Source organism: Cinclus cinclus, chromosome 1 (assembly GCF_963662255.1).
Source record: "Cinclus cinclus chromosome 1, bCinCin1.1, whole genome shotgun sequence".
Taxonomy (NCBI): Eukaryota; Metazoa; Chordata; class Aves; order Passeriformes; family Cinclidae; genus Cinclus; species Cinclus cinclus.
The window spans coordinates 115386035-115530213 of record NC_085046.1 but is presented as its reverse complement, the minus strand read 5'-3'; the positions used below and the strand labels follow the sequence as shown (position 1 = coordinate 115530213).

The following is a 144179-nucleotide window of genomic DNA, read 5'->3' as shown; positions in this document are numbered from 1 at the left end:
AAGTAAATTTACACAGGGAGAGGGTCCTACGGCAGGTGTATATTTTGTATTAGGGTTTTGTGCCAAGGAACAAGATGCAGGAAGGTGGAGGCAGGTGCCTCACAAACACCCTGCCGACAGCAACAGTCTGATGGGAAGTGGGCACAAGCAAGCATGCAGGATGCAGGACAGAACCTGAGCACGTGCAATGATGCTTGCAAAGATGTGTTAAAAGCAGCCTGATTTCCAAGCCTGGGCATACATTTCCTTCAAGGAAGGAAAGTGAGTAGCAAGCCCATAGCTGCCCATTAATGTGACATCCTGGCTGCACACCTCTCAGGGCTGTGCTTCCAGCCCCTCAGTGTTTCAGGATGCCATGGCTGAGCATGACTCCACCACTGCCATGAAATGGGTGTCTGCTGGCGTGGCAGAAACTCACCGATCAGCCATGGAGCTACCTCTGGTGCTGGAGGTAGCATCGATGTCTTGCTCACCCTAGGCTGATGTTCCCAGCAGGGCTGGTGAGCAAACAGAGGTTTATTGCCTCCAGTCAGGGAGGATGGCTGCTCAGGCCTGCCCGGCATTGTGCACAGCCATGTAGGTATGTGCTCCTTGAACCATGCAAGTCAGGCTGATAAGAGCCAGGGAGAGCTGCAAAGGATTTTGAAGAGAGTTAATACAAATAAAACAGGTAATCTTTAGAATTGCAAACAAGGCTTGTCTTTCTCTACCTGAAGAGTTACTGCTGACACCAAAAAACTGTCCTAACAAAGAGCTCCCATAAGACAGTGGAGGCATGTGATGGAAACTCCACCATTTGAGATGTGATTGACTGGGCAAAACATTGAAAATATGACGGCTCTGAAGCTGCCAGAAAAATACATCAGAGCTGATCTCATCTATGACAAGTGTATTATGTACTTATGGATGGATCTATACAATACCGCACATCTGACCTGGGGTCACAGGCATAAAACAGTGGGAGTCACTATAAACACACTTATAATTATTTGGGAAATTCTCCTCTTCCTTCCATTCATTAAAGGATACTATTTTGTTTCTCTTTCCTCTACTTTACTCACAAAGAATTTGAACCTCAGCAGATTAGGCTTTGCAGAACTTTGTGGAGCTTGGAAAAGACTTTAAAATTCAAGCCAGTTACTGGAGGAATCTGTTCTGCCAAGATGTGGAGAAAATGTACTCCTTTTTCTTGGGAATCACTTCTATATCTCATTGGTGTGCAAACAATAAACAACACTAAGGGTGATGTTTCTGACAGTCCTTGCAGCCTCATGATCAGGATTTATGCCTGGTGCCTGTTACACATTGCTGTCACAGTCCTGTTGCTTCATGTGCAATTATACTCGATCTTGGGGAAGTGCACCTGGCATTTTTGCCAAACACTGCTCTGTGCAGAGGCCATATGAAGATGATGCTGTGTGAAGCCATAGAGAACTATTTTCATGTACTACCTGCCCCAGTTACAAGCATTTCCTGGGGTAGAGGCCAGACATACTCAGGCAGTCCAGTTAGCCTAGCTGGTGGGCTGGCACACCTTGGCAAATAGAAAATAACTAACACCCAGAATTTATTTCACCCAGCATGTTTTAACTTGTTTGGGTGTCACTCTGGAGTCTGACCTTGGATGCTCCCAACCCTCATGAGATCATCATGCTTTTTCTGCAGTGGTGCTCTCGGGTGCCAGTGCCCAGGTCTGAGGTGGCCTGCGAGAGGCAGGTGGGCTTTCTTCAGCCCTTCCTCGGCCACTTCACCCTTGAATTCACAGATGCAGGAAGGTTGTTGCCAGTCCATTCTCCAGGCACTGCAGTAGCTGAGCCTGGACTGCCTTGACCTAGACTTTCTGTCTTTCATTTCTCCTCCACTGGGAAATGGCTCTCTGAGGCCTTCGACATCTGCTGCAGCTTGCCCAGGCTGCAGTGCTGATTACTGGAGCTGGCATGGGTTCAAGAAGGGACTACAGTATTTTATTATGCCAGTGCTGGTTTTCTGAAACCTACACCAGAGGCTAAGAGGATGGGTGGATAGGGAAGAGGACATAGCTCTCCATATCTCTGTAGCATGAGGAGGGGGGGCTCCCATTCCCTAGGGTGTTGCAGCTGAAACGCCAGTCTCCAATGGGATGGGCATTTTGCTTGCACTTGGCCAGTGGCTGTGTGAGGGGAACACATCACTATGAAAGGGGGAGAGGATGTTTTCCTTGGCTTGGCTGGGAAGGGCTGCAGGCAGGATTGGGAAGAAATCCTTCTGACAGGCAGAAAAGTAGGCAAGGGAGGGAGATAGGAAAACCAGGAAAGTTCAAACAGGAAGGCAACATCAACAGGTAAGCAGTGTAACAGAGGTCACCTGTTGGAAAAGCTCCAGGAAAGTTCCCATTTTTTCAGGGAGTCAAGAATGTGTTGAGTCAAAGTCGATTAGGAAATTAAGCTGGTGGGCTGAGTGGGAGGTGCCTGCCTCCACCTTACTCTCTAAAATGCTTTGGATAGTGTCTCACAGCTACTGCCCTGAAAAGTCAAGAAACCCATTGCAAATAGTATGATCCCCAGGACAGCAGTACCCTCAGCCAGGAGTGATTTGTCAGCAGGTGGACCGGGAACCGTGGTAACAGGAGCCACAGACTCCTCCCTAATTCAAGAGAGGAGATTTTTCCCAGCAGGATCTTGCCAAGACCAGCAAACAACCCAACAGCACACCACTGAGGCCATGTCAGTCTGCAGTCTCCCATCCCACACTCACACACCTTGGGGACAGAGCCCTCATCTTTTGTGGGTGTTTTCTCAGCCTTGACCAGGTAAAGCCTGAGGGACACGTGAGATGGACCTGTGAAGTCCATTGATGGGAGAAAAGCAGCTGCATCTATAAGACAGAGAAGGAGGGCTGGGGCTATAACAGCTGAACCATGAACACCACTGCAAACATCACACCAGAGGATCAAGGTCTCCATTAGATGATTTCCCAAGGCTTTACAGCTCACCTATAAAGCTATGTGCTGGGACAAAATTTGGCATCATGGGAACAAAATTGTGGTACCATTTTTCCGCTGCAGATTTCCCTCAGCCATTTTTCAACCCCCACCCTGTTCAAGAACTGAGCTGGAGTGATTACATGTAAGCACTGCATGGCCAAAAAAACCTACATGTGCAAGAAGTGGAGAAGAATCCAGCGCAGGATCAGCATTACCGAGCTGTCTTGTGCCTCTGGGATTTCTCTGTGCAGAAAGAAGACAATAAATAACAGTGACTGATGGTAGTAGCAGCATGCCCTGTGCAGAGGGCTCTGTGCAGGATGCCAGTGAGATCTGCAGGCACAGGGTCCTGGTGGCTTGGCGTGCCCAGGTGGTGCCCAGCCCCACGCTCTGTGGGCAGGCACTACTGCCTCCCACTACAGAAACAAATTAATGCCTCCCCTCCCTCCCTGCTTCCCACCCGCTCCTTGCACCACTTCAGTGGCCACCGGGGAGGGACCCCGGGGGCGCCCGGTGGCACAGGGACACAGGTGCCTGTCACCTGCTCCCGGCGCCAGCTGGGGTAGAGGAGGATGGGGCCAGCAGCCTGGTCTTCCTCATCCCCTTTTCCTGCCTGGGGAAAGGGTCTGGACCCTGCAAGAGGGAGAGTCAGTTTCTAAAAACCACAGCCATTTCCAAGGCGTATCACGTGGAGTGTTTGAAATTGCTTGAAATAGTTTTTGAAAATAAGAAAGAAGAAAAGGTAGCAGAACTGCAGTGTTCCAGGTGGGAACCAACAGGACAGCAGCACCAGGCTCAGCAAACTGCATCGCCAGGAGATGGACCAATGTGCCAAGGGCACATGGTGACATCACCACAGCGATTTGCACCCTCTGACATCCCCTGGGCTGCAGTGAACCCAAAATTGTGTCACTTCAGACAGTGACCCGGCACAGGGACAAGCAGGGCTTCCTGTCCCTGTAATCCATGGTTGGCTTGGAAAGCAACACCTCACTGGCACCTCCCCTGACCTCCTGCCTCTCTCTGCCCAACTTCAGCTCCTTTCCCTTGAAATCGAGTTAAGGGAGGCCTGGGCTTTTCCTTTTCCACAGATGAGGTGGGGGGTGCTGCGGGGGAGGGCCTCCTATAATTGGATCACTCACTGTGTGACTAATCACGGTGCCGGTAACCACAGTGACTGTGGTTTTAACCTTACTTGGTCATTCCCAAGCCACCGGATGGCCCAGCCATCTGCAGGAGGGATGGCAGGCAGCGGGGGCATGGGGCTGGGGTACGCATGCCACATCCCCTCACTGCACACCCCACACCCCCTCACTGCACACCCCACACCCCCTCACTGCACACCCCACACCCTCACTGAACACCCCACACCCTCACTGCCAGCCTGTGCGTGGTTGGGGAGGGGGCACTGGACATCGGCTCTAGTCTTTTTGCCATCTCTGTGCCTGTGGCCTTCTGGACAGGTGTGGGTAGGTTGGGAGCGTAGCCACAGAGCAGACAGGACCAGGAGCTTGTGATGGGGATGGGGTTCAGCCAAAAATTGCAGCTCCAGATCTGAAATTGGGGTGTTCCCCAGAAGAAGGGCTCAGGCTTGGTCCAGGGATAAACCCATAGTTCTGCACCTCTGTGTCAGGAAGTGACTGGTGACATCTGTGCCTGCTGCAGAGGTGGCATCTGACTGCCCTCAACTTGCCCTGATGTATCTGATTCTGGCAAGGGAGAAACAGCTAGATTATGGATGGTAGATCAGATTAAGTTTTGATTCTTATTTATTTGTGTAAGAACAATCCTTAAAAGACATTATTAACCTCTTTACCTTTAATTACCCAGCCAATTACTGGGCATCCTGGCAGTCCTGCTTTTACCAGGTGACCTGGTGAACCTGAATACAGATAGGGACAGCACTGCGTGGGTTGCCACTGTTTGTTGGGAAGCAGAGCTACAGCGAGGTGTGTCAGGACACTCACCTTTCCCTGTAACAAATACAGGGCAGCAAGGTGAGGCCAGGGCACCCCCACCTGCCCCGAGCAAACACAGCCACATGGGAGAGCCAGGCGGCTGCTGCCACCGTCACTCCTTTTGAGCCCCGTGTTCAGTTTCTCCAAAGGAGGATGGAAGGAAGCAACAAATGGGAAGGAAACGGGCCTGCTTGTGAAATCCAAAACCGGATCGGTAAGAAAAACATCATAAATTATGGATCCCCTGGAGCCGCCGGCAGCCTGTCACTGTGCATGATCTGTCTCCATTGTACTTTTCTGTGTGGGTGAAACTGTTGTAAACTAACACAGGGCGAGCTTTTTCTGCCGAGGATCGCTGCCCAGTGCTGGAAGAGCCCTCTGCCTTCCAGCACAAACAGGCCATTGCAAACCAAATGTTTCGTGTAACCGATAGCGGCCCCAGCGGATAGGCAAGCCCTTGAAGAGGGTGAAGGGGAATGAGGCTTTCAGCTGATCCTGCTCACTGGAGCTTAGCACCGGTGGACGCGCCAGCTGCAAGGACGGGGACGAGCAGCCTGGGCCAGCACAAGGCTGCCCATTGTTCCCCAGTACGCTGCTGGAAGAGGCAACCGGATTAGGGGAGACGAGTGGCAGCGCTGCAGTGTAGGACATCCATGCTGGGGAGCCAAGGGGCAATGTCCCGACCCTCAGCCCCGGCTCCCAGGGGTGGTGTGGGGGGCACATGGGGAGCATCCAGTGTACGGTCCTCCCAGACCAGCAGGGGTTATGGGTTGTGGGGAGGGGATTTTCAGCCCCCCAGCTGCACCAGCCTGTCTCGGATACCAGATGCAAGCGGGCAGGGGGAGGAGGGGAACAGGAGCAGAGAACGAACTCAAGGTCAAATAGCGAGGGGAGGGGAAGGAAGAGGAGGTGGCGGGGAGGGGAGGAAGGGTGTCCCCCACGCGGGTGGAGAATCGCTCTTTATCCACCCTCCTTCCCCCGTTTCCACAGGCCAACCACAGAGGCAGCCTCTCATCAGGATATTTATGAACACATGCACAAATGGGAGGCTGAGGAGAGACAAAAAAAAAAAAAAACAACGCCACCAACCACCCAACCCTATTTTGCTCATTCTCTTTCTTCAAAGAGCAGATGTGCTGTGGCCTGCAAACCGAGAAGGACACTCCCTTGCTGTTAGCTAATTTAGGCTGACATGTTAGGGTTTTGTGGTTTGAAACACAAAGTTTAGTACTCAGCCACTAACATTAACCAACACCTCTCACACAACTGCCCGCACTGGGCTCGAACGTCTTTATACATAATGGGGAGGGAAAAAACAGGACTATTTTTTTCCTTTTGCATAAGACTGTAGTGCTGCAGTACTGCCAGCATGTCCCTGGCCACAGGAGCTGATCCAGCAGCCTGCTCTCATGGAAGCCCAAAGAGCAGCAGTGGCAAGGAAAAGGCTGTCACATTGCCCTGGTGCTCACCAAATGCATGCCACCCCCCTGGATTTAAAGAAATAAGTCTTTCTAGCAGATTTATATAATTGTAAGGGGTCTTGTCTCTCCTTTTAAGCCACTTTCCTGCTTATTTTCACTATTTCTGGCCATGGTTCAGCAGCTCATCAGAAGGTGGGCTAGTCCCTCATTGAAGATTCAAATGCGCTTCTCTGCCAAATTGACCTGCTGTTATCCCCCCTTTCAGCTACTGTAACCAACACCACACAATGAATTATGAGATTAGAGTTAGAGAAAAATGGCCTCGTTCTGCAGATGTTGTGTCTGAAACCGGCTGCTGCGGACTCGTGTTTGTTGTGTCATCTTCCTCACTTCCCTCCCCTCCTCCTCCTCCTCCTCTTCCTCACAGTCCCACCTTCGCCGGGTGATGGTGCACATCAGGGACCCTGTTATGCAAAGGGTTAATTGGCATCTTCCATCTCTGATACAACCCCCCAGAAAAGAAGGAAAAATAGGGGAAATGAGTGAGAGAGAAAAATATCACTGATAAGAGAATAGTTGTTGTACAGACAGACAAGCAAATAATGGATCTGGAATTTAAAAAGCCATAGCAGAATTATTTTAAGCAATATTAGAGTTTCATGTGGGAGTTGCGTGGCGGGGACAGCACAATGTGGGGAGGCTGGGGAGGGCACACAGGGTTCCTTTGTTGGGTGGGTGTATTTTGGGAGAGGCAGGGGTTATGTATGTATGTGTATGTGTGTGTGTGTGAGTGCACATGTGTGTTTGTGGGTGTGACACACGTGTGTGAGGGTGTCACACACTTGCTGGAGCTGTCACGCTGCTGTCGGTGGCTCCAGCACCCAGTACATGTGGACTGAAAGTCCCACAGCAGCGTCAGAATACAGCCCTGTGGTGTCCAATGAACATTTGCTACCTGAGGAGCTTCAGGGTGCTCTGGTTGGCTTTTTGTTGGCTTCTTTTTCCCCACAGTGTATCCAAATTTTCAGGTTAAAAGGTGGTGCTTTTAAAGGACATTTGGGCACAAGAAAATGTAACAAAATAAAACAAATGCCTTAAACTCCCGATGCTGCTAAGGGATTTTTCTGTTGACTACAGCTGGGAAAGGAATTTGCCCAGGAAGCCAGTGACTGATGTGGACTGAGCCTGGCAGATACACTTCATCATTCATCTTTTTCCCACTATCCAAGGACTACACAGCTCTATAATTATATCTTATGTGCAATTTCTAATGCACATTAGAGAGTGATGAATGGAAATAAAATCTTCCTCCATGCTAAAGGACCAAAGTTATGCTCTTCCTTAATGGTGGGACAGCTTTGTTTCAAAGTCAGTTGGAGCTATTTGCCAATTTCATCAAATTTCTGGGGAACTGCTTTGGCAAATAAAACAAAAGTTCACCAGCATTTAATTTGGAGTTTTCAAATGAAAGTATCTACAATTTCCGAAATGAAAAACTTAAATTCTGTGTTTTAAAATTACGTTTCACTTTGAAAATTATTTATATTTAAGGACTTTATAAGGCAAAGCAAAATGGAATTATCTTCTTTGGAGTAAAATTATTCTTTACTTATTTTCTGTATTGTTGAGCATTTTTTTCCAGTTCAATGAAACCTTTGCTATTGTTGTTGTTGTTAAATTTATGTAAGACTGAACAATGGGTGCCCCAGCCCACCTGGCTCTCTCCCCCAAAGCAGAAGGAGTTGTCATTGCAGAGGAAGGTAATTGTCCACATGGTGACAATAACTCTGAGTTCATCAGGATGCAGCCAGGTATCCCTATGAAATCACAGGTCAGGCACCGTGGATGTGGGATGAGTGCAGTGCTGGCCAGGAGAAGAAGGAGAGCCACCAATCTTCTCCCTCCTTCACTGCTCACTACCCAGCTTGGGTGTCCTAGGTTACATGTAACAGCACCTCTGCCTCTCCAGAAAGAGCCTGCAGGTTGTCTCGCCACCAGGAAACTGGGAGTTTCTGCACTGAGGAGCAGATGGCTCCTTGCCCCAGAGTGGGGCAGTCCCATATCCTTCAGGAAAGACACAAGTGTCTTTCAGAATTGCCTCGGGTTGCATCCATCCTTCCGCTGCCCCCCACGGGCACCCTCTCCAGCATGCTGTGGTGCTGCCGTGTGCCTTTTTAGTAACTGGGACTGCCGTGACGCTCCAGAGGATGAGAAAGCACAAGACAGGGACAGGAAAGCGGCTGTGAGAAGAAGCCCCAAGGAGATGCTACATCTGCTCCATCTTTTTCTTTTCTGCTGGTATTTTAATCTCTCAGCTAAAACGAGTGGCAAGTTGCAGGATTTGGCTTGATCTTTTGTGTTTTCTGCAGATTTCTCAGCCTATCATCACATCCTGTTGTGCTCCAGGCAATGTGTATACTTCTGGGGCTTTTTTTACACCAGGCTACACAGGCTGGAGCAATAGGTAGGCTCCAGTACATTAAAAATAGGTAGTGTTCCTTGAGAAGAAACACACTTTTCTGAGAAGCTGCAGTCCTGTTTGGCAGCAGGTTCAAGATCCTCTTCTCCTTGTGTCTCTGATCTCAACTTCTGAACAGCATCAGTTCCCTTTCCACCCAATGCTTTTGCACATTGTTTTTATTTCCATTTTTAAGGCAAACTCATATTGACATTCTCATCCCAGTCCTGTGTTGGTAAGACAGGTTATAAACATCAGCCTCCCTATTAGCAAATTCAACTAATAATATGACAAAGCAACATTTGATAAACACCAGTTATTAAGACCCAACAGTGACAGAAAAGGACATTAGATTCCAGAAGCCTGAGGTCCTTATCCCCTCTTTAGTTCCTTTGTCTGTATTCACTGCAAGTGTTTTCTCCTGTGCCACTGAGAGATTTTTATCCTCCAGACCATTTGCCTTGGACATTTCAGTAAAGCTTAATCTTACATATTTCAGTGGAGTTTGAAGTGATGCTCAGAGGCAGCCCAGGAGAAAAAGATAGGGAGAAAAAAAAATCAGAAAGGTGCTCAGGAGTTGAATATGCTCACAGTTGTATGGTAGCTACTCCCCAGCCCATTAATCTGGTATTGCCATGTCTATACAGAAAGAATTGCTTCCGTTTTCTTGGAATTTGGATTGTTCAGCAGGGATTTTATTTATTTATTTATTTATTACTGTGCTGTGGCTGAACAAAATCTGCTTGGTTTCATTTAGAATATTCAGGTCAAACGGTCGCATTTGGTTAAACCCCTCTGCAAGAATCAAAAAGGAGGCTGGATTTCTGGTTGCATTCCTGCTTTTTTTCCCTCCCCCACCCCTTCAAACAGCAAGTCACTCATGAGGAAAGCTTGGGGAAGAAAACCTAGAATTAATTTGAGAAAGTTACAGGGAACGATAAAAAGGTCTAGTAATGGAAATTGCATTAACTTGAGTGCTCAAATCCACTATTAATCGCAATCCCCATGCTAAGAAGCCACCATTTGGTGCTGCAATGCTCTCAGCAACACCCACTGATAGGTCAGAGGGGTCACTCCCAGCAAGGGGACCATTGTGGTCACGAGTGTTTTGGCTGGGTGCTGCCAGGACTGCCATGCCATCACCTCGATTCCATCTGCTTTGTGCTGTAGCATTTTCCTCCATTCAGGTAGTATCTGAGTATTCAGGCACCTGGCAGCATCCATTGCTTGATTTTAATCTATTTTTCTAAAAATCTGCATCTGAGTTACATCTTTAACCTTTGCAGCAGCATCTTTTTTTTAACTCTTTTCAGAATCACCCCATGGCTCACATGTGGCATCTCTGCTATTTGGTATTCTGTCTTTTTGTTGCTACCCATATGCATTTTAATCTCTCACTGCTCATATTGTCCTTATATAGATGCCATACCAAACTCCTCCCCATCAACTACAGCAGTGAACACCTGTTCTCACATCATTAACTTTATGTGCTTAAATTCTTCAAGAATATCACTCCTGTCCTGTAGCACTGCTGTGTGTTGAACTCTGATGGATAATCTGTAAAATCTGCAAAATAGCTTTGAAGATGTAATATGAAGGATTCTCCATCCAGATTCACTGGCTCCCAAACACCCCATTTTAATTTGTAATATATATGCTTGTCTGTTTGGAAGTAAGTTTATTAAGCATCTGGGGTTAAAAAAAAAAATCCCAGTTCATCCGTCCATTATTTTTCCAGCTCAACTGGTGTTAAATCAGTGGCCTTAATAAAGTGTTGTATCTTCCAAATGAACAAAAAACTCTTCAGGACTCCTGGAGGACAGCACAGTCTTTTTAAATCTCCATACAGCCAGCATCAACTTCATCACCTTCAAGGCTCCCAAATTTTTTTTTTTTTTTTTTTTTTTTTTTTTTTTTTTTTTACTTGGGTGGCAATTTGCACAGGAACACCTTGATGTGCAGCCTGGTGCTCACTGTCCCTCATCTGACATATCTGCTTCCTGTCAGCAGCAGTATCACAGACCCTGGGGCCAGCCCCCTCCTCTTTCCTGAGCCTTCCCCAGGAGGTGCTGAGTGGGTTCTCTCCACGTGACGGGAGCAGCTGCACTCCTGCTCAGCCCCCCCTCGCTCCCCCTGTGCTGCAGCTGCAGCCCATCCTGCCTACAAAGGATGAGGAGCTAACTTTTTGTGGCATATGCTGTTACAGTCGGCTTTGCTGCATCTTTTGTCTGGATTTGTTGTCTTCAAAATAGCTGAAGCCCCTTTGCTTTCTCAGCATTCACTGAGCCTGAGCATTCAGCCAGCACACGCATTAGTATTTTGTCTTTGTAAGCACTCGTGGCTGCTCTGAATGTAGCCAGGACTTGTTAGACCTGGGACATCCTGGCACCCTCTTCCCATCTCTCACATCACAAACCGGTGCTTCCTGGTCAGAGAACTGACCTCAGCCAGACACCTGCTTGACTATCTGGCCATCCCATCCCATCCCATCCCATCCCATCCCATCCCATCCCATCCCATCCCATCCCATCCCATCCCATCCCATCCCATCCCATCCCATCCCATCCCATCCCATCCCATCCCTAGGTCATCACCAGGGGCTTGCCCCTTCACCTTTGCTGTGCTGGGGCCCCTGTTCAGCCCTCCAGAATTACATAATGATTAGTGACCTGATACCCTTCCCTTCCCAGCATCTCCCTGAGCTTTGCCTTTGAAGTGTTGCAAAGACTCCAAGGTTAGAAAGAGCAAACCTTTTTCCTCTCCTTCTGTCTGCAATGCTCCCTGAAAGGTTTAGGAAGAAGATTTGCTCAAGAATTGTTTAGGAATGACAGATGTGCCTTCTTCACAGCCTGATGTGCAGGGAGGTTTGCCCATGATGTGAAGATCACCTTTACAAACAGGGGTGGTGCTGGCAGCCCTCTGGCATGTTCAACAACGTATGTGCCTCCCAGGGTTTTGGGCATGTGAGTGTCACAGCACTCACCAGGAGCCCTGAAAGCAGCACAGCACTTGGGTTGTGCACACAGGGGGTTTTGGTAAGCTTCCACAACCACAAAACTCACTGTCACTTCTGGTAAAAGTATCCACAAATGTGATCCCAAATTCTCTATCCTCTCAAGTATTTTTTAGAGTACATGGAAAAATATTGTCCTTTTCTAAACTTCTTCAGTATTCAAAAATGCAACTCTTTTCTTTTCTCAGATCTGTCTTTAAAGCCAGAGGGGGTGGGAAGGCTTCCTTACACCCACAGACAAATGCGGTTCATGCGTAGGAAAAGAGAGACTTTACAAAATAACACCAAAACACCTCATGTGGTGTTGTCACATATGAGAATACAAACACAGCTTTGGTGCAAAACTGTTTTATGCCAGGGAGTCTGGAAGTAGCTGGTGTAGATAAATGAGTTTCAGAGGCAGATAAGTATGTGCATATTAGGTGAGAAGTCTTACAGCACTGCATTACACACATTAGCAGCTGCAAAACTCAGGAATGTGCATTTAAAAACAGAAATTGGAAGAAGTGATTTTTTTTTTCTTCAGCATGCACGAAGAAAATGAAACATCTTTCACACAAACTTTTTTGTGATGCCTCGTTTATTCTGCATACTCTGTGCATAATACCGGTCTTATTAACCTCTGCCTCCTGCACTCACCCATCAAGTACAATAAAATGGCTCCTCTGATGTCCTTGGTCTGCAGGGAGTTTCCAGAAATGGCATCTGTGCTGACATTGAAATAATCTGCAGTCTGAGGCAACTATGCAAGTTATTGACGAGGCTGCCTGGCAGTGGCGGTCAGCTCTGTGAAATGCTCTGTTCTTGTTTACTGAAAATCCTTTTCCTTCCTCTCTTTATTTGAGAACACAGTATGGAATGCCACAATGCTATCTCATAGCAGTCCCACACACAGAAGGGCTGGCCAAGGACCGTGGCCTGATATTCACAGTGTCACAGAGGATTCACTGCTCTCTGCTCCTCCAGCAGAAACTGTGGGCTTTCACTGCCTCTGAAAATTCGGTTTATGCTCTTGGTCTCCTGGCATCAGTCCCACAGCAGGGTCACAGTGAGAGCAGATTATACCCACCACATGACAGGAGTCAATTCCTACTGACTCCAGGTAGCCAGCACTGCCACCGTTTCAATCAGTGCACTGGTAATTAAAAATTGGTCAAGATCCAGCCACTTCCACCTGATACATTGGGCAAAAGCGTCTGGATGAGATGGACGAAGGGGTCCCGAGGCACAGATGGCTTTTCACAGGTCCCGCACAGCCTCCACAGGGAGCTGGACCCCTGTGGAGGCTGTGCACAGCTCAGCCCGTCTCTTCCAGCAGCCTGCAGGGCAGGAATGAACCCAAAAAAATGCACACTGGGGACCGCACCACAGTGGGACACAGCATGGACTGGAGCAGAGCAGGACACAAGCAGGCACGTAGGCAGCAGCAAAAAGTCATGGGGCTGAATTTAGCCATCCTTCAGTTGATACAGAGCACAGCAAGTACAGCTCTATCTCATAGAAACTCCCTGCACTTTTCAGTGCAACAATAAACATGTATTTATACAAAGACATCAGCATGAGACTTTTCTCTGATAGCACTTGTAGTCTGCTATGGCTGAGAAATACAGAGCATAAAGTTAAACCCCAGAAACGTCATTAGCAAGACACACTGTCTGGCCTTTCAGCACACCCCTGACTGCTCCCCAGTTATCCTTTACAGAAAGAGGTACAAAACCAGAACAGGGAGCCACTGTTGCCCAGACCCCATACAGCCACTTCCAGCCTGTCAAAAACCACGGCTCAGTCACAGCATATTGAGATAAACCTGATGCTCCAACTTTGAGCCTTTGATCTTCAGCTGGTTTGCAAAGAGAGAAAGAAGAAAAAGGTTAATCACAAACAGCTGATGGAGAAGTTGCTGGTCAGATAGAAAAATGGTAGATTCCTCTGTAACCATGTACCTCCCAGACCAGAAAGCAGCTGCTTTACCATTCTCCTCCCCATTGCAGGAAATGGCTGCATGACAGGGATTTCCAGAGAGAAGAGCAGATTAAACTTGTTTTCCATTTAACTTGAGCACTGGCTCATTAGGGATACCAAGGAAGAATATTCCTTGGTAGGAGCCCACAGTTCTAGTGGGTGTTTATAACATGTGCTGTGTGATTTTTCCAGCTAAGCTGCAATTTCAGTTTCTACCCTGAGGGTTATACCCAGAGAATTCAAAAGGGATGCTGGAAGGTCTCTAAGTTCCAAATGTCTGTTTGTTTCCCCTGGATCTCATCCCCTTTTTGCATAGGCTCATACACCTCTGGGTAGATGCAGCAGCCTGGCCCTCACTGCTCCTTCCATTTGCTCTTGGCTCAGCCAGCTTGGCCAAACCTGTGCCGGGGGACATGCCAGTGCTCTCTTCTTTACCATGAAACCTTTCACCAGTGCCTGTGCCAGGCATTCTCCATTATATCCTTTTGGGGAAATTGTGACAATTGGAGCTTAGTGGCCTTACAAGAAAAGTGAGGATCACTCTGGTTCCCAGCTGCCAGCATTGGCTGGTCACTGACCTTGGGCTGGCTGGACAGGACACTCACCAAGGAGGTTCTGGTACCAGTGCTTCATTTCTCACCAGGTCACTCAGTCAGTATGGGAGGCCATCATGGAGGAGAGGGGGCAAAGCTGCCTCTGCTCACTCTGGTGCTCACTAAAAATCCTGAGAATGATGAGGAGAAAACCCGGACTTTGCACCAGGCTCAGGTCTTTCCCTGTTCCATCAGTTTGCTGCTGAGATAGGCAGCACTGGATGAAACAAAGAGGGAGCAAGAGCAGCTGCGGGAAGATTTCCAGAGAATAAATATTTCTATTATTTCCCAGCCTGACTGGAAGCATTCATGGGCTGTGAGGAGATGGTTACTCCCTCCACTGCCTCACTTATCTCAGCCACTCTAGGTGGTGGTTGCAGCAAATGGCATGCTTGCAAGATAACAGCAGCTTTAAAGGGCTGCTGCCTCGAAGGGAAAGGGAGATGCTGACTCAGCTGCTGGAAAAATCAAGCAAAACATGGAAAGGCACAAAAGTTTGTTCACAGCCTGAAGAGGAGAAAATAAGGGAGGGATTCTGAGAATAGGAAGACGCTGAATTCAGGGTGCATCCGCTGGCGAGGGGAGGGGGGGAGGCTGGGCCAGCCAACAATGGAGCAAAACAAAACAACACAAAGGCAGGAAATGCAGAAGTTCAGGTTCACACCAAAGTTCAGGTTCACACAGTGAGGCTGGGGCAGCTGCCCCATGCACGGCACAAGTACAGCACCTCCTGTGGCCACTGCACCCCACAAGACGGCTGTGCCCACCTGGGGATTTGGGGGCTCTGTCCCCACACAGTTTGGTGGTATTGTTTTTGTTTTTATTTTAAATAAACATGTAACACCTAGTAAGAGGGCTGTGGAGCTAAGCTGGTGCTATGAATGGCACAGCATACAGAGTACCTACACAAAGATGGTTTTATAGTACACTGGAGAAGCAGAGTATTTTATTCAAAGACAAAAATTATTAAAACATCAAAACAGTGGATGTCCCCTGTGACTTCTGCTTTCTGCAGATTTGTTAACTCGCTAGACAAGTTTTGCAGTCCAGCTATTTTAGCTTTGATGGGATAACCAGACTAGTGTAAAAGGTGAAATCTATGTTATTGTGCATATTCGATACTCATCTTTCTATAAGCATTTGGGGAGGTACACATTAAGTACTAAAGCAGGGGCACATTGGCAGATAATTTTCACTCACTACTGATTCTGTGTGTGGGTTTGCTATCACGTTCATAGTAAATAATATTTACAGAGGTCTCTTAACCAGAGAGTCTTCACAGTTTTATTTCCATTGCAGAAAGCAGAATCTCTGGATGCTGGGCAAGGCAGCAGAGAAATGGCTGAGGGCATAAGGGACAAAACCACATGAAGCTCGACTTGGTTAGCAGGTGTAGATAGAATCAAAGATAAAAAGGTTGATGTAGACTTCCAAACAAAACATATATGGGAACTGAACCCATCTGAGTGGCTGAGGCTTGAGCCAAGCTGCCCTTGAACACAGTGACAGTGGCTCCCAGGGCCGTGCTTTGTGAAACCTCTCCAGTCAGCAGAGAGGAAAGGACACTGGATGCCCTCAGCCCACCGGGAACCACTCTTGCAGAGTGGCATCTCCCTTGCTGCCAGAGAGGTGGGTTGCAGCTCCCAGGGAGAGACTGAGCCGGGAAGAGCTGGTTTCCATACCGGGGCTTCTCTCTGTCCTTTTGGAGATGCTGTTGCCAGTTTTTGGGGCTGCACGCAGCTCACAGCTGAGCCCCCCACCCGGCTTTGCTGCTGCCAGAGCAGCTGAGCTCATTAGCATGTAAAGGAAGCAAAACCGCAGCTCCTGCTCTGCTTTGGGTGCAAACCAGGGGACCACAGAGCCACAGAGGGGACTCACAGATCCCTGTGCATCTCAGACCCCCGTGGAGAAGCGGGAAGCTAAAGCCATTCCTGATGGGGCGGCACCATTTGCTGAAGAGACCCTGGCAGGAGAGAGATGCTTTGCTCCCATTTGGCATCTGCAGTGCCACTGGAAGAGGGAGGGGAGAGCCCTGGGAGGGGACCCTCTCACTGGAGCCAAAGTCCTCTGGGCAGCTGGGGGTCTTATCCAGTGTGTAAATCTCCACAGAAATTTATGGCACTATATAAAAGTTTAAAAAGAAGGAAGAGGCTTCTGTTCTGTAAGGAAAGGAAGTGGTGGGGAAAGGAGTAGAGACAGGCTTAATTTGTGCAGTAGCCTGGAAAGAGTCCATAGGGAGTTTAAAAAGCAATTGTATTTTGGATCCTGAAATTAAGCAGCAAGCCGCTCACTGTTTGGCTGAGGGTGAAGTGGTCAAATGTCATGACATGTGAGGGAAAACAGCAGCTTTCCATCCCCTGTGGGAGTGCTGGAGCAAGGGGTTTGGATGGGGAGGGAGGGTTACCACACCAGAGGAATAATTAAAAAAAAAACAACATAAAAACAACCAACCAAAAAACCCCAAACCCAACAACAACAACAACAGAAAAAGAAGACAGGAAAGCACGGACGGAAATTTCAGCAGAAGGCCCAAGCCTGCCACAGCAGCAACACACACACAGAGGCTGTAGTGTGGCTGGAGAAAGGAAGAGGATGCATGGGGCAGAAGGGGAAAGGTGAGGGGGAAGGAGGGCTGGGGATTATAAACCACTGTCTGCTTAATTTCATTTCCCAAGAAAACAAAAAAACCTATTTGTAGGCACACAGATGAGAGCAAGATGAGATTCAGCCAAGACGGGTTTGTTAAGAACATATTGCATCAAATCAAATTAATTTCCTTGTGTGGTAAAGTAATAGGCTTTGTGGATATACTTGAGGTTAGCAAGGCTTTTGACAGAGTCTTCCAAACATCCTCCTAAGCAAATTGGGGAAGCACACTCTAACTTGAACTCCTGCAACATGACGGAAAATCAAATTGGAAACTGTATGAAAGGATTTAGTTTATAGTTGAAAGCAGATTCTTCGAAGTCTCTCCCAGGACCTGCACAAATAGCATTCAGCAAGGAACAGAGATCATGCCTTCATGGAGAGGCTTAAAATATTTTGAACAGCAATGTTCCTGTTTGAAAAAGATCTTCATTCAAAATAATGCAGTGGAGAGGCATCCATGCAATGTGGTGAGAAAAGGAACAAGACTGGAATCAGGCAGAAAGAAGACCTGGAGGAGTGACCAGCCAGGGGACCACTGAGAGGACATTCTGGGAAACAGGATCACAAGCTGGACACAAAATGACTGGATATCATGACAGAAGAAGAGGGCTGGTTAACAGGAGGTGTGAATGGGAAGAGCTGAAGCTCCAGATGAAGCAACCTGGCTACATGAACTGTCCTAGCCCAAACAGGGGCCAATGCCAGGACGTGCCTTAAGACTGACGAAGGGAGTAGTCTGGAAGGGACAACCTGTAGAGAGACTGGGCCAACCACAGATCATTCCGAAGACAAAAGCCTGAGGGGAAACATAGCTGATTTCCAGCTAGAAAATGCTGTTGCCAAGGAAAAGGGATTGTTTGGTTTTCTGTGTTCACAGAAAATAGGAGCAAAACGAATAGCAAAAACTACAGCAGGGTGGTTGGCTCACTTTTAGGACATTGGGTTGATTAAGCCTCCAAAGGCCCCTGCCAGGCCAGTGAGAGGCCAATATACTTTGACACAGTAGTGAAACAAAATGGTTGAGCACAAGCCCTTCAATAATAACTCCAGGTATGCAGTCTAATGGCTTAATAGGTTTAAGTTATTTAGTTCAGGACCTGGATGCTGTAAGACCAGAATCCATAGTCAGGATTAGTTTTACTACTAACTTTGATATGGCTGAATTTTCACTCTGAGATTCCAGCTCCCTCCACCATGTCCCGCGACTCTCAATAAAATGTTTATATCATCCACTTTTACTGGCTTTTTCTCCATTTCCTGGTCAGTTGCTCTGTGAAATGCCTAAGAGAGCCTGGCCTTTTAAAGTCACACACAAACACACAAGGGCTCAAACAGCTTTTCCTGTACCCATCGGCACCACTGCCTACACCCAGGTCGACATATCTTATTATGTTCGTGTTTTGCTTTGCTGACATTTATGAATGCCACTGCTTAGTTAAAGAAAATTTTATTGGGCTAAGAAAGCATGATATGGTGATGTTCATTACTAATATAACTTCTCCTTTCATTCATCATAGCCATAATTAATTTTCTAGCATGGATATAGGCTGAGATTTAAAGCCATTCTTGTGAAATGAATTAGCCCCTTTTCTCATCTTATTTGGAGTTCCCTATGGTGAATATACTCCAAGTGTAATAGAGAGGCAATTTATGAGAATGAAATCTCATCTGTGTCCTATTCCTTGCCCTCTCTCTGGTGATTTTATTATGCCGGGGTGCCTCTTGCCATTTGTTTAGAAGCTGGGCTGCATTTGTTATTATAAGTTCAACAGGTTGTTTAGCATACATTAGTGCACAGTGGGGAGCAGAGACAGACCTTGGATGCATGACATCAAACAGTCAAAGCATGCAGTTGGGGTCCCTCGGTGAGGGGTGTTACTGCTTGTAACATTCAGCACCAAGGAAATCCCTAGTGAAGGCCCCCAGTGCTCCAAGACTCAAATCCCACTATGCCACAGATTAGTCCTGGAGGAAGAGGTGGGCACAGCAACTTGTGAGCATGAAGCTTGACCTGACCCTGGCACCAGCACACTTCCTATCATGCCCAGTCGGGTGCATTAACATAGCTGAAAATGCAAAGATGGGATGAATCAACTGTTTTCATCCAAAGATAAGTCTGCTATTAGTGCATCTGGTAAGATTTAAAGACATCTCTCTGAAATGAATTAGCCCCATTCCTCATCTTATTTGGAGTCTCCTGTTGTGAATATAATCACAGCAGTGTCTAGAGAAAACTGCCGACTTTCCAGGGATGAGCATTCAGCTTCAAGGGAGCTCAGGAAAGCTGAACAGAAGAAGCAATGGTTTTTGCAAAGCAGTGCACTGCAGTGACAATTCTCCAAGGCCCTGCTCAGGGGCTCTGGTGTTTGCAAGCAGCTACAGCTCCCCAGGCCTCAGCAGAAGAGCTCGTATCTTTGGCTTGTGTCAGAAGGTTCCAGTTCCCTTGGTAAGTCAAGGGGTAACTATTCAGCAACTTAAAAAAGTTTAAAAAAACTGGCAATCACCATTACAAGGATTCTCGTGCAGAAAGACACATGGATATAGCTGGATCCAGGGAGGAAACAACCATGGTCACCTGCAATGCCTCTGCCAGTGGCTGGAGCTGCTGCACAGGGTGATGTTTTGCCATGCTGAGTTGAAAATAAAAATTAGCCTTGGTAACTTTTCACGTATTTTTTACCTTTGGAAAGTGGCTGCATTTGATTTTCCAGAAAATTGGCATATAGCTAATTAAAACTGCACATATCATCTTAACATCATATCCTCACTACTGAACTTCTAACCTGACATAAATACATTGCATACTATAACCTGTTTCTCCTGATTATTAACCTTGAACGTGGCAACCTATAAATCATCAGTGAAACAGCTGGTGCTCAGCATTGCCCCAAAGGTGTATGATTACGATCATTTTATATATATCTTGCTATGCAGACATGAAAAATTCATTGAAGAGCTTGGTATTGTAAGACTTATTGTAATGAATTTTCTTTAAAACATAGATCATACTTAAAATGGGTGTCTGCTCATAATGTAGCCATTTATATCTTCTTGAATTACTCGTGTGGAGCTTGGCTGATTTCTAAAATTTAAATGTAATTCCTAAACAAATTCAGAGTGGTCAGTTTGCCTGTACTTCAGGATAACATTTTCATTATTAGTTTTATGCCTTTATTTCTATGACAGTAAGAACTCACACCTGCAAAAATATTGAGAGGATTACAGATCCTTTCCCCTGGAATACTTGGTGTTACCTCCATCAGTACTTGGATTTCAGAGGCTGTCATTGGCATTTTAGGTGTGGGGATGGTAGGGGTAGATTCACCTGAGGTTTGGTGCCAGCAAGCACATGAATTGTAAAAGTCAGTAATAGAACCAAAGGGAATAAACATAACATAAAATAGGATATAAAGCCAGAACCCAAAAGTAAACTTTTAAAAGCCACGAAATCTGATGGCCAGGACCTCAAGGAACATGGGGAAGCAGTCCAGATGTAGCAGGTCATCTGGTGACATTTTAGTTTTTGGGATGGCATCCTCACCTTTTCCATCCTTCCTACATCCATGTGCATAAACACAGCCTGTGCCAGCTAAAAATGTGCTCAGTGATTTAAAGCTACCCAGAACCCATCTAGTAAGCACTGAGAAACCTGTGTCACGTGTTCCCATCCCACACACATTTTACAGAGAGGCTCTAACTGTGTCTAAACTTGAGTGGTTGTTGGCAGGTGATGGGAATCATGAGAGACGCCCTGCATTTTGCTCCCGATTCATACCATCATTTTATCATCTTGCAGATGAAACCATTCTTTTCCATGAGGTTACGTGAGGATTTTGTCACCTCTGGCTCCCCTACCTCCTGCAGCTGCTTTGCCAGAAACCCTGCCTAGGATGGGATGGTGCAGGAGTCACTTTGTGCCAGCCCTTCCCATGCATTTTGCCCAAGATAACAGTGTCCGTGAGGGAGGCTCTCCCTGCCCTTGCTGTGGCCTTCATTAACAAAGTTCACCAGTACCTGCAGAGCTCCACCAAGAACTCTTGTACTACATTAGCCACAGGCCCCTTCAGTCTTCACCTTGCACCCCAGGGGCACCACTGCCACCTTGAACCTGGCAGAGAAACCACAGTATTGCCACATAAATCTCTACATTCCTCCCTGAACTCCTGTTTCTGATTTTGCTTGTGACAATCTTTATTTGCTGCAAGCAGCTGACACAAAGACATTTGCGTGCAACCTTAGTGCACATTGGTCATCAAAGAGATCTGTGCAGATTTAATTTGCTTTGGCCTGCTCACACAACATATTCTCCCTTACCTCTCAGAAAGAGTGAAGACAAGCATAAAAACCAGCTCCACAACTGCTTGCAGATTATTTCTGTAGTGTAAACAGTAAAGGCTCAGTAAGAAAACCTGATACCACTGCACGCAAACATTGCTTGGGTCACCAGAGGCATGAGGCCTAAGAAGAGATCTAAAAAGCCACCTCTCCATGAAGAATAAGTGAAGCACATGGCAGAGAAGCATAATTTGTTCCAATTTAGTTAAGATTCTCTTGGCACGTGAACTCGCAACTGCTTTAGGGAGACTTCATCAAATGGCGTGCAAGGAAGCCCACTCATCCTTTAACTTGTATACAATGAAATCCACTGATAGAAACGGTTTTGCAAATCCCACATAAACCCAGGTTAAAGGCAGCCACCTCTGAAATGGTTGCGGTGAAATGCTGCACACATTGGAGTGCTGTTACTGCGTGGTGATCCCTACTAGCCATCAGCAGCAGAGAAGCCGATCCAAAACCATTAGAGGCTGTTACACAGAAAGGGTGCCAAGAAGACCTGACAAACATGGGGTATTTAGCAGCACGTACTGAAAACAGGCTGAAAGATGTTTTTGAGCTTGCCTCTCATGGTTTCTAGAAAATTGCTGTTTTCCTTTGGATTAAATGTAAGTATACAGTTAGGCAAGAAATTATGGCAGTTCTTCACATGGCAAAGGAAACTTATAAGGCAGTGAAAAGCTTGCTCAATTCAAACACTGAGCCTTAAAGCTAGCAGATATCTTTTTCTTTTCCTAAATGCTCCTTTTCAGTGCAGTTGTATAGAGCCAATGACAGGTGCTCCTTGGTAGAAACTGGTGCTTGGAAAGCTAGACTTTAGGCCTTTTTAAAACCACCAATTTCTGCTAGAAGACACTGGAAGCATCATCTAACCACTTCTTGCTATCTGACAGAAAGTGGACAAGGATGGAAAATCCAGGGATATTATCTTCTCTCTGCCTGTCCCTGATGTATCCACAAGCTCCCTTACTGAGGCAGCTGTAAGCAAAGCCAAGGAAGCACTAAGGGAGGGCTTTTCAGCACACCTGCATGACCAGGGAGAAAGAGAAGCTGTTAGCTCAGAGTATACTAAAGCTTTAGCAGTCTACCATCTTAATTTCAGATCTATCCCACCAGCAGAGCAATGTGTGCAGCAGAAGCCTTTTGAGGGGAACATGAAGCTGTAATGATGCAAATACTGCCTCTTAAAACCAGTGCCCGAACTTACAACTTCTCTAACTGTATTAGTCAGATGAAGCAGCTGCACCCTCATATCCAGGGATGACCAAAGGTATATTAAAGAAACATGAACTACCACCATCCTGAAGAAGTCAGTGTACTGATTTACGTTCCCATTTCTGTGATGTACTATGCAGACAGAACAAAAACGCAGCCCCAAGGTCAAGTGGTAGCAAGTTGTGCAGTGAAAGCAATAGTTACGGCCCTGCCTTGACAGTGGGAACTCAGTGGGACACTGAGAATCGAGACCCAGAGCTTGGCATGCAGTTTTCTGTGGAAGTGAGAGACAGAGGAGAGAAGGTGGCAGATTTGGTACCTCACAGCCAGGTAGCAGGCTTGCCATTGTGCAGTGGCACTCATTGATTGAGGGGGGCTGTACTACGACAGCCCAAGAAGTAATGAAGATTGTCATGTTCAAGGAAGAGCTGGAGTTCTACCCAGGCAGTCCTAATCAGGGTGGTTTGAGTGCTGCATGATTGTTGCTAACATTAGCCTCACAACATCTCTGTGAAGAAGGCAAGTGTCACTCTCCATTCGGAAGATCGGGAACCGCAATTAAAGCAACCGCCTCAGGGAAGCAGACAGAATTAGAAATTGAATCTGGAGTCCTGGTCTGCTGATTCGCCCACGGTTTCACCTTTCAAACTTGGGAGAGGGCAAGGTAAAACAGTCAGAAGGAACCTTTTACCTGCAGCCCAAGAGATGCTCCCTCAGACTCCAGTGATAGCTCCAGCCTAATCAAACAGGCACAAAAGAGCAAACGCTGCTTGCAAAACAAAGCACATTCCCCACTGGTCACTAGAGTGCTACAAGCTGGAATCAATGCGATGATTGTGACAGCTGAGAACAAATTCAGCTATGTTTGACAACTTCCAGAAAATATTGGCAGAGGACAGGGAGTCTGCACTGCCCAGCAGCACCTTTGTGAATTGATTAGCCATATAGCAGATGGCAAGCCTGCTGCAGACTGAGACAGCAGAAGATGGCCAGTCTGGTTGAGAAGAACTTGAAGATGACTGGGAAGGAAAAGCATGTCCTTACAGTGACAGCCCAAAATGATATTTCAGAAATGTCACATGCATGGCAGATGAGGAACAGGACCGATTTTTAACATTTTCTTCAGCTATTTATTACCAGCACCTGTCTGGCTCATAAAGCAAAATTATATAGCTTAGTTTAAACCCTTCTCCTTTCACCTCCTCACTTAAAAAAAAAAAATCCTTAATATTATTTTTTTTTTCTTTCAAAATATTCTTCTAGATTTGATACATTCGAAAGAATTTCTACACTTTCTCTGAAAGCAGGAATGCCTTGAAAGTTTCATTTTAGGAAAATATATTCTGGACAAAGAGCAAAGAGTTTGCTCTCCTCCTCCTGCCACATATTTTTGGGAGGGGTTTGGCACATGGTTGGGGAAAATTCATTTTTTAATGTTTTTAGGAAATGCCTCGGGCTCTTCAGAGTCTGCACAGCTGCTCATCAGTAGCCAGCCATGGCTGAAAGAGCAGAAACTATGGTTCAGAAAAATATGCCATCTTTGTCTGGTGCAGAACAATGCTGCTGCAGTGAAATACAATGGCTGTCTCTTATTTTCTACTAGCCCTTAGAAGGGTGGGGGGTTTAAAAAAGATGGGGGGGGGGGGGGGGGTGGGGAAGGAAGGATCACGGAGTTTCCTTGCAGGGCCTCTGAGCAGAGGGAGGGAACATCAGCTCTGCACTCACAGATATGCAAATCCTTCCCCAGGCCCAACAATAGCAGAAACCCTGTGGGAGGAGGAGACCGATGGTACTGCTGCTCCCAAGTCCTTTGCCTGCAAAGCCCACAAGGTTCCCTGCACTTCCTGAGAACTGGAAGGCCAATTCATCATCCAAGAAGAGGAGAGCTGTAAAAACTGCGGTATCAGAGTTGACCGCTCTTTGCCCATGGAGCCGTGCACCATCACTGGACATTTTAAGGCTTACAGTTTGCCTGCCATTCAGTTCATGGGTGCAACAGCCCAGAAGATTGATGAATCCATGGTTGAAGTCTCCATATTTCCCCTTAAGTTAATAAGGACCATGTATAAAAAGCTGGAACTAAAAGAAGGAAGGACTTTCTGTGGCGAGACCCCAGTTACAGTACTTGCACCAACATACTCCAAGCAAACTTTCCAAATGGAGGGACTGGGTTTTTGATTCTAATGCAACTACAATTACCAGGATTTAATGAAGTCTCTGACTTCCAGATATCACCAATATCTAAATTTCTTAAGCAAAGACTGAGGGAGGACAAGTTACAGATTGGGAAGTACCTGCACTAAGCTACTGAAACAGAAATAGCTCAAATGATTAAGTTTTGATGGTTTTACCAGTGCCGACAGCAATCCATAGGAGATGGAGAAACAAAAACATCCAGTGACATGGATTTATCCCCTTCTAGAAAATATGTACTTTGCACTATAGTTCCTTATACTAGTGTTTTCTTTTTTGCATCAAACCTATTATCTAAAACTGCATGCAGACTGAGCTAGGACATTCACCCTACATTCCAAGGGAGGTTTTCATAAGTCCCACCAAAGTTTGATCATAGCAACTGTCAATCACATAATTGAATTTCCTTCACACATTCCCCTCAGAACAGCCGACTCAAGCTAGTGATTAGACTAGATGCTTAAAACATCACTGTCTATGTAAGAAGCAGTCTTCAGGTCTCTCCAAGGCATCACTTGAAGCCAAAGGGATAAAACAGGTTATCTCTACAGGACAGAAGCAAAAGCTGTAGCCACTTTTTCCCACTGAGGACTCTGACACATTCATGGATTGGCACCTTTCAGGTGCCAAGAAAACAGTGTGGATGCAGCAGGTCTGACACATATCTGTCACATATCCTGACACTTCCTGACCCCAGCCCTGATGCTAAGGAATCAGAGGTAGCTGAAACATGTGGTGCAGAAGCAACAGCAGTCTAAAATGTCCCAAGCAGTTTTGTTCACAAAAGTCAATGGGAAACTAAATGCTAAACAAACAGTTGAGCGCCCCTCCCTCCCCTCAATCTTAAGTCCTTCTCAAATGAGGAAGTGCTCAGTGGCAAAGGTCCTCAATAGAAGCGTGCAACTCCAATAAGCAATGCACACTAATATTTGACATAAATACAAAACAAGAGACTGAAGCTGACTGAAAAAACCTGGGACTAGTTTAGGAATTTCTCAACTATTTCATCAGCAACCGTTTTCAAGACTCACACTTGAACATTCTCCTTTATGGTCGCCTCATCTCATTAAAAACTGCATCTGTAGTAGCCAGAGCAGATTTGTTGTTGTTCAGTTCTTTTCCTTGGCAGGATTGCACACCATGCACACAGAACAGGCTGTGTCAGCATGCAGACCACTGCTGTACTTTGACACAGGTACTTTCTTTTTGAAAGCAACACAGAAAGTAATTTATATTCCTTGATAACCTCATTAACATTTCCATGGCCATTAGGAGTTCCAGCAAAAAATAGTTGGTGGCAAACAGAAGGCTCCTCATCACAAGGGACAGAAAGGGTGCTCCAAGTGTGAATCAAGTGCAGAATAGTTTCTGATCTATGCATCTTACTCACATAAGTTTTTATTCATTTAGACACACTTTAAAAACTCCGTAAGAATCTTTGCAATAATTAACATGTAAAAACTCTGTCAAATCAAAGAAAAACCTTCATATTTTCATGTAATACATTTCTCGGACATTAGATGGCAATCCCCCCACTTTATTTTTCATACCAGGGGCCCGTATCCCTTCCAAAAATCAAATGTCAATTCCTTTCCAACAGGTGAGGGGTCTGTTTGGCTTCTAGGAAGCAAGGCTGTTTGGAAAGCACAGAGCATGAAGGCTCTCCCATTCCCAAGGCATTTGTTCTGTTGAAACAGTTATCCAGTTTTGCTTTTTTCTTTTTATTTTTTACGTAGGAAAGGCAGATGAGTAATGCCATCATGGAAGATGCTTGTACTAGGGGCAATATTCATTTATTTGTCACTTGGACACCCTACATCATGAGTTGGATGTTTCCATGTGAAAAATCTATAGGCAAAAACAGAAGTTAGACGAACTTCCCCATTTTGACAGAGGAGAAAGGGACTAAGTATGGCATTTAACAATATCATTTCTAGTCTTGCCAATTAAAAAGGGCTCTCCCAAGGGATATCATTAGTCTGTGTAAATCTTTTCTGGAAATTATAAAATCGAACCCTGCTAAATAAAAAACCCTGCTATTTGGTACCATGTCTGGAATACACACAAGGGAAAGCACCCAAAAACTCTTACAGTGGGAATTTTACAGGTAGAAAAAAATATAAGACAAGGCATTTAATAACAACTTAAAAAAACAGCTCAAATGAATTCAACAGACTATGTAACACACCTGCCCAAGTTCATGTAGTTAATGTGCCTTTGCTTTCAGCCTCTCACCTTTTACTGTGGTCTACCTGTGATGTTTTAGAAAGAGGCAGGAATAACACACCTCATCAACCATTCGGTGATGTCCATGTGGGGGGGCATCCTTCCTGACCTTCATTAACTCCCTGTGATCTATTTAAGTGGCAGTACAAGACATCCTGACATCTATTCATTTCAACAGTTTGTGCCTGTGATTCATTCACACAAAAATCACTTGCTAAGCCCTCATTTCTCATCTACTTTCATAGTCCATGAAATATTCTTTTCAAGCCAAGTTCACCCCTTTTCATATATCCCCCTTGGGACCAAATTTCGGCCTTGCAATACTTGCCTGTTTGAGCTCTCGTGCAAATTCACAGTGTACATGGGAGTGAGGTTTGCAGCTCTCCAGCATTCCAAAAGCACAGATAATATTAATTCTAAAGACAGGGGTCCACCCACAGCTGGCTACTGAAATAGCTAATTTTTCATGTACTCCACTGAAAATCTAACCTTTTATCCTCACTCTGGAGCTCATTGTGTATGTGTGTGTCAAGGTGACAACACCGTGAAAACAGAAGTTCTCAAATGGTACATTATCTCGAATATCAAAAGGTCACAAAAGGGTACAAATCGGTAGCTCTCCAGAAGAGACACTGGTTTTTATAAAAAGTGGGTCAGTTTTAGTTTCATGTAGGTTGTTTGACACAGTGGTTTCTGGCATCACAAGCTCTGGTCTACAGGATACCACAGAGCCTTTGTATCCCTTGCTGTCACTACAGCATTGTGTTTTTCTACCCATTAACCAAGGATAAATGACCTAGATATTGTGCCTATTAAAGCCTCATTTTTCTTTTGCCCTTTTGTTCTTTAGTGTACCGCATTATCACATGCTGAACACATTTAAAGTATTCTCAGTCTCTCATGCCCCTTTGAAGGAGTAAAGTAGGGATTTTAGCGTGCATTTCTGTGGAGTTACTTAGAGTGGAAAATATGAAGGCAATTCAAGGTTCCTCTTCCTGCCTAGTCCCCTGAAGACGATCAGTTAAGCATTTACAGCCACTAATCTATAAAGAATATAGCAGGAAAATGCTATAAAAAAGCCACAAATACAAATACAGAAAGTGAACACCAGTTTTGATGTCCCTAAACACTACATTCTATAATTACATCTCTGCATATCATGGGTCACTTTTATTAAAAGCATCATTACTACAGTTGGCAGCAATTTACATCTTATCTTACATGATAGCAGTTTCCAAAGAAAAAAAAAATAAAAAGACATCACAACAAAGAAAAACAATACATTTACAAAGTCATGTCTGTAAACTTCAAGGCTAGTTTAGAGTTGAGGTAATGCTGTTTAGCTTTGTGGCTAAAGTAACAAAGTCCTTTAATTTAAAAAAGGTACCTGATTTTTTTCTTTTTGTTTATACCAGTGCATTACAAGATCACGAGACGATTAAACTGTAGCTTTATCCTGTAAGAACCTTCTCCGTGGGTTAGTTTCCAAAAGGTACTCTTCACATTCAACAGCTGCCTTATTATTGCTGTGTCTCAAGACAGAGACATTCACACTATCATGAAGATTGTCAGAGAGAGAGTGTGTGTGTGGGTGTGTGCGCGCATGTGAGCGGGTGAACTCCCATACAGTCAAAATGAAGCGCGAGTACGATATGTATGGTAAATTTCATCTTGACCTTCACAGCAAAAGAAAACAAAACAAAAAAAAACAGAAAAAAATTAAATATATAACTTCATCCTTCCTTTAAGCAGCACTTCCTTCTATTAGTGCCACTTGATTACAAATTGCTGCTTAATTCATAATACCAATGGTACCAAAAGAAAAAAAAAGCAGAGCATTATGTCAATTTCCTTAAAAAGACATGATCACCTCTCAAATTTCATCTCTCCTAGGGATAATAAATAATGCACTGCACAATACTTAATGACCAAGATACCTTTTGACACATCTGTATAACATGACTTGAACTTTTTTTGCTACACTATGTTACAGAACAGCTTATAAAAACTAAGTATGGACATTAACTGTGAGTGTAAACAGTAGGACTACCACTTGTCAAAAGTTTAAAACACTTTAACTGTAACTGGTACTGGTTATTCATCGTTTTCATTGTTTTCTATTTCTTCCCCCCCATCAAGTGAGTCTAATTCTTCACCCTGTGCTATTTCATCTTCTAAAACGGAGGAATCTGCAGTTTTATCAAGGCTCTCCTCTGCATCACTGCCTTCGAGATTTTCTTCATCTTTAAAGGCAGTTCCTTCAGTTTTGTCAGTAGCCTTCTCTTCATTGGAGCCCACTGCATTCTGAAGTCCTGCTAGTGCTGGGAAACCGGGCAGAGTCAATCCTCCCAGTCCTGGAGGTAGAAACATAGATGGATAAAAGAGGCCAGGAGCCATGGTAGACAGCAGGAAAGGATTGAAGGCCAGAGGGTTTGTGGGCAATCCAGTGTTGGTGGTGGTGGTAGTGGTGGCAGTGGCAGTAGTCGCCGCAGTAGCAGCACTGACAGATCCATTCGCAGAGTCAGTAGCAGAAACAGTGTCTGTGCTTTTCTCAGAGTCTTTGTTCTCCTCTTCATTCTCATTTTTCTTCTCTTCAGCTTTTGAAGCACCATCCTCAGTCTCTCCCTGACCGGAAGCAGTAGTGGCATTTCCAGTAGTAGCCGTTATCGGGTTATTCAACAATCCGCTTAGTCCAAACATATTGGGCAGTCCTGCCATCCCTGGCAACATCAGAGGCAACATGGCAGCCGGATTTTTAGCGTCCCCCCCAGCAGCAGCAGCTGTTGCTAGCCCTGGTGGAAAGCCCATGAGGCCTGCGAGCTGGAGAGACTGCAGGTTCTGTAGGTTCTGGAGGCTTGTGAGGTCCATTCCAGCAAACAAACTGTTCATTAGTAGTGGGTTGATTCCCGAAGTTGATGCTACAGCAGCAGCTGCTGCAGCTGCTTTGGCAATTTCACTTTTTGGCCTTCTTCCTCTTCTGCTTGCTCCTTCCTCCCTCACAACAGGTCCAGTGAGAAGACGGTCAAACATGGACTCTGGAACGAAACCCTAAAACGGGAAGGTGAAAAAACAAGCTTGATCCTCGATTGGCTTTTCTAGCTTTCAGCAGTTAACTGATGATGATAGAAGAAACAGAAGGGATTTCAGCATACTCCAAAAGTGGTTTGTTTTTTTACCCTGGCAAATGGCGACTAGCTTAGTGCTATAGTGAATGGCAGTAGGACAAGCAAAGAAAGCTGAAGAAATCGAGATCACAGATTTTTTTATACTTAAACACAACAGTAAAAAAATACCTGGTGAAAACTCTGTAACTTCATCTAAAAACCCCACCCTGATATGCTGCAGTTACAAGTTTATATCTTCATAATTTGTACTGAATTTCAGAATAGTAATATTCTATTAAATTGAGTACTTGCAGAATTTCAGCCTTTATTTTCAAACAAGTTTTGTAAAATAAAAGGCAGAAAACCGATTCCTTTGATGCTGCTTGTTACTCAGACAAGGAAGTGTCTCCATATGACAAATATTTTCTTCATAGTTCTTAATGTACGAATACCTGTGCTTTTTAAGGGCTGTTACTTGTAAGAAAAAATAATGCAAAACAAATGGTGAGGGCTGCCTTAACTGTAGCTGACTTTTCGAGTTTATTTCAATCCCATTCTGCAGCAGCCTTCTATCACCACTCCCCACCGAGCTGGGTAACTCCTACACAGACACCACAATTTTCTCAAAACCAGCTATGAGATAAAGACTTAATAATCAATTTACACAGCCTTCAACTTTTCTGTGCTATAACCTACAGTGACGCATGGAAAGAGAGTTTCACTTACAGACTGTTTAACAATGTCAGTCCAATCTGGAGCAACAGCAAACTCAGGATTTTCTTCCAGCCATCTTGGCAAGTCCTTCATTGGAGGGGCCATAGCTCCACCCATCTAATGCAAAAGACAAGGTTATGACTTTAACAAAAACCCAACAACAAAACCTAACAACTAGTCATATGGATATCTTCTATCTGCACACTTTCATCTCTGAAGGATGGCAGCAAAGACTTTCAGTTTACTGTGTAAAAACCACGGAAACCAGCTAGTGATACCTGCAGCTGAGGCAGGTCTGGTAATAAATTCTGTATCTAAGGACAAAATGTCCTATATAGGCTCAAAAAGTGAGAGTTATTCACTCAGGTGATTAATAGGAATGTATCAAAAGAGCAAAGGAGGAATTAAAGGAACCAGGTGGCACAGTACAGTAAGAAGAACTGCTGGTGTCAAATTACTAAACTTTTAAAGAGAAAGCTTGGACTAGAAAGCCAGCTTTCCACTATTAAAGACCTCAACTGAAGTAACTTAATTTTTACCTTCTTTCCATTTCGTTTATTTACAACAGGTACCCTTTCTTCTCCTGTCAAGGTGTTTATATCCAGTTTATTAGGGTTTCGACATCTGTGTCGTTTTTGTTTCGGCTTCTGAAATGGGGAAAACAGCACATCTGCACTCTTCTGAAAAGAAGAGAAATTTATTGCTTTTTAGCTTTTCATTTCTTGACAAAAATCACCAATCACAGTACCTCTCCTCACAACAATTTTAAGAAGGGATCCATTACTTTAATCTCAGATTACATGAGAAGAATTTTTTTTTTGTATCACATGAAGAAATTCTGCAGAACTTGACAAACACAGTTCTAACATGCTATTATATACCAACACAAAGAAAATAAAAGCAAATCAAACACCCCAGTGTCACTTGGGTGTGGATAAAATAGGAATGGTGGATAAAGAGAATTTCTGTTGCAAGGCAAGCTACAAAACCAAATGGCTATGTCCAATGTGAGGAAATTCAGCCTTTTGTCCGTAAAAGTTGTGTATTAATACAATAGAACAACACTTAGAATCACATACTTACTGGTACATAACTTGGCATATCTACAGTGTAAGTAGGATGCAACTTAAGCCATTCAACTAGATCCTTGTTTTTTGGGGCATCCTCTCCCACCAGCCTGGTCCCATCCTCCAGATTGATTACAGGGATGCGAGTGTCTGGGTCTAATTGACCAGGAGATGGAATGTTCCTTGCTGGTAGGGCTTCCATATCTTCTTCAAAAGCTTTGGTCACTTCAGCATCCTCCTGAAAACAATCACATCTGTATTAGTCTTCCCTTCACAGGAACAGCTGGAAAAATAATTTCAGGGACTGACTGAAGTGAAATGTTCAAGATTCTGCATACACAAGAGTTAACGGGGTTTAAATACTTATACTGCATTTAGTAATAGCATTGTATCAGGGAATTTTGAAAATTCTACATCCTTGAACAATAGAGAACGTAGTGCTAAAGGCAAAGCAGTTTTTTTTGCATTTTTAGTAAATGTCGTCCAAGATTCTTCAGGATCCTCCCTTTACAAAACATCAAGAAAGACATACTTAAGCCTCAAGACGTATATTGTTAGAAATATATTTTCTAAGTAAGTAATTTTGAAAGTGCAAGCTACCTAAAACAGCTATGACTTTGCTAGAGTTAAATCTTGATGCGCACATTTTGTTTGGTTCAGAAAAAATTAACAGCTCTAAACAAAGAAAAACCTGTTTGGGCAAAAGCTCTATGTTTCTGTGAGGCAGAGTATAAGACCTAAAACACATTCAGGAAGTGCCACAGAGAGAAAAACAAAAATGAGACAAAAGGAAAAAGGTTGTGCTCTTACTACAGTCAACGATGTCCGTTTGTTGCTCATAAATAACAGATCAAGCCCTTCTACATTTTTCCTCCTTCCTCTCCTCCTCTTCATGGGTGGTTCTCCATCTATTAAAGAGCCATTTAGTAGATGCCTTGTGGGTGTGCGTGAAAGACCTGCTTGCAGCAGCTCCATTTGAGTTTTAAAGGCATCAGACACAGGTGTGGAGACATTAGGCAAGATAAACTTTGAAGTAACAGATGAAAAATTTGAGGTAGAACTTGTTGCCTCTCGTGAGGCCTTTGATAAATCTACAACCTTTTCTTGTCCATTTTCTGAGACCACCTGAGACTCACGTAACTGGGCAACCATTTCCATAAGATTTCTCCTCTTCGCAGCTCTCTCAGCCTCAATTTCAATCTTTCTTCGTCTCCTCCTCCTCTGACGTGGAACTGATAAATTGAGTGCATCTTCCTAATTAAAAAAAAAATGAGGATTTACAAACATTAGCAAAGCTCTGTTTGCTATGCTGAGTTCAAAATATAACTCCAAACATATAACTCTGAAAACAAAGTCTTCATTTTATTCAATGAAACACTTTTATGTTTTGCCTATTTTATTCATGCTGGTTTATTTTCTATTACGCAAGAGAAGCTCATGCAAGATAAAATGTTTTATGTAAAAAAGAGAATGGTGCAGCCTTGCCTTTGATAACTGAGGAGAAGCAGTGAGATCTTCACTGCCACTGATGCTGGCTTGACCAACCATGGAGAGCTCTGCAAAGCTCCTTTTCTGTAGAGGGCTGTCCACAGCTGTTGGAGTGTACCCAGGTATGAGCCCCTGGAAATCAAACATCTGGCGCCTATTTACTGGCCACTTCCCTTTCAGCACTGCTTCACAGATGTTGTCTAATCGGTTGATCATTACTCGGTCCTGCATAAAGGAAAAGTATGTAATGAACCTTCAGTGTAAACATCACCTTTGAAACTCAAATGAGTCTTATAACACAGTCCAGTTTTCAGAGCATAAGCAAGACATTCAGAAACAACTATTCTCACATGATAGGAATAAACTGATCACCTTGCAAGAAGCCAACACAATTTTGTAGAATAAAACTTTAACAGGATTTAAAAGATGCATTTATATTGTATGGGGAAGGAGAAAAGACAGACCAAGTTTTCTGTGTGACAAAGCACTAATTGAAAAATGTAATAGAAAACTCACTGTTGTTTTATAAAACTTCAGTAGTTAGCAACATCAACAGTTAGGAAGGAAAAATAAACACATCTGCAATCAGTATCTTAATGCTGCAGTTCTCAAGATCCAAGAGGCTGGATCTGCAATTCTGTCCTAGGAAGTGGATCCTCATTAGCGTCACTATTAATAAAGTTCAACATTATGAAACGGGCACCAACCTAGGGACATCTAATGAATGTCAATTTTCATTCCACGCCCATTATCACTTCAAATTTCACTGAAGCGTGTACACTAAAAATCTCTAATTATGTTTATTAAGTCTACTTATGCTGAACCTATACAGATCAAGGATTTTCTGTTCTACTTTCACACTGTGAATGGAATAAGATTTTTTTCCATGCTTCCAAAATACTTGCTGAAAGCAGAGAAAATAAGCATTATTTGACTTTTTTCCATTTCACTATTCAAGCACATTCTATGCTAGCCTACCTGAAGTAGTAGAAACTTTGGAACTCTCTGAAGTACTGCTGGTTAGGGAATATGAGCATCAGTTAGCTTCCTGAACAGCAAAACAGTGCAAAAGCCACTAGCAAATCTCAGCAGCTGCAACAGACTGCTTGCTTTCCCCAGAAATAAGCCTATTAAGAGCAAGGTCCTCTTGTCCTGCTACTCCCTTCCCCCTCCCTGCCCCAACCAGATGGCTCTGTTATGGTGATTAGTAAGCTTAAGACTATTACTACTTTATTTTTCTCTCTCCCCTTACTGCAAAGGAGAGCACTAAATTAAGTATGGATTTATTACAAGGTTACACAGCTTTGTATTTTTAAAAACATTTTATATTAGATAATTTTCTGCATTGTTACCAAAATAATATACAGCTTTATTCTATCTAAAACTGCTGCTTATGTTCACAAGATACCTTAATACAATTACATCTGTCAGCATTACATAATGGCTTAGATCATGTAGGTCACCAAAACTCTCCCCTACAATCTCCTCACCCCAAAATAAAAAGGTGATCTTTCAATGTCTCTGCTCTCAATTCTGCAGATTGCACTGCAGGAAAAACACCTAATTCAAAACTGTACAGGGGTGCAAGAGGTGGGACTCTGCTGACAAAAAGTTATGGACCCTATGAAGAGTCCACATCTGCCAGCAGTCCACTGTTTTACTAAACTACACTATTTTACAAAAAAGAGCAATTTCTTTCATTTCCACTGCTAGCTTGTATGAGCTTGAAGAAAAACATGCCATTCCACAAATCATTCACAGAAAAGGGTCTCTTGCTCGCCAGAAGTGCAGTATCACACAAAGCTCAGTTACTTCACAAGCACATTTCCCGTATTTTACATAAATTAAAAGGGACACATATCTTTCTACCCCTAACGAACCTTAGGCCAGAATGAGAAGGCAAATGTTCTCTCATGAAGCAGCTGAACCACAGAGGGATCCCCGTCTTCCATGTAGAATCCATCGCGTGTTTCATCCCTTGCGGTACTCATAGAGGCATTGCTTTCTTCATCAAAATTCTTACCCTGAGAAACTGCTCCTGCTGAATAACAATCATGACCAGGCATTAACATCCAGTGTCTACCCAGCTAGATAGGTTAAGGCAACCAGGCTTGACACAACATTTCTAACTCGGGCTTTTGTTCAGTAATTACTACAGCAGAGCCCCAGCCTTCCACACTTGGCACAGAGGCCAGGCTTATTGGCTCAGTGAGCTATCCTAGACATCATCCCTTGTGGGGGAATACCCTGCTGATGCTGGATGGTTCTTATGAAAGCTTATTTAGCCACCTGATACGTGGAAGGGCACAAGAACTGCTACATCTAGCCCATCCCATGCTCCATAATGTCACCCTGTGCGCCACTTACCAGCTGGCACGAACTACAGCAGCTGTGAGGCTTGTGTTAAGCACACAGAACTGATCTGACCAATGTATTACCTTCAGGTTGGGAGGATTCTTCTGATTTATCATCATCTTCCAGTTTCTCCTCTTCATCTTCTTCTGAACCTTTCTCAGAAATAGATTTTGGATCTACATCTGTACTCATTTCTATGTCTTTCAATTCACATTTAACAGAGCCAGGCTCAGCCTCAGCATCACCGTCTGGCTTAGTGTCCTTATCAGCAGTATCTGTCTCCTCTTTGATTTCAGACTTTTCTTTGGCTGCTGGATTTTCAGACCCTTCAACTTTAGACTCTGTTTGTTCTGTAGTCTTTTCTTCTTGCACTGGTGTGGAAGGGACAATTGGGGGTGTTTGATTGCAGCCAGCACCCAGAGGGTTTACAGAAGAGACAGTATTTACATTACCCGTCCCTCTGTTTTGAGCAAAGTTTTTGTGAGCCTCAAGAAAAGAGAGTTCAGGATCATTCAGAATGTGATAATCTGTCCTACTGACTCCATGTTTAGCAGCACCAATCAGTAAGTCTTTATCATGTTTACCACACTCCCACCACTCTGGCAGGTCCAGACTTGGCTGGCAAAGCTTTAGCCTCTCCCCCAGCTGTGGGTGATGTAGAACCTGTTCCCGGATCTTGCGCAGCAGCTCAATGCGATATAAAGTTCTAGAAGCACGCTCCTCTGTGATGGGCTCAATCAGCGTGGAAAGATCAGGAGGTTCTGCAAGGACACCAAGTTGTACTGCTTAACATGGATTGAATGCACACCCATTTCAAAATCATTACACCTGGGCATGAAGTTTCAACAGTCCCACAGTCTCACAATATTCCAGAGTCAGTTAAGACTTACCATCATCTGGTTTGACCGGCATTCGGCACACTCGTCTGCACATATTAACAAAGCCATTAAAATACTTTTCCAAGCTTTCATCGGACTTTTTGTCAAGCCTGGCAAATGCTCTGAATTGATTCCACTCAAACTGATGTTTTACAGGATCAAAAATAACTCCAAAAGTAGACACCACACGATAAAAATCAGCTTCTTCTCTTCTTGTCCATCTAGTCAAGGAAGAAGCAAGAGAAGTGGATAGATAAGAGTCCAAACATGTTTAGAAGCCCCAAAACCCCTTTAGTTTATTCTTTCAAAACAAAAGAGCAGTACGGGTGACACACAAGCTCAAATAGGATTTAAAGAAAGATATCACTGGGAAACTCACTTTTGTCGTTTCTCAGTTATTATAGCTTCCCTTTCTGCCTCCAGTGCCCTCACTTCTTCTCGAGGCCGACGTCTCCTGCGGTCAGTCTTCATTAGTGCCTCTTGCCTCATTTGTTGCCTTTTATAGCTGCGCTGATAGGCAGTAATGAGGCGGCGCAGACGGGTAGTCAGGGTTGAAGTGTTGGGCCAGTAGAGTTGCCCTAACTCAGCGTTGCTTTCACTGTGCTTGTCTAGAAAAAAAAAAAGTATTTGCATTGCAAAACCAACCCTAAACATTTCAAAGTTTCTGTGGCTATAACTGGATTCCTGTTTTACCAGATAAGAATATGTGCCACTAATACTGGTGCATAATGAATTAGAAACAGGATAACTATTGGTAAGAGATAAAAAATAGAATCAAACCATCCAACTCTAAGAACTCAGAAATGTTTGTGAAGCATTTAGAGATAACTATCAAGCACTATGATTCGATGCTATGAATGCAAACATATTATGAACACTGTAAGTATTTAAACTAATGCCATGCATCTTTAAATACATTGCTAAGAAGATCATTCTGCCTCTGAGGAAACACCTATGCTTATCATTTCCCACTTTATTATTCTCACTTAAACTTGGCAATTTTCCTCCATGCTGAGGAAACAACGTATTTGTAACTTCCAAGATTATCTCAGCAAAACCATCAACGGCTGCATTATGAAACATCCGGTCTTTATCATCACGGTTTCTACTATGTAATTAGAAATCCAGAGAACCATAATGCAGATTATTCAGAGACAGTATGCAATTGTTTTGAAAAATGTGAAGCATGAAGACATTTGGCAGCAAAAAGTTTTCTGTGGTATTGTCCCAAAACAGCTCCTATCCCCTCATGTGGTAATATAAACAGTCCACCTTTCAGAAAACGATCCCTTTTTGCCTTTTGAATTTTTTTGCTATAGTCTTACTTGGGTGTAATTCTATGGACTCTTCTTTGTCTTCTGGAGGTGAGTTTGCAAATTCCTTGGGGAGAAGACAGAAGTTATTTTAGTTTTCAGTTTTGACCATATGTCATAATTTGAGAAGAAAAATATGTCATCTCTCAAACAGAGTGGCAAACAATCTTTGTAAGGTGTATTTATCCGGTAGCTCTCAAGCTTGAAAAACACACATTAAATTAAATATGGAGAATCAATTATAATTGTACATATTTGCAATTACAAAAAAATTGGGAGTTCTTACATCAATTTCATCCTTGAAAGGAGTTCTGGTTGGCTTATATTCCGGATCTTCATCCTCTCTGTCAAATTCACCCCTATAAAATATTTTTAAAATATTTTCAAGAAAAATACTGGTTTTGAGAGGGGGCAGATTTTCTGGACAAAAGCAAAAAAGCTACAAAAGCCATCAGTATGGTGTACCAAGTTACACATTTATATTTCATGCTCAACCGTGTAAACAAATCTATGTACTTTGTACATCATATGATCACTTCATATCCTCAGGCAACATGTAAGTACAATATGACATATGAACCCATGCCAACATATACAATGCTGATAAAGTTTATTAATTTTTTCATGTCCTCCTTACCCATCACCGCCATCTGCTAACATGTCTGTCCCTCTCTGTTCAGCAGCTATGGCCTTTGCATCAGGCATGCCAACCCGTTCTAGAAAGCACAGTGTTGGATCAGCTCTCATAGAATTGTACTTCTCATAACCTGCATGCAGAGTAGGAGACAAATGCTTTTTTAAAAGCTATCACCAGTTGTGAATAGAACAGGTCTAGGCAGTAGAAGTACAATTTTTTGGATTCAATAATTTATTTTCAAACAAAACAAAGGAGATGACCCCATGCTGTAAAAATTTAATTCATGTAAAAAAATTGTTCATGTTGGTAAATTCCAACAGCACAGAAACATTTTCCCATCAATAACATTAACACATATAAGATAATGAAGAAAGCATCCATGTTGTTATAATGTAAAAATCTTTTACAAGTGAAAAACTTCTTTAAGTTTCCTATATGACTTCCACAGCAGCTCTTGACATTCAATACTTGCCACTGGAAACACGCAGACGCAAATGAAAGTGCACAGACACACACATACACATACTTTCAATAGCTCCAGCCCTGCTGGAACCCTCAATATAGGCTGCAAAAATGCTGTATACATGGGTTATACGCAAGGCCAACGAACCTGTCTTATTAGGTTTAGGATGATGCATGTCAGTAAGATGACACTGTTCCCTCTATGGTTTTCAAACTGCTGTTTGCTTTTTTACTGCCCAAGTTGACTAGATGGAAAATGGCAGATCCCAACAGTGCACTGCAGGAAAATGATTTTTAGACTAGACTTGCCTCAGCTGAGCCCACAACACAGAGCTGCTGTACATAGGCAGAACAGCACAATTCAATTAGGATTTGTACTACAACACACTGCTCCTAACTGCTGTAGAGCCTCAAGCCAAACTGTAATCATGAAAGGTTTTATAAGCCATCATTCTCCCCTTTAGTCAGGCTGGGCTGCTGAGAATACCTCTGCGACCTCCAGAGAATTGGGATTATAATCAGGAATCGCTCACTGTATATATCATGCCAGCTCTGCATCCCCAGCCTTTCAAAGTTAACAAGGCTGCATCCCACTCAAGGGAGCCGGGAGTTCTCAACACTGACATTTGTGAAATATTGCTTGGAACAAAGCCCAGGAGGCACTTGTACAGATTAATAGCAGAGGTTAAGCCCACCGTCCACTTTGACACTGGTTGGCAGAGTTTGCAAGTGAAGCAGTGCTGGAAGCAAAGTTTATGGAGATCTATCTTACTATTTGGCTATTATTTAAACAAATATGGCTTTGTTTTATTTACAGCCAAGAAAGTAATGTTTTCTTCTCAAATGTTCTGCAAACATTTAAAAACAGCATCTGATATTTACAGCTCATATTAGGTTTTTAATGCAGGCAGGAAAAAAGGGAGATACAAGCCAACAGTTCTTTGGAACAATACTTGTTAATATTATGACTGAACAGTCCTACACACTGAAAGCTTTACAACTGAGTTTTGTTGAGAGTGAGACATCACTTACCATGTTTAAATACTCCAATTAAAAGGGATTTATCCGCCTCCTTATCCCACCAGTCTGCAGGAACTTCGGCATGGAATGGCTCAGGTATCCATACATCTACTTCACTGTGAAGACAGCATTATATACATTCTCAAAGGTATTACTGGACAAAGACGAAAAAAACCCAAACCAAACCAAAGAATCCTAAAAGAACCCAAGTGGTTTATGCTGTTCTGTAAATATAAATTTTGAGCTGGAAAACCACCCCTAAAACCTAATACAGAAATCGAAATACCCTAAAAAATAATTAGGATGTTTAAACAAACAAACAAACAACAAAAAAATAATCAAGCAAAAAACCCAAAACAAACCCTCCCAAACATTAGGCTCTTTTGGGAGTCAAATGGTTATCTAAATATGTTTCATTTAATGTCTTAGTATTTTTTAATTTTTTTAAATTGAGATAGAATAATCCCTCAATATTAGCAGAACTGCAAATGCACTTCTGTCGTTTTCCACATTGTTTCCCCCCCCCCCCCCAAGAAAATTACCCACTGCGTTTGATAAAATAATAAGGCTGTTTGAGAACAGACACATAAGAGATAAAGTGTGACCACCTTTAAATGCTGCATTATAATAGTACATGTGCTTTACAAAAGCCAGAGTCATAAAGCAAAAAATAAACCTGCACTTGCACTAACCTTGAGTCAGCACCCTCTAAGATCTTGTCTGCTTGGTCCCCTATAACTTCTTGTCGTAGATAGTAGAGCATGCGGACACGCAGCAGGACCCTGGAGAGGAAGGCAGAGGGGGGAAAAAGTTCTTAACTTCAGGACTGTTTGCCAACAGTGGCTTTTGGCAGCTGCTGCTGTTCATCCATCATCCTGCCAAGGCTGATTAGCCATGCTGTATGGTAGGCTTGAAGCGTGACAGATGGTGGCACATAATCACCTCTGTGTGGTGCTTTCTGCTGGCTTCCAACAGGCCTGCCTGGCAACTGCTTACACTGCACAGAGAGGGACCCAGCTCAGCCCGGCCCCGGCGCATTTCATTTAGTTCTACCTAGTGCAGCTTGTGAAGTTTAGACACGTACTCTACCACTGCCTCTGAAGTATTGAAGCAAGTTTGTAAACAACTGAGCAGATGGCTTTCAGTAACTGTTCTGCTTCATTATCTCATAAAATTTCCTCAGCTGCTGCCTTAATACCATTTTTGGAAGCACATCAGAAGTTGTAAGAATAAACGAGATATAAAATCTGGTTTTACTACCTTACAATAAACCCTCAATATGGAATGTCAGGTTTTTCAGATTATACAACTTTTTGCTTCTGTGAATGGGGGGGGGAAAATAATCACCCATTTCCCTTGGGAGATATTAACTATTTTTACTCTTTATAGTTCAAACTGCTATTAAATTTTACCTACACACAACCTAATGGTTACAAGGAAGTGAAAAATCTTCATTGCCAAGTTTATTTTTCCCCATTTCTGCAACACTGCAGTGGTTTTTGGAAGCACGGTCAGGTGTTGTGGTCACTCTTGGAGCTGGCAGGAGAGAGAATGGCAGACTGGCTTTTCAAGGAGACTAGAAAAGAGGTCATGGCTGTAGAAAAAGTATCTACCTGAAAATAATCCTGCTCTCCTATGTTTACCCAATTCAGGGCACCCCCTGCTGCCTGGTTCATGAAGTAAAACCAGTACCAGCTAAAATGGAGATTACTCAGCCTGCCCTCGCACTGTACCCAAATCCATCACAGCAACTGTTGAATTGCTGCTGCTCCTGAAACAGCAAGGGTGACCAGGGAAGCAGTAATCTGATCACCCACTTGCATGAAAAATTTAGACCACCACCAGTTTTGAGAGCTCCTTGTTAGAGATCAGATGCAACTGGAGCAATACCCCGTTTCACACGTGTTATTCAATCAAACCTCAGAAGAACAGGGATTTGAATGAAGGTCATGTCTGCAATTCAAAACATGTCAGACATGCTTCTTTCTGTGTGCACAGCGACTGGGACCAGTAAGGTGTCCCTGCTCTCTGTGTGGCTATGTAAATAAGCTGTTGAGGGCCTCTATCATCTTAGTATTAAGCAATAACAGCTGTTACATCAAGCCAAAGAGGAGAAGCACGAAATAAAACCCAAAATAAACCAAAAACCAGAGGCTCTTTGCACCTTTCAGGAGTTCTATGCATTAAACCAGCAAACATGGTACTTAAGGAAAGGACACTAATTCTTAAAAAGCCAACTTCAACTGGTACCTTTTGAAGGAAATTACTCAGATTATCAGCTGGCTCCACCTCTGTTTGATTTTACCTGTGCTAAAAACATGTGGCTTCTACAATTCATTTAGTCCTGGTGAATCTGGGAAGTGAAGGAAAAAGATAGCAACTGAAAACATTCTTGCATATTTTCCAGTCTTCCCAGTTCTTGTAAATGTTCTATTGTATTATTAAAGAAGCAGTATTTAAAAAATTAATTTAAGTCAGATCTGCAAACAGATATAGCAAGTAATGAAGACATGTTACCTAAGAGATCAAAACTATGTTACAGGGAATAATTTTATTACTTTAAGAGCAAGTGAAATGTAATAACAGACCCAAGTAACAGTTCAGAAAAATCAGAAAGCAGTTTATTTGGAAGTGCACTCACTAACGTCATTCTGTGAATATCTGTTGTCATCAGCTAAGAATTAAGCTTGGTTAGCATCTGGAAATGAGCGAATAAACCCCTTAAATGCCATTCCTCCTTCACATCACACCCCCTATTGACAGCGCACAGGTACTTTTCAAATCAATAATAACTTTGCACTGAACAGTATTAATGAGACCACACATATTCAAACCACAAAAGTAAGGATGACCTTTCAGCAACACTGCACTACAACTGTATGGTATATATACAACGAAGAGCAGAAATTTAAAAACAAAACCAAACATCCCAAAATCTCAAAAGCAATCAACCACGTCCCCAGGTCTAAACCAAGCTACTTTTGAGACAAGGTTCAGTTCTGTATGGGAATATAGTAAGCAAAACTGAGATGGCATGAAAGAAAGCTGACACAAAAACAATATATTATGAAATAAAAGCCAGCAAATATGTAAGAAAGGCTCTTAAGAGACATTCATGAAACAATAAAACATTATATACAATGACCTTTATCCCCAAAGGCTTTTGGTTTAGTAACATGTTTAGAATTTCAAAAATCAAATCAAGACAAATCAAGTCAGGTAAAAGAGTTTGGTGAGAAATTTAATCTCAAAGGAGAAAGAATAAATATTCTGTATATTTATCCTATATTATTGCCTATTTATATATATAATTCATATATATATTATATATATACATACATTCTCTGAGGAAAGCAAGAGAGGAAGTGAGAGAAAGAATGAAGAGAAAAGATACGCTCACGTATAGATGAACTACTACATGAAACTCCCTAAACTAAGAACTGGATATATCAGTTTAACATCTATGGAACAGAACTTTAAATACCAGTCTGAGGGACTCCCCAAGAAGGTAGGGAACAAACAGCTTTTGTTTAAATGTAGCCAATTGTCATATGAAATAGACTTAGTATAGGAATACAGTCTTTACATTCTATGGTAAAAAATATTCGATTCCTATTTAATAAGTAGAGAATACTTTTCTTCAGAACTGTGCTGATCTGTCAAAGAGCTTGCAGAAGTATCCAGACAGCTGTTAAGACTATTATCCCCAAATTAAAAAGTAATAATGGTCTTTACATCCTCTTAAATGGCCCTGTGTTCTATTAAATATATCCAAATGAAATTGTAGACTTTGCAAAAGCACGTAGTTAAAAATATCCCAAATCTCTGAATGAAACATTTATTAGCACTTACTTATTACAGTGATGTTTGAGATGTTTCCTATAGCTGTCTTCTTGAAATAATACATCTGGATTACAGGTTGTGAGCCAATCAGCATCTTGCAGCATTGGCTGTGAACTCTGGGCTTTTACCTTCTTCCCTTTCCTCCCTCTGGGCACGGGTGCAGACAGACCTAGAAAACCCCCCAGATATTTCTTACATAATCTGAATAGAAAAATACAATCACCCCCAAACAACATTATAAACATACATTTAAAACTAAGTATTCATTACTTTGTGGGCAGGACAACCACCAAAAACTGAACACCAACGTAACTCAGTACAGAAAATCACAAGTAACAAAATCAACCAAAACTTTCATGCAAATTTAGGTGTGAAGATTTCAAAATTCAGAGTGCTAGCCAGAAAATGGTGTTATATAAGTATTTCTTGTACAAACTCTCATGAATTTAAGTGGCCATAAGGAAACAAGCTTTCTGATTTATAGCAATTTAGAAGAGATTAAATCCAGCAGTAGGTGCCAGCAAAAAATTATGCCGGAATATTTGTTTAAAACTGACTTAAAGGAAAGAGCACTGCATTCTACAAAGTGTCTGAGGGAGACTTCCCCTTTAAGTACAGACCAAGTCAAAGCCCACCTTACTCATAAAATCTGACAAGATCCTACGACATGTCAGAATGGCTATAGTTTAAACCAAATACATAGCACAACTGAAGCAATTCTTTCCTATTTACTAGCATCATTATTTGATTGTGGTAGACATACCGGAATGATTAACCAAAGCTCGAGTTTGCCCATCTGCAGTTGGAGTGATCAGATCCCAGATGAAACTTTTGATATTTTCATCCCCTTTGTAATGATTAAGACAATACACCAGGATAGTCCGGCAGATGGTTTCCACATCTTGCTCTGTTAGCTGACGTTTATAGCGCCCATGTGAGAGGATGTCAGTCCACCGACCCCAGCTATAAGAAAAATATGTTCAATACAACAGCCAGGGTACTGGTATTTTAATTTGTGACTTTCAATTTAACTCCTGGTATCAAGCAACTTGGGACCTCCTGTGTTAGCACTAATGCATTTTGCATTTGCAGGTTACGTCAGGGGATCCAACCTCCAGCACCAAAGAGTTAAGAATGTTTATTTTACTGAGCAGGCAATAAGTTCACTGCTCGTAAAGCTGCAATTGAACTACACTCAAATTAATAAAGTACATATGTGTAACTCTAAAGGTCCCAGTAAGCTACAAATAGGAAACTCAAACAATTCCGACAATCACAGGATTTGAAGAACCATTCCTATTTTGATCCAGATACCCATTACTAGCAACTGTTGTACACTAATTTCTAAAATAAAGACGGAAATTCTGAAGGCCACCAAGTTAGAAGTCAAATATAGCTACCTGCTTGCAAAAAGATAAAATTCAAATTAGCACACTCAGTGCGAAAAATACGAAGTAACAAATATCTGAATTTAAGTGGTGAGAAAGACTAGATAGACTGTTGATTTCAAAACCGTTTTGTTCTTTATAAATACACTATTACTCTCTTTAACACTTAGAAAAGAGAGGTTAAAACTCATTAACTCAAGAATTCTTTACACTGAGAACCAGAAACAAATATTCTATCGTCACAAAACCACTTACCTTACCAATGAGCTCATAGCCATCTGTGACACACTCAAATACTTTAAACTAAGTAACACCTATAAGCATAATTTATATATATAGCAACCAAAACCAAATCTGACTGGCATGTATAAGCATTATACAGTATGATAGTATGTGACTGTGTCTACAAGAAGGATGAATTATTTACTATACAAAATTTATTTTCAGATCTTTAGCTACAATTAGTATATTTTATTTGCCTATCTTACCCATAAACCAACAAGTTCTTCTCCACCCTGAAACATTCACTCCTTGCATAACCTTGTGATTTGTCCTGTGGCCTACGGGGCTTTGTGCTAGGCCTTTCCTCAGAATCACTTTCTAGGTCTGAAAACTCCATCAGTTCATCCTCTTTGACTGCACTGTAGAGTCTGGTTTGCTTCCTTACTCTTGGTGTATCAATAACTAGGTTGTTCTAAAAAGAAAGTGAAAATGTATAAATTTAGAAAGGGGTGGAGAAGGGGAAACTTTGGTTTAATTGTACTAGAAAAACTCAAAGCTCTTACCCTTCCATTTAGAGCATCGATATCCAGCTCAGCTTTCTTTGCCCACTTCTGCCAGAAATTAGGGTCATCCAAAGAAATGTCTGTCCTGTTCCCAGATGCAACAAAACTAGCCTAGTGAAAGTAAAAACACATGGATTGATTTCGTAACTGCATGCTATGAAGAATACCTCTTTTGCACTAGTGAACACAATACTTAGGAAGAGGTAGCATCAAGAAAGAAAAAGACAAGTACACTGAAAAAATAAATTGACACAGAAGGCAATTTAATATACTTCCATCTATTCTGGTCACATTTTATTCATTTTCCTCTGGCTGAATGTCAATGCATACCTTTGCAAATGTTGAGCCTTTTCCTTCAGATTCAATAGTAATTGTGTGTGTTCGCCTCAAGAGAATCTGATCGATATCCTCTTCACAAAACTTAGACCCTTCATCTTCCTCATCCATCAGAGCACCGTATGCCCCCTTTCGAAGAAGATCTTCTATTTCTTTTTTAGACAGCTGTTGCACCTGTAACACATGAGAGGAGTTACAGTTTTGGGTTTTTTTTGACATTGGCCAACATGTTCACCTGACAGCACAATCAGATGAATCTTATTTGGCATTTTAAGAACTGAAACTCTGTGATAATGTGGTGGTGGTCAATTAAACATTCATGCTGAAATCACCTTTTAAAGAAGAATACAAACAACAGAATTCTCAGGATGAAGTTATGTGAGTTGTTTAAATGACTTAATAATTCATTGTCACTGAATCCCTTTAGCTTTGATGACTGCTAAGCTCCTCCTGGGAGCATATTTAATTTACTAACCTGACAAAAAAGCTAAATCAAAAAATGTCCCAAAGCAAAACATTGCAAAAGCTAACTAGAAGAACTCCATAAAGTGCCAGGATCAACATAAAGTAAAGGGTGGAATGATGAGAATGGATCAGGATTGAAGGAACATGACTCCACCTGCCCCCTTTTGGCAATAAGTGACCCATTAGATAGGCTGAGCTAGTTCATGTAGCCAATGCCCTTATTTAACCTGACTTTAAATTACCAGCCACACTCCATCAGAAAACCACTGTTCTCCAGCTAAAATGCAAACAAGGTAAGTTAAGGCAAGCAAAGTGTAACACATTCATAGCATTTGTTGATCATGCACCTTAAAAAACTAATCCTTACCCCATTTGTGGCATTTTCTCTTCCACTCATAGATTGTAGCACAGCCTTATCAAGACCCAGCTTCAAGCTAGCTTTGTCAAACATTTCCCTTTCATAAGAATTTCTTGTTATCAACCTGTAAATTTTCACTGATTTGCTCTGCCCTATTCTGTGACATCGTGCTTGAGCCTGAAGAAACAAAGACAGATATTCAGTTACAGGTTACAACTGGAATAAAAAGGAATTTGAAATAATCACTACAGAGAACCTACTTTAAAAGTTTTTATTTTTTCAATATAAATAAAATATTGTTTATGCTTTCAAGAGGGCAACAACAGATAATTTCACTTGTAGGCAAAGAAAATTTAATGGCAAAAAGGCAAAGAAAGATTTTCAATAAAATCATCTCTCATAATATTACCTGAAGGTCATTTTGGGGGTTCCAGTCTGAATCAAAAATGATGCAGGTATCAGCAGCAGTAAGATTAATGCCCAAACCTCCTGCCCTTGTGCACAGCAGGAAAACAAACCTATCAGAATCAGGTCTTGAAAACCTGTCAATAGCTGCCTGACGCAAGTTGCCTCTCACTCGACCATCAATTCGTTCATATGGGTACCTGAAAAATAGATGCATTTTAGGGATTGCTTTACTGCAACGGCATTACTTCTTTAGAGGAATATGCAACTAAAAACAACAAATATGCTACTATGGGGTTAGAAGAACTACAACAATCTAAGAGAATAACTTAATCAGTAAAGACATACTACTTTGTTTCTTTCTTTGGTAAAGAACAGACTTTCACTCCAAGGAATTCTATAAAAATTTAGGCCTAAATTTAAAAACTCTAGAGCCAACGAAACATTTAACTGAGAGCTAAACTTAGAGGTTTAAAGCTCTCCATATGTGGTCATTTTGTATTCACTCAAAAGAAAAGGCTCAGTACTTGCAACCTTCAGGTTTGCTCTTTTCCTTCGTCACATCACTACATAAAATACCGTTTTAATTTCTTCCCTTTCTATATGGGTTACTCACAGGTTAAATGCAGTGGTCACTGAGGAAGGCAGAGTTTATTTATAATTGTATTATATTGTTGCTCTCACCGTCTTTGAATGAGGTAGTCTTCCAGTATGTCCAAGCAGCGCACCATCTGGGAAAAGATAAGCACCCTGTGGCCACCAGCCTTCAGTTTTGGCAGCAGCTTGTCAATCAGTACGAGCTTGCCAGCAGCCTGGATCATTGCCTGGAGCTGAAAATCTGGAGAGTCGGCATTGTGTGTTTCTTTAAACTCTTCCAAAATTTTCTCTTCAGCACCTGCAAAGATTGGACAGCAATACATGAACACTGCAAAGGGTTTTATCAATAAACAATGAGCTTGCCTTCAATACCCTACAGAAACTGCAGGAATGTTTTAAGCGCTATGTGAATAAACATTTATAAAAAATATTAAGCTTAAATTTGAAGCAAACATACACACAAATATGGCAAAAATAAAAAAATAACAGAATTTTTTTTCTTCTTTTGAACGACACTAAACTCTTTAATAAATAAATTTATAGAACTATTGACACACAATTCAATGAAGAGAGAAAAAATATGAAAAAATTGAACATATTTCAACTGATGAAATGGAATTTTTTTTCTTTTAAAAATATAATATGAAAGAAAACAATGTCTTTTTTTCTACAGGAAAATACAAGGGACACAAATCACATTTAAAGTCTGTGCCTCTAAAATCAGCCTTAAACACCCCCATGATGTGTACCTGCTCCTTTTGTGATTAATTATAAAATCAAAATCCAAACAAAATACTAACTGGGGGGAAGTAGCTATGAAATTACTATTTTACCTTCTATTTAGTTTTTTCTTACTGAATGTATTTTTTTTGTTCAGTTTGATGAAGCTACCCAATGTATTTATTCTTCCCAGAATTAGTCAAAAGTTCTCTCTTGCCACTCGCTTTGCCTATGAATGATATGCACAGCAGCACCTATTTCCTTGTTCTGCTCACTATTGGAAGACTACAGACCAAGTTCAAGCTTTCTCTTCAACCTCTCCTAAGCTTTTATTCCATTTTTATATCACTTCTACAAAGTGGGCAATTCCAAGAACTATCAGATTTCCATTCTTGGCATGTAAAAGGTTAGGAATCTTTGTTCTAAGCTTATTTCAGCTCCAAATAAGCGCCTTTTTTTTGAGCTATCTTGTTTTTCCCTCTGCTTTTTTTTTTTTTTAAACAAAATACAGTCTGTAAAATATTTCTAGTTTGTCTAATACTCAGTTTCAATAATGCTTTTGAATAGCACAAGGAAAGATGGAAGGGTTGGGGGAGGGGGAAGCACAGCTTACTGCCAGGCTTCTGCTGAGCATCTCTCTCTCAAATCCCAGCTCTAAGTAGATGCCTGTAAACAAACATGGAAATGCACCCTCCCTGTGCGATCGCTGGTTCAGTGCCCGCTGTAATGCGGTGCCTGAACCAGATTCCACCCGGGGCAGGCTGCCTGACAGCTCCATGCTGCTCCATGCACTCGCACTACTCGTTTTTACACAACCCTATGGACTCAAGATGTGACCGCTTTTCAAGATAGTTTTACGTCCCTGGATTTTTCTGATCTGGATTCCCTGCTCCCAGCACTACTCATCCTAATGGTTTGCACATAAGAAAAGTAAGCCCATATGAAATTGAGTGTAAGCAGACACTCAAAAGTTCCCTTCAATCATATTATCGCCCATCTTTGTAAAACAGGAAGAAATCTGGGCAGCAAATCTCAGATTCTGTACTGAACTTTGGCAATTCCAGGACACAACAGACTTGTCAAGCAGTTCACATACAGTAATTTCAGTCACCTTTCCAGCATACAGCAATTATTTCTGACTCAACTGCAATGTCCAGATTTAAGTTTCACTACTGTTAAGCAACCCAGTATGTGAGAAGAGCATCTGCAAAAGCAAACCACATTACAACAAACCCACAATCTGGTCTAAAGAATGGTGAATTTACACTATCAGAGCTTTGTCTCAGCAAGACCCAAATCCACCACAGATAACTCCAAAAATCTGTTCTTTCAGCAATTTTGTCCCAGCTAAATCCTGTAGAAGATTATCCTTTTTAATTCCTACTACAACTGCAATTACATCATGTCCAATGAGCAGCCCTGTTACCCAAACGTTACTTGATGCAGTACTTGCAGGTCTGTAAAGTTACTTCCTACTCTAACTGATTTTTAGCAGGAGATGAAAGGAATGTATCTGAATGTGTGGTTCACATTCAGGGAAACCTTCACTTTTACTCTTCATTAGGAGAGGCTTCCAGGGCTCAAGAGTGCACAACAAGCAAAGTAAGGAGCCTTTCTGGTGTTCAGCACTAAGATGTGTAAGTACAGAGGCATTCCTCACTGCTGGTTCTTGGAGACAGAGAGAGGAATAAATACTTGAGAAAGGTTGCTATGGAGAAAACAAGGAGTCCAGCCCTAAGAAAAATGACAGACAATGCTTTACCCAAGTTGGCTGGAGAATACCCAACATGCAGTAACTACCTCGAGAAATCTACTCCCAGTCTCAGCAGACCACAGAACACATCTATCAATCAAGAAAGAAACAAAACCCCCACTTCAACTCCTACCATACTATTTCCATCATATGACTGAAGGTTATATAGAAGATTTGCTTGCAACTCTCACACAAAACAAAACATGTTAAAATCTTCAAATACATGTGCACTACTGCTTGCTCACAAACCCCACAAAGTGGGAAGAAAATGAGGATTCAGAAACACTTTTATAAAAAAGCACTTAAGCTTAGAAAACAGAACTTGCTACTGCAAGAAATCATTCATCAGAATACTATGCAACCATAAGTACTTGCACTGCAAAAACTCTTAGCAGAAATAAAATAAACTTGTGCCATTACACAAATGACGAAGTTGTTCAATATCAATCAACAAAATAAAACCTTGGGCTCTGACGACTACAGCATGTAGGAGTATTTTCTGTCCTAGAACTACAAAGGATGTATTTGTTTAGTTCTATCTCCACACTAACACATCATGATTTCTTTTTCGCTTCAAATCTGAAGGCTCAATCCACCTACCATGTTGCTGAATGGTACCAAATCCAAAGGTTCAAAATATCACAAAAATGTTATAAAGGCAAATGCATTCAAGAAACAAATGCACTTCCCTTTATTAAGACTAAGATACAGTCATTAAGAAATACTTGAGGTTTTCTAAATTAACACCTGAACTTTTATCAATGGCTAAATTATATTAAATAATAACAAGACTTCCGAGGAAAAAAATATCACTGCTGTAGGCAACACTGCAAGCACTGCTCATAAAACTGTTTGACAAAAAGTAGCAGCAAAATATTCAGGTTTTTTTCTTTCAACAAAATGAAATAAGGAAAAATAATATCAAGTTTAAAAACTAGCTGAAAGCCAAGAAGAATGAATTCAGACACTCATAACCTGAACAGTCCGAACTATTCTAATAAGCTCATTTATACAATGGATTAACTTGAGCCAAAAAATCAAGTCAAAAACCCCAACAAACCCTGCGCCAGAACCACAGAGCTACTTTATGTCATACGAGTTTAGAAACTGAACAGCCACCAGCATGGATGAGTTTAAGTACTTTGGAGTAAGCCTGTATCATGTCTTTGGAAGAATTACACGTGCATGAAATATAATTAGATGTAATTTCATGAATCAGCTTAAGCGTTTTACCCCCCATTTTAACGAAAAGTGTCAAGAAAAAGAACTTGGATACTGCAATATGGAAGTCATACAATAAAAAACCTGGAATCACATATGGCTCTGAAACAAAACGGTCTTTCTTCAAGAAGCCTATAACCAGGAAAAACCAACCATAAATCATATCTAGTAAGAAACAGGAGTTGGGAAACAAGAAACTAGTAGAATGCAATCCTATGTGGAGGCCTGAGTTACAACCTCAGAGGGAAGAACTGACCAGCACATACAACTTTAGCATATTCAGACAACTAGAGCTGGCTGGTTCATCACAGGGTTGGTTACTGGAACAGCCTCCCCAGGGAAGTGGTCATGGCACCACGAGTGAGAGTTCAAGGACCAACTGGTCATTAAGTCATATGATTTAGTTTTAGGTAGTTCTGTAAGGAGCAGAGAGTTGGACTCAATAATCCCTATGGCTCCCTTTCAACTTAAAATATTTTTTTATTCCATACTACTTGCCAAAGATAATCCTGAAATAAAACCAATACCATCACACAGAAAAAGTCACTGAAGTCTAATACAACATGCACTCTAATCTTTCTCTTACTTGTCAAATTAAGAAAACTAACTGAACACATGTGGCCATAAAAGCAGGCTTGATCATGATTTCTTACTCTGCAACTTCTATTCAGAAATTTTAAGCTACTACCTTATGATGTCTGACAACAAGAAGGTAAGTAGCAGCTAAGTGTAAGTGGAGAAAAAGCTACCATATTCATGCCAGCATCCAACAACCCGCATGATAACTGAAGTCCTGCTTATCACAAATAGCAGAAAGTAAAACTTCGTAATACCAACATTAACTCAATCAGGGCTAAGTCTGTTGGGAAGCCTTGATAAAAAAAGCAGCACAGAAAAAAGCAGTTGCAACAGCAGTGCTGTCCTGCCTAGCAGATATCCATACCTATGAGAACCTAAAAGGTTATCTCACTTTTCTACTTAAAATAAATGAATAAACAAAAATACATACTAAAACAGAGTTTGTGCGTATTGTATATTTTTACAACTGTTTTTCAAATGAGGAGAAAAGTAGGCAGCCTACCATTAATAAGGTATGGATGATTGCAGCATTTTCTCAGTTCCATCATAGTGTTTAAAAGATTAGGTACATTTGCCTGACCTCCACCCTTGGAAAGAAATGTGAAATTCTTTTCAAGAATAGCACGATAGTATTTCTTCTGAATATTTGTCAGCTCAACTTCAATGATGGTTTCCTCTTTGGGGGCCAGGTTCTTTTCCACATCCTCCTTGAGACGTCTCAGCATCATCGGCTTCAAAATAGCTTGCAATTTTTGCACCTGGAAAACAGATGTTTAATAAAATAACTGAATTAAAACTGCTAGGAATCAAATACTCATTTTTCAATTTCCTTAATTTTAAAATCTTTGTTTTCTACTTCAAATGTCAAGCAGAACACATTGTAAAAAAAATTTCCTAAGTGACTCAGCAGCAAGTTCTTCTCATGACATACATTTCTAGTCTATTTTGGTGTGTTTAGTGATGCCTGTTATTGAATAGACCTCACTCAGAACTATCCTTTTAGACACAAATCTACAGAGCTAACCCTTTGTTAAATAAGCAAATCTGACCCTTTAAGATAATTTTTGCAGTTCACTTCCAATTGCTAATCAGTATTTAATGCTATTTTCCCACTTTAAAATATCTGCTTCTAATTATTTCCTTATTTCCCTAGTTTTGACATCCACCGAAGTAGAAGATGATTTAGCACTGGTCTAAAAATGAAAACATTTTATTTCTGTTAATTTTTATAACACTGACAAATTTTAGTGTTTCCAGGTTTTGCAGCCTATTCTTTGAGACACATCCTAAAGGGTGGGAGAGGCAAAGCAGAAAATAGCCTATTTTTAAAGAAAACTGACAAGTTTTTAAAAGCTTTCCTTAAGTCTCCTACATAAAAAGCTCAAATATGTCCCATATAAAAAAAAAACCAAAACACCTGGTGTTTAGATTGTGTCTCAAAGTACAAACCACCTCAGTGCTTAAAAACTAATAATTCACCCTGAAATTGGTCATCATCTCCTGATGCAGAGCTGCACAGCAGAAGCATGAACAAAAGACACTGTCTCCTGAGTTTACATAATTCTTCTAGTAATACAGCAACTTCAGAACAAAAGGATGAGCACAGAAGGATGAACAACTGAGAAAATATATGGACTTGGATTGCAAAGAATGAAGAAGAAAACCCAAGTCATTAACACATAAACCTGGCCCACCACTTGAAAGACAAACCCAATTTCAAAACCTCTGAGTGTCAACAGATAAGTTCAAAAGAACTTGTTGGACCAAGCAATCCAGGCTCTAATTCTGATCATGGCCAACAGCATTATTTTAGCAATAGTTCCACGCATAGCTTCAAAACCTTCCAGTCATTTTCAGCTGACCATACAAAAGCTATGTTGAGAATTAGGATATATTAGCTGCAGTTCAAACAGTTCATTAACAGGACTACATGGCTTCTGCATCAGAGCTGGTTCACTTTCAGTCAGGTCAGCGTCCATTCTGACTGACACGTAATAGCATGCACAACCTATGGAAATATATCCCATGATATTGCCAGGTGGCCAGGGGTTAGAGGAAGAGGTATTTTGTAATTTAGACTGACATGTGAAAGTGTTGTTCTTAAAGAAAGTCAACAAATTCAAGCAGTCAAAAGTTGAAAGATATAAAAAATTGAATTTTCAGACAAAGTCAACAAAGTTACACACAAAAATATGTGCGGTTATTATCACAGGAAGCAAAGGGTCAAATTTAAGATGCCATGCTTCAGTTAACTCCTAATATTAAGGTGGTTTGGCCTTTTAAAAAGCTTTGATACATAGAAAGAAATTTTACATTTCAGATATAAAACATGTTGCACATAAGGTCTTTAATTTTGTATTGATTTACGCATTTCTACTATTGGACAGCTTGAGAAATCTGTTTCTGAGTAAAAAAATCTCCCTCCATTTGGTTACCTCTTGCTAAACTGGGTTTCAAGTACGTTCCTGTTTGCACTTAAGTCATTGAGAAAACTCTCAGATGTTAATTCTACAGAAGTTATAGGAGCAGTCCTGTCACTGTGATGCTTAAGGAAGAATGTAAACTGACAAGTTAATTCTCTCAGAAGTATTTTCACCCAGAAACTGTTACAAGACACCCCACCTCTGTTTCTAAACACTACATTTTAATAAAGGGAATTTTTTCCTGTTTCTGCAAGACCAATGGACAAAGGACTTTAAAAACCAAACAAAAAACAGAACAGTGATAAGGCAGAATTAATTTTGGCCAAAAGAAAAAAAATCCTCAAACAAATGAAAAGAAACAAAATTTTTAAAATGGATAAACCCACCATAGTGTTCCAGGAAGCAAATAGATATTATTTGAAAAAAAAAAAAAACAACAAAAAAAACCCAAGTAATGAAGTTCAGATGCAGAGAAATGGATAAATTCACAATATCTAAAGTGAAAAGTCTGTGTGCAAAATAAGTTTACCTGCTCTTCAGTTTTAAGATCCCCAAATTCTTGCATGAATGTGGTTTCTGATGGAAAACGACCTGGTTCCAAGAAGTGAAGCAAGCTAAACAGCTCTTCTACTGTATTTTGCAAAGGGGTTCCAGTAAGCAGCACTTTATGCTCCTGAAAGGTTAAGAAACAGTTGCCTAGGAATCTGTCACTATAATTTCCAATGGAAAAATAAACAAAATTCTTTCCCCTTGTCACCGTATGTCTGTCTCATGTTTGCTTCCTCTCCCCTCCCCCCGCTACTTACATAAAACTCTTCTATAGGCTTTTCTAACTGGTACTCTGGTGTTCCTTCATTTACAGCCTAGAAAAACACTTCACTACTTAAGCAGCTTCAAAAGTCCTCCAAGGTACAAGAACAGATTTTACTGGTCCACATTGTCCCATCCCTTTCACAAGTAGAATGAACCTTAAATGGCAAAGTAACAGTTGAAGATATCCCATCATTTCCAGTAAAAATCCACTGATTTACCACACCTCCAAATGACCTCAGTGCACTGATCTCCTCAGGCCAGGAGATCAACACAGGATCCAACATGAAACCTGAAGCAGAGTTCTACCTTCTTACTACATGCAAAAGAGCACGAGAGTGGCAGAGACAAAAGTAGTACATTGCTTTAGAGAAGGAGCCCAGACAGGTTCAGCAACTAGCCCAGAGCCAAACATAAATTTAGCAGTGTAATAAAAACTAATGTTAGAAGTCCCACATCTCTATCTGTAGTCTGTAAGACTATAAGCTCTGCTTTCCTCTAACAGCAACCATAATAAGAAAAACAACATTTTTACAAACTGAATTACAGGTATTAACTTAGCATGACTGCATTATTCTCACATTTTAAAAGAATATTCTGCCCAAAATGAAGTAATTATTGTGTCTCTTAAATGGTAAATATCTTCACACTACCTGATTTTTCTTGGAGTTTGATACACTTATTTTGTACACATAACATAATACAAATTTATGTAAGCATGAGAAACCAAGTCACTTGCCATTCCTTAGTCAATATGAAAGAATATCCTTATAGCCACACAACAAATTAACATTAGAGATGACATTAATGCAGAGCAGTTAAACCCGCATGGCCAAATTTGGTCACCTGACCACATTATACTTTTCAATAAATATCTATGTGAAGAAGTGATGATGGATTAAGTCACAAGAAGGGAGAGAAAGGAAAGAATAAATTTATTTTGATTGTTTTAGAAGAATTCACATAATTCTGTGTCTAAATCAATGAAAAAACTTAAATATATTAAATATCAGCCCTATAAAACTGAAGGTACGCATATGCTTCCAGGTATTTTATACTTTCTCACCTGTATTCTCTTATTCTTCTTAATACTTGATGATTTACTTGAGAAAAAAAACCTTTTGTATTAGTTTTTGATTTAACCATAAATCAGAAGTAATAAAAGTACAGAAGACTCAAAGATAAGAGATGTTCACACTGACCAGATCCATCATCTTGAGTCCTTCCAAAAGCTTACAGTTCCTGTTTTTCAGCCTGTGGGCCTCATCAATGACCACGCAACGCCATGGAATGTTACGCAGCTCTGGGCAGTCAGTCAAGATCATTTCAAATGTTGTGATAATGGCATGGAACTTGTAGGACCCCTTTATCACACGACCCTAAAAAGAACAGCTAATGTTAAGTAAACTCCCTGGCAAAGAAAGGAAGCAATTTGCTTCACCTTCAAATTTTATTTTTTAAAAATACGAAACAGTACAATGGACAAGACATTTAAAGCAAATTAAGTCATTATTGCTGACTAAATGGGGAAATACAATTCAGTAAGTTTGTTACTGGCTTCACAATAGCCGTTTTTAATCCTGTAAATACGCCCAGAGAATTATTGCACATTGATTACCAAGAAGTTAGACAAGTATTTCAGATGTAATTCATATGGATTATACTAATGCCTTGAGGCATTAACGTATTGCTGCAATATTAAAGTAAGGTTTTCGGACTTTGTCAAGTGAAGGCACAAGAAAATCCTCCTGAACAATCCAAATACAGCAAAAGTGCACTAAAGTTTCCCTTTTACAACTATTTGAATATTGTGCTGACTGTTATCAGGTTGGGGTTTTTTTCCTGGTTAACATTCAGGATTCAAAACACCTACAATTCATAGAATGGCTTGGGTTGGAAGGGACCTTGAAGACCATCTAGTTCCAATACCCTGCCATGTGCAGGGACACCTTCCACTAGACCAGGTTGCTCAAAGCTCTGTTCCATCTGGCCTCAAATACTTCCAGGGATGGGAAATCTACAACAAATCTAGTGAACAGCTTTGACAGAAGCAAATATCTGAACTTTTAAATGGAGAATGTGCATCTCTGCATACAATTTCATAACATTTTTCTAAGTCTGTGTTAAGCAAAGTTCAACAGGACAATTAACTTGATGTCTGACACCATAGTCACTGGTTCATTAGTTCAGTCTTATTTTCAGCACTGAAATAAAGACTGATTTAAAAAAAATTCCTGGATAAACTTTATTCAAGACCATAAAACGAGCATCTTTCTGACATTATGCTATGCTTCTTCCCAACGCTGTTCAAAGAAAAATGTGATTTTGTAACTCCAGTGTCACTGGGTCTGTGCAGAAAAACTCTCTAAGGATGAGCATTACACAAGTCCAAAGCCATTCCACATTTTCAAAGGACTCTGTCATGGGTTGTATATTGAATAAATTTCAAAAGAAACATACATTTTATAGAAAGGTGACCATTTCTTCCTTTAGACCTGTGCAAGACTGAATCCTTTTGTAAGCAACCCGTATATGATCCTCTCCAAACTGTGGGGATCAGAATTAGCTACTAAACTCAATGAAATTATTGAAAACCTGATATCCTTAATTCAGCATTAAATCTGCCTACTCAAATCAAGAACATTTCACAGAGTAATGACCTGCTCAACAATGCTTTCTCGTGGCATAGTCCAGAAACATTGATCTTGTTAGGGGTAAATAAAGCTGTTACTTAACAAACAGCAGGTGAAGATACACTAAGTGGGCAGCTTTGAAAGCCAGCAAACTGAAATGCTGTAACCTTTTCATGAGCCAAGTAAATTTCCATCACAGACCAAGTCAGCTCTTTTCCAAGACTGTCATTAGCTGTATTTGGCACACACAGTTTTTTGTAATCTTAAAGCAGAACTCCATCTCAGAGGTGGGACAATACAGAAAAGCACATGGTTTATTTTGCATTCAAACCAGGGAAGGGCCCCTATGAAGACCTTTCAGTTATATTGCTCAAGAGCACCAGAACAGGCTTCTCTATGTGAACCTCACAGCAGAATGTCTCTGATAACACCATGTCCTTACTGCTGAAGTCACACCATTGCAGAAACTTATTTTGTTATTGACTACTCTCTAGCATTTCACAACTTGACCCTGCTAACGGGGGCTGACTGAAAAATCACACTACTGCAGATGGGGTAGGTGCTTTTTATACATGTTCTCTGTTGTTACTGCCCTTCAAAAGCCACTCTTACTTTCTCAATGTTCAATTGTCTTTCTGAGAAAAATCTCAGCTTGAGAGGCCTCTTTTCATATCAAGACCTAAAAAGCCAAAGATGCCCAATGCCTGGGTTGATGTGTCTGGCAAGGAAACTAGAAATAATGCTGCTAAATCATGTGTTCTTTCACTCCCTTTTTGTCTCCCATCATATGCCCAGTGATGGTACTTTGGAGAATGTCAGAATGAACACTACATGGGGATTCTTTTTTTCAGAACATGAAGAGATTTTTTTCCCTGTAGTTCAGTTTCTACCATGTGTTTCACAGCTGACACTCTTAAAAAGAATAGAACACAGAAGGTGATTTTTTGACACACCTAGAGCTGGCTGCCACCAAAAAGATGAGTTCCCTCCACTTCTCCTTTATCCCTAAAAATAGTAATTGTCTGATTCTCCTCTTAAGACAGTTCAGGGAGCAAAGCCAGCAGAAAATTATTCATTTTTCTATGTCATGAGTGCTTTGTCATTACTCACTATGGGGTCAAATGACAGCCACGCTCATGGCAAGAATTGAGTTGAGAATACGGCAGTAGGGGAACAAAACTTTCTGCTGCATCTTGCTATAGATCCTTTTAGTTACTTTTAGATCAATGAAACAACATTGCCAAAATAACTAAGAATCTGTACAGTAAGTGGGATTTTTCAGATTGCATTCCTTCAGGTTTCATGCTAAGCAACTGCTAAGGAGAAGAAGATGCAGGGAACAAGCACCACTTAAATAGCAAAAAAATACATTTTTTAATACAGGAAACAATTCAGCAGAGACACTATTTGCACAAGCCCAAATTTTAAAATTATATAAAATATCAGTATCTGCTAAGAAATTATTTTAGAATCAGAAAAACTGATTTCAAGCCCACTTTATTTGTATATTATACATCTAGGTAAGAAGCTAAATGTGAGAATTGCCATAAAGAATATTAGAGATTAATAGAATGGCCTGGATTGGGACCTTAAAGATCATCTAGTTCCAACACTCCTGATGTGGACTAGGACATACACAACTTCTCTGGGACACTAGACCTCAATGAAGCAACTGCTACTCAAATAAATCTTCAACAAACACAGAAATGATTTTCATTTGAAAGGTTCTTTGATAAATTGCTGAGAAAACAGTTATTTTTGGACCACACAGCTGTAACTTTTAACTAATATAAATTACGTGTTTCTCTACTATATTTAAGTATGTAGTTCTATTTCTGTTTGCCCTAATGGCATGTCAAGTTGTACCACAGTCTTCACCCTCAAAACGCTTTTTAATCAGATTTTTACCTGTAAAAGCATATTTTCTATCTCGAAATCTATCTCTAAGCTTTGCTCTGATTTTTCAACACAATTTGAGGACATGAAGGGAGAACTAAGCAGAACTGGACAAAATGATGGACATCACATCACTGACAAAGAGGAATATGTTGCAACTTTTCTGATCTTTATATTAAAGATTTGTTTCCTTCTGCACACTTGCAGTACTCTGGCCCTTTTAACCACCATGTCACAGTATGAACTCATGTTTAACTGGTCATGTGCCATGACAAAAAAGGATCTGCTTTTGTCTTACAGCCTTCCCAGAGCTAAGCTCTCCATATGGTAAGAATCATCTTCATTCCTTGTTCACAGACAGCCCTTCATTTAGCTATTCTGAGTATGGCTAGATTGGATACAATTTATTAAGTAATGCAGCTTACTCTGTATCCATGAACTGTCTTAATCATTTACCACTCTCCACATCTTTGTGTCATTTGAAAACTTCCTCAGTAATGATTTTATGTTTTCTTTCAGGTCATTGCTAAGTTATACAGCTCGTGGACACGAACCAATCCCTGAAGAACTATGCTGGAAATGCAAATCATTTCTCATTAACAATTACATCAAGAAATATCAGCTAGCCAGTTTTAAATCCACTTAACGTGTGGCATATTGATTTTATATCCTTCTAGTTTATTAATCAAAATGTCCAGTGGCATAAAATGAAATGCTTCGAAGAAAATCTAAATGTATGAATTCATCACTATCACTTTTTAAAGCTCAGTTGGAAACTCCACAGGTTGAACTTCTACTCTTTTGCTCTTATATGAGGAAGATTTTATTGTTCTGCAATAACATTCAATGTATGCACATTTTATTTTCCCCCAATTCTGTTAACTCCAGGAAAGGCCATGCACTTATGAGTAGGGATCTGCTGCTCTTCTTAGTTTCTGTTTTCCAAATAATTTTCTGTTTCTACCCTTGGTCTTGTCTGTTTTCCTTTACTCACAACTATTCAACCTAACCACAGTAACACAGATTCAAAACATATCTGACTCACAAAATTTGATAAAGAAGCATTGACAGGTTTAATTTCTGCAAGCAGGTCTTTCCTGGAATGGTAGGCAAAGATTGATTTTTAAGCTTAGTTCCACTTAAAGGAGTTTCTCCATTAAGAATCTCATCTGCCAGTTCCCCTCAAAAACGCAAAATAACAAAAACCTTGCATGAAAGAATCAAACTCTAAACAAAAATTGCACCATCTCTTAGTGCCCCTTTATTCCCTGAGAGATACTGGCCACTATTAAACAACATTCTTAATACATGCATCTGTATTTCTAACTGAAACCTAACATACCAGTAGTGAAAACTAACTGATGTTTTAATAAACAATAATAGCATTTACAAAAAAAAAAAAAGTCATTAAGAGCTTTTACCTGTGGATCTTTGAAATACATTTCATACAACTGAATGGTCCGCCGACTCGCTTGACTCCCATGATACACAACCACATTCAACTCTGTCCAGGTGCGGAACTCCCTTTCCCAGTTGGGAATTGTGGACAATGGTGCAATAACCAAGAAAGGACCATGGATTCCTTTCAAATATATCTCATAGAGAAACGTAATGGACTGGATAGTCTTTCCCAACCCCATTTCATCTGCTAAAATGCAGTTTCGTCTGAAAACAAAAACAAAAACTGGCTGAATGATTTATTCCCAACTTAAAATGTAGAAAATCAGTAAAGCGATAACCTGAATAAACCACATATTTCTAGAATGAAAAGGCATCATAACATTTTGCATTTCAAATAAATATTACAATTTGTGATGCAGTCAGCATGGATATATCCCTTCTATGTACCTCTCAAGTTCACAAGGGGGAGGAAGGGGCAGCAGGGGCATGCACGAACCCAAAGCACTTGCCACAAGAATCTATCTGAAATATTCATGTTCCACCCCAAATTAATTTGTATATGACTAACAGCAAAAAAATGAGCCATGTAAATGATTCTAAAATCTCACTTTAGCAGGTTACTTTAAAAGGCTACTATTTCAAATAAGCTATAAAAGCTTTTCCAAAGCAGGATTCAGTAGGAAGCAATGTTTTACGTACGTGTTGTACCAATTGAAAAGAAGCCAGTTTACTCCCTCCAACTGGTATTCCCTGAGTTTGTTATTGTTTTTATACTCCCTGGAACTCTCTGATTTCTTCCAGTCATCGGCAGGAGGTCGCTCCTGTTTCAAATACAGCAAATCCCATTAGTGGTTTCTAAAAGACCACATTACTTAACTATTTTCAAATAAAATCCTCTCTATAGAGCCAATTCTTACCACACGCTCCATTTCTGGCTCCCTAGACATCAGTTTCTCAAATTCTTCAATCTTGGCTTGGTCGATGTCTTGCTTGAGCTCCCAAGTGCTGTCTTCGTAAGGAAGAGAACACCACTTCACCAGATAATGCGTTACAGGCTTTGTTAAGACAAAAATTACATGATATCACAATACAGAAAGAATAAAAGTGTACCCATTCTTACAGGAGATCTGCAGGCTAGATGAAATTCAAAAAAGCTTGATCAGACCTGAATGTCTGACTCAGCCAGAAGGATAAGCAAACATCAGGCTGACACCTTGACGACCTAACCAACTAAAATGAGAATCTGGAGAAAGCAGGTTTACCACCAAAATGAGCATAACACATTTGAAATCACTAAGATTAGACTAAAGTTTAGAAGCAAAATAATACTCATATTTCAACCCTTAAAATTCCATGCTTTACTACATATTTTGAAATCAACTCTTATCAGCATCATCAGAAACTTCACAATAGACAAATCAGCCATCACCATTTCACTGACTGAGCAACATGGAAAAAGCAACGCTGCCAGTGAAGCTTTCTATTCTCCCAGGACCAAAAAGGAATCTCATGGAAGACAAAATCATCTTTTTTTTCCAGAACAAGTTATGAAAAATGAAGAAACATCAAGTTCAGGACTTCTTCTCTAACAGGTAGTCTAAACCGTTATGACATTTAGCTAAGACTCTTTCTTGCAATTTTCATTTAAATTCTGCATTACATGCACAGACATCATATTTCTACAGTATTAAATATCACTTCTTCATTGTTGTTGCTTTTTGGTTGGTTGTGTTGTGTGCTTTTTTAAATACAGGTAACTCAGAAGAAGTCTGGAATTCTCACTTAATCCCTTTTATTTAAGGGAAACTGCTACATTAGCCAATGTTTTCTCAAACATGTTCCTACTTTCCACACAGATATACCGTGGTATTTTCTGTGTTTAATATATTCTTATTAATATATTTCTAAACAATAAATCATGAACACAATGCCTGTATGACTAGAGATGCACTAGAAGTTTTGTTTACCTCTCCATTGTCATCTGTGCTACGTGAAAAATCCATGATTCGATCGACTTCCACATAATCTGGATTAAAAAGCTCATCATCAATCTGTTCAAAGAGAGAAGCAAAAATATAAAATATATCTCTATTAGCCCTTCCTGAGAAGAAAAATGATTATATATTTCACCAGGCAATAATATTTTGGGTCACGGTGACACAGAATTTATATTTGGCAAACTTCAACATGTTAATTGAAATGCTACAATTCAGCACGATCATTCCCCGTGAGGGAATCAGACTTCTCAGACTTTGTTAACTGGGCCTCTTAATTACTGTGTGAAACCTTTTACTGTGAGAGAATGTTTAAGAATATTTTAAATGAAGTGTGAAATTACAATTCACTAATGAGCAATCGAAAAGGCTTATGGCATGCAATGCATTTAGCATTCTTGAAAACTACAGCTTGCAATAAAGAAATTAGAGCCTTGTACACTAAGTGCCCCTGGATTATTTTAACTACAGGAATTGTCTAACTGCTTTACAAGAAAGATTTAAAGATTATTATTTCAAAAGCAAAGGAAACAATGCATGAACACAGAGTTTCTCCAAAAATCACCATTTGTCAGGTTTGTTCTTACGCCTTAAACAACTGACAGGATTGTCTTCCATACTAAAGCATTGCATTTCATTTTGCAGTTTTGAGATCCACTCCAACAGAAGTGACAGGCAAAAGGACTAAAGACTGTATATTTTAAAAGCTTTTTCTAAAACAATGACAAATTCCAAGTATTTACAATAACTTGTGATCCACTTGGAAACAGATTAAAAAAAGAAAATGGAAAGAATTCCAAGTATCTTCACTTAGAACAGATGGAAATTTTCAATTTGCAACAGGTTTTTATTCCATCTTGAATGATACAGCAAAAATAAATATAAATAAATGCACACAGTAGCTCATGAACGCTTTTTTTTTTCCTTAGAAGACAGCATTTTTCTAAAAGGTAATCTTTCAGAGACACAAATCAGCAGATCTGGTCTTTTATTGACAGGACCCCTGCCACATTTCTGCTTATGGCTCTAAGTGAAATTAAATTGATGATAAAAAGCTTAGAATCCCCAGTGAGCAGCAGCCCATAACATAGAAAAATGGCATGCATTTCTTCTGGCATAATCAGTTCCTGAGAAAAGAGACATGGTACTGATTCGGTCATGCTTACAAGGCTAATAACTAGCCACTCACTTCAAGGAAAAAGACCAACCAAAACTACAGGAAAAAGTATATGGTCAGGATAGATCACCTGACTTTCATAAACTTGCAAGACTTGCATCCAGAAGGTTTTATACCAGAATAAGTACTACTGATATATCACAAAGCTATTCAAAATGTTCTGCTTGTATACAGAACAAGAATTCCTAAGAATATTCCTTAAATACCCAAAAGAAACAAACAAAAAAAATCATACTTCAGAAAGGAATTTATTCTGGCCCTGTTTTGCCTTAAACCGCTTAATCTTCTGCTGAATTCTCTTGTCTTTGTCCAGCTCTTCCACAGATGCCCACTGACAGTGAAGGTAAGAACTAGAAGATGAAACAGAAAAATCTTACTCAAAACTCTGCTTCCATTGCACTCCTTAGGTATTCCATTAGCATAACTAGATCTTTGCAGCACAACATAGAGGAATACTTAGAAAACTTGACACTATCTTCTTTATCATACAGGTTATTAACCAATCATCTTTACTCAAAGTAATTATACTTACTAATAGAGAAACTTGTCAGGAAATAGAAACAATTCCCACACAAAACTGTTGATGAAAAGATGCATATATTTTAAGCGCTACCATCCTATAATTTTTTTTTTGTGAGAATAGCATTGTAACTCAAAATTACTTGTGAGTCTTTTAAGACCAACAGAGAAAAAAGAAACCCCCCCTTGTAAATGCAGTTCCACAGTAACAACATAGAAGAACAGTATCTCTGCCAAACTGACTTGTCCCACTCCATAAATTTAGTCTGTCAAAAGTTCTAGTGCTAAGACATAACAGTTAACACAAAAATTATGTCTATGTAATAGAAACTAAACAAAGCATAATTAAGCAATTAAACATTATACAATAAACAATATAGTGCAAAGGATACAAAAATGACAGTATATTTAAAGTGAAGTCAACTACATGCAGTTAGCTGCCATAAGCTCCCTTAAAGCAGATTTTTCTCTCTCGGACAGAAAATTTGGCAAAAATAGACAAGGTGTGCTATTCTCCTACAAGAAAAGTGAGCTTATCCAGCTACGAAGTGTTTTATTTTTAATACTGATTGCATTGCAGTTTCAGAGTCCAGAAGTGAAACAACATACTGCTCTCACCATGATTACATTCCTCTCATGGAGGGGTAACGATCTGCTGGAATATTGAAAGCCATGTCGTTTGTTTGTTATCTTAGACACTTTGTTTAACGTAAGTCTTGTTTTTGAAACATCATCAAGGGTTATTTTTGAGTAGTTTTCACACACTTGAGCTACAGTTGCAGTTAGACCTACACAGCACAGGTGTGTGCTCCTGAGGCTGCATGCATTATGAGCCTTAAAGTATTTAACAGCAGAGCAATTTTACCTATGGATTTAATTTAGGAGAGAACACAAATTAATTTTGGAGAGAACACAAATTAAGATAACACTGTCAAACCCTGTACCACCAATGAAAGGTACTTCTCTGTTTGTCACTATTTTGGATTAAACATTAGATATGTTTAAAGTTTGATAATAATTTGTATCAATTACAAAACCAGTTTTGTAGCTATCTGAAAGTGATATGAACTTAAGGATAGCAATCAAATCTGTAACTTTACTTACAAGTTTTTGTACTTTACGTAGAATTCCTCTACTTCTACTTCCTCTCCGTTCTCCATCTAAAAGAAACAAAATTATGAAAAATTAATTAAATCTATAAACAGCCTAAATTTAGTGAACAATTTAAAAACTGTCTGAGATATGGACTATGGCCCCCACACAGAGACACAAGTGGAGGTGTAGGAAAAGGTTTGTGGGGGAGGACATGGGTGAGGAGTTTCCTCCAGCTGCTTACCCAAGTACATACTGCACTGCTTACTACAACTTCCAAGACATGAATCATTTGAACTCCTCCCTAACCACATGCAGCTTCATTCACAACCTCACCCCAAATCTGGCTTTCTGCCAAACCCACAGTGTTAAGTAGAAGCCAAGTGTACCATTTTCTCAGGCAGCAGCCAATTAGCAACTGCACTCCTGAATGCCATATGTATTATTTTTGGCTGGCTCATGGCAACTTTACATTGTGGGTTTTGTAATGTTTTAAAAAAGAGTTTTAAAGGGGGTTTATTCCTCTATATAGTTAATAACTCCAAACAAGAAGCCATATAAAACTAAACCATATACCTCTGCTAGAATTGTAGTGCATCAGTGTTCATGGCTTTAGTTTTACTCAATGGTGCAATTAAATTCACTCAGGCAAGATGTCTCACATACAGAGCAGCCAAATTAAATTAACACCCAAAAACTACATTTAAAGCAAGGTTAAAGTTGTGACATAAACCAGCAAAACCAAGGGCATTCAGTGCTAAGGGTTGAGCTACCCTTAACTCATCCCTGGTGCCAAAATATTGCATAACATATGGCATGTAATACTTTGTTGAATTATTCCTTAACCCAGCCATAGGACAAACTAAGGACAGTGCACCAGGCACACATTTAGAATTTGGTTTATGTCACAACATTAACGGTTTGTTTTTATTAATGAACTTTAGGAAAATTTTAAACAGAGCAGCATCTTCTGGTTCATGCACTTCATCAGGGACAACATAATTTGCAATAAATACTGTATATGCAGTAATATACAGGCAAAACTGGTAGTTGCTGTATAAATCAACATTTTTTTGTACTTTTATATATTTTTTAAAAGATATATATACACATACACACACACACAAGTGGGACTACTCTGAAACTTGAATTGCCATCTTCAGTTGCTGGCTAGATTTCACCTCCACAGCAGTGCAATTAAAGAACAGTAGCAGCTGCATTAAATTGTATTCTAGAACAGGGAAGTTCATACATTCCCAGTCCCTGATTCACACAGTATTCCTTTACATCCTGGCTAGCAAGGGAGTTACAGTTTAGCATTTATATCACTCCAGTACAGTCTGTTTGTATTCCTTTCTAGAGAGAGAAGCAACACCAGATTTCATCTATTTCTCCCTAAAGAAATGGAAGAAGACTACCCGTGCTACTTTTTGATCTTTTTCAATCTTCCATCGAAGATGAGCTCTCCAAACCATCCTCTAAACCCAAACACAGGGAAGAAAAGAAACTTCTGACACTCCCAAAAACACTGACAAAGGAAGGAATCTGAAGACCATCAAAACAAAAAAAAAATAGAGCAGTCTTTATCAAGATTATATTAATATTTAGAGATCAAAACTGCACTGAAAAAAGAATCTGGAGATCATGTTATCTGAACCTATTCACTGCCCTGAGGCAAAAGTAGTGTTTAAGAAGTCAACCCTAATTTTAAGACATTAAATTCTTTTATTAGCCACAGTGTATTACAGCCAAATCTCTTTGATTAGTGTTAAACCAGAATCCTTTGAGATCCATCAGTATTACAATGACAACATCATTAAACACCTTTACATAGAGGTTTCATATTAACCAACTTCACTCCCCTCAGCAGCATTTCAGTCAAGCATATTTTCTGTCAGCTGCCAACTTAATAACAATAATTTACAATGCAGATCTTCATAAATTCTGTAATTCTCACGAGTAAAACACACTTTAGTATTGTCTAATAGGTAATAACTGGTCTATGTTATTAGATGTTCTATGAGAGTGCATCAAAGATTCACCTAAGCAAAGAGTACTTCAGAAAATATATTTTAAAAATCTTAAGTCTGACATTCAGCACTTACACCCTCCTCCAAAAATTTAATCAAATCAAAACTGTCAGCACTCAAGCAGAGGTTAACAATACATCACTTTAGGGTATAAGAGACAGCAGCTTATGCCTCTGATGTCACTGTGCAGTCCTCACTACCTGTACATTTACATTAACCAGGTAAAAAGGTGAGATAGAACATTTATGCAAAATTCTCCCCAAACTGATTACACATTTCAATTAGTTCTAATTCTCACATTTACTAGTAGGCAAAAAGAGACATTCAAATGTGTAACATGCAGGTACAAGGTTCTACAAACTCCCTGTCTTTCCATTATATGTGCTATTTCTGATGGATAACAATCATTTCTAGTTATTCCTTTTCAAAGTAAAGAAGCAGGAATTCAAAAGGAACAAAAGATTTCAACATCCAAACTCCTCAGGTTTGGAAAGGGAGTGATACACGTACTTCATGCTTTCTGCAAGAACAAAGAGTACTCAAGGGAATTCAACATTCCATGTTAAGAATAACTGTGAAAAACACCATCTTTTTTACTTCAAACAGGAACTCAGTTTTACCTTTTACTCTGTATGTTTCAAAAATGGCTGCAAGTAGAGTGCTGCATCCTATCTGGTAACTCCAGAACTAGACTAAGGCTATTTCTCAGAAAACCAACAGGATTTTATGATAAGAATACTGCTCCAAAAGTGTACTCATTATCTAATGTCCTTTACTTGAATGCAACATCTTTGTTACAACATAATCCACTGAAAGGTTTCCTAGTGAAGCCTCTCCTTGTGTTTATTTTACGCACTGGTCCTGATCACTGCAATTTCACTTTGATTAGTAATCTAACAACCAGGGTTTTGATGACGTTAGTAAGAGTGTAAAAGACCTTTAATAAAAGCACAGTTGGATACTTCAGATGTTAAATATTAACATCCTGAAATCCTTTTTATTTTATTTTTTTTTTTAATTTGGAGAAGAGGGATGGAGAAGAGAGCAGGGAAAGAAGAGACACCCCTCAAACCTGCAAATACAATCCATAAAAAACATTAAAGAAAAAGCTCAAAATAGAGCTTGCCTCCAGCAGAGCTTGCAATCAAAGACATGTAGGCAGCGGACCAACCACTTCCCACAAACTACAGCAAAATACACACTCCCCATGAGTAATCACACCTTTGTTTGCAGGGGAGAGGAAGAAGGGAAGAATAATTGGTGAAAAACAGCTTCCCATGTAAAGACATTTACGAAAGGACCACATTCTCCTCTCCCGCCTAGTAGACCATCAGGACAAGTAAATATAAGCTGAAGGTTTGAAACACAAAATACAGCTCTAGACTAAAAAAAAAAAAAAAAAAAAAAAACCAAAAACCAAAACCAAAAAAAACCGGAAAAAAACAACTCCAAAAAGCCTTAGAAGCTTATGCTGTGCAAGATACATAAACAGGTCAGATTGAATCACAGGCACTCATGACATTAAATGAATGTAGGTTTACAAAACCATTAATGATGTTAGGACAGTAGCAATAAAATTGAACACCCACACCCCCCACCCCACCCAAGAAAACCAAACAAAAACCCACAAACAAACCCCAAACCACCACAACACTGGAAAAAAAAATCCATTAATAAAGGGAAATTTCCTTTCTCCAATTTGAAAATTAACACTGAGCCAAAGGTGAGTTGTTGGTTAACAAAGACGAACGTGATGCTGTGTCTAAGTCAGACAGTTTTTTGTCCAACTGTAGTACAATTCAGAGAATTAGCTCCACAAAAGGGCCTATAAATATAATCATGCCCTTTTTTGGAATAAGTTTTTTCTACTTCCTTCTCAGAGTTCTAATACTTTGGAGGTGCAAAGGCCAATCAAGTTGTGAAGTAGATTAGAAAAAAACTGTAAGCAAAATAAGAACTTAACTAGGTACCAGGTCAGAATTATAAGGGAACCACACTGAACTTGAGTGTCTCTTTCACCACCTTGGCACAGAGACAACGAAGATATTTGTTACCTCTGTATGCATCATTCTTGGTCACATGTAAATTTGTTTCAGCTGCTAAGCCCAACTGCCATCAAAATATGCAAAAATCATGGACAAGGGTTTTCGTTTACTAGAAAAGGCAGAAATTTGGAGTACAAGAAAGTTCTCTCATTCCTCAAACTCCTACAGAATATCACTCTGAAGTGAAGAGCACCACAGTTTTCACCCAGGCATGTATGTTTGCAAAAATCAATTTTTTCATCAAAAAAAAAAAAGCAAGAAACAAGTAAAAGATGAAACAACCTGTTTTGTGTCTGTCTATCAAAAACACGCTGAATACCATCAGAATACACTTTCAGGGAACCTCCTCTATTCAACAGAACAGTTTTTAAATTGGGACTATCCGAGGTATTTTAAGAACTCAGTAAGGGCTGCAGCAGAAATACACTTAGACTATTTAAAAAGATGGGGGGGGAGGGGATTTGTTTTACCTTTTTCTTGACTAAACGGCTACTCATGATTTTCTCCACAATGGGACCTTCAGCATCAGCAGATTCCTACATCATAAACAGCATACAAGTGTTATGGGAATGCATCTTCGTTAAAGATTTCCTTTATTAGAAAAACTTCAAAATATTTTTTTGTAACAGAAGCTTAATACCAAAAGGATATTCTCCTCCTAGCATCAGAACTTTGAGGATTCAAAGATTTAATAACATAATAAAGGATTGAAGGATACTTGTTTGAGCCCATTTTTAAGTGCAACTCCAGCTCTCTTGTGAGAGGGTTGACATGCACAGATAAACAGATGTAACAACATGAGCAGTTCTCCTGCCCTAAAATAATACATGCTTTCAACACCATACTGTCTAAAGAGCAGATGATGTTCAGAAGCTTTAGTTGGCTGTGCAGGTGTCCACACGATTGCTCTTAAAACTGCCTGCAATTCTCTATTACATTAATTCACTATTACAACGGGAGGCAAACCATCCCAATGCTCCTTCTGATAAGACACAATTAACAATGGAGATCACATACAATATTTCACAGGGCTTAACAAATGCCAAATGAAATACCAAAGAACATGTATATATTCTCCAATAGGTCATCAGTTAAATTAAGTAGTTCTTTGAAAAAGCACTACAAAACAATGAGATTGTTACAACAGTCATTCCTACAGTATTACCCCTCATCTTCTTCAAACTATTTTATCCATCATTTACATTGCACAGAGAATAAAGTGTACCCTGCTGGGTACTACAAGGCAGTAATTTCATAAAGGAGTTCTTATGGTGCCTAGCAGCAGGGGACAAGCTTGAGTGGTTTATTCAAGTCACAGAAGCCAGACCACTGAATTTACAGAAATACATTCTAGATTCCTAGCAGTACAGCTTAGGTTTCCTTTAGCTAGGTAGGGACCACTAATTTCGAAGAACTCAGCTTGAACTTTCAAGCTGTATATCATCAGCTTGCAAACAAAGCCATGAGTTGAAATATTCTTTAAGAATGTAAAAACTAATGCCTTCTGGCACACTCTATCAATAATGAATGTGAATATCATTCAGGAAAAGGGCCCATATTTGATCTCTGAATGCTGCAGTTATGGCCACCTTTCCAGTCTGCTCATATCTGACCTGTTGCTCTGACTGAGAAGTATTTGAAGGAGAGTCTCTTCCAGCAGCATCAGCATCATCAGCCTCCTCATCTGAAATCTTGAATTCCAGGTCTTCGGTATAGCGCTTCCTCTTCACCTGCCTGCTGGAGCGTCGTTTCTGAATACAAAGCATTAATACTTTTAATGAGAAACAAAACCGGTAAGAAGAAGAATAACAGAGAAAACTTCTCTGTTTGTCTCAAATACACTAGTGTGCAGTAAATGCTATAATTTCTACAACACACTGGTAGAAATAGTGGACTCGGGACACTACTATTCCGAATTGCTGCCTGATAGTCATTCTTAAATTCTGTAAGCAAAAAACAACAAAAACCTAAAATGAAACAAACAAATAAACTACCACAAACAAAAATCTACTTTATGCCTGTTCCAAATTGGAAAGGGGGAGGGGAAGTTTTTCACTTTTTTAAACATTACTAAAACAACATGAAAAATTAGGAAGCTTATCTCAGACAGCAATTAAAACCCAAGTAGCTGCACCTCTCCATTCACATCTGTAACATATTTTGACAGATGGCCAATGCAGGAGCCAAACACCACCTTTCCACAGCATGGCCCACTGTGTTGCTAAGCAGTGACAACACACTTTCTTCCTCTCCCCATCCGCCCAGTTGTACTGGGATTATCTTGTAGGGGAAACACAATGAAATACGATTTCCTCACTTCACTGACCCAGCACTGTTCAGAAAGGCATCCTGCAGCACAGCATGGGAAAAGACCCCAAACTCATAGAGGAGAATAGAAAACTTGAACCACCCCAAATTGAAAACATGATTTTTGTGCTCCCATACCCTCACCACCAGGATGAGAGAAAGCCTCAGCAAAGCTGTACAAAACAACCTGTAAAATACAGAAGCATGCACTTGACAGAATTTGCAACTTGATGCTCAGCGCAGGGTATTGTTTTCTGCGACAATAAAATTCAGCTTCCCAGACAGTCTGCATCATGTTATACATTTGAAAAGATGTAAACATATGCTGTCGAAGGAAACTGTCAACTGAGAATCAAATATCTTAATGGAGTAACGTATATATTAAAATTATGTTGAATACCAACAGTAAAAAAAGACCCCACTTTAATGACTTGATACTATTTATTCATATATTTTACACTACTTATTTATACCTCTTTCTCAGCTATCACACATCTTCACTGATACACGCAAATATTTACGTAGCTTGTTTAACAGACTTGCACACCTGAGTCTCTCAATATACACAAAGTCAAATACTTTTAGATAGCTAATCATACTTCTTAAAACATAAATACCTGATGCACTTTACAAAATTAGAAATTATTTATTTAACTGAAAATGAAAATTTTGAGCAAAGGTTAAGCTTACATCACCCTTTTAAACAATGGAGATGTGACTTCTACCTTTAACTCAGTAGCTTATGGGAGTTTCCACAAAACAGTATTTTTATACCTCAAAATAGATAACACTTGACAAATTTGCATCCTGATTTACATGATCACTGATGGGAAAATACCAATTTTGTTCTGACTCTGTAGGTAAGGTTTACCATTACTTCTGGTGCCAAAAAATCTCTTCTCCCATTTCCCTAACAGAAAGAATACCTAAAACATAATGGTGGCCTTTAATATTTTTGACTTGATGAACTTCCTGTTTCCTCTTACATTCATATATGGTTTTGCAATTTTTATGCACTGTTGACAGAAACTACGCATATATTTACCTGCATCAGATTATCTTTAATTCATTACCTGATCTACAGGTAGGAAGGTGAGTAATAGGTTTGATAATGGAACATCAAAAAACTGCATGATAACACAAAAAGGCAAGTATTTCTCCTCTTTAAAGAAAACAATGCATCACTATGCATTACTACGTAGTATCTCTACAGAAGGCTCAGGATTTAACACTAAGAATGCAACTGTGCTTTAGACAAATGAGTAACATCAATCTTGGCTGAGAAATGCATAACAAGTTTATTAACTGTAGCTGTCCTAGCAAACACGGCTTTTCCCTTTCCTAAGTTCATGCAAAGAAGTGCAAGTGCAGTATAGCATGCAAGGTACAAAAAAAAGAAAAAGTACTAAGAAAACAAAAAGTCTCCTGAAATATTTTGTTACACTTGATTAAAAAGTGGTACAAGTGCCCTAGCACTTCTATTTACAATAAAACCCCAAACATAATGTTCATCACCCAATTGTGTTTGACAGAGGGAAGGTTTTTGTTCTACTAGACTGAAAACAAGCAAACCATGCAGAAATGTTGAATTGTAAATGGAATATAATCGCCTAAAAATTAGCACAAAAAAAAAAAAAAAACACTATCTGAAACCCTGAAGGTTCTTCATCTTTTGTCAGTGCTATTAATCAGGCTGGCAGAAATTTGCATCACAGGACAGAAAACTTAGTTCTTCAAACATTTTAACATCTGCATGGTTTAACTCAACTTCTCTAATTCAGAATACACAGTCTAAGGAGTCAGGAAGAACACACTGCTCTGCTGCTTTCTTTTTAACTAGAATATACTAGTTATATAATGTATATAATTATACCATTTCATTATAAAACTATACTATCCCTAAAACATTTCATTATTTACTATATTCTTCTTGAAAATAGTGGGAGGAAGGGCATAAACCATCGTCTTGTAGGAGAACTGTTTGCCAAAGTCTTCACCAGGCTACTTTCACCATTCCAAATTGATCATTGGTCTGAACATGTCTCATAACCAGAAGCAACCTGTCCACAACCTGATGTGCAATGGAAAAATGCAGTGGATTTCATGTACACTGGTATGACTACATAGAAGTCTCATACTTTCCCCACCACAATTTGTCCCCACCTCTTCACAAAGGGATTCTTATTTTTAGTGCCCATTCTAAACATAGCCAGCAGAAGCAAGCCAGGAGCTGACCACTTCTTAGCATGTCAAATGATAGAGCACACAAAGCTTGTCATATATGCTACTCTATTTCCAGATTTGCCTTATGTGAAATAAAGTTTGGACAGAAGGTGATAGGCGTGCAGTGGGCAAGAGAAATTAATCAATGTTAGCCCATGACTGGAGTCCTGCAAAAAAAGCTCTTCATCTGCTAAAGCAAGGTAGCCACAAGTGCCTGACATGCATGTTTCCAACACTCTGCTGTGTCACACCTCATTCTTGATTTCAGGAGGTTTGCAAAGCCAATGCAAGAATAAACACCAAGCTTATAAGCAAGACTTTGAAATTAAGCACATTAAGTCTACAGAACAGAACACTCAGCATCATAACTGCAACAGTAACCAAAAGACAATGTGTGAAAACTCAGCAGCACCGTACATATATCTGCAAGTAACAAGACTGTAAAGCAAAATTATGATAAAAAAATACTTTTTGTAAAATATTAATAATGTTCATTTCTCACCTTCTTTTTAAATAACAAAGAAATTATCCAAATACCTGTATCTCTGTAACAAAGACCATGAGAACTATTGTTTTCTGCTTCTAAGTAGTCAAAGCCTACAATGAATTTCAACAATAGCATTACCTGAACCCCTGGATCATCTTCATCTTCAGGATGAGGTGATGGTGGTGGAGTTTTTTCCAAATCTGAGTTTTCAGAACCTTCCTTTCCCTTGTTAACCTTTTTCTTCGCAGCACTGGCTTCTGAATCTTGCTTCTTGCTACAGAAACAGAGGTATTTTTAATCAGTATTTGTAGAAAAATATAAGCAAGAGGTTCTTAAAAAAAACCAAAACAGTTGATGAGTGAGATGTTTGTTTTGAGTGACTTCATTATTTTCAACTGCCTTTCTTAAGTATTTCAAGGTAACTGCAAAATCAGTGATGCATGGGCCATCACTACACATGCCTTAACAACAGACACCTTGCTTCTTTCCTTCAAGACCTTAGACAGCGACACACTTGATGTGTACTCAATAAGAAACTAAAAACGAGAGGGGAAAGGAAGAGCTGCTCTCTCCAGAACGTGCACTTTCTGAAAGAAGTGTTTGGACAACCTGATACATGAGAAGAGAAACAGGATTACGCATGTGCTTGCCTTATATTAACTGTGCAGCCCAGGAAAGCAGAACCATAGTAAGCATTGCCAAAACAGAGGACTGAATTAATCTTCTACAATCCCTGCTATTTCCAAGCATGAAATGCACTTTAGTGTCAGCTCTAAGGGCACCCATACAGTCTCAATGCATGTAACTGCAGCTTGTATGGGGGAAAAAACACCCAGGTACTATCTCAGCGTCTACTAGAAACCTATATCCACTGACAACATTTTGAGGGTTGTTCCTTCCCTTCCTCCCCCAGGAAAACATTCACCACCTGAAGAGCTGGGACTGCATGTCTCCAGGTGCAGTCACAGGCTTGGAAATGGGTGAGGATGTATGTTTCAAGATACAGCTTTAATTACACCATCACCAAATCATGAACTGAGATGATCTGCAGCATGGCAGTGGTGAAATTTTTAAATGGCAACAAAAATAGATGGTAGAAGTTAGTATTTTAAAGCACATTTAAGGCAGGATTTTACTACTTTTTTGTGATCAGCTCCCAGCAACTCATTACCAATTTGACTGGCCTGATAAGGGAAGCTGCTGAGATGGCCATCAGCAAAGCTGTGCGCTGGTACCTGATACATGGCAAGCACAGCTCAGCAAGCCCTGTATCAGACACTTTTATATGACTTCTGTATTCCCATCACATTAATTTCATACCTGGGAAACTGCCCAGAGTTTGTTTTTATTTTGTGATCCTCACATTTGTAATTTCTCATTTAAACATCACCTTTGAGTTTGTTCTTTTTGATCAGCACATCAGCCCACCAACAGTGCACTTTGGAGCTGTAATTTAAAATTTTCCAATACAGTCACATGTCTCTTCAGGTCTGCGACAGCTTGGCTACAGCATTATTTTCTCATTGCAGCCTATGTTTAAACTAACACTGATTTCCAAGTTAAAAACAAAACAAAACAAACAAAAAAAAACCCCTACAAAACATTAACACATGAAAAGACTGAGTTTTGAATACAGATTTGTATTATTGCAACATTTTTCTCTACTCAGCCCTAGTGACGCCATATCTGGAGTACTGTGTCAAGTTCTGGACTCCTCAATGAGACAAAGACAGGAAGCTAGTAGATAGGATACAGAAGAGGGGCACAATGATGATTAAGGGTCTGGAGCATCTCTCTTATGAGGAGAGACTGCAGGAGCTGGGCCTATTTAAAGAGAAGACTGAGACTATATGACATATAGAGGTCATATCCATTCCTAACTATTCTGTGATTCATTAATGCATTTAAGTCTCTCAATAGTGGGTGTCAAGAGGATGGTGCCACACTCTCTTGAGTGGTGCACAGTGACAGGATGAGGAGCAATGACCAGAAGAAGAAACAGAAGTTCCACCTCAACATGAGGAAGAACTTCCTTACAGTGAGTCTGGAACAGGCTGCCCAGGGAGCTTGTGGAGTCTCTCTGGAGACATTCAAAATGCACCAGGACACCTTCCTGTGTCACCTGCTCTAGGTGACCCTGCCTTGGCAGGGGGCTTGGATGAGATGATCTCCAGAGGTGCCTTCCAACCCTAACAATCCTGTGATCCTGCGAAATTAATAGGACTCGACAAAGCTCAAGAAAAAAAACCACCTTAAACTGTGACAATTAAAAAAAAAAAAAGGTATTAAAAATGAAAGGGGGTGTGGGCGGGGGGGGGGGGGGAAGTTTCACACGGCGGAAAGAGCGCGGGCATAGCGGGGGCAGAGTTTGGCACGGCGGGAGGAGCGCGGGCAGAGGGCGAGCCCCGAGAGGCGGCGGGGCCGGGCAGCGCGCGTCCCTCCCTCGCTCCCTCCCTCGGTGCCCGGCGGGCTCCCCTCCCTCCCCGCCGGCGCTTGTTTCCGCTCTGGCTGCCACCAATGGCACAAAAAGCCGCAGCTGAAGCGGGGCCCCCTTCGCCTTTTCATCCGCACGCCGAGAGCGCTGGCGTCGCCCCGGCAACCCGCGGCCACGTGACCAGCACCTGCTCCGCTGGCCGGCGGCCACCGAGCGCTGCCATCTGCTTCCCTCAATCAGCGCCCGCCCGCTCCCGGCACCTGCGCGGCCGCGGCACGGGAACCCCCGCCGCACACACACACACACACACACACCGGCTTTCAACAAATCGCCGCCAAACCGCTTCCAAAAACGCCGGCTAGAACTAAACACCAAACAGCAACAAAACAAAACAAACAAAAAAACCCCGCTTTACGCGTTTCTCCAACTCGTTTAAATGGAAGGTGAAGATCGCCGCCAGGTGAAGCGCGCTGACAGCCCGGCGCTTCCCCCACGACTCCCGTAAACCGGAGCGGGGCGCGTAATTAAAGCTCAGCCGTCGTGCCGTGCCCCCGGTGCACGGCCGCCTGTGAATAACAGGCTTAAAGCCGGGAAGAATAGCGTGGGCCAGGCGGGATAAAACATTAGCCTGCTGAAAGGCCGGGCAGCGCTAACGAGGGCCCGCCGCCCCATCGACAGCGCGGCGCTCCCGGCCGGCCGGGCGCAGACAAAGAGCGCGGCGCTGCGGGCAGGTCTGCCCCGACACGGCTTCCTTTCTGGCCTCTGAGAGACCTTTCTCTCTCCGAGCCATGACGATTTCATGACCTGTACCTACCCCCGAGCCGTGCGCCTCGGTATACACAAGCGCCCTCGGTAACGGAGACGCGGTTGAAGCGATTCGTTCGAAGTTTCAAATCGCTTCCCTTTCCAGACCAGTTATGAACACACACGTGAAAGAGCCACCAGCTTGGGAAGTACAAAGCCCGTTTGCAGCTCCACCGGGAATTTTAAGTTCTAAGTCCAGCAACAGAATTGCTCTTTTTAAATGCACAGCTACAACTTCTTTGAAGGAAAGGGGGGGTGGGGGGGGTGGGGAAGGTGAAGTAGAAATAGAAGAACAGCATCACCCCTCTAAACGCAGGAACACACTGCTTCCCCAGTGCATCACACACGCAGGAGCTTCATCTGCCCCGTGAGAGCATCAGCTTCCTTGCATTGTCAGTAACTGTTCTTCATCTTCCCACTGAGACAGTGTGATTTGTTCCTGACAGTTAAATGGACCCACTTTTGAATCAGCCTCTGCACTTTCCAGCAGATCACACTCAGGCCATCCAGGAATAGTATTAGCCTGGAACAGAATTACCTTTCCACATGAAGAACAGGTAGGTAGTTAGAGATTGTTCTCAGAGACGCTGCCATTAGGTCTCCCTGTCAGTGCTCAGCACTGAATGCACATGGTTAGTACTTTCCAAGTCTGGCAACAAGGAAGGTGAACTGCAACATACACATTTAGACTACTATCTCTCATATTTGTTTTTATACATGCATGAATGCAAAATTTAGCTAAGGCTCACTAGTGACAAGGTAAGTGTCCAGTCCCAAAATAGGAACTACAAATCTAGGACAAACTGGAGCAGCATTTGTCACACAAAAAATTTGAAGTATTTAAAAACTGTCAGTTAAACTTGTCCCTCAATTCAAGTGATATAAACACAGACATTTCAGATTAGATGTTTTACAGTCTCGCTGTCCAACATCACTTTCTTGTTTCGTCCTCTTACCCCCAAGGACTGCACATCATACTGACCAAAGGGGATCAATAACAAGACAACCTGCAGAAGGTCAAACAAGCAAACATGAAGAGGCTGAATAGGGAAACAGTAAGTAGGACAACTGAAAAGAGAGCTTGATTTAAAATTTGAGAAAGAGATTCAGACTCTGACGATGCATTTCGTGTCAGCCTGGCAGTCACCAAGAGAGCTAGATGAAACTCTAGAAACTTACAGGGGAAACCATCTGACTCAAAAATGACCCCAAAATCATGATATGCTTTGCAGGATTAAGAGGGGAATTAGCCCATATGTTTGTCCTGTGTAACTACTTCACCTGATTTGGGTAACGGATAGATCTGTTTATTAATATAATTTATGACAAATATCATTACTTGGATTTTTTTTTTTTTCTATAACTCTATGATCTAAAGTTAAGTCAGATGCATTACTGATTTTTATTTTACTATTTGGGAACATTGTCCTGTAACAAATTCACAATTGGAACCTAGCTTAGACAAACTTTACACATTCACTGCGGAGCATAAAAAAACATTGAAAAACAATCCCACCTTCTCAAAATGTCAGAGATGTGAGACTTATACTTTACTGCCTTACCCAAGGACAGCAATTATTTTTCAAAGCTACTATTGTAATCAAAACTTCTTTTAAAACCAGGTTTTATGTATCACAAAAGTAGGAAAAACAATAGACAACAAGGTTTTTCCAGTCTGAAAAGTCAGCCAAATTACTGAAAAGCTTTGGTAATAGTGAAGCCTACAAGGCCTTCCCTGCAGCACAAGCAAAGGTAAATATCAAGCAGCTGGACTGGTTCAAAAGGGAGATGAGGACAGGTGTGAACAGCAACAGCCCCAGCGGACACGTGCATGGAAATCTCGCACGATTTCCTGTTCTCTCCCAAAGGCAGCCTCTTCCTGCCTTATTCAGGATGATCTGACCTTGGGAGTGGAAACTACCACCACTGCCTCAGGACCGCTCTTCCTGTCCTCCAGCTCCCCAGGGTGCTGTGTCCTGCTGTCCACAGCACTCCCCCACACAGCAACATCTTCCCTCTTCCGTGGCCAGCAGCCACCCTCTTTCCGATACAACAAACAGCCAAACCGTGCGCCAAAAAAGCCCTTCTCCCCTTCCCTCTAAAAGCTTAAATTATGCTCATGTTTAGCACTCCCCTTGTAAGCAACAACCCACTCACCCTACACTGTGTCCCAGGCTGCTGCTCAGTGTTTGAGGAAGAAAAAGTTTTCCCTGTCACAGGGAGGGGAGGAAGCAGATATGAGCAGCCCTGAAAAGCACAGCACACTGCTTTGAGGAGATGGGACCAGGCAAGAGCCCCTGCAAATAGCTGTCATCGGGCCCTTGCAAATAGTTACTGCTCCTGCCACCATAACCGGTGGCCACTCTCTAGGGTTTCATAGGAAGTGGCAGGAGAGATATCAGCTGTGCTGCAGCATGATCTTCTCAAACAGGTGGTCCTCATCTCCTCCAGGGACAGGCATAGGAGGAACAGACATGCGAGCCATGACTTTGCAATTCAGTAGGATTACTTGCCTTTCCCTGTCCTCTACTTTTGGAAAAATCTACCTGCTTTGCATGTGCCTGTAGCTGGCTTCATAACATTTAGAGCCCACATAATACTCAGCACCCACCCAATTTAATGAAAACCCTTCACTTGTGATCCCCGGTCAACCTACATTTTGCTTTCAAACTCGACTAGTTTGGTCCACAAGAGATTTGTTTTGCCGATGTTATTTTTTTTTCAGCCACCACTATATTTGTCTTTCAGCTTTGGTAGGGTTGGGCTAATATCCATTAAAGGTATAATAGTACAATATTAATGTGTGATCCTTCTTTCACTATGCAGTGTAACATAATAGCAGCCTATTTGGGCATTTGCTTTCTTTTTGAGATCCCACGACACAATTCAAACCACCATTAAATTAATCAGGTTCTTCCATTTTCCTATCTGACTTGTCCCTCACGTGAAGGAGCATTTCAGTGAGGCAGGCTGCTCGTTTTTGTTGCCAACTCACACCAAAGATAACAGATGTGAAGGATAAAGTTTCTGGGGTTTTGTTTTTATTTGTTACATAAAAGGATTATACTTTTAGTTGAAATTGGAACTAAAGTAACAGCTATATTAAATTACAAAATAGTTAAGATAATTAAACATCAGATTTTTTTCATCCATGTGTATGCTCTAATACAGCCAGTGTCAAACTTAACTATTAAGGACTCGTTATGCTCTATCCAAAAATACTGTTCTTCAATAAATACCTAACTTCACTTAATTTCCTTAATTTTACATGATTGCAAAACTCTTCTATTGAAGCTGCTCATCTTACTCAGGAATGAGGACCATTACAGCTACACACAGCATTTTTGGACTTCCAAACCACACTACTCCTTTCAATGCTTAGAGCAAAATACTGAACAATGTAAGCTAAGCAGTAAAGATATGCCAGATATTAATTTTATCAAAATATTTTACTTCTACATAATCATCCATAATCTGTATTAACTTGCATTAATCTCACTCATCTCAGCTACTGTAATATTTCCTTTCTGGAGTTAGTGCTGCTGAAATACTGTGGCTTATATGATTAAATATTTGGACTGCTGATTTATTTAAAAACTTGATTCAGTGATCTGTCACTGGACAGATTCCCCAGCCTGTGACATTGCCAAAGTAAGCAAATTTTTTTTCACTGATTTAAAATTCTTTGGCAGCATAGCAGCCCCACACAGTCTCTGGGTTCTTCAAAGAAGCTTGATACCGAAGCTGACAAGACCACAAAATGAGAGCAACCTTGTTTTCAAGACAGCATTTGGTAACAAGAGACACAAGCCCCTTATGGCAAAAATAGGACTTTCTCCACACCCCTGAGTAAGCATAAGTAATGCTGAACGTTCTTGCTGCTGCTCCAAACATGTTTCTCTCACAGGTAAAATAACAGGGCTTAGTACTCACTAGAACACTGTAAGTCACCTAGCCAGCCAGGGACAAGAGTCACTGCATGGGAAAGAAGTTAGAGACTCTCCTACAAACACAATTAAGAAAGCAGTGCTTTGTCCCTTCAGAGGAAACACTGTTCCTCAATCTGCACTGCATGCCCCCAGATTTAGAGAAGATGCACATACAGGTATTAGGACTGAGTCAGCAGGACAGACCAGCTCTGAGCTCTGATGTCCAAGACCATCAGCCACAGATGCTTTTGAGGGAGACTCCTTCTAACCATGGTTTATCAAACAAGTCTTTAAGGTAGTCAATTGAGAAGTCCTTCAGTGATAGTTTTTTTGTTTTTTACTTTTTGGCAGCAAAAATGGGGGAAATGCTCAGTAATATTTATTACGTAGCCTGGCCAGTCTTTAAACCTGTGAGTCTAGGGAACTGGAGCACCTCTCTTTAGAGGAAAGGCTGAGGAAGCTGTGCCTGTTTAGCCTGGAGATGACTGGGAAGAGATCTTATCAATGCATACAAGTACCTTAAGGATGGGTGTGGAGACAATGGGGCCAGACACTGCTCAGAGGTGCCCACTGACAGGACATGGGACAGTGGATACAAACTAAAACACAGGAAGTTCCATCTGTCTAAAAAGAAAAACTTTACATTGAGGGTGACAGAGCACTGGAACAGGCTACTCACAGGGGCTGTGGAGTCTCCTTCCCTGGAGATATTAAAAACCTGCCTGGATGCAGCCCATGCAACTTGCTATAGGTGAGCCTGCTTTAGCAAGGGGGTTGAAGTACATGATCTCCAGGGGCCCCTTTCAACCCCAACCATTTTATGATTCTATGAAAACGCTATTTTAGCTGATATAGCACTTTTATTTCAAAAAGGCATACTGGGTGATATACAACTTCAGAGATTTTCTAAGCTGTGAATTTCTGCTGCATATGTAAACCCAATCCTTAGGACAGTCTGGTACACAGCCAAAGTAAACACTAAAATAGGGATAGGCTGATCAACTGTAATTTACTGATCAGTTAATATAACCTGTACACAACAACACTTGCTTTTACAAGCCAGTGTTTATAAATTCTTCAGGAAACACCATCTCTGTTGGTATAGAAACTTTTCTGTCTTGCTAAAGAAAAAAGTAACATCTTACTGTCCATCCTCATTTAGCTATAGAGCTGTATCAAACCTAACCAGTAAGTAGCCACTCTTGTAAAAGATATGCAAAGCTGATTCATTAAGTGCAATTTTTAAACCCTAATACAAATGGATTTTGCAAACTGATTTGGATTATCTGATTTTGGCTGTGCTTCCATCTGGAAGTTATATTTTATAACTCTAGCCACATCTTGAAAAACAGATTCAGATGTTTGGAACAAATTCAGAACAGTTGTAAGAAATGCTAGGTACAAATGAAAAAAAAAAACGAAATGAGCTTTAATGTCTTTGTGGTCTCAGTTTTCTTCCAAGTAGGCTTTTACAACCACGGTGCTTAGGGACTTGAGAGCCAAGGAAAGAATCTGTGTTATTAGCTATGACATATTTACTCATGTGTAATGACAGTTTATTCTTTCTTGTACTACTCTGTAACATTTTAAGCCTATCCTGATAAAGGTACACGATGCTGAATGGCAAGTTAAGAAACCCAGTTAAGAAACATGGTTGAACCGTCTGGTCTATCCACAAAGATTTTCTGCTAGGAAAATTGTCTTTACATGAAACAGGAAAATGAATATCAATCCCTATGGTGAGGACACATCAATATCCATATAAAAATGCCTTTTCAACAGCAGAGCTTAGAGCCAATGAGTTGTGTTAGTATAAAACAGTGCCTGTAAGGGTTGTACAGTATACGAGAATGTGAAGTACCTAACTTCTTTATTTAAGGAAAAACATCATCAAAACATTCTACTCTGAGCCTTCATCTCTGCAACCCTACATTAATGTGAAAGCAGTTTAGTTTCTCAACACAAAAAACACACACAAGGACAGATGAGCACTAGAGGAGAAAGAATTAGTTTTGAAATCTAACACATCCAGAAACTTTTCTGCCTTCAAAGGAAAAACTAACCTTCTGCCTTTCCAGCTTGCTTAAAATAACTGTGAAATAAACAGGAAAGTCAAACAAGAGAAATGTGCCCAAGCTTCTCAAAAACATGATGCTGTAGATGGTAGAAAGAAATGACAAAACAAGATTTCCTCTCCGCCCACGCCATTTAGCACAGATGCTCTAGAAATCCCACAAACACACTGTTTTTCTCTCATTGCATATACAAGTTTCCTGACTTACCTAGCCTTTTTGCTGGTCTTGGGTTTTGGCGTTGTATTTTTTCCTTTCTTTTCCTTTGGCTCTTTAGGGGTCTTAGGGACTTTGGGGGTCTTGGGTTCCTTCTTTTCCTTGGGTTCTTTAGGATCCTTCGGTTCTTTTTTTGCCTTGGGCTTTTTCTTTTTCTTCTTGTCTTCTTGGGAGCAATCCACTGAGTTTCTGCTCAGATTCTGGCTGTCAAGTCCCCCAGGAAAGTCTTCCTTACCAAAACCTTTACTGGGACCTTCTGCAGCAATGTGATTGTTTTTCTTTTTCTTTTTCTTCTGCTGCGGCTGCGGCTCAATTGACGGCAGATAATCATCGCTTTTCACTAGCTGGGTATTCGGTCCACTAACCTGAGTCATATCCGGCACTGGTTTCTCTAAAAAGGGTTCCGACGGAGAATGCTGAGAGAGATAAATAGAAATAAAAATTGTAGATCTGCAACTCTGATTTCTAAAACTTTGTTCTTTTTGATCATGAGGTAACAGAGGGAGAAAATATTAAGCATAAGATTAACCTATTAACAAGAGTCAGCATGTCTGAAACACTGTGCAGTAAAACAGTAAAGCTTTTTGCAGTCAGAAAAGTAGCAAAATTACCAGAGATTCTTGATATATCAAGGGTAAAATTATTCTAAAGCTTGTATAAAGTGGAAATACAGAAAATATTTAGTCTTCAACACATTGATGCAAAATAAGAGCAACTGTTGTTTCAGACATTTCAAAATAGATGTTAGTAGAATGATTAACTTATTAAAAATTATTCAGCTGCACTGAAATTTTTGTCCTTTGGGGAGAAAACTGTTAAAGTTTGTTTCCAGACATCTGAAGGAGAATAAACGTATATTCACAGGCTATATTGATAAAAATTTAAGGCAATTTACATTGGTTCATCTGTGACAGGAGGTATTTAGACCAGCTAGTGAAGGATTAAGCCAATTGGAAATGTAGTACAAGGTTATGTTTTATGTCCAAGATCCACTGCTGCTTCCAGCTTGCACTCAAAACGGATTTGTTCCTGCTCCAGATTGGACGGAGAACTATGGTAAGTGCTTATGAAGCTGCAAAAACATCATCCTATTTCAAAGTCTCTATAGCATACCAGGTTTACACCAAACTTGCAAACTACAGGAAAACCTATGTATAAATACACAAATGTTAAATGCCTAGCCTAAAATACATTGGATGTTGACAACTATTTTCACCTCAATGGTTCTGTCCTACAAAAGATCCATGAGTCTGCAGTCAAAAGATATCTAAGCTCTACCATGACTTTGCAGCATATCAAAGCTGACCTGCTTCTCCCTGCCTGCCTATGGTTATAAATGCAGGATGACAGTGCTTTTCTAGAAGAAAAATAATAGCATGACACCATACCGATGCCTTTCTTGCACCTACATATATGGTCAGATGATTTTACCCACCCTCTTTCTCTATTTCTTCTCCTTTTCTGTTTCCTAAAAACTAAGTCAGGATGATTCTAGGTGGATGAGGTCCCCATTAATCATGGTGTCAAAGGACAGCCATTTGAGATGTTTGATCTCTTGAACTGTGGAGAAGAACAGTTTAGAACAAATAAGAATTTTACTTCCACAAAAAGCAGTAGTTTCATTTTCTCCACTTTTTTTTTTTCAAATGGCTCTTACTGAGAAGTGGCAAGCATGCAAATTGAATGACTACAGACCAATCCCTGAACAGAACTGATGGGCATACACATATATCTACTTCAGCCACCTAGATCTAAATAGAAATTCACTTAAGATTTAGGAAACAAAATTCTTGACAACATTATATAAAGTGAATGCATGTGTATATTTCCAAATATATTAATAAAATTTTCTGAATGTAAACAAATGGAACCAGTGCAGTCCTAAGCACTTCAGCCATTTCTTCACAGTAACATAAACCCACTGTGCACTGAACACACATATTCAGAAGCGAAAGAAGCAAGGCTGTCAGGAAGTTCAGAATAGATTTTTTTCTGCTATCTGGGAGAGGTCCGAATGGTACGTGCTACACACTGTGGTTCTCCATGGAAGAGACAGAACAAGACAGAAGGCCTGAGTGATAGACTGATGGTCTGGGTCTCTTAGTTCAACCAATGAACTTCCAAGGGTGACTTCTACATGTTTCTGTCCTCCACATGTTTATTAAGATCCCGTTTTGTGCAATAGAGTCTAAGTTGCAGGGGAAATTCGGCTCTAATGAAAACCCAACACGCTCATTGCATTAACACTGCATCAATCAGCTCCACCTCAAGACCACCTCATGTTAGGCCTCATGAAGTATGAATCAACACCTGTTCTAGAAATCTGTAGTCACCACTGGCACATACAGCTCCATGCTGGAAAGTTCACAAAAACTGGGTGTCAGCATAGGAAACACTATCCCAGAAAGTCAGTAGTAACAATGAGTTCTGCAGCCCAATTACGCATTAAATAAAATGGCGATCTTTTAAAAATGTTGTGATTGGTTGTGAACTTGGTTGACTGAATTAAGTGTCTCAGAGTTGTTATGCGACACACAATAAAACTGTCTTCTCTATACCTTGGACTGTTATGTGCTTATACTAACCATTATTTTTAGGTAGGAAAATACAGGAATATTACCAAGATCATCTGTAAGTATTTCTTATCCCTGAGTTTTCAGAGCAGCACTTTTAACCTGTATTTTTGCAAGATAGTCAGTATATTTCTGCATTATCTGCTATTTTGATTCTCATGCATCCTACATTTTGCAGAAATTTCAAGTGCAAGTTCACCAATTTTTCACTGAGCTGTCCCCTACCATCCTCAATCCCGTTTTAAAATATGTTCACCTGCTATATCTAACATATAAGAATGCCAGGTTTTTCTTTCCATTATTCGTATCTTTTGTATTAAGCAAGTACCTTGAATTTGGCACTACATTATTAGTTTGCCATTAGGAGAGACTTTTACAATTACCTAGAAGCTTATATATAAGGCACAACTTTCTAGAATAGGTCAGAATCAGTAGTTTCATTTTTCTTCCTCTTATGCATATGAAACAGCCAAGCCAACAAATATTAAAAATCACAAGAAATCCAGTAATGCCATGTACATTTAATTTTAGAAAATTTTCAACACTGCAACTTCATTAGTGATATGACCATCACTGAAATCAGTATTATATAAATGCTTCAGTATCCAAGAAAATTAATCCCTGTTGCCTTTGTAAGACTTGTGGGTTGTTTTTGTTTGCTTAATCTGATCAACAACTTTCATCAGAGTCATAAGCAAATCTGAGAGTAAAGCTTTCCAAATCTCCACAACAGCAATGTCAGCCCTTCATGACTTGACATTTGCAGTTTTAATGTAAGGTGTGGCAGAAGGTAAAGCCCTGAGAAAGGCAGCGATTGCTGCCACAATGTAGTACCGTGTGAAATTCCAGATTCTTACTTTTCAGAAACCTTATCCACAAGAGTCATTCTCAGGCTCTAAAATAACTACAGACTATAAATTAGGCTAAAAGAAACAAATACTAAAAAAAACCCCAAATTTACTGCCTTTTATTTAAAGGATCAAGTTATGTGCATTACCAAGCATATTAATACTATGATTTTTAATATCATTCAGAATCTCTGGAACATGGAAGCGACAGAAAGAAAATTAGGCTTTGTAGGTTGTATTTGCTATTACTTGAAAATATATTACTTTTGCCACACACCACTCCCCTTGCAGTTTGGCAAGTTTTGTAATTCACTTACACGTGATTTTCTAAATTGTAGCACTCTTTCAAAGAAATAGCTGTGAATACTTTTATTTTTCTAGGAAGTCTGTGGCTGTACTTCTGCAATATGCTAAAACCGTTTATCCCTAACTGACAACCCCACATTGCTCCCTAGTGTGAAGCTGTGTAGAAGCAGCACAAATCTACTGAGAAGAGACTGGAAGCAGCTTGAAAGATGCATTTTCTTAACCCAAACCAGTTGTCAGCTCTTTCTTAAGTAGAGAGAAAAGGAAGAACAACAGGCTTTCACTATAAATATTAGATTAAGCCTACCACAGGGAATTATTTCAAACAGTTCCACTTCTTTAAATCTAGAAAGGATTAGCTCTAGTTACAGGGTCACAATTTCTAATGAAAGAACCCCATTTTCCATTTATAGAATTAAAAAAAAATATGTATATTACAAGTTTTTATCAAGAGATTGAAAAAAATTATCTGCATACTTCACACAAATTGCTTCTCCTGCTGCTTTTAGTAGTAACAAAGCTATAATTTAGTACGCTAGTAGAGAATTTAATCTTCCATGGGAAAGAAACCAGTGGAGATTATACACAAATAGGTATTCATCCTATTTGATATTGCAGCAGAATTATTTTTGGTATTATTTAAAATAAGGTGAAAAAGGTGCTCAAAAATATTGGTGTGTTTACTAAACCCACATCTCTTTAAATCTTTTAGAGAAAAGCTGTTTTTGTAAACATTTAACAAAGAACAGATGGCCTGTTTTAATCATGTGAAAAAACCTGGAGCTCACATTAATACTCCTACCAGCAACTACTAGGGCTAGTCACCTCCCCAGCCAGCAGCATGGCACAGTCTTCAGTAATTCCATTTAATTTTACAATGGACATTTTCTCATCAGTTCCCACTGCTCGACAGTTAATCAATGCTATTAACATGCAATATCACAATGCAGGACACTCCTAAAGATCGCAGCTTATTAGAGAAAAACAGAGATTCTTCAAGAACTCCGAAGTGTTAAAACTATTTGTGGTACAACAGGCTACACAGCATTCAGTAAGAGCCAGCGACACCCAAGAAAATTAAAAAAAAAAAACTATTAGAAAAATAGAATAGTCTGTTTCTAGACTGCAAAATTTCTGGAATTCAAATGTATTTTTGAGCTTCCAAACAGGTACCACCAAGACTTGAAAAACTAAAGCAAATTTGCCTGTGTTTCACAGCTGCTTACACTTTAAGAGCGTAAGCTCATTCTCCCCAGCCCAAAGCACAGAGAGCTGTCTCAAACCAGGCCTGTTACATGAAGTAGCAAGATGGACAAGATGTAGGATTAATCCAATGAGGGTGAGTGGCAGGGAGGAAGGTTAAGGAGAGTCTTTCTGTTGCTTGAACAAGGACTGAACCACAATCAACTGTACTGAAAGCAGCTGAGTGTCACTTCTCTAACAGAGCAGCAACTTGAGCCAATATTGAGCTTTACAAAGTATGAAGCAGGAGCAGCAAATTATGTGATGCGACTCAGCTTTGTTAAAGTTACACATCAGCACCAAACAATTACAAAAAAAAAACAAAGAAACAAAATAAAAGAAAAAAAAAACTTTTACCAGGACAACTCTTTCATCTCCCTCGTGGGCATTATTTCCAGATTCCATGGTCTTTTCCATATTTAAGTAAAGATCTATAACACCACCACTTCATTTAAATTTTCTTGAATGTTGGTTTACTAGGTTGTCTAAAACAAGTGCTCAGTCAGTCCCCACTGACTTCAAAATACAAACCTCTTCGGTATGACCTCCATACAATGGATAATTTCACTTTAGGTAATTCATTTCAGATTATTCTCAACTGCAAGTCTGTTCAATTATCACCTTCACTTTGGAGAAGTTAAAACAGCAACTTGTGCAAATTCTTTGAAAACAGAAGACAGACCATAGCACGCTTCCTTCACTAGGAAGGAAGCGAAGTGCTTCACTAGGAAGCACTTCCTCCACTAGGTAGAAGCAGCAGTTCTACCTAGTGCGACAGAGATCATTCATTTTGAATTTATATTCTTCCTGACAGGACAGCCCAAAAGGTGTTAAAAGCCATCGCATAACCAAATTGCTCCATGATTCTTCCTTTCAAAGATTAATGACACGATTCATCCCTCCTCTGGATTATTTAGAATTAACTACTCATCTTGACTAATTTGGAAAGTTTCTGCATCATGTCTCTACACATTGCTTTGTCCCTGCAATTCTCAGCTCATCCCACGAATACTTTCAGCACTAGGCCTCTTAGTGCCCCCTGAGTGTGAAGCATGTGTCGCCCTTTTTCCATACCTTCCTGACATTGTCCATTTGTAGAGCTCACGTATCAGTAAAAACTCCAGAGTAAACAGGAATCAACACCACCTCCAAAGCTCTGGCCAAATGCTAGTACCTAAATTCAGCAAAATCTGTACAGTACTTTTTCTATAGTAAGTGAAGTCCAGAAATATCAAGACTACATTCACACGTGTAGTTGTTTCAAAAGTATGTTTTATCAATAATTTTAGCCTCCTTTATTGTTAATGATGATCCCTTCCCTTTCCTGTGAAACTACTACCTTGAAGAAGTGTATGTTTCTGTTACTGTACTATATGAAAATACTTGACATTAAACTTAAAATATTTTGGGGATAATGATCCCGTTTAGAAACAACTGGTATCTCAGCAATTCAGAAACTCTCCTAGGAAAATTGTAGTTCCAAAGTGATAGCTGGGATTTATAAACCAACAAGTGCTGTCAGTGATCTCTGCAAAAAAAGGGAAAGTCATCACACCACAAGAGAATGAATGTCTATTTTGCAAATAGGCTTGAAAGCAATCTAAGTTTCTTGACATACCTTTTCAGAACACAGATGAAAGTGTATAGAAAATAAAAGTCCTATTAATACCTTTCTAGCAAGAGAAAACTACTGTGCGTGAAAGAAGTTAATGTTTTAGCAAAGCACTGCTGCAATACCATTTTATTTCTTAATCAAGTCTTAGGACAAAACTTAGGAGAATAATCTAAGACTATTCTAAGTCATCCCGCTCTATTACTGCCCATAGAAACCTGTTAAAAACAGTACATTTACAAACAAGTTGTTTTAAATTGCTGATCCAAAGTCTTTGTAAAAACTCTGAATCAAAAAAAAAAAAAAAAGAAAAAAGAAAAAATTCTGATGCCAACTGCATCCTAACAATGGAGTAGAAGTGATTAAAACCAATCTTAGGGCCCTCTGCTACCACAGTAAAACTACTGTAATTTCTGATTTAGTGGAGCTGAACACATAACCCAGTTACAGTATTTGGAGGAATAAAAACATGCTATGCAAAATACAGAGTTCCTTAATTGAGCCTCAGGACAGCTATGGTAATAGAATTATTTATTTACTGGTCATGTACTCTGAAGAAACAGATTACAAAAGACATATGATACTAATGTGGCCATCCAAAAAGTAAACATCCCATTATAATTTTATAGTAATAATATGTAGTGTCTTGTGCTCACAGAAAAGTGAGACACAATACTAAGCCTATGGAATATCAGCCAGTGCAATGAGCGCTGCCAGTTTGCTCACAGCTCAAGGAACAACTAACTTGACCCATAAGAGAGCTCCTAGGTTGCTGTCCATTGATCAGAATTGATCAGAATCAGTGTGGATCAGACAATCTCAGAGAACTGACACCCCTACAGTAATGAAGCATGCATGCTCCAAATTGGTTCTACGTGTAAGACATTGCAACAGCTACCACAAGAATTGTATGTAACTGGTGATGTGATAGTCAACAAGACAAACGTTTTATTAATACTTTCTTTGCTAGAGATTACTTTGTAGTATAGACTGACTTAGCAGTATAAGGTTACCCCTAAAGGAAGCAGGGCAGGTCCTAAATATTACACAACAGCAGCCTCTCTACACTCCATCATCACTACGCAGGTGATGGGTTGAGTTGAGGACTCATGACTTTGGCAAGTTTTTACTAGCTCTAGCTGCAGAGACACATAGAAGGGGTGGGACAACTAGGTAATGAATTCTGTTGGTAAAAGCTTACTGCTCATGTTGACAGCTTGCCCACCTCAAGCCTGCCCTCTGTGCATGGCCACAGTAAAAGGAAACTTCACTTTGCATGTGCTTCACTATCAAGTAGAAGGCATGCCAGCACATGCCGGCATGTTTTACCAGAGAAGTTGTTGACTGTCAGACTTAAAGGTCTTTTCTAACCTTAACGGTTCTTTGATTCTGCCATGTAACATCTGCATTTAAAAAATGTGTCTACTCTCTTTGTGAAGTCATGTCTGTGAAGTTATTCCCAGGCACAGCTATCAAGATACCTAGTGCTTACTAGAGAATTCCTTGGATTAGAGAATATCCAGGAGATTTACCAACAGTCTTTTCCAACCCCTCTGAGACAAGGCAATGGCTGCTCATCACCAGGCAAGATAGGGAAGCCACATAGTAAAGTAAGAATGTGTCAGGATGAAAGAGTCTCCAGAGAATCTAGTACAATACTTCCATTTCTCCAGTAAAGGGGGAATATAGGGAAGGAAACATCTGCACATACTCGACCAAAACAGTAATAATTAAACTGCTATTATCAAATATATTAGCATTATAAAATACTAACCTAACATTTTAGCATATAAACAGGCTGAATTGTTACTCTTGGGCTTGCCTCCATGTTCTCCATACCCCCTTTCCTTCACTGTGAAAGCAAAGCAGTTCCTCCAAAACTGTCAAATGCAAACACCCTCTTTCTCTTGGGCACAGCCATGCTTTGAAATCCAAGGTCCTGAGGGGAGAGCCAAAACTGTACTGCCCTGTACATGCAGCCTCCTCCCTCCACCAGCAGAATTCTCTCCATTCAGCTACTGAATGGCAAATACATGGAGATCCATCTTCTCTGAAGGGTAAGCTGTTCTTACATCACTTTGTATTGCTATCACCATAGTTGATGATGCCCTGGTACCAACTGTGATTTCCACTAAACACCCTGTTCTCTACCCAGAAAAAGAAAATGCAACAAAACAGCCCTGGCTGACTTGATATATTAAGCACTTAGGGCCTTGCCCACAGTAATAAGTGATAAATGTCCTCTAAAACTTTGCTTTTTCTACAGAAGACTGAAGTTGCTCAGAGAAGCATTTTCAGAGGGACCTTAAATAGATCATATCTACTAACATCAATAACCTTTCTGTTATCAAATTTAAATCACAGTCACATGCAGCAAATGGCACCAGGTTTACAACTACAGAGAAAATCAAAGACAAACATACATGGTACAAGAACTGGTTCTTCTGACCACAGACAACTGAAAAAGTTCCATCCGTGCTTTCACTGCTGCAAGTAATGGTAGGAGTAATACCATTACACACTACAACAGCAAGAGCGTTTCTATTCTGGTACTTTTTTCCCCACACTTTCTAACACCCAAGGGTTACAGGAAAATTTATTTAACAGGCTATACATGTAAAAAACACAAGGTGATGGGTAATAAGATACTATACTGTATGTTTACTTGATAAATACTATTAAAAAACTAAAAATACAAGGAGTATGTGTGTTAAGTCAGAAGCAATACTTTTTTGATTTGCCAAACCTCTAATAAAGTATTCTTTATCTGAATTCAGAAAAAGTACACTTCATCTTCTTGTAGTTTATGAAAAGAAAGTTTACTTTAGTCTAAGGAATGGAGAACAACTATAGAGAGATGGGCAGTATGTTTGGGGTCGGTTTTTTCATTAGATTAAGTTGAAGACTTGCAGGCCAGGAAACATTTTTCTCCTGCTTGCTCTGCATCACTTAAGTATCAAGTAAAAACAAATGACAGAAATGTCCACCTGTCTGATGAACATCCTGTGAGCTCCAGTCCATTACTTGTAAGAACAATACTAATGCTTTTTAACAACGAATCACAGAATCATAGCATATCCTGGGTTGGAAGAGACCCACAAGGATCACCAAAGTCCAGCTCCTGGCCCTGCACAGGACACCCCAAAAGTCACATCATGTCCCTTGAAAACATCCAAATGCTTCTCTGCCAGGCTTGGGGTTGTGACCACTTCCCCAGGGTGCCTGTTCCAGTGCCCAACCACCTCTGGAGAAAAACCTTTTCCCTAATATCCAAACCAAACCTCCCCTGACACAGCTTCATACTGTTCCCTCAGGTTCCCCTATCAGCCACCAGGGAGAAGAGGATTAATGAGTGCTCCTCCCTAGACTTCCCTTCATGGGGAAGTTATAGACTGCAAAAGGACCAAACTGCAACAGACGGTAAAGGAAATTCACTAGGAGCAGATGGGCACCATGTGGCTACAACTGCATATTGCCCCAATCTAATTACTTGGCACCACTACATGCCTCTGTATTTTTTTTTTTACAACATGCCTGTGCCAGAAAATCCTCCGAGACATCCATCCTCCATCCTCCCTGGATGCACCCTGCTTTTGTATGCACACCTTAGTGGCCTTTCTTCTGGGCTTGTCTTCCAGTCTTGGGAAGTTTTAGAAAGACACCAGTCACAGCCAGTCCTTTCAGCCTTCCTGATGTAATTCATGCTCTGTTTTGCCATTCTTACCTGCCCCAGGACAACCTCTCACCCCTCTTCTGAGGGCACTGTGATGCAGGGGTCTTCAATGGGACTAGCCCACCTCTGAGAACGCCACCTCTCAGAGACAGCCTGGGGATCACAGCTGCCCAATAAGCCCTCACTCGTAGACATGACTGAGCTGCTCTTCAGCAACAGAAAAGCACAACATCAAACATTCATAAAACAATAAGATGCAGCAACCACCAGTAAAATACTTTCAAACATATTTTTAGGCCACTACATTTATTAGCATATGATGTTTGTTCCAATACAGAAGGAACAGATATAACTTCTCTATCACTTTCCTAACCCCTTCCTTATATACCTAGGAAAACAAAAGCCCAGCATTTTTGTTTTAAAAGCTCCCTACTGTCAGCTTCTTGTTAAAGAAGCCTGCACATATAAAAAATATACCAATCACAATTACTGAAAAACATGCATCAGATGACAGGGCTGGAGAAAAGAGGATGCAATTCATAGAGAGACTTTACTAAGAATTTTATCACTTCCCCAATCTGCACGCCCTCATCAAAGAAAGAACAAGTTTTCCCCAAAGGTATAAATATCATGTTCTAATAGTTCAAGGGAAGGGCAATGGCCCTAGATGTTAAAGATTTCAACAGATGTGAAAAGGACTAGAACCCCTGAGATTTCACTCCTGACCATAGAAAGGAGGTTGTACCGAAGTCCCAAGATACTTTCACAAAACCATCCATAAGTATTTTTATTAAATCACAGAGCACTCTCAATTTTCCATGGTTTGCAATAAGGTATTTTTATAATTTCACCAAGATATCTTGCAGTCAAGAGTAAGTACCAGACTGAGAAAAATTAGCTGAAAGCATCAGAAGAAACACTACCAGCACAGATACTACAGTTTGGTTTCAGTTTGGAGCTGACAACCATACACTTCTACAATACTTTATTTGGGTGACTGGAAGGGACCCACTAGGCAAATAATGAAATACTCTTTTTTCTTCCCTTGCCATCTTCCCCTTCTGCAAGGCGAAGTTGTACAGTATGTACAAGCAAATGATTAAATCTTTTTCATTCATTACTTGTGCTGGTGCCCTTTCTTTTTTTTAAACTACAATGTGTACTCAAGTCTTTGCTGCTACATATTTAAAAAGTACCATATAATTCTCTGATCACATGGACTTCTAATACTGTAAAATAAGGCGCCACCAAGGAAAGAAAGCTAAACCACTATAACCAGTTTTTTATTATTACTATTTAATGATTATAATCTTTACATTTGCTAACAACTTCTGATTAAAAGAGCCTAATTTCAGAATTTTCTCCCAACAGACCATATTTGATAAATGTTTTCTGATACCATAAAATTATATCCACAGTATCTCAGTCAAGCTGTACAATAGTTTATGCCTACTCAAAATCTCAAAGTGTTTAATTGCTGCTGTTTCCATCTCATAGTAAAGGTGAGCACACTTAGTACTAGGAGAGCCATAATTTAAAACTGTAACTTTATGTTCTGACATTCTAAATGCCATTTCCTTAATCACAAAGAAATACCACACCATGAGAGGAAAATAAACTCCAAAATCGCACTGCCACCATCACTTTTACTTCTGTTAGATGTCCAAAATAAGTTGGAATTACTTTTCTACCTCATTTTTATCCTATATCAAACTGGTCACATCCAGCAGAAATTCAAAACCTTTTTTCAGGCACTGACCAATGAGTCAGCCTGCAAGTGAAACAGCAGACATGCACTGCTGTCTTGAAAAGATTACTTAAAGTTCATTGTAACCCTAAGAAAACACACCGTAAATTATCAACATTTTTTTAAATTACAGTCTAAAGTATTTAAATATTTCAAATACCAGAAAACAAAGAATAATTGTTGTTACTAAACAAATTTTGCACCCTATTGCATAAATTTCTACAATAATATCTCTAATCTACAGCATGACTCTTCCCTAGTTACTCTACAACTGCTGCCTCATGCAGTTCATAGGATGGATGAGACTTCTAAATTAAATTAGATATAAATGACTATGACATTATCCTGAAGAAAAGACTCGTGTTACCTTGACAGCTTAAGTACAGGAAAGGGAAAGACTAAGAGGAGTGGTGAAAGCAGTGAACTCAGGAAAGGTAAGTTCCTTCTTCCTACCAGACTCATTAAGACACTTCTGATGTTTTTTCCTAGATGGGCTTTCGTTTTGTTGGGTTTTGTTTGGTTGTTTTTTGCTTTTATTTTTTTTTCCACTTTATTTTAAATTAGATACTAATTTACTAATTTCTCACTAAGAGGTTTCCAGCAAAGGAAACATGGACCTTCTTGAAAACTGCTCAACAATGACTGCAAGAAAGCACCTACTTGGATAAGTACTGGCTTCAGCTTCAGGGCAATACAGCCCAGCATAACACACACAAAGAAGCCCCAAATCCCATTACTATCACTCTTGCCTCAGGCAACTCCCTATCCCTCTGTCCTGGTTTACTCATATGTAAAATGGAGAATACACACTTCAGGAGACTTTAGATGATGAATGAATTAGTGGCTGGTGAAGTTTTTCGGTATTATGATTAAAATTGCCATTTAAAAACCTCATGTAGCTGTTTTTACAAAGCCATGAAGAGAGGCACTGTTTGTATGAAGAGACCACCTGGTTCAAGGGATTCATTATCAATATTCATTATCAGGTTTACTGGAAAATAAACAGTTAACAAACCATGAGGCCATACCTCAAACAATAAAACCCAAGTAATTAAACGGCTACTTCTATCACAGAAAGTTACATACACAGATTACATCCTATTTTATAGTCATGACTAATATGTATTGTCCATCCTACTTCAGAGCTTTTTTAACTAGAGCTTTGCAGCTTGCCATCATTCTGTAAACACAATCACTTAAATTTTGTGTGTTAAGTAACAAAGTTTAGCATTTTCTGTCACTTACTTGTTCTTTCTTGATACTGTTGTTCAAAAAGTATATATGTTACAACCAAACCTTCTTGCCAATTGGAGATAAAAGAAGGCAAACTCCAAAGATGGTTACAAACAATTACAGTTTTCCAGTGCCCTAATCACACCCCTCTTTCAGAGCCCCTACTGAAAAGCTCCAAAAGCTCCATATTAAGCACGTGGGAAAGCAACAAAAGAGGAGTTAAAAGCTGCTTTTGTTCCTCATATACATGCGTTTGCTAACATATACATATGTATTCAAACATTTAACTTTCAGTGTTTAAATTTTTTCTAATTATGTCTGACTCCCTTCCCAAACTACAGCTGTTTCCATGTTCACTTTCTAGTATTATACGAAAAAGTCAATGCAGTCAAAAATCTGCCGTACCAACCCCAAAACCAGTCTGCAACGTGAAAAAAAAAAAAAAATCAACTACATCGAGCCAGTTCTCCCCTGGTTATATGCTCAAGGATTAACTTCTCCCATACTGTCATGTAGAAGATACCCAATCTTCAAGTTAACTTCTATGAACATAAAACACAACACATAGACAGGTTTTTCATTTTCCCTCTCCTGTGTCTAAATAGAAAAGGAAAATAACCTGGAAAGTAATGATTTTTGCAATGGCTTTCTTAGATTTTGTTTACAGTACACTCCTAAATAGTTAAGCAGTAATTCTAAAGAAGTCTGAATTAACCAGCCTTTAAACACCTATGGTTGATCAAGTCACAGAAATTAGAGAGCAAAAGGTACAATGTATCTTCAGCAGTGATGCATTTTAGACCAATGACACCTATATATTATGAGAGAAAAACTACTAAAGATTTAATGGTGCCAATTAAAGAAGCCAAGAGTTTGCATGGCTCAATGACTGAGTCATAGACCTTTTCCCCATAATAGATGCCATTATAGGCCCGAGCTCAAGCTGTGGGAAGAGGATTACAGATGAGTAAGAGGAATTAGTGATTTTAAATGTTATTGCCAAGGAAGGTGTCCTTTAAGCATTACACAGCTGAAATGTCTCTCCTAGCAGAAAAGCAAGTTGTGCTTACTCACCATCCTAGTTCTAAGTGGGATCCTCAGAACTGTGAACACCTCACTTCAAAACACTAACACAGAAATTAGGCCCATCAGTGTAGAGCCCTCTCAAATTTAATCAGTATTTCATATGCATTTCCAAACTTGAAATATTTCAGTACTTGTAATTTTTCTGCCATTCTATTATGCCTGATTTTTTAAAGTTGCTAAATACTTACATAAAACAAGGTAAGACTGTGTAGCTAAAGACCAAAACAGTTTGTACTTAAACCACAGGATGTCTGTAAATAACTGGTGTTATCTACAATGAGGAAAAGAAAATTTAAATGTTCAAGTGCTTTTCAAGATTCCTTCCAGAAAACCTAGGCAAGTATTTGTACCAGAGTACATTGCACAAAATTCTGATCATCCACATCAACAACAATTACACTTCAGTCATGAGTACAGATCATCTTGAAGGAGAAATCCAAAGGGAATTTAACTTAGTTTAGATAGATAGCTGTTTATCAAAACACTGACAGATCCTAATACAGGAAATGAAAATAATTAAGATGGGTAAAATTGACACCAGAGCAAATTCAGTATGAAACCAGCATCTAATAAATTTAGGGCAGTCAGATGTCTGTTCCAACATTCAAACTGATCTGGTTTAGGTAAGAATTTCAAAGAACAGGAATACTAGAAGCAAAAACTAAGTGCTCTTTGAGTGTGATGAGGTCTAGACAGCAGTTCATAAGATGGCAGATGTGACAGCTGGAAGCTCAGCTCAATGGCCTAGACAACCTTTACAAGTTCTTTGCTTCTAATGACTGGGAACAGTAAAAATCAGAAGCAAAATCCTGTTTACATTAAAAAAATAAATACATTTTAACAAATCCAATTTGGAATATTACAAACATTGAACATACTAGTTCAGAAAAGAGTTAAATGTGCTTAGAAAAACATTTATGTTTAGTTTTCTAGAGGAAGAAAGTATCTATTAAGCAGACTAGTAGGCAGTTCCTGGTTACAGAAATGTTATCTTCAAACCTGAAAAAAGGGGTTGGCAACCCAAAAAAGCTTTTGTAATAACACTGGCCAAAATAGTGAGAAAAAACCCTGTAGTATTAGCTGTTTTTTATAAGCCTTATTTCACACACATCCTTAAGTCATCACAGCTACGAATGTGTTTACTCAGATACCCCAAAGAAAACCTCTCTGATTTCAAATGTCTGTTTATATAAATTTTTTTCTTTGGCAAGTAATTATCTTTGTATCATGAATGTCATATAAAATGCAACAATGCTGTTTAAAATAGAAAGGGCTGCTTATTAAATAAAGATGCCACAGTACCAGTACTCTTTTGCAGTAACTTTTCTATTCCCTGGTTTGGACAATTTTTCCCAAACATTGCAGAAGTCATTTTTATTTTCAAATACTCTAGACAATAGAGACTTGAGAAAAGCAGAAGTAGGCAATTTATTAAATTACTGATCATCCATCATTGTTCATTTACGCAGCCACATTATTTAAGTATTAGTGATGCATTAGTAAGGAGTGGGTTAGTACAGGAGCGAGCCTGTATCCAGTTACTGGGCCTGTGTCTTAAACTGCCAACAAGAATTTTGCAACTAAAAAGAGTCCTGAGAGAATTTCACCTCTTTCTAATGCTGCGCTGGAAAACACGTTCAAGAGCTTCCTACTCACATCCCTAATACAAGAGATCAGAAACAATGAGGATAAATGAAGGTAGAACAAATTCTTCCCTCAGAAAAAGAACCTTCTCCATAGAAATTATCCCATAGCTCCCAGCCCAGAAATGCATAGCCTGCTTTGAGGATTCTCCAGACCAGTAAATCAATAATCTAAAACCCCTTTTTCTTTCCCCATCCATTGGGGCAATTGAGTGGTTTATAGAACCGTTTGTTTTAGACTAAGTTTGATATAAACTGATGTAGAGACACTTAGAAGAGACAGAAAGGAGCAAGAATTTTCATCTTTTATACCTACTAGTAAGTCTTACACAGCTGATCACTGCAAAAGCAAGACAACCTGCAGATCATACTTCAACTACTTACAACTCAAGTTTTCCTGGATATTTATTTTCTCCTCCACAATGTTTCCTTTGCTTCACTTATGAATACAAGCATCTGCAACTCATAGAACATATTTCTGAGTTAAAAGGAAAATATGTGGATCAAAATTTAAGTAATTATGTGTTTGCATCTTGTAAGAAATACACTGGTGGTTTTCTAGCATTGAAGCAAGGCAGGCAGTTTCACATGCACTGCTAGTACGCTTTTTATGTACTAGTCCCCACAATTCCACATAAGATTTTCTGATTATCCAATTAGACATAGCTAGTAAAAACTCTTTAAATGCAGGAAGTCACATGAAGCTGCAGAGGTTATATTCTAGATCTAATAGAAGACAAAGTAACACAGAAGACAATATCCAAAGGCCTTTTTTGCTTTTTTGAGGATATGTAAATCCATAGGAATAGTCTAGCTGACATTTAAGAAAGTGTGCAGAAGCTGACAAACAAGCAGCACTAAATCAAGGCAGGGTTTCTGAGGCAGGCACCCCTCAGAGAACCAGGCAGACGTGGAGGAGCTCACTCAGGATGGTGGGGGTGGAAGACAGAGGAGGTTTGTGGTCACCTCCATAACCCCAGGCATGTTACCATCTGCATAGTTCCACCCTTTGAAATGGAAACAGTGATGTGACCCACCAACAAATTCCCACTGATTCAAGTTGCACAAAGGTTATCTGATGGAAGAAGTTAACAGATATGGAGGGTACATATCACAAGCTAAAGCCATCTTTTTCTAGGTGACTTACTAATGCTGACCTGTCAAACTCTGGTAACTGGTTTCAGGCTGCCACTTCCCACTACAAATTTTACAGCCCTCCAGAAAAGGCTCAGCTACGTCCAGCTCCCTTCAAAGTCAAAGGCAAATTAACATCGGTCTTTCCATGGCCTTTCCAAACAAGGTGGCACTACACAATACATAACATTCAGGTGAGGTGAGGCTACACCATCAGGAGCCAACAGAGAACTCCCTCCTGGAGAGGTAATATAATGGTTTGGGTCAGAAAAGACTTTAAAGGCAATCTAGTCCAACCTCGCTGCAATAAGCAGGGACATCTTCAACTCTATCAGGTCACCCATCCAACCTGACATTGAAGATTTCCAGGGATAGGGCATCGACCACCTCTCTGGGGAACCTGTTACATTGCTTCATAACCCTTACCATTAAAAATTAAAGTCTAACCCAGACCAGTCCTCTTCCAGTTTAAAATCATTATCCCTTGTCCTGTCACAACAAAAAGGTTGCTAAAAGGTCTGTACCCATCTCTCTTATAAGACCCTCCTTAGGTAGCGAAGGGCTGCAATAACATCTCTCCAGAGTTTTCTCTTCTCTGGGCTGAACAACCCCATATCTCCAAGCCCTTCCTCATAGGAGAAGAATTCCAGACCTCTGATGATCTTCATGTTCTTCTCTGAATTCACTCCAAGAGATCTATGTCTCCCTTGTGTTGAGGACCCCAGAGCTGGATGCTGCATCCCAGGTGTGGTCTCACAAGAGCAGAGCAGGATGAGAGAATTGCCTCCCTTGACCTACTGGCCACACTGCTTTTGGTGCAGCCCAGGAGACAATCGGCTTTCTGGGCTGCCAGCACATTCTGGGAGGCCACATGCCACCCACCAGCACCTCCAAGTCCTTCTAGGCAGGGCTGCCCTCAATCCCCTCAACCCCCAGTCTGTAACTGATACCCTGATGTAAGTGTAACAGCTTGCACTTGGACTTGCTGAACCTCATGAGGTTCACACAGACCCACCCTCCTCTGGCTTGTCCAGCTCTCTCTGGACGGCATCCAGACCAGACCTCAGGTACATCAACCTCAACACCCCACCTGGTGTCATCTACAAACTTGCACTTGACCTCCCTGTCAAAGTCATTGATGAAGACATTGAGCAGTACTAGTCACAATACACTTTTCTGGGACAGGCGGTCTCCGCACTTTGCTTTACACAGATGCAGCCACTGTCATTTCAGACACCAGCCTGAGGAGATCCCATCAGAAGTGGGATTTGTTACACCATAGAATCCTATTTTGCCAAATTTCCCTCTTTCCCTTTTTTTTTTCTGTTGTCAAGATCTGCAAGCTCCTAGCAGTGGGCATGTAATTCTCCTAATAAACTTCCCACATGCATATTATTGCTTATCATATAAACCTGCTCTCCTTAATCAACTTTCCCAGGCCACATAAAAGTAATCTGCAAGAGAATTCAGAGGTATAACAGAGCACAGTTTGGAAACATCAACTTAAAGAAATCTTAACAGATACACATGCAATACAAAACCAGAAGTGACCATCAGTAATCCACTCCATTTTTCTTCTGGGGTGATAAGACAGCAGTTCTCCATATGGCTTTTTCATTGCACTACTTTTTATGAACTTCAATATGACAAAGTGGGCTTGAAAATCACAGACTTAGTAAAAATCCATTGATGTTATATTTGCTGCTAAGATTAATTTATGTCAAAAAGCCCAAGATACTTCTCAGACTCTATAGTCACAGCAACAAGTGAAAATAGCCTTTGAATATGTTAGCTATGGCATGTCAGAGGTAGGCCTTTCCTCATCTCCTCTAGTAAGTGAATTAAACTAATAATTAAATCAGAATGTGTCATTAGAATTGGAAGGCAGGAGAGGAGGATGGAAAACAAAACATAAAAAACCAAACAAAATCTCCAAACAAACAAAACCCCAAAAAACACACACACAAAATCAAACGAAAAAACAAAACAAAACAAAAACCTCACCAAAAATCCTACACTTCATTTTTGTGGACAAACACACACCTACCTCATTTAGCAGCACCAACTGAGGTAACTCTTAATTTAGATTCTCCAACCAGTTTGATTAACCATGCTCTGTGAAACCTTATCTTTAGTGCAAATAGCTTTAGTACCCTTGCTCCAGACATCCTTTACACAGCCTATAGTAAAAGGTAAAAATCTCTATAGGCAGATCTTAAATGAGACATGCCTACAACCAACACCAGGTCTAGATTTCGGGCTGTATCATAATGTTCTATTACAGCTGGAGAACTGTGTCTAAAGCAACACTTTTAACTTACCCCTGAGTGCCCTAACAGTTTGTGACTTGCACTTTCGGGTGTTGCTGTACAGAGCAGCAGGCAACTGCAGAAACTCACCACTGGTGCAGAGCACCTCATGCACACCCAACAGGAACACTGACAGTACTGACACCAAACAACTAATCTGTGTCAGACAGCAAAAATTCCCCCAGTCCTAGTCTAATACCCTAGGTACAACACTATTAAGTTTTCCTCAAGTATTTCAAAGAAGGCCTGCAGAGAGAAAACTTACAACCAAGCAGTCTTCCAAGTATTGCAGGTGTGAGTCCCTATGTCCACCTCTGACAATGCTTTCCCCAGCAGACATCTGCAAGATCCCATTAACAAACAGATACAAATAACAACTGTAATGCCCGAAGTTTTAGACCAGTTTTAATGATTGTGTATTTCATACACAGCTGTACAAGCAAACTGTGATGTCAACTTCTTAGGGTAAGGTGTTGCTTTAAATTCAAACATGCACTGTGTATTATAAGCCTCTCACTATATTTAGCAACAATTGGCTGGTACAGAAAGATTTCTTCCAAAAATAAAATTAAGGACTTCATATCATCCAGTGCTCACATGTAAGGAAAATTACAGTATTATCACACTTATCAGAGTCTTGCAGGGCCAAAAAAGATAGGAAGTACCAGAATGCAAGTGGATGGAGGGCCATCTGGAGAGAAAGGAGCTGTAAAAGCAGAGTGGAAAAAACAAGAGTTCTAGAGTACAAGAGTACTAGGCATTAGAAAGTTTGTTATGAAGCTTGTTATGAGTGCTCTCTTCTCTTCCTGGAAAATTACATCCAAAAATCTGTGGATCTATTAACTTGTCAGTCACTGTGCTCATGTTATTTTGCCTGAGTTACAGAGACATACCAGAATACAATTTAACTAGCACAATTAACATGGACTAATTTTTCCTGACTGAACCAATTAAATTGGTCTGTTGTAAGAAAAGCCTACTGTAAGCAGCTATACAGTCCTTTTGGGAACTCTTAGAGCATGAAAGTTTCCTCTATGACTAAAATAGCAAGAGTTGACATTTAAGAAAATATAAACAAATTAATATTTTAATATAAATAACTAAAAAGTGGAAGTTGAAGCCTAAATTAATTTTCGGTACTTCCTACAACATTACAGCAATATACCAATGGTACATTTGGGTTTCCATACTGAGGAATAAGTGTTGCATTCATGAAGACAAATACTTTTCCAAAATTAAAAGCTTGTAAAGTTTGGTAATAATACGCCATAGAAACCTGCCAAGACTCAGAAATTAGGAAGATTGTGGACTTTCAGTATTTAAAGGGGGCTTATAAAAAAGGAAGAGCAACTTTTTACACAGGCAGATAGGGACAGGGCAAGGAGGAATTGTTTCAACTGAAAAAGAGGATTTAGATCAGATGTTTAGAAGAAATTCTTTCCTCAAGACAATACAGAGGCACTGAATAGGTTGCACAGAGACCTTGTGAATGCCCCACCCAGAGAAACGTTCAAGGCCAGGTTGGGTGGGGACCTGAGGAACTAGATCTAGGGGTTGGCATTCACCCAGGATGAACCCACTACAGCCTTTGGTGGGGTGTTTGGAACTAGATCCTCTTTAAGGTCACTTCCAATGCAAGTCATTCCATCAACCTGTGATTTCTTAACATTTAATTTCTACAGCAGCAACCCATGCAATATGAATGCGTTCCCAGAAGTTCTTAATATCTGTGCTTGTACAGCATAACACAGGAGCTGCTGTCTCCTTAGCTTGGCTAACGCAGTAAAACCACTGAGGAGAAGTACAAGAAATAGCTGCATCCCAGTCCTCCATACTGAGGAACAACAAAAGCAAAGGAACAAAGATTCCTCCCAGTCCAACAGTGAAAAAGCAGAGAGATTCCCTTTTTTTTCTTCCACATCTTGCATAACAGCACTACTCTATCGTTAGCCTCTACAACTACCAAATTCCTACACAAAAAAATGGGATTTTCTGCTTTGAACTGTTAAGACTGGTTGTCTCTGTCTTCTTGAGCTGCATTCTTAATCAAGAGTAATACTGGAAAGAGTGACAGCAAGAAGGTGGCACATTTCAGAGTATCTGTTACTCTGAAATTCCTTTAAGTAGGAACTTAAATTGGGGGTTTTACCAATTTTGCTTTTGAATAAGTAACAAAATTTAAGGCCAGCATCTCTATGGTCCTCCTCATAAACAGAGGCAACACTACTGCTGGCTACACCAACCTTGCCAGGAACAGAGAAAATTCTAACTAAGTAGGTAATGTATAAAGTATGGTAAAATCAAAAAGAATGATTTATAAATTCTGGAAAGAGTTTATAAATTAGATCACTTAGTCATCCTGTCTCTCAGTTCTGTTTCCTCATAAAGATGACTAAAAAATTAATCTGAGTTTTAGTTCTAACTTGTGCTTTTAAACAATTCTGTATGCTGAGGGGAAAAAAATCCCATTCAGTACTCAAAGAAGACAACTCATTAACTGACACTGGAAGCATCTTCATATGACACCCACCTAATGAAACTGTGCCAAGCCCTTTGGTAGAAAGGGGATATTCTTTCACCTCTTCAATAACAGAACGATTGGAAATAGTTTAGTTGGAAAACAGCCCCACTTTTCTAAAAAAGAAAACACTCCTGAAATCAAATCAGTCATTAATATTTGTGTGGACTAAGAAAGAAGTTGGGAGAAGTCAGAATGTGGCCTGTTTGTCACTAATTCAATAAAGACAAAGCTTTCTAAGACTTCTAATGGAAGTTTTAATTTACCAAAATTTGAGGGAGGACTCAAGGGCTGATTACTGAGGGCAGGTACTACAAAAACACAAGCTGTGTAAGGGTATTAAAGGGCCTGAAAGCTCACTGGCAGAGGAAGAGGCACTCCCCATTCTGCCCCAGAAATCATTCCCACTCCTACACCACCAACTTGGGTGATCTTGTGGTCACACAATGGAGAGCTGCCAGGAACATGAGCTGGCCAGATAAGCCTGTTCACCAGCAATGAGGCAGGTTGATGCAAGGAAGCAGCAAAGATTCTGTATCCCAGACCACAGCCACCTTCATCTGCAGGGATTTGGTTTTTGGGGGTTTTTTTTGTTTTTTTTTTTTTTTTTAAGCAGATTAGATATTGGGAGTTACTGAGTTCACACAGCTATGCTAGGAAGCTGTCAGTGGGCTACTTGCCCACAGCAGGGTGATGCAAAGGTACACCCTGAAACAGGGTGAAGAGCAGTAACAAGCACCACTGTACCAAATGGCTGCCTCTGGCAAGGGCTCAAGAGGCAGGTGACTCAAGCAGAGAGAGGTGGAGTGACTCCCTAAACTTCTCTGTCCCCATTTTAACACAGACGTTGGCCATTTCCTCTCAGTTCCTACTATTCAGCACTGCTCTGCCAGACCAGCTCAGCCTTTCCCTGACTCTTCCCGAATCACTGCTTCCTGCCCACACTTCCTACCCTGCTCCCAAGAAGCAGCTTCACCATCTTTAAACCACTGGCAAACTTAGAATATTTAAAAAGAACAGATGAAGAAAGAATAGATGCTTTAACCACTCAAGGGTGTCAAACCTTGCTCTTTAGCTACCAAACTTTACAACTCAGATAGCATCTCTAAAGAAAAAAAAAAACAAACAAAAAAAAACCCTAAGTGTTTTGTTTTCCCCAAATGCAGACTACATTATCACCAGTATCATCATACCATTAAAAGAAGAGAAATCTGAAAATTCAGAAGTGAAAAGCACTGGCTCACTGAACTGAGGGAGAAAACAACTTCTACAGACAAAAGTTAAAAATTACACTTCAAAGTGATGGTGCCCCATCATTGCGCTCCACAGTGTCAATTTCCTCCAGAGGAAAAAAAAAAAAGAGAGAACACTTATGCAAGTTTGTCACACTTGCATTCAAGATACAAGCAAGGGCAGGATAGCTCAAAATAAATGGATGCCTCAAATTCCATGAGAAAGAGCAGGACAGAATTCCAGGAGAAGGATCCATTGTAAAAATGTAGGAAATTAATTCTTTTCCTGCAACTTGTTCCTTATTAAAATTGCCACTGTATTTAAGCTAAATTTAAAAAAAAAAAATCAAGTGTTTTCCTTTAATTTGCCCTGATTTTCCATCCTAAGTCTGTAGGCTGAAGATGATACAGATATGAAAGTTTTTACTAGACTATCAGCTTTCAATCACAAAAAAAGCTTCTCTGAAACAACAAATTTAATTTTTTTCACATAAATATAAAGTAGGACAATATTTTCAACCATGGGAAAGTAGTAAGCTGTCAAGTCCCACTTAGAAGTGACCAGCAGCAGCAGATAAGAACACAATACTGAAGTACTAAACAAGCAGAACAAAACTTTAAAACTTTTTCTAGTTGGGTAATTCCTTAAAAAAATGCTAATGATTTCAGGAAACAATACATTCAGGTCACCAACATCTCACAGAAACTTTCAAAATACCCACGCTGAAGAACAAGTTGGGTAACTCTTAAACCTAAAAAATCAGTACGCTGATGCAGAATCATGTTTTTATGCTAATGCTACAAACTGGCTTTACCCAAAACTTCAGAGCAGATAATTTAATGGCACAAATTATTTTCATCACAGTCAAATCATGGCACCTGAGGGAAGAAGTAGCTTGTGCCTCCCTCAACAGTAAAAAAGACCAAAAAGTTCATAGCAAAACCACCTCAAAACTACAAATCTTTGGCCCAAAGGCCTATTCACTGAAGAATTATTGCAAGCACTTTCTTTACAAAAGCACACATAGCCTTTTCAAGGGAGAGGAAGAAATAAGCCTTTGGATATGTTAATATTTACTGTTAACTGGAATGTAACTGAGAAGTTTTAGAATATGAACTTTTGTTGGACACAGTATTTCATAATAATTATTGTATCCTTTGAGAGACCTGCATTGCAACTTGCTCACAGATGGATCAAGTTATCAGTGTAACAAAAAATTGTACTCCACAGGGGTGAAATAACTTCAACACTTCTGACAAAAGGTAGATTTTACGGGCTGTTTTTCTTTAAGCTGGAAAATTATAGTTAATTACATTGCTTACATTGCTCAAATCCAAGAATTTTTCAGAGCCTCAAGACACAGCAGAAAGCTGTAAACTTTTAAGAAAAAAAAATGCTATCAACCTTTAATATGAATACCATGGATTTTCTTCCCCTCTTCTCTCTCATTACTATCCACAACTTCTTACTTTGCCTACATTTTCTCCATATATATTATATAAACACACATATATTCATGCTTATCTATTAATAAAAATAATATACAGTTGTAGTTAATTAAGGTTCAGTATTAGTGGGTTTTTTATTCCATTTAGTTTTGCAGCTTCAAAAATCTTGCCAACATACATGGGTTTGTGGGTCTGTAAATATTTGAAAAAGGAAACTAGAATTTCTAGGGGCGGGCAGACATGAGACTTTGCTGAATGTGAAGCATACACAGTACCCCAAAAGACCAGCTAGCAGTCAAGTGAAATAGCCTCTGCATCAAAACAAAAAGTACCTAATAGTGTTTTTCTAGGTTTTTTTCTAAAGTAAATTGGACTTGTTCTACTTATCAATGGGAAAATTGTCAAAAAAGTTAAACACTTGAGGGATTAAAAAGCCAGAAGCTCTCTCTGGAGATGTGGGAAATTGCTTATGAATATTATTTATGGGAATAATCCTACCTATGCAAAGTGGCATCATTTGCTACTACGCAAACTTACAGGAAACACTGAAAGATAATTCACGTGAAAACAGTAAGGAGTCAATCCCTTCTTACTACTCTTAGGCATTAAAACAAACACCCAGGAGAAAATCAACTCCATTTTAGTGTACCAGCAGAAAATGATTAAATCTCTACTTTCTGCAAGGTTAGAATATTGTATCAAACCAACACAGCTGCTTATAGTTTTCATTAATATCCCCTTCCATTCAGGTATATCCAAGTATAAATTAAACTGAGGCAGCAACACAGAGTTGGAAATTGCAGGAAGGACCTGTGAAAGGGGTGACCCAGCTGGTGACTCAGCAGGACTTTCCCTGCCTCCTCCCCTGCAAGGGAGGGCAGGAAATTTCAAAAGAATGTGTTCATACCAAACACAGCTATGAGTTATGATTGAAAGCAAAGTCACATGCCCACAGATAATAAGGCCAGCAGAATAAACCTGGCAGTGAACTGGTAACACATACAAAATTAGTTCCTTCTCCACCAGAACCTGGACACTGCAACCCAGAATCCTTCAACACTATTGGTGCCCATTGTTGAGCTCTCCCATTTAGTCAGGCACGGAGGCTATACCATACCTGTTTGTCATTTAAATACTCCTGTGTTTGACCATAAATAATGTAGGTTGCATTTGTGGAACATGACTCGAAACTTCAGCCCACACAGTAGCTGTGGGTAAATAAGTTGTGTGTAACAACACACCCAGGACAGCCTATTCTTGGCAAAAAAAAAAAAAAAAAAAAACCAAAAAAAAAAAAAACCCCCCCCCCAAAAAAAAAAAAAAACCAAAAAAAAAAAATAAAAACAAACAAACAAAAAAACCCCCAACAACTCCTACACTTCCTCTATCACTAATAAAATGCTCTGAAAATAATGACATGTAAGAACTGCATAGCATTAGGCCTCCAAAGGCCTGTCTAACCTGATATCACCTCTGATAAAGTGTGTGGAAGAGGACAAGAACCAGACATGCACACAGGAGATGCAGCCCAGTAACAAATTGACAGTCACTTATTTCTGGCACAGATCTGCTGAGCCAAATGTGGTCTCCTTATGTTTATCAAATGATGATGCATTTTTCTGTGCAACATTTCAGAGATCAGCATCTTAATGTGCAGTTCTGAACTCAGCACTTGGCAACTTGATGAATACCTAAAAAGAATTCAAGGAGACAAAAACAGGTGACAAACAACCCTTACTTGACATTCATCCTCTTCATGCACCTGTATCACTCACAAGTTTAGAGGCTTTCACCATCTCTCTCCTTCTCTCCCCCACTAAAACACCCCCCCACCCCCGCTTTTCAAGTGCTGCTGTATTTTCTGAGGCCTGAGGAAGGGACACAACTTCACAGCACTTGCCTCACCAGCATACCATTCAGCAGGTAATAATCTTTGTTTTGTTCTCTACTACTTTTACAACAATTCCTACTGATTTATTTCTTTAACTGTTATAGCTTATTTTCAGACAGCCATCTAACACCAAGACCTGCTCCTAAGAAGATGTTTTTGCCTGCCATTTCACTGCCCAAATACCACAGAACCATAAAATCATTTAAGTTGGAAATGACCTTTAAGATCATCAAGTCCAACTGTAAACCCAGCACTGTCAGGTCCACCACTAATGCATGTCCCTGAGCATGTCCATATGTCCCTAGGCACCACATCTATATATCTTTTAAATACCTTCACAGATGGCAACTTTATACCTTCCCTGGGCAGCCTGTTTCAATAGCTTGATAACCACTTCTATGATGAAAATTTTCCTAATATCTAATCTAAACCTCCCCTGGTCTTGACTCACACAACTTAATGGTCAAGCAATTGATTCTCCTCTTATATTTCTAATTATTTTATTTCATTCTTATTAGGTTCTTCACCACATCTGCATTTGGTACTCTGCTTCGGGTGTATCAACAGCAGCAGCAAGTTTTCCCATCTGACTTTTCACTCCTCTCCAGATCATTTATGAGAATTTTGGAGAACACAAGCTCATAAGCCCAACACAGATGCCTCCACTGTGAAAACAGGCAAGCTACTCCCGCTCTCTGCTTTGCCCCTTGGTGGACTGCTCTGCTACAGCACAACCAGCCTTCCCACCCCATGGCCACCAGGCTCTCCCAAAAACCTTTGGTGAAGTGTTTCAAAGAAGGGGCTGACAAACCAAGCACACTGACTGAACATCCCAACACTGCAGTGGCTCTTAAGGATCTATCCAACTCCACTGAAGCCAGCAACTCACTGCTAACATGGTCCTAATAACCATGTCTAGTTTTCAGCTATTAATCAAAACCAGATGAATTGTCAATCACTAGCTTCATCTCACAGCCAAAATAATTTGCAGTTTTCCCACACAAAAAAAAAAAAAAGGAAAGAAAAGAAATAACAAGCCTTGGAATCAACACAGCAATTTCTTTCAACTTAAAAGCAAAAGAACTTCACTTTCTTTCCAACATATCTAAAAACAAAACAGTAATTTGGTTAACCACAAGTATTACAGCCTTCCCATGATAAGGCTAGCTTCAAATCACTGAAAAATAATTACTAAGATGACTTCTGTTGATTTTAAAGTACATAGTGATTTCCATTTTCACTGACTATATTAATTTTGTTGATTCATTTTACACAAATAAAAACAAACCAGTCATTTAAATAACTGCTCTTCAGTGAAGTTTTCTGCCTACTGACATGAAAGGAAAACCATGACACAGGAGAGCTACCAACTATGTATTCAGGCTTAAGAGCAGGGGTTTCACACATCTGCATTTTTCCCCAGGGGGTGGGGAAGGGTTAAGTTTTCGTTGATTTTAACAATACTCATTTCATCCAAACAGTTTTCAAGGGGGAAATACCTGCCTGTTAAGAATTTCATTACTACAGTCAGGGCTCAAAGTAATTACTTAATGGGAAAGTATGTGAACAGTAACTTTTACCAGATAAAAACTCAACAGAAATAACATAACAGAAGTTACTTGGCTTGCTACAACTGTCTGAATTACTGATTTTAATCAAACAACTGGAGTTATGTGGTTTTCCTCTAATTATTTAGTTTCAGCACTTACCTTTCTTCAAGCTATTCATTTGCAGTTCAGCACTGTAATAGGTTGCATAGCTTATTTAAGGGTTGAGCTGGCTATGCTTAACCTCTTTACTGATTAAAGGGGAAACAAATGTCCCAAGAACATTTAACAAGCTTGTACATTTGACAAGTAAACTTTCTTCTCCCAAACCACCTTTAATGCCAAAAATAGGCTTACTGGATGGTCAGATGAAAATGAGGAATTAATGCTGGTGGATAAGATCACCGCTTTAGTGTACAGTCCACCTCAAGTGTTTCCTCCCACATCCCCACCATCACAGGTTATGAAAGATCCTAGCGACACTGGTTTTTGTTCCTTTACTGTCTTAAAAGTCTTATGTTACCATTTCTACCATTTTCTTTCAAGTTTTTCAGCTAGATGTTTCAGCTCTCATCTTCAGAGTAAAAAAACATGTCTTGTACTTCTTTTTCTCATTCCTACCCTTTCTGTACTGATTTCTCTGTGCTGTCATTACCCCTGTCCCCAAATACCCACTCATTCTCTTCATTGTTTCCTCTGGCCTTGAGCTCTCTCCTTTTCATCCTGCTTACCCACACAGCTGCTAACAGGAGGCACTGGCAAGAGCTACTCTCTCAGATAGGAAAACACAACTCCACGTGCATGCAAAAAACATAATTTAAGTTCTCCAAACGAAGTCTATGTGTGGAGATGCAGCGAATGGAAGGGTCGACACAGGCATTTAAAAAATTTAAAACCAGCTTTGAGGTAGGCAGCAAAGAGAAAGACAGTCTTGAAGATACGCTTTGCCTCTTCCAGAGAGCTTCTTCCTCCCTCAGAGAAAGACAGTGCACTTTTCCCCTTGCCCAGCTTAGTCCCTAATCTCCCTCGCAGAGTTCCCCCCCTCCTCCTCTCTTCCACGGGGAATGTGGAAGCCCGTCCCAGCTGCTGAGCTGCTCCATCTACCACTCCTTGTCAGCTGCCTCTCCGCAGCGCATACATCTGATTCCCAGAGCCGGCTCACGCTGTGCGGAGCAGCGAACGGGAGCAGCCGGCAGGCAGCAGTGGAGGGGACGGCTGAGCAGCTGCTCTGCGCACAGGCCCGGGACACTGCCTAGGACAGCTGTTTTTATGATTTATTAAGTGCATTGTAGCGTCGTGTCATTACGACTGCATTCCAACAATTGTCTCCAAATATTTATGGGCAGAACCACTTGGCATTAATTACTGACTGATCAGAACAAAAAATAAAATTAGTAAACCTTCGATAGCTGCACCACTTGATCACAGATGAATCATCTGGTACCAAACCTCTTGAATTCTGACTGACCAAGTCAAAGGTGAACAATGACAAATGTGAAGATTCCAAGAAGCACTTTTTCACCTGAAGTTTAACATACTAGCAAGTAGCCAAAACTATAGATGATCAAAATGTTTTATCATTTTTAGCTTTCAACTGAAAAATGACATGGAAGCAATACGTGGCCATCAAAACCTGGCAGTCAGAGCCTCAGTAAAATAAAACTTGTATTCTCTTTAACATTTCATTTGAGCCTCGGAAGATTTAATTTGAGACTGATTCACATTGTTGTCCTCTCCTTGCAAAAACTGTTTCCCCATCACTTCTCAGTTTCACTACTTAGTGCTAAAGAAGTTCACACCAGAACTTTTTTCACGTGTAACAATTTAATTTAATTTAAAACCACAGAATGTTCCCTTAGGATTTAAAAAAAAAAACAACCTCGGTTTGGCCAAAACAAACACATTATAACACACACTTCCTTCTCCAAGTTGCAAATACAAAAATTTCATCGTTTAAATGACAATTCTCACACATGCTTTTCATCTTCTCCCCAAAGGAACCAACATGAAAAAAATAGTAAATATTCAGCTTGTCCTGTTGTTGTATCACATTTTGGTCTATCCATAATGTTATCCTATAAAAATTACCATAAGGATGTTAGAAGGATACCTGACTCTCATTTTACCTTCAGCCTCTGTACACCAAAAAAAACCCACATAACCAATAGCAAACAAGGGAGTTGAACAGGGGCAACTGTTTTGATACCATAGTTCCTGTGTATCCTGAAAGGCATTTACAATCATTTAAAACATTTTCTACTAATTGGAAGTAGCTTACCTGAAGGACAGGCACTTTTTGTGGTGTGTTTTGTGGTGACTGGTGAAGCTGTGCCCAAGGCTGATGATGAGGATGTGGGGGTGGTGAAGACTGATGATGTATCCCTGGATGAGGCTGCATGGGAGGACAGGTTGGCATTTGCTGTTGAAAAGACTGCTGTTGACTAGGAAGCTGCTGGCCAGATATTAGTCGCTCTTGTATTGCTTGTGGATCTGCAAGGCCAACACCTGGACAACCATTTGGTCTCATGTGCCCACCCATCTCCCGTGGTGTTGAAGACATACCCATAAATGGACGATTCTGCTGCATGTTTCTGGGGCCCATATTCCTTTGTCCAATTCCCATGGCACCAGGGGGCTGGTGTGACGGCTGAGGATGGGGTATATTTGGGTAACTGCCAACTTCCATTGGTATTCCAGCACTACCAGGTCTAACCTGTGGAGGAGGTGTACCTGCTGGATTACTCATTGCTTTCATGGGTGACATGGGAGGTGGAGAGGCATAAGTTCCCTGAGGCTGTGAAGGGTGCATAGTTTGCGTGTTCATTTGGTTAAGTGAGCCACTAGGGTGGATGGGCTGCTGGTGCATTAGTCCTTGACCACTGTTTGATGGAAATCCGACAGCATTTGGGTATCTTGGTACAGATTGATTCATTGGAGTGTTATTTGTAAGGCCTAAATTCTGATTCATCCCTGTATTATTAACTAATCCCTGATTAAGGTTACTGTAAGGATATCGAGAATACTGCCCTGAGTTGTTTATAGTAGGTGAGGGTACCGTCTGGCTCCGAGAACTAAAATTAAGTGTTTGCGGCCTAACAGCACCCTGCTGGGGAGGATTAGGGGAGAATCTGGGACTGTGGGCTACTGATTCCCCATGGAGAGCAGTAGGGGGATGGTGGTGAAATTGCTGGACTGAGTGTCGCAAAGAAGGTGCCATACTGGGATTCTGCTGGGGCACATGAGACAAGTGGCCAGGTCCTGAGGTGGCAATGAAAGGGTTTCCCTGATTGAGGCCTTCTTGGCCTTGAGAAAACTGGTTCATCCTCTGCTGCTGCGGCTGGCCGTGCTGCTGCATTGAAAAATCACCACGAGCCATGTAGTTTCCCATCTGCTGCATGTGCTGAGGATGGCCCTGCCCAGGGGGTCCGGAGGGTGCCTGTGGCGGCTGAGTCGGTTGTGGCTGTTGCTGCTGCTGCTGCTGCTGGTATGGTGCTCTTATCTGGTCTGGCACTTGAACTGCCCGTGGTCCCCACATGGAGCCACTGTCTACGAAGGGCTGCCCGTGTCTTTCATTCTGCATGCCAGGGTAGACTCCCATCTGACCACCAGCACCACTGCTGTGAGGAACCTGAGGAACTGGAGGGTTGTGATACTGCGAATGAGGAGACGCTATACCATTCCCAGGGGCATTGCTTATCATCCTGTTCGGCTGATCCATCAGGTGCATTTTCTGCTGTTCATATTGGTTATAGTGATCAAAATGGGTCAACTTGGCTTGGTTTTGATTTGCAGGAGGATGATGAAGAGATGACTGTAAAGCAGGAAATCCTTGATCCATGGGCATTTGTTGACCCATAGGATTCACTGTATTTTCAGGATATCCACATTCTCCAAGACCTTCCAACCCTTCACTGAATATATTCCCATCTTCTCCAAACAGACTCATCATTCCTGGATCTGCCATCTTTTTTCAGCACACAGCTCCTTGGAGCTACAACCAGAATGTTAGTCTGTGCTTCACCTCGGTGAGGTGTTCTGTCCTCAAAGCCTTTAATCCTCAACTAATCTCCTTCATGTCATTCCATATTTCCTTAATTCTTTTGGACCATGCAGTGTCAGGCAAAGTCTCGTTACTGCTCCTAGAAAAAGGAGGGGAGGGGGGAAGAGAGAGAAGAAAATATTGAAATAAACTACATAAAGAAAACATATTTGACTGCTTTTTAAATGCTAGCTTGTTTCAGCTCCCTGAAATACATCTTAAAAATCTATTTCACATTACGAAGGATTCATTAGCTTTATCCAAAGCTTTATTATGATAGAAGAGTTAGGAAGCAAGCAAAACACTACCCTTAACCTTAAATTAATCCATTCACTACACTTCCTAGTGCTCCTTTCTTGGGTGGAACAGAACAAAAGAACACAACACGCAGCAGCAGCAGCTGCCACAGCAGGTAGGCAGATGTATGAATATAACCGAGCAGCCCATCTGCTGAACTAAAGCCCTGAAAACGCTCTAGTTACCAACAGCATGTCCTTAACCTTATTCCCTTGAGCTGCGTAATCAGATGAGCAAGCAGAAGCACCAGGTCCTACAATGAACTAAAGTTAGTTATAAGTACAATAGATTTTTCAAATTAGTACAGAGATGATTTACTAAACACAGAACAAACTCCAAGACTTAGCCTTTAGTGAGGGATTTTGTTTTTTAAACACGCAGTTTATCCTAATGAAATGAATTTTGTAAACTGAAAGACACAACGCTTCTTCCCATTTCAGCAAAACTATGCGCTCAGTTTGTGTAAGAAAAACAAATTTAAATGCTTCATCACATCACAGGGTGGATTTCTCAGTCCTTATCCTAGTTTCCTTTACGATGGTAACACGGAATAGTATCATTGGAGTTCATTACTCATCTCCAGGTTATAATGCTACTACTGCAACTACAGCACTTTGCAAGCCCATCCTGAAGTTTTGTTGCCTCCAGAACTTGAATACTCACTCAAGAGAACTAGTAATGGCAAAAGCACTTAAAAAGCTAACCTAACAAGGTACACATTTGGACTTGAGCAATAAAAAGGAAAAAGCAACAACACAGTAACAGAGCAGGTTCAGAAAAATTCTTATACAGGTTTTCCACAGGGAAGACTGGTCTATTCCAAATGTGTCCCCCATCTTCTTCCCACAAGGACTCCAAAGATTTGTTTGGATTCATCATTTATGAACAAAGGTAGTCTAATGCTGTCTTTTCTTCATAAAGTCAGAATTTAAACACTGTCTTACATGCAAAATAAACTTTAAGGCAATAGTCAAGGGAGCCCATACACTTAGCAAATAAAACTATTTTTGTATCTTGGTTGTAATTCAGTGGTGACTCTACTTGCAGATACCAACTGCCCTTAACCAGCAATCAAAGTAAAGAAGATTTACAAGTTTATGCTTTCACATTTTGCATTCTGTCATGGAGGAGAGATTCTTTCAGTCACTTTGGACACAAAATGCCAGGGCAGACTGTTTGACTGAAGGTGGTTTGTCCCAGACAAGTTTTAGGGAGAAAATATCAGCACATTTATTACCCTTCTTGTAGCCACTGTCAAGAGGACCTTCTACAGCATGAAGCAGAGGGCAAGAGAAAAGGCACAAACATTTATCACTCCTCTTAAAATAGCATTTGAATGTCACCTTTAAAACCACACTCTTAAATCTCTTTAGTGCTCAACTGGCATATTAACACTTCCTAAATCGCTTGGAGGAAAACTCCTATGAGCCATCTTCACATCTCTAATATCTATTTGGTTTTATTTCATTTCCATTATTAGGCAGAAGCCATCTTGTAATATTTACCACCTCATTCAGTTTATTAGAGCATACCATAAGGAAATTTCAACAAGGTGAGAAGGAACCTCCTTCACCAAAAGAAGCTTTTGCTATTAGACTGCTTCAGAGCAACCACAGCCATGGCAAAGACCCCTGATTGCTCAGGTACTTCTGGCACTGCAACTACTGATGCTCACTGCCATGAGGGGCTGTTAAAGCTGGCCACCAGTGTGCACTGAGAGTCTCCATCTAACAGAACAGCCTCTTTGCTGGGAAATGCTAAAAAGCAGAACACACAGATACTGTTACCTCCCAACCACTGATGTAATCTAGGCAATATCAAACTGGAGCTGAGTAGCTCTCACAGGTCCACTAGAAACAGCCACTAGTTACAAACATGTAAGAATTTCCATTCATTTTATTTTATAAATCACACCTGCTAAAAGAACAATCTTTTAAGACAAGCAGGCTCTACTCTCCTGAAGTACTAATGAAACTTTATAACAAGCTAACAGAGCATCTCCAGAAACAAGGCTACAAGCATCAAGCATGCATTTAAATCAGCTTTGTTTACTGTTTTTCAGCTGACAAGCGTCCAATAAAATTCAGGCCAGTCAGCCACTGATAACAGCCAACATCAGCTCACAGTAGCTTGGATCTGCTACTATACCCAGAGAACCAAATTAAAATAGGGTATGGGTTTTGTTTTACTAAGCACACACTGTTTCTGTTCAGCTCACAACATCTCGATTTGCAGGTCAGGGCTAAGTTCTGTTCCTTACAATGCAGGAAATATGCTAAGGAACCTAGCACCCATCTGGCTTCCTAAGCACACACTCCTTCAAAAGAAAAGTAACCTTTAAGTTTATGATGCAGTTTCTAAACAAACAAATCCATCATCAAAATTAAGAGTGAAACCGCTGTTTGCCATTACGTGATTTTAGATCTGCATTTTTATCTGATGCATGAATCAACATGTTTGATCTCTAGGTGCTAAAGTTACTATATCTGAAACACAATGTGAGGCCACAGTAAAGATGATGTCTCAAATTTTAGGAGTATTTCTTCAGATTTAAGTCCAGCCCCAAATGTAATGACGATAGTCCTTAACAGTCAGTTGTGCTCTCACCAAACCTTATTCTACTTTCCCCAATAAAAGTCACATCTCCGATGTGATATATGGCTAACAGCAGCTGTTGAAACATGAAAGACAGTAGCAGCCACAGCCTGATCAAAATAAATTAACCAGTGTTTTGATAAGGAAACAGTCAATTCTGGAATTACCTACTAACCTCTCAACCTTCTATTCTAACAGGGTAGATATCCAGGTAGTTAAGCAAGTCACAAAAGTCACAGCCTTATTTTAAGTTGCAACTATGTCTGCTTCTTTCAAAACAAAAAAAATGCCAACACACAAAAAGTGGAACCTGTATCGAGCAATAATTCTAGTTAAAATATTCTTTCAGCACCATTGTTCTCTTCCCCAAATGCAGACATACTAACAGCAAGACTAATCATTATAAACTCAGCTTACAGTCATTTTTTTTTTAAATTAAATAGTTTAAAATAAGGGATGGTACGTCGTCTTCTCTACATTCCTACAACTTAAAACCAACATACATAGAAGAAGTGACTGTTTCTTGGGTACAGAGGAGAGTATCTGAACCCTTAGAAAGGTGGATAGGTAATACAAAGTATGAACGTATGAAAAGACAGAATTTTATAGCAGAACTTGCTTAGTTTAAGATGGCTATAAAAAAATTCACTATCACTTTTCTGTTCTTGAATATGAAAGATGGCTCCAAGAAGACTGACCTAAAGAGTCAATGAATATATTTTGTTAAGGCTGCCTAGACAGTCTGCTTCTGTTCAAAGCAGTGGTGGGGAGCCCAACCACCAGGACAGAGTCAATTGCTTAACACCCCTGTTGTCTCAACAGAAAGCTTACATTTACTCCAGTTTGCAACATTCCAGTCTTAGGCAGCTAGATCTCAAATTTAAGTAGTAGTTAACATTGTCCAGCTTAATATTCCAAAGTTGCATGCACTCAGTAGTCTTCAGCAACTTCCCACTTTTGTAAGTTGAACTAAACTGGCTGCTGCATACACGTAACTTATCTAGGGCTGCAGACACTAAAAACCTGAACTTCATTCATTTTGCTCCCAAAACAGCAGATCCAGGCAGTCAAGATCAGGAAGCAGCAATGGCAGCACACAGATGCCCATGCCCTCCACACCCTCCTCACATTCTGCCGTTCAAAATAACATTTTGTAAATCAACAGGTTCCTGAATTCAGCTATCAACCCTTCTACAGAAGAAATTCAGCAGCATTTGGCCAAGCAGCAAATAAATTAATAAACAGAAGGTGAGAAGGCAATTAATATTGACTGCTCCAGGCTCGAAATGACACGTGTCATGCAAAGTTATATTCTTACAACTAATAGTTGATACCTCTGACAAAACTCTGAAGTACTTGACAGACACAAACAAACCAGCTACTCACATAATGGAAGTATGCCCTTACATACAATGCAATAAACACCACAAATAGCGTGCTATTTTAAAGAGCTAGGCTACAAAGACCTCTCGTGCTAAAAAATAACACCATGCCAAAGGTCATTTTGAGACCAGAGCCTCAAAATGTAGGATTAAACATTAGGCTACTAAATCTGCATTTAAACATTGTGTATTTAAACTGCTTTTCGAAACTGCTAAGCTCCTGCTGGCTGTTAGGGATAGTAATTTAAGCATTTGCTGCCTGGAAGGACATGGCATAAATGACAGCAATGAAAGTCACATTCTTATTTTATTCACAAAGTTGAAAGAAAACATTCACCAAAAACTTCATAAACACATGTAACACCATGACAACATAGAAAAAGTCAAGACAAGACATTTAAATTGGGCAAGATGGCTGGTGAGACTTCTACATTTCACCTCATTCACCTACTGAGCACACAGCACTGCTGATGCCAGGACAGTTATGCAAGTGTGTGTCCGTGGGAAGCATGCCTAGTCTCCTACGTGCTTACTGCTTACTCCTCATTGCTGTCACAGATGCCACGCATGGTATGTTCCTCCTGCATACAGATTAGCCAAAATATAAGACCAGACCTGTAAAGTGATTGCAACATCATTTCTGACTGCGGCTTCCAAAGAAACTTGGTTTCCTGAATGCATGAAAACTTTTTTTTTTTAATTCACTTAGAATGCTTCCCTACTATACACTTCACACAGCACAGCTGTGTTAAAAATTAAGTCCGTATAGTTCAGACATCAAAGGATGGCAGGAATCTCGCTCCCCCTCGTCCCAGGAAAGGAAGACAGGACTTGCAAAGATGAAAAGAATGACCCGATGCACTTCAGGAATATTCTGACTTAGTTGGAAGCATCAGCAAATATGACTTAAGCGTTTCTGAAAAGTTTGGTTTCATCTTTATGTGAGTAAAATTCAGTTAGTTCTTCACAGAAAAACATCCTTACAAGAATTTGCAGCAGCATCTTAAGGGCTGTCAATGTCTCTTGTTAAATTAAGAAAGGGTGGGGTGAAAACCTCAGGTGCCTTTCCTCAAAGGTCACAGGTTTTGACAATGTGCAATCAGCTAAAATGCCATGGATGATATTCCAGTAATGTTTTTTTGCTGAAAAATATGCAAAACCCTATGTTTCTCATAAAATCATTCCGCAAAAGCCAGATTAGATTTTATTTCCTTAATGTATGATGTACATTGGTAAAAACAGGCTTTCACCGAGGCAACTGAGGGCACCACAGCCTTGGAATATTTGGCAGCTTGCTGCTGTCAAGCAGCTGATGCAGGAATGACCAGCCCAGAGTTCAGCCTGTGCCACACATTTGGAAACAATATCCTACGTCATTCAAGTTCACAGGAGCTCTGATACAGACCACAACAGCGTCACTTGGGAGGACTCTGATGCAAACCCACTGAGCCTTGCTGTTACATCACATGAAGGCATTCACCATACCAGTTGGGCTGCAAACTCTTTGCCCTAACATGGGAGCATTGCTAGTTTTAAATCAGCATCTATAATATTACAGAAGAAGCATCAGCATGCCTTTTCCTTTCCTGATCAGAAGAAAAAAAAAGGGAAGTTTAGAGCCATTTATTACAGCATGTACTTGGAGGCCTTTAATGAGATAACCAAAGGAATAAACAAAAAAAAAAAAGATATTTTTTACATTTAAGTACATCACAAACATGAGGTAAGAGAAGAGGAAACAAACCTAATCTAGAAATACTTTACTTGTACTGTTACGTAACCTGGAATTTTAAGAGGCGTTTTTCATTGCATGACCACCCTCTCTTCCAACATAAGTCTAAAATACAGATGTGAGGTGGTTTGTCTAAAAATAGTCCCAGATAAGTAAGAGCAACAATTGCGGTCACAAAAATATTTCAGGAATACACTTCAAATCATTTGACAGAGGTGTTAACCTGGCAAATAACTCCATAAAGGGGAGCAGAAACAGGCTTAACGTGACCCCTTAATGAGGTTTGACCATGACAAGGCAGCAGTATAGCCAATAAAAACAAAACAAAACAAAAAACCACGGAAAATTGTACGGGCTACATGGCTGCCTCGCTTTGGTGGGCTGGGGACATGGAGGAGCTGGGCGCTCCGCGCTCCCTCCGCGGCTGTGCGATGGCCAGGCGAGCACAAAGCCCGGCCAGGGCCAGCGGGGCGGTGGTGTCAGGGAGAAGACTTACATTGTCGCCATCAGTCACCCAGAAATCTCCCCGCAATTACATTCCCTTCTCAAGCTGACACTAAACCGGCCCGGGTGTTCAAGAGGTGGGGCCAGCGCCGACCCCGCTGGGGCGCTGAAAAAACACCCCGTGCAACCCATGGCTCCGGGCTTTTTGTGCACCTACTGCAGTTGTCACTGATTAACCAAGTGATCTGGCAATTTCCTACATTCTTTTGCATTTAAAAAGGATCTGAGAGGCCCGAGAGTCATCCCCTTGCATATTCCCGGTGGAGTGGGAGGCTGCGCCCCGTCCTGCTGGGCCGGGGCTCGGAGGGGCCCCGCACCCTCCTGCCCTCCTCCCCCAGCCCGGGCCTGCAGCTGAAAATAATTTATCTGCTCGCTCCGCCGGGCTCCCGGCATATGCGATTGGGAGGGAAACGTATCCATCACGGATAAACTTGAGCACAAAGACAGGCTGAGTGTCACAGGATACAAAAGGGCAGAGGTCGCCGCGGCGAGCGGGAGGGTTTGCGCAGGGCAGGGCAGAGCAGGGCAGGGCGGCATGGCCGCCGCACGGCAGCGCCGAGCCGAGCCGGGCCGGGCCGGGCCGGGCCTGCCCGCCCGGGGTAAACAAAGCCCGAGCCGCCACAACCGGCAAAAAACCCGCGGTAAACAACGAAATAACCCCAGCGGTGACCAAGCTCTAAGTAACACGGGGCCTTTCCACGCGCCTTTCGCCGAAAGCAGCTCGTGGTGTTTTACACCCAGAAAGTCGGGAACTGTAAAAATTCATGAGGTGGAGACTCAAACGTTTCCCAGGGTTTCTGAACATGTGATTTTCACCGAAATGCATTTTTTTAATCACGGGCAGGTTTTAAGACTTAATCGTATCCCAAAAGGCTATTTCCAGCTATAGAATTATGAGCGCTTTAAAGTAGCCAGATCCTATATTTTACTTTACCTGTTACAAGGCCAATACAATCACGTTTCATTCATAGTTTATGAAGTCTGAAAAACCACTTGATGAAATTACAGTCTACCGATACCACACATGGTATATTTGTCCACATATATTCTATAATCATTTCAATTTATGACTTGTACTTAAGAGTCATTTTCCTGTACATGTGTTCTTCATAAATACTGGTAGATGGGAGTGCGCGCTCGTACGGGAACCACATATCCACACTCATTTCTGTGAAGATAAATACACCCTAAGCACCCCAAGTGAAAAGCCACGTTTCACGTGACTGAAGAGAACACACTTGAGGGCTGAGGAACAAAATGGTACATCTCCCTCTTCCGCTCTTTACATGTGGCAAGATCAATCATCCCCCAGCTGAACTTAAGCTCTCGCTCAACTTCCAGTATTGATGATCCTTTTTGCCTCATACACATAAGCATACTGTCTTGACCCTTTCAGCAAAGAAAAAAATTATTACATGCTACGCCAGGAAAAAGATTACAAATTGTCTTTTTTTAGAAAAAGATAACATCAGCATTTCGTAATGTATTTTAAATTAAATCCCACAGTGAATGACTTGGGTGGGAAGGGACCTTAGAGACCATCCCAAGACCCAAACACAGGATTTTACAAATTAAAACTTTTCTCTTTTTTTTTAACAGATTTTAACTTAGTTGCAAAAAAGACCTATAATATCAAATTAATTATTTATTTTATAATATGCTATAGACTATTTAAAAGAAATGTTAAAATTAGCCACAAAGAAAATGGGTTGGGGAGGGAAGGAAGACAGACAGTACACTGCAGGACAGAAGACAGTCCTTAGAGTAAATAGATTTCAGAAACCTTCATTTAGTGCCCAGACCATCAGGTGGGTCCAGTAATGTCCCACAGAATACATGGGACAGCTGAGGAACAGGACAGATACCTAAATGATCTTCTACAACTACTGTTAATTGGACTACTTGAATTTGAGGGGTTTGCTTGTTTTAACAACATATGCACCTTGAACGGTCTATTGTTTTTTGTTTTTTTTTTGGAGAAGGATATGTCAAAAAAGGGGTTTATTCTTGCTCAGTGCAATAGAAGCAGGCTCTTGCACAAACAAATGAAGTCTGACTTTTTTTGTGGTTTTTTTTTTTTTTAAACATAACACCTGGCTCACAGTGATCATCAGTACTTACTCAAACCACAACATAAACAGCTATACCAAGCTGTTCTCCCCAGTGGACAATGCCAAGGGAAAGTGTGTGGAGGTCTCAACAGCTTCTAGTATGTAAGACTAAGATACAAGTAAGCTCAAGTTCACTCAGACATGAAAAAGGGGTGCCTAGACAGCATAAGCAATAATGCCAGAAATTTAACAATTGCACTGGGGACTATCAGATGAGTGCAACCCTTATCAATCCTCATGTGTAGCGTGGCCCTTCTGTCCAAGCAGGACTGAACTCAGCGTTTTTCCTCTATAAAAGCAGGTTCAAAAGGGAAGACAACCAAATTTTGCAAAACTTTAATGGGACATCAGTTTTCTCTTCACACAGAAGAAAACCAGCTTGGGTGTTCTCAAGCATCTTGCTTAACTGACTTACAGTTTGAAAATTACATCAGGATACTTAAGTTCAAATGAAGAAAAACAGCCTCCCAGGGGAAAATTTGTCATGCAAAATTCTAAAACTATGCAATTACACTCCCTTCTCATAAAGATTTTGAAGAGCTTGGAAGTAACTGTCTTTTGATGGGCAAGCTGCTGACCCAGAACCCAGAGCCACAGTCATTCAAACTACTGCAACCAACAGGAGCAGCTGACATTCATCTATCACATTGTTTTACACCCAACAGGAAAGTTCTTGAGCCACCTTCAATTCCCCACAAGCTCTGCAGAGATAAATGATGAACATACAAGAGCAGTGGCACATTCACAGATTAGATGTGAAAGGGAATTTTTACTCATCTAGTACTGAACTTGGAAACCACTTCCACTTCATGGTATGTTCCACCTTCTCTCAAAAAGCAGGGCTAAACTTAATTTTCTAATATTAAAGCACTATCTTCACTGTTCCTAATGATTCACAGTCTATTTAAATTGCCTGTTAAGCTTATCAATTTTGCTGCAGCATATGCAGAGAATTAGAACTTTCTACATCCTTTTCAGTTAAAATAAACTTTAAAAAACCCTGAAGCCCCCAAAAACCCAAGCAAACAAACCAAAACAAAACTTTCCACACTGCCATCCCTTCAACAAGCCCCAAAATGTATTTCTACTCACAAAAAACTGTCAGGTAAAAATCTAGGGTAGAGGGCCAGGGGGGGGTTGTGTGTTTTGTGTGGGTTTTTTGTTGTTGTTGCTTTTGTTGTGGTTTTCAAAGTAGGAAAAGCAAGAAAGATAAAAGAGTGAGCAGGCTGCCTAAAAGATTAGAGGATTATTTTACAACCATAAGAAATAGGAAGGCTTATTTTGATAGTTTTGGAAGAGTTTGATTGCCAGCTGTGCTTGACTAGCAATTTCTTCCATGTCTGTAAATACCTGGAAAAATAAAAGTAGGACCAAGAAAATGGTCATTTAAAAAATGCAAGCAAACCCATTTAAGCAGCAAGGATCCCAGAACAAGAGAACTGAGGACTCTTAATCAAGTACTATATGAAGACTGCTACCATTAGGATTTGTGTAAACAGCCAAGTTTGGAGCTATTGCACCTACTATTCACAATCCAGTTCTCAGAACAAGACCTACAATAACTAGTGAATTATCTATGCAACAGTGCAACATAGAAACACTACTGGGAAAATCTTTTCCCGAGAATAAAAAACCTCCTAGTTAAGAGTGAATAAACTCCACCAGCTAAAAGTGTATTCCTTTACTTATCAACTATGTAGTGAAGACAGTTGGAACAGGTACAAAGAACTCTGAATTTCCAGTGCTAAATATTTCCAAAGTTTCTTTATCTCTACAAAAAAAAGAAGCTTCATGCAGAATAAGATTGCCACCAAAAGACTGACATTTTACTTAAGCGTTAGTAAATGGCTTTATTGTAGCTTATACTTAGATCACCTGAACCCAGCAATAAAGTGCACAGCTGAAGAAAAAGCATGGATAAGGCTCTGCCAGGATCAATTGATTTAGAAGTCACAGGAATAAATGGCAGATTAAATACCTATGCTGTATTAGCAAATATTATTTGGATCTACAGCTGAGAATCAGGTAACCGCTTAATTAATTATGCTTGCAAAGCAATAAAATCTAGCTCTTTGTCCCTCCAATTACATGTACTATGTAAAACTAATTATGAAAGTAGTACATAAACTACTTGAAAGGGAGGGTGAACTGCCTGCTGTCGCTACACAATGAGCTTTCCTGACCAACATTTTATAGTAAATTAAATTTAAATTACTGTGTCTGATCACAAAGCATCATCCAAAAATCTGAAACACATAAAAGCATGATTCTTCCTTTCCTATCCTGCTCAGCACCTGAAATCCACGTACCTTTGTTTTCAGGCAACAGTTATCCTGAAGTTTAGTCTTGAAACAGAAGCAAGAGAGATCACCTCAGAGCCATCCATGTTATGTCCTCAAGTGAGACTGCAGCTTCAAAGCAAAGCAAGCAATGAAACAGCACACCTCTCTAACAGCCAGTAATCAGAATGAGGCTCCTCTGGACAATGTGTACCATGTGCCAAGCTTGGACAGGAATGAATCGTTCAGGAAGAAAATGCTATTTAAGAAACTTCAGTGCTTACCACTCACAAATAAATGAAGACTTAATAGACTGATCTTCTATCACCTGGTCTATACATGAACTGTTAAGGAGGTTCTTTTTCCTGGTTTTCCAGAGGCATTTCCCTCAAAGCCAGGTCTTACTTCCCAGAACAATGGGCACCAACACCAACTGCACCTGTCCTATATCTCCACAGTACTCAATGCATTCTGCACAGCTCAAAAACCAAAAGTGGAGAGTCAAGCAAAAGGTACTGGAACCAGATTCACTGAGATGTTTACAAGGCAGCTGTCAACCAGATTTGCTCATTGGTATTGTATTGGCAGGAGTTCCAGCCTCCTTCTGAGGATCCAGGTAAGCCAGCAGCCACCTTCCCTTTCATATCACCCCTCACTAATCAGCCATGCCTCTCACAGCAGCCTTGGGTTAAACAACAGGCTGCACTGTGATCATATTCAAAAGCTGTTTCTACCAATTTTAAATAAATATTTCTAGTTTTTAAGACTTCTTTGTGTCTGTCTGTCTTTTTTTTTTTTTTTCCTCTGGGCACCCTGTATTTGTTGCTACCTAATAAATTAACTTTGCAGGGGCAGGCTAAGTGAAGGTTTTATTAAACAAATGTCAACTTCAGACTTGACAATATTGACAGTCTCTTATCAAAAAAGAGAGTATCTATCCTTATATGCAAAACCATAGATGTCATAAGACATTTTTCTGATTATTTAATACCTACATTTTTAAGGACCTGTATTTTTATAAGTGCACTGGTTAGGTGTTAGTGACACTAAATGCTAAATGGTGTATGTATTCTAGTAACTCTTCCTGTCACCACCATATAAAATGGATTCTTTAGAATGAATGGAAGATGCTATAGAACAAGAATCACTGTGTATTTATAACCTTTCCAATAATCAGTAATTGAAATATTAGGTAAAAAGAAAACATCAAGAAAACCCAAACAAAACCACTTCAACATCTGTGTGCTTAAAAGGAAAAATCCCCCTATTCTTTAGGGATCTCAAGATTGTAAACAGCATCGCATACAGGAAGGATTATTACATTTTTCACAACATCAAGATGCTATACGAAGAAACAGGCGAAATCACTTTTTCTGTCTGCAATAAACATGTAATTCAATTTTGTTCATTTCAGCCAGGAGAGTCAGCTCCACAGTATCAGCCTGGTCCGCAAATAGCCCTTGTTGATAATCTGAGAATTTGAGATTGTTGCTATGGCCATGACATGCTACTTTCTTTACCTGAGGATCAACAGTTAATTTTTCATGTCTCACACCTATGCCCTATGTCTTCTTCACAACAAGGACAAAACTGAGCTCCCTCTCACACCTTCTAAAACGCTGAGTGAAGTAACAGCATTAAAGCTGGAGTAGATTTACAGTAAGGTCCAGAAGAGTACTAAAAAAAGTCTTTTTCTGCAGAGCTGGAGCCAACTAAAACAAGTTTAAACCAGAGTTTCATTTGAGAGGCAAGGAGAAAGTATACATCAACAAAGCAGCGATGCAAGGAACATCTACAAGATAGAAATCTATGGAGTGCCTCTATTTCAAACCTGTGATGGCAATATATTCCAATCATTTATACTTTGTTGGAAAAGCAGTGTCCGTCTTATTTCACCAGAGACATACTGCCTTTTAAGGTAACTGATACAAATTAAATGGTGCTATAGAACACTGAAATATTTTTACAATTTTGAGAACCAGATTGAAGATTTCAGCATTCATCACAAACTTCACATTTCACAGGATCCAGAGACTATCCAGCCAATTTTCCCTACTTTTCTGACCTAGGCATCTGCAGTTTTGAATTAATTAAAATCCAGATAACTACTAAAGCATCCATTTAAATTAATTTCCTATTTCTGCTCTATTTCATACTGTAGCTACTTAATCTGAGAGCCTTGCAACTAGACAGACTAGCAGACCAAATAACCAAATTCCTTAAACCATCAGTAGACACTCACTCCACTGTTTGTTGTTCCCAAACTTCAGAAATCAGAATCTGGGTTCCCCTCGACCCTGATCTTGCGTCTTTCCTAGTAATGCTCCAAGTGCAGAACACAAGGTGAGGAAGCTTCTTTCCATAACACTGCAGAGCCCTCTGCCCTGACATCTCCATACACACTCTTACTGTTCAGCTGAACTCCCAAACTATTAACGTGGTAATTGCTCACGACTGAGCACAGCTGTGAGGCTGAGTTGTGCAAATCAGTGAAAACACTCCTCCCCAAGTCCTCTCCTTCTTGGTCCATGCTTCATCTGCTCCATGTTTTTCAAGATGGCAACACATCTCATGAGCATGGGGCTTCTCTTCTCACTCTGCATGGAACAGTGTGTGGCAGCTGCACTTGCACAGAAAGCCATCCAGAAGTATATTACACATCTGTTAATGCAATACATCTATCATCTCAAAATACAAACAGTTGTTCGTATCAGCAACTCTGTAGTATTTTATTTCTTCAATATCAATTTCTGCCAATATCAAGGTAATAAATGCATGATCTGTAGTTAGAAAGCAGTGGTTAAGTTACATAGACAGTATTAGCCAGCATGTGGGGACAGAGGGGGCTAATTTGAGAAATACATAGAAACCTTGCTTTCAGGAGAATGAGAATTAGCACTTTTAACGTGCTCTGGGATTTCAAGTTGAACGTCTGAACCACTTAAAAAAAATCACTTTACAGTAATTTCCAACTGGTTGCCTAACACCCATCTCCTAAGTGACTACTATCAAAACATAACCATAACACTAGCAATGAATTAATATTAAAATCCTTCAGTGAGATCACAGAAGTCCTCAAAAAACAGCCCAAGTTGTCAGAGCATACTTTTCCCACACACTGAGTAGTAGTCAGGTTCTGGAAATAAACGCTTTGTTCAATTACTAAAGTGGGTGCTAGGTACATTTCTCATTTACACATATAATTTTGAAATCCAAATCAATTTGACATTGTCTAAACAGATTTTAAAAGCCAAGAACAACTACTTCTAAAAAGAAGATGATGCAGTAGTCAGAGAAAGGGAAGCTACGCTCGCCCACCAGGACAACCTGACTAGCAAGGAACTGCTCTCTGACAGTTTCATATACTTTGGCAGGGATAATTAAAGAAGTTTTGCAGGGTTTCTGTGTACCAGCAGGTCAGAAGTGGCTATAATTCTTCACTTTTGAAATGGACATTTTGTCGTCCATGTATTTTGCGTTACTGGAATATTCTTGCAGGCGTGCATTGCCACTCTCTCTCTCTGCTGATGTTGGTAACTCACCAGTATCACTCAAGAGAGAGCAACAGCCCAGCGATCTGTGAAAGGCATAATCTAAGCAACTGCAAAATGGAAGTGCTACAGACAAGAGCAGCCTAAAATAGCAGTCTGAAGATGGGTAGCAGGCATCTGCCTGCCAAAAGCAAAACACCTCGCAGGGTAAAGTTCCCCAGCTCCTGGGGCTGGGCCCAAGAGAGTGATGGCCACTCCAAGGTTTCTTAACACCTCCCTTGGCTCCCTGCTACTTCTCACTCCTTGCATATTTTTGTCTTCACAAATAAAGCTTCGGCTATTTCTCTTGTCCATGTGCTGCAACTTAACATTTACTATTGCTGGACATTTCTGAGCCCAGCAGACAGCAGCACAGTGACCCTCCCAGGACAGGGGGCAGCTGCCATGTCAGGCAGGTCTACAGCATCACATACACAACTAAGATGAACAAATACATTTGCTACAAAGAAATGAAAATGCACCTAACAAAGTCTTTCAAAATATTAGATGTGTATGTGTTGCATGCCAGGTTTCTGAGGGAAAAAAAAGGAAAATAAGCATGCAAGCCATTTTCTCCAAAACCACAACCCCTTAATTCCCCAGGTCAGCGCAGTGTCTGGTCCTTCAGCATTGCACTCGGCTCAGCAGATGAGGAAACAGTCGCACCAGAAGGCCCTGTAACAGATGGAAACCAGAGCAGCTGGAGAGCAGGGAAATGTCTGTGTGGGTGAGGGGGTGGGGGCAGAAAGCCCATCCCCACTCCCGAGCTTTAAAGCTGCGTGCATCCATCACGCCCTACTGCAAACTCAGCCCACGGATGTGCTGGGGAGAAAGTTGAAGGAAGCAGTATGTGGCCGGATGATTTAGTGCTTCCCAGACTTCCCATCAGGAGAGCAATATGGAGCCATGCAATACTGAGCTGCAAGCACTGGGTGTAAGCCTCTCAGGGGTGCAGGCGATAGTGGAATAGAGCAAGCTGAGCATTGGACTTCTTCATGGAAAGCACAGCAGATGAAGAACTGCCAGCTGGAGAAAGCCTAGAACTGGAGCAGTAAAGATGGAAACAAAACCACACGTGCATACTGGAGGAATGAGTAGGGAAGCAGTGATACCAAAACCTGTCAAGGTTTGAGGGATCTTTTTTTCTTTCTTTTTTAAAGTAAGAGGTAAAGTACCAGGAGATACATTTTTTACAGAGGAAAAAAACATGGTAAATGTGGAAGAATAAGAATTGAAGAAAAAGCCTCTGCCATATGGTACAATTATTCCACCACAGTTTAGATTCACAGCTTTACAACACCTGCGCAGTTAATAACCATATTAAGTCATACATGATGTCACCAGTATTTCCTTTCTTTCTCAACTCAGTTAACTGTTAGGGAAATACATCTAACAGGGATTTCTAGAATTTTGGAAAGACAAATGACGGTCCATGATGACGATGCCCATCCCCTGACACAATCTGGAAAGCAGCCTGCCCCCAGTTCCCAGATGACAGAAAGGAACCAAGCCCTGTGAGGGAAATCCAGCCATTAAGCAGGGATAGTTTATTATCAACAATATGAGTAAGGTGGGTTTTTTCTTCTTTCTTTGTCTCCTTTAATTTTGGTTGGAACCACCTTCTGCAAGCCTTTTGGTTCCTCAAGTCAGGAGACAAGAAACTAAACTGATCAACTTGTAAGACGGAAGTCCTTATATTAGAGCAGGAGATTACAGCGTTAACCCAGATAACACAAACAAGGTCAGCCAACGCTTGTAAAAAGCACACAGAAATACTCCATTATATATACACACATATATAAAACTGTTCGTTACCTGGTCTGCCACGTAGAATTAGACTTTGAACATTGATTTTCAGCAGCTGTGAGCAACTGCAAAATTGACAGGGCAGTGGAAAGTTTTCATCACAATTTTTCCTCCTTAGTTATCCCTCTTCCTAACCACAAGCATGATGCTTTTGTTCTACTATTACCCCAGACACTCCAAGAAAATGTTCAGGTGCAGTCTGGCACCAGAGGTAAGCTGATCTAACCATTAGCTGCCATCAGAAGATCATCACCGTGGGGGTAGCTGAACAGCAATGACAGCACAAGGGAAGAAGCAAGAGTGGTACGGCTGATTTCAAGCATCACAAACCATTGGATCAGCTTATTACTATACCATGCATTCAAACTGCCTTCAGGCCACAGCCAGGTGGTTCAACAACTTGAACTGAAAAGCACAACAGTAAAACAAGCCAGACATTTGTTGTATAGAAAGATATGAGAAAACAGTGTCTGCTGATAGGACTTGCAGAAAAAAAATAATTCTAATTTGGTCAAATATGTGAAAAAATATTTTTCATCCAACTGATGAAACACACAAATCATCACCAAAGACTACACCAAGCACAGAAAACCTTGCAGCTACCTCTAGCTACTCCTGCTGACTGGAAGACTGCTGACTTAAGAGTTATTCCATACCAATGTACAACTCCAGTGAAGGATGAGCAAATATTCTGGAATCTGGCATTAGAATTTCTTTTAGACAAAAAAATGTTATATCCCATTGTGATTTACAAAAATAAAGGCCATTTGTGAATGCTAAGGATATTTGTCAAGAGAGTCAAATAACAGGTTTTTACTTATGACATTCCAAAAGCAATTAATCCATGGGTGCTCAGAGGATGGCCTCCAGCAGTTCAAGCCAAGCACACACACAGTCCCTCAATGAATGGCAGTGATGGATAAACACACTACTTAAAGAAGAATATTTCATTGACATCCATTCAACACCTAAGAAGCTTTCTGGACAGAGAGGCAAAATTTTCTTAGATTTTTCATTACACTTTTCTTGCTCACATCTTATTTGTCTGCAGTCTTTCCTAAATCCCCATACTAGAAATTCATTAGCATGAGATTGGATTTTACATATTTGGGAGGGGTTTAAAACATACTCACCACAAGAGTTTTTAAATATATCCCACTATTCGAAACACTTTTGTTCCAAGAGCTGACCATTACAGACTATTTTCTAGATATGGCAGGACAAATTCCTTCCTGTCTGAGAGTTTCCATGGTAATAAAAGTCCCCTTTAAACACATTCACGGTGGTTTGGGCAGGCCAAACAGGCAGCCTTTGTACTGAAAAGCTCCCTCTTTGTACTCCTCTGTGCTGATCCTGCACAAACTACTGTAAAAGTGTATTTTAGTGGAGGCAGAGTAAAACTAAGGCTCACATCAGTTTCACACGACAACTGTTTATTCCACAGCACAGATACAATCCTCTGGAAGATTCCCTTCCCAAAAAAATTTTGAGTGGTTGGAGAAAGCAATCTGCAGGACAGTCTAGGGCAAATTTCAAGCAGACCTAACCCCAGGAACTTTGCCACTTTCACTATTACAAAAGATGAACTGAAATGACCACCCTCCTTTTCCCATCCCCCCCTCCCCATGAAGTCTCACTGGTATTTGGAGATGGAGTATGTACACGGGCACTTGCAGCTCTGGTTAAACCACCTACTGGTCTCAACTGATACCTCCACATCAGCACAGAGATCTGTCATGGAAAGGAAATGGGAGAATGACCTAACGTGGCTCTGAATGTTTGGAGGAATATATGAAAACAAAAGAAAATAACTTTTTTCTAATGTTAACAAAGCACGTCTTTAAATTTCTGTCTATTCACACTTGTGCTTCAGCACCTTTGAGTACTAGCAAAAATTTCAGCACATTTAGGTCTTATTACAAGTGAAGCTTTTTTTCATTAGGAGTTTACATTTTGGTAAATCTCACAGTATTTTCAATTGAGAAAATTTTTCTTTTTTTCTGCTACCATTACAGCAGACCTTCTACAGATGTCAGATCAACTCCACAGAAAATGATTCTCTTAAAGAACTAAATCATTAAGCAAAACCATGCAACTTGAATTCCGTAAGAAGGGCTTCATAGCTATCCCTTAAATTTTTCTTTTATTAATTTTCAAAAATTTGCATGATGATCATTTTAGATACATAAGGTCTCTATATCCTGGTCAAGTTTGTTCACTAGCATTTTCAACGTTGCAGCCATCTCAAACTCTTAAGTGCAGCTCAGTTCCCAAGCCACTTCCCTTGCTTATAATGAGGGAGAGAAAATGTAAGCATCTAATTCGCACAGTGAGCTTTTCTCCAGTGCTACCATTAAAATTTGTGGGGTTTTTTTCTACCTCATGTAGTGGAAATTTCAGCATAGCAGAGTCAGTGTAGCACAAAAGTCTCTTATCCTGGCTTTTGAGAAAACGTATGAAGAAAGAACAGCAGGAATAACTCCAAGAAACCAACATAATGCTTCATTATCTCTCATCTCCACATTTTAAAATACTCCTCGAACACACACATGCACATCCCCTTTCTCAGCTCCTATCCCTGCCATGTAGCTCATGCCTGCTGGGTGCCACTGCTCCAGAGAAGTCCAATCTTGACTGTGGACTCTCTATGCTTCCCAAAAACTGATGCAGTTTGCATGGAAAGCATTATCCAGATGAGTGAAAAAAAATCAGTCTTGAGATCACTTTCACATGCATAAGAATGAAAATATCTGGTCTTTGTCAGATCCAGTTTAGAGGCATTTAGAGTTCCTTTTTTTGCAATAGAGGAAACAGCCTTACAATTACAGCAAATTTTAAATTGTGGGAGGCAATACAGTAACATTTAAGGCAAGCAGACAGAATAAAAAGTGTGAGAAAGGCATGTTATGCAGAACTCTGTGACCCATAAACCCAAGCTACAGCTGCAACTTTCTGGAGAAGCTTTTTGGTAGGCAAATTTTAAGAACAAGATCAGTCCAGATACAGGTAAACCAGGTGACAGCAAAGTATTCATTAAATGCTTCTCAAAATAACAGCTCTATTAGCTCACTGACTACTGGCAACTGTAAAATTATGGGTTTAGCTTCAGCAAAGATAACAGCATTTATTTTTTTTCCAATAGAAAGTTTCAACTTGGGAACAGAATTTGTTTTGGTTGCCAGCAAAACCTGGTCTATCGCTTTCCTTGAAACTAGTCCAATTTAAACAAACATCAATGTAACATCCCACATTTCTCATGCTAGCAAATCTTACTAAGAAGACTTTCCACAAACACATGGTATTGATCAGTTATTATCAACAACAAAAAATTCATATGCAGTCCTCAAGGATCATTTGTAGTAAATCCATCTACTTCAGCAATCTAGCCATAAATCTATCTCCATAAACAGACGCAACACATTAGATGATTTTCGCTGTAGGTTGTAATATTTCTGAGTATGTTTAAATTGCTCTCAAATTATGCTTTATCAAGCCATCATGCTGATTGTAAGATAAGTGAATATAATCAGAAAAGGTAAACTCTAGCCTCTATTTCTTATGCACCCTCTTCTTAAAATCAGAGTCATTGTACGACAAAGATTTCATTACTACCCTGTTCTGACAGAAACCAATATTAATTATTATTTGAATTAACCTTTGAGCCACAGTTTTCATCAGTACTCAGTAAAGACACGGACAATTTCTAATTACATTCTACTCTCATTATAAGTCACTAGGCTGTAAAGCTGCATCTGACAAGACTGCTATACTTGGCCTTGAAATGCTTTGGACTTCACTATAAATCTTTCAGAAACATCCAAGAATTCATTGAATACAAGAGCTATCACACAGGATGCTTCTCCAACAATTTAGGAGCTGTTTTAATGGGACAGCAAGTGTGATATGACTGAATTGCAATACTATTCCTGAAGCAAAATAAATTAGCAGTGTCTTTATCATTCAGCATCACTATGTAGATGATCTTTTGGTAAAAGTTAGCTACAGCGGATTCACTCAGTCTATCAAGTGCAATTATTCAGTGATCAACAACTAATTCATAATTATATTCAACAAGCAGTATAAGAAAATTAAAAATTTATAGACAGAGAAACCTGATTCCAAAGCTTACAGCAAGTATCTATAACATAAGCGATATTTATTACAGACCAGAGAGAAAGGTTTGATTTGCTAAAGACTTATTAGTTCTCTAGCAGGAAATATGGATTTTAAGGGTCATAAATGAAGAATAACCTATAATTAATATACAAAAATTAGTGCAAGAGGGCAATTTCTCTTTTGCAATTTTTCAGCTTTACCTCACATAATCACTTTGCTGCAGGCAGTTATCTAGCCAGGAAAAAATGAAATATACACATGATTTAGGGAAAGTAAATGCTATTCTGGAGAACAGGTTTCTACTCTCAACTATGCCAAATCTCTTGAATGAACAAATTAAACTTCCAACAGAGTGATTTCTGGCTCTGTAACCTGATCCTCACTTTTGCAACTTCACAAAGCTCACATCTATGACTAACTCCAAATGTCCAATCTCTAAGCAAAAGACAGTTTTATTGAAGGAATACCAGAGGCTGGGATCTATCAGGTTTCAAAACCAGAATTTGACTTAGCTGCTGACTCAAGACATATTTCAAGATAACAGAAGCATACTTCAAGATACCATTTTTAACCTTCCACTGTTCAAAATACCTGTATCTTAAAACAGAAGCTTCAGTACATAATCAGTCAAATTCCAGTGAATGACATTTCATGTTAAAGAAACCTTGACTTTGACTAAGTTCCACAACATGTACTACTTTAGATTTTGTTCATCTAAAAAAAAAAAAACAAACAAACAAACAAAAAAAAAACCACACCTCAACAAAACCCCAACCAATGATCTTTCCTTCACAGATTACTTTCATGGATGCTGTTAATTACACAGAAGATCCAAGGTACTAATTCCACAAAAAACTTGAAGAGAAATTACACAACACAAAAGAACCTAATATAAAGTTTGCAGGTTCTAACACAGAAAATGCCAGTTGTGCATGTATACAAACATATTATGGATTTAATAAGTTAATGTACAGCAACTTTGTAATTGCACAGGGTAATGATATTCCATGACTAGAAGAATAGCTAGATTTAATCAAATTTATCACAAGACAGGATATGGTAAGAGAATTCAGATCTCTTGATTTTTGGGAATGCCTAGAGGTGATGAATGGGACTCCAGTCTATAAAAATGCAGTGTTTGTAGCACTGGTGTCAACAGTGTTACTAATTCTAAACACGCCTCCATTAATCCTGTCCACATATTCTGAAACTATCCAGACCCTTCACCTTAAGGCCCCAACTTGCTTACCCACTCAAATTGGCCATACTGGTTTGTTGCCTTTTTCTTCTCCTTGCAGTTACAGGCTTCTCCGAAGTTACTCCAACATGCAACTTCTCTGCATTAGGTTAGAATCTACCTGAATATTCAGATAATAGTTTTTCTTTTGTGTCCAATACATAAATGCCCAGATTATTCTTCTACTTCTCTGTGAAAAACATTTAACTGGTAGTTTTACTGTTTCTTTTCTAGACATACATGGGTAGAAGGAGACTAGAGGAAAGAAAAATCATCATTGTTTACCATCCAGAAACTGCTTAGACAGAAACACAATTTAATTCCTACTTGTTATCCTTATCTCATTACTAAAAACATGTGGCCAAGTGATGGGCAAATGTCTGATTCAGATCAATAATCATATGGAGAAGGTGGAAAGGAGGCATCAGAACCATGGTGGGATTGTCTGTTGTTATGAACATTTTAAAGTACTTTCCACATAAAATGTCCAGGAGTTTGCTACTGTAGCTAATCTTAAGGGTAGACCAGAAGGACAAATAGATATCAGAGCCTTCGAAAAAGAAAGGACAACTTCCTATCAAAGAGTCAGTTTTGATTTTATCCTACAACAAACCCTATGCTGAGACTCTATTCAGCTAAGGCATAACTGTTTCACAGGTCACAGAATCAAAGACTAGTTTGGGTTGAAAGGGACCTTAAAGATCATTTAGTTTCAGTCCTCTAAAACAAAGCACATGATTTCATCTCATGCTACTCATCAAGACATATACCCTTCTAATTAAAATTAAGATCATACTAACAAGATCATTAAATCATCAACAACAACCTTATTTGAAAAATGTATTTGGTGAACAGAAAAGTGGCATTTTAAAAGCCCCCAAAAGATATTGCCTTATTGCTGGGTGTGGAGGGAACACAAGTGGTATTTGCCTTTGAGAACAATCAAAGAAATACGGGCAAAAAACCTAAAATCCAGAGTTTTGTTCATGCCACTAGATTAAGACCTTCTTCCCCTTCTGAGTGCCACTTTCAAAATACTGTGTGTGGGGGAGGACAGGGGACAAGGAGGTTAAGAGAGAAAACAACAGCATTACAGCACCTCATTTTGCTTATCAGCTATTCATAGACCATGACAAAATCCCCAACTGTGATCATGCCATTTTTTCACACCAAATTTGCTAGTGACATTTTTCAACAAGCCTATAAGCAATGCATTCTAATAAATCAGCCTATAAAAGCACCTATTCCATTTAAAACTCAGTGCTAAATGACTGATAGCTTGTGATCTTCTAATTGCAGTAATACATCCTACTATTGCACAACTACACAGCTTTTAAACAAATTCTAGATTTCCCCCCTATTCTTCATGAAAGTCCTTAGGAGGCAAAACTCAAGATGCATTAGTTAGGGAACAGATACAAAAATGAATGTCAAGAGCAGCCATTCACTAAACACCTCCTAAGAGAATTTACCATGCCAGAACACACTGCTTTTAATTGTGTCTAGGCAGGATTAGCTTCAACTCTTGTTACTTCAAATGCTGTTACCAACCTTTTCTTTGCAATCAGAGAACCACCTCTCCACCTTCTTTGAGGTGCTTTGCTTGTATTAGTTGAACTAAGAAATGACTACATCCTAAAATTCCTCTAAAGTTCTTTCTTAAAAACAAACCCTGTATTTTCTGCATAGTTCCTTTTCCTGTTACTCTCAACAAATTTACCTGTACAGACATTGATTGTAATTTAACTTCTAAGTAGAAATCAAAACAACTTATGAGTTTATTCTGTACATATGGCAAGCTATCTAGAAGCTGTAGTAGGTTTCATGAGAAAGCTTAAATATTAACTTAGCAAAGTAGGAACACGACTCCTCAGCAACTGAAATAGGCACAAGTACCTCATGATACCTGCATTACCATTAAAGAAAAAAATAATTCTGTCAGATCTCCTTTACAATTCTGTTTATTTCTTCATCTTATGACTCATCGTTGGCATCCTACAGAGCATCTATTTTGAAAATGTAACTGCTGCTTCCCTATAAAACCAGTTTGCCTACTTTCATGACCATGAGTCCTTAAATGTTTCATACTCTTAACACAGCCAACAATTTTAACATTATTTTAGTATAAAATACCTCAAATTTCAGTTTCTTATGCTAAAATACTGTGTGAATGCACGTTACAGACTGCTTTGAAAGAACGAGTAACTTTCAGGAGAGCCTCTTCCCTAACATAAGTTATCAAATGAAACACAGAACTAACAGTGATGCCCGTGACTTCAGATTTACAGACTTATGTCTTTCCATGTCATTCTCAGCTAAGCAAAGCAACGTAATTCTCAAAAATCCCACAGTACGAAGTGGTTATTACTTGTGAAAAAATTCTTCTAAATATGGTGCTCACACACTTATACATGAAGACATGAATAAACTCCTACTGTTCCACCACTGCTTCAAGCACCAAAGGTTTTTATACAGAGTGGTACTGTAGCATGTCACATACTATGATAAAACAGAGAGACCTCAGTACTAAACAATTAAATAATATACTACAGTACAGTTTTTCACACAGAGAGCCAAGAAAAAGAAATGTAGAAGTTATGGCTCCCATGATAACTGCAGCTTGATTGTAATACTGTTCTATAATGCATATTTGAACAAATGCATCAGTTTACAATTGATGGGGAATTATAACTAAAGAAAACAGTCACATACTTTGTCTCACTCCTAAATAAATCAGTGGCATTCAAAATAAATTTCCATCCCACTTGTACAACTCAGTAAGGTGACAGGTTTGCTGGCAAGAAGAAATCACAGTATAAAAGCATTTAAAACTGTATGTACTAAACTACTTATATGAATTTACACTGAAGCACACAGGGCAACACTGCCACATTTTAACTAGACCATGGACTACTTAAACATCCATTAAATCATACTACAATTCAGATTTGTTCCTGTCATATTTGACTTAACTTTATCATGATTCACGGCTACTGCTAATGAAATCCATTAAATATATTTAAGCTTAGCATGCCTAAAACAGGAATAAACAACAAAAATGCATCACTGGAGTGCTTACTTTCAAAGAGAAAAAAAGCATTAAAATGAGGAAGCTTGGCAAGAGAAACAAAATCAGGCAGTTAGACAAAATGTTTACAGACAACAGACAAAAAATACTATATTGAAAATGTGGAGACACGAGGGAAAAAATGTACCACAGGTAAACCTCAGGCTGAGGAGGCTATCAGTAAGAACATTTCTCAAAAAGATGGGAATAAATTGGACCAAAGGAACTAGCAAGTAAAATTGCAAACAAAAGATATATTCTTAGAGGAGCAAAGTCATAAAAGGTCCTTTCAAAAATGCCAGGTATATATACAAAGCTTGCTAGAGAATCCACTGGACTAACATATAACCAAGATATGAAAGAATTCTTCCAAGAAAATAAAAATTACATTGGAGAAGCTAAGGCAAGCTTTCATCTTTTTTGGCACATAAATCCTCAGAGGCAGTTTTGGTCAAATCAAAGCAAACAGCAGCAAGTCACCAATGCATTCACCAAAAGTTGGATGGCATTCACCAAGAGTTGTGAGGAGCTGAAGGATAAAATAGCCTATTTGTCCACTATGCCACATAGCATCTGGGGTTCCAACACTGCCTTGCTGCCAAGAGAGCATCAGTTTTGAAAGGTGGTCATACCTTTAGCCTGCCCAGAACTACAGACCAGCAAGACTTGCCCAGTAGGGCAAGTAAGTTGAAAACAGAAGAAACAAGGGCACATGCTGAAGTACAGACTACAGAAGTGACACTGATGCTTTCCCACAGCAAAGTCCTGTCTTACCAGTACAGGAGATATCCCTGAAGCAATTGATAAACAGCCAAAGTCTGAGCTAACTTGGATGCCCAAAATGCATGCCAGCTGCTGAACAAAGCAATGGTTCCAACAAGGGCTCCTACGGAGCTAAGCTACAACAGCAAAGGAGGGATGATCTTCACATGGATGAAAGTAACCAGTTCAAACCAGGAAATGAACATTAGGAAACATCATCCAACCCCTTTTCAGACCTGCACTGACAGCACGCACATAGAAGATCTAGGAACAGGTGAATCTTGACACGAGTTTGCTAATAGTATTAAGGAGATCATTTTGCTAAAAATTAAAATCAACTATGCAGGAAGCAGCAGACCCACTGAAGGTGTAATAAACTGCAGATGAGATGCAGCAGAAGGAAACAGGTAACAATGCACATGAGAAAATACAATCTGTTTTACATACACTTTACTGAGCCCATTTTCTGACATGATTTGGGAGATAGAATAAATTATCCAGGAAAACAAGATTTGTCAGAAGAGTAAACAGAAGACAAATCATGTTTAAGGAAAAAGATATTTAAAAAAAAAAAACCATGGAATTGTACAAGAAATGGGATACAGAAGTCTATGCTCCAGTGATCGTGTTTGCTCTTCTCACCTCTACTTCAAAATTAAAATTACTGATGGGCCAGAGAGAGGTGAGAGGCATTTGAATACCTTTCAGAAGCCTCAAGAAGGGCCAACCAGAGAGAGAATAAAAAAGTTTACGAAATCAAGAGCAGCAAGGGATAGGTACGCAGTGAACCATTGTTCTCCTCTTTTAACAAGGAAACTAGAGAACATCAAACAAAACTAGCAGCTGGTAGGTTCAAAATAAAACAAATAGAAGGAAGCAGTTCTTCATACAATGTGTACTTAAGCTGCAGAACTCATTGCCAGAGTCCCAATGGAAGCCAAGAGTTTACACAGACCAAGAGAAGACTAGATGAATTCATGCAAGAGAAATTCATTAAGCATTACCTATCACTTTTTCCAAGACAATTCTGAGCAGCAGAGCTGTGGAGGCTAAGGAGCTTGCTCTGTTTCTGGATAGCCTCCACCTTAGCTGCTATGAAATAGGATTCAGACCTCTGGTACTAAAAAAGAAAGATGATATTCGCAACAGGGTTTTAATAGGTGTTGACAACTATGGTACTTCAATAATACACCATTTCCAGTGTAACATTTCACCCTGCTTTCATGAAGATACTGTATTTCAGTCCATGCTGCCAGTACTTCAAGAATGTGAGATTACAACACTTTAGAGAACCACAACGTGAGAGAGACAAGGACACCCAAAACTGTATCACACTCTGCTGAAATTCTAACAATCCTGTATAAAAGATTATCCCTATTCCAACAACAGAAGATTCAGAGAGAGTTTATGATCTGGTTGTAACCCCTTAAAGGAGTAAAAAAGAAACAAACACTGATAATACTAAATACTACAGCACATACAATACATCTCTGGATGTACTCAGTACCTACAGTGGGTTTTAATGTTAACTTCATTTTTTGACAACTCAAAAAACTGTGGGTTTAGTAACTGAAATCGAAGTTGTGTTATACACTGAAATTTTGGGAATACGGAACTTTAATTAAAACAATCTCTTCATATTTGAAGGGAAAATGCTTAAAAACAGCACTAAGTGGTGAAAAAATTAAAATGTTCATAGTTTTCCTGGTTTAAA

At 40.2% G+C, this 144179-nt stretch overlaps 1 protein-coding gene across 2 annotated transcripts; it reads right to left on the bottom strand.

Annotated features, from left to right (window-relative positions):
- Positions 1–28046: 28046 nt before the first annotated feature.
- CHD7 (chromodomain helicase DNA binding protein 7) lies at positions 28047–116972 on the bottom strand. Of its 2 annotated transcripts, XM_062489238.1 has the most exons (38): positions 115287–116972; positions 84960–85381; positions 83724–83726; positions 75649–75784; positions 72107–72244; positions 70964–71029; positions 66431–66486; positions 65043–65157; positions 63604–63687; positions 62554–62691; positions 62336–62457; positions 61657–61900; positions 56909–57085; positions 55426–55569; positions 52976–53231; positions 48288–48498; positions 47608–47803; positions 47208–47375; positions 46370–46549; positions 46040–46150; positions 45743–45948; positions 44630–44829; positions 43876–44035; positions 40716–40805; positions 40036–40139; positions 38542–38671; positions 38191–38263; positions 37917–37971; positions 36971–37199; positions 36604–36812; positions 35797–36474; positions 35239–35399; positions 33356–33583; positions 32681–33124; positions 31887–32108; positions 31343–31483; positions 30816–30920; positions 28047–30033 (listed from the first exon to the last, which is right to left on the bottom strand). In XM_062489238.1, the coding sequence occupies exons 1-38, from the start codon at positions 116970–116972 to the stop codon at positions 29080–29082; spliced, it is 9042 nt and encodes a 3013-aa protein (XP_062345222.1). In that variant the 3' UTR covers positions 28047–29079. The 2 variants fall into 2 exon arrangements, with proteins under 2 accessions (XP_062345222.1, XP_062345231.1); XM_062489247.1 differs by lacking the exons at positions 31887–32108; positions 32681–33124; positions 33356–33583; ... (28 more) ...; positions 75649–75784; positions 83724–83726 and having other exon boundaries at positions 31343–31450; positions 85331–85381.
- Between the last annotated feature and the right edge of the window lie 27207 nt (positions 116973–144179).

What these genes read in the sequence shown, in the direction of transcription:
- CHD7 (XM_062489238.1), bottom strand. Translation starts at nt 116,972, where the DNA reads ATGGCAGATCCAGGAATGATGAGTCTGTTTGGAGAAGATGGGAATATA. An exon ending in GAGAAAATGCCACAAATGGG is followed by an intron (nt 46,550 to 47,207) that starts GTAAGGATTAGT and finishes CATGTGTTACAG; the next exon opens with GTGCAACAGCTGTCTAAAAA. An exon ending in CTTCTCCTCAGTTATCAAAG is followed by an intron (nt 33,125 to 33,355) that starts GCAAGGCTGCAC and finishes TTTTTTAATTAG; the next exon opens with GAAGATGCACTCAATTTATC.